The sequence below is a fragment of the Chiroxiphia lanceolata genome, chromosome 5, assembly GCF_009829145.1.
Source record: "Chiroxiphia lanceolata isolate bChiLan1 chromosome 5, bChiLan1.pri, whole genome shotgun sequence".
Taxonomy (NCBI): domain Eukaryota; kingdom Metazoa; phylum Chordata; class Aves; order Passeriformes; family Pipridae; genus Chiroxiphia; species Chiroxiphia lanceolata.
This window is the reverse complement of record NC_045641.1, coordinates 63,636,431-63,780,609: the sequence shown is the minus strand read 5'-3', so window position 1 is coordinate 63,780,609 and position 144,179 is coordinate 63,636,431. Positions and strand designations below refer to the sequence as shown.

At 38.2% G+C, this 144,179-nt stretch overlaps 2 protein-coding genes and 1 long non-coding RNA gene across 14 annotated transcripts; 1 reads left to right on the top strand and 2 right to left on the bottom strand.

Annotated features, from left to right (window-relative positions):
- Window positions 1-16,026: 16,026 nt before the first annotated feature.
- On the bottom strand, window positions 16,027-48,781 carry ETNK1 (ethanolamine kinase 1). Its single transcript, XM_032687249.1, has 8 exons — window positions 48,508-48,781; window positions 37,454-37,713; window positions 36,516-36,656; window positions 34,940-35,082; window positions 28,641-28,724; window positions 26,670-26,830; window positions 24,164-24,237; window positions 16,027-22,994 (listed from the first exon to the last, which is right to left on the bottom strand). Exons 1-8 carry the CDS (start codon window positions 48,661-48,663, stop codon window positions 22,922-22,924), a joined length of 1,092 nt encoding a protein of 363 aa, XP_032543140.1. The 5' UTR covers window positions 48,664-48,781; the 3' UTR covers window positions 16,027-22,921.
- Window positions 48,782-73,877: 25,096 nt separating this feature from the next.
- On the top strand, window positions 73,878-140,026 carry C2CD5 (C2 calcium dependent domain containing 5). 12 transcript variants are annotated; one of them, XM_032687807.1, is made up of 28 exons: window positions 73,878-74,050; window positions 77,698-77,784; window positions 79,641-79,812; window positions 81,875-81,970; window positions 82,529-82,684; window positions 85,273-85,471; window positions 88,070-88,221; window positions 91,127-91,321; window positions 93,675-93,760; window positions 99,556-99,664; window positions 101,440-101,505; window positions 112,534-112,648; window positions 115,083-115,178; window positions 116,908-117,099; window positions 120,301-120,487; window positions 121,522-121,686; window positions 122,306-122,446; window positions 125,285-125,348; window positions 127,241-127,302; window positions 127,763-127,861; window positions 128,313-128,402; window positions 129,189-129,276; window positions 130,349-130,435; window positions 132,177-132,227; window positions 133,234-133,335; window positions 134,177-134,367; window positions 137,465-137,611; window positions 138,313-140,026. In XM_032687807.1, the coding sequence occupies exons 1-28, from the start codon at window positions 73,961-73,963 to the stop codon at window positions 138,442-138,444; spliced, it is 3,417 nt and encodes a 1,138-aa protein (XP_032543698.1). In that variant the 5' UTR covers window positions 73,878-73,960; the 3' UTR covers window positions 138,445-140,026. The 12 variants fall into 12 exon arrangements, with proteins under 12 accessions (XP_032543698.1, XP_032543696.1, XP_032543701.1 ...); XM_032687805.1 differs by having other exon boundaries at window positions 115,083-115,271; XM_032687810.1 differs by lacking the exon at window positions 91,127-91,321 and having other exon boundaries at window positions 115,083-115,271.
- LOC116786808 lies at window positions 109,009-118,674 on the bottom strand. Its single transcript, XR_004357085.1, has 3 exons — window positions 118,517-118,674; window positions 112,177-112,186; window positions 109,009-109,020 (listed from the first exon to the last, which is right to left on the bottom strand). It is a non-coding gene; the product is annotated as an uncharacterized LOC116786808 (long non-coding RNA).
- Window positions 140,027-144,179: the final 4,153 nt, after the last annotated feature.

The following is a 144,179-nucleotide window of genomic DNA, read 5'->3' as shown; positions in this document are numbered from 1 at the left end:
TGTGGTCATTTAGGGAACCTTGCTCATGGAATAGGAGAGAAATGTCTCAATAAGACAACGTGATAAAAGCAAAATGTAATTTAGTGTTTTATTGTAGGGTGAAAAATTAAATGTTCTTTGTAACATTATGTATTAACTATTTCCACTTCAATCAAATCAGCTAAAGCCATACTTTGATTTCTTTTGAGTTTCTTTTGCAACATGAACATTTTCTTAAATTTTTAAGGTTGTATTTTGAATCAGAACTTTTTCTTTCAGAAAATTTGCAATAGATTTTAATAATCAGGCTTAGGTTGTTAACTTTTAACTTGACAATCTGAATAAATAAATTTTTGCTGTAGATATCTCAAGGGCTTTAAAAAAAAGTTGTTCACACTGAAGCAACCTAGCACAAAGAGCTTGATGGTTCAGAGGAAGAGTAAAAGCTGTTAAAAAGTACAGTAACTGAAGAGGAGAGGCTACACATCTGATGTCTGTGTCGTGAGCAAATCTACTATCAGTGTTGTGACTGTGGTCAAACTCACAGAGGAAATGGACTTTCCAAAGAAAAAAAACCTATGTAACAACAGCATTAAGTGAACACCTCACACAAGCTTCGATAGAAAGACATCAGACCATTCTATTTCTGGTTGTGTCTGCATATGATTTTCAACTACAACAACAATGCAAAGGAATAATTGGGAAGGGACCTGGCTGTGGAGCTTGTTACACATACATGAGCTCAGCCCGCCCTGGAGACTTCCAGTCAAAAGACATGTGGATGATAGGTAAGAAGTGTGAATAAGCCACATGAGCCGTGGGGTATTAGCCCAGCACAGCCCTCCTACACACACTGTTCAAGGCACTGCAGGACACAAAACATTAGATTGTATGCATTATATTACATGAAGTGGAATAAAATATTAGTTTGAGAAGCATGTTCAGAGTCACATCCTAAATTAAGCCTAAGGAAAGAATCCTGTCTAAATGTTGCAGACGTTTGGGGGTGGCAGCCAGTCTGCCTCAGGTTTTAGTCCTATTTTCTCATTGAACTCATCATCTCATTGAACAAGCTTTAGCAGTGAGCAACTGTGAAAAAACCAACTCCAGAAAAGTCTGCACGGAGAGGAGGAAAAATGCAGTGTTCTCCTCCAGAAAGCAGAGCTATCCATGCAAAAAGCAAAAGTAATCTAATCTTTCTTAAAAACAAGCAATTGTTCAGACTGAAAAAGAGAAGGCTTCAGGGTGACCTAATTGTGGCCTTCCAGTACCTGAAGAAGTACCCAGAAGTATCCAGTACCCAGAAGAAGGATGGAGAGAGACTATTTCAAGGGCCTGGAGGGACAGGACAAGGAGGGGTGAATTCAAACTGACAGAGAGTAGATTTAGATTAGATATTAGGAAGAAATTCTTTACTGGGAGGGTGGTGAGGCACTGGCACAGGTTGCTGAGAGAAGCTGTGGCCATCCCATTCATGGAAGTGCTCAAAGCCAGGCTGGATGGGTTTCTGAGCAACCTGGTCTAGTGGAAAGTGTCCCTCCCAAGGGTGAAGGGTTGGAATGAGGTGATCCTTAAGGTTTCTTCCAACCTAAACCATTCTATGATTCTATGATTTGTAACTCCTCTCTTCTGTGTCCATCTGAAAATGCCAGTTCTGCTCTTAAACTTCTCAGAGACCTTAGGGGTCATCTGACAGAGATTCCATTTAGAATTAACTTTATATTACCATTTCACAGGTTTTGCTCTCCTAGGACAGACTCAATGGGCTAAAAGGCAGCAGAAGCACTGTTTCTAAAAATACAAGTGATAGACAACAGTGGTCACCACAGTCTGCCTGTTGGGTTTTCTCTGATGTAGTAATGAATTGAATGGTGCTGTGGCCCCCTTGTGAGGTCTTGCTATAGAACAGCATCCTCTTGAGATGCTTTTCCTGAATAAAAGAGGAAAATGGTATCTACTTGGTCATGTTATAGTGAGAATAAAGCACAAATTGAATAATACACGAGTTTCATACTTGTAACACTCCCAGATGTTGATGTTGTCATGTTGCTTCCACTTCTTTTCTTATATTTCTTCAATATCTCTTGTTGCCTGAATGGTTTGTGTTGTTTAGGTTGGATATTTTCCTAGTTCTGTTTCACTCTTTGGGTGTTTTGTAGTTTTTTGTTAAGTACTGCTTGGTGGGACACAAATTAAGCAGGAAATACTGAGGTTATCTTTTTATCAATTTCTGCAAAATGTAGCTTGAAAAGCAGAGCTTGGGTGTGCCTTACAGAAGCTACTTGCTAAAAACCTCCAAAGATCTGGAAAATTCTGAGTCCAAACTTCATTTGATCAAAGAAATTAAAAAGTCTCAGTCTGAATGCAAGCCAGAAAAGTGCTTCCAGACCTTCCAGACAGGACATAAAATACCTACCAGGAAAAAACAAACGAACAAACTAGCCAAACCAACCAACCAAAAACCAAACTAACAAATAAACAAAAAAGCACCAAAAAAACCTCCTAAGATAAGTTGTGAAGTTTTGATAGAGCCTAATTATCTCATGGCTGTACATGCAAATTGGAGGATGAGAGGAGAAAGGGACCTGGAGTTCCTAGCTGACGGCAAGTTGCATATGAGTCAGCAGTGCCCTGGTAGCCAGAGGGGCCAACCATGTCCTGGGGGGCATCAGGCAAAGCATCAACATCTAGTCAAAGGAGGGGATTGTCCCACTCTCTTCTGCACTGGTGCTGCCTCACCTCAAGTGCTGAGGGCAGTTTTGGGCACCACAGTATAAGAAGGGCTTCGAAATATGAAAGTGTGACCAGAGGAGAGTGACCGCAATGGTGAATGGCCTCAAGAGCAAGACTTACAAGGAGCAGGGGAGGTCACTTGGCTTGTTCAACCTGGAGGAGAGAAGGTTGAGGGGCGACTTCACCACAGTCCACACCTTCCTCAAGGTGAGCAGTGGAGGGCCAGGTGCCCAGGGATGGCAACCAGCAATGGAACATGAGGAAATGGAATGAAGCTGCATCAGAAGTTCAGATCCGACATTAGGAAAAGATTCTTTACCCGGAGGGTGGTTATGGCAGCACACCTGCCAGAGTTCAAGGAATATCTGGATGATGCTCTCAGCCAAGTGGTTTAGTTTTAAGTAGTCCTGCAGGCAGGTGGACTTGATGATCCTTTCATGAGTCCATTCAGCTTGAGACATTCTGTGGCTCTATTTGCATAACATAAATAATACACATTCTGTAGTATACATACATAAAAGTACAGCTGTATTACTTTCTCCATGCACCCATACTATATCTTTTTACACATATGTACCCCACATGAACATTTTAGGAAAATGTTTTTCACTTCTGTCTTTTTTCTGATTTGTACTGAAAGTAATTTCTCTTCCATAAAGCAACCAAAGAAAGAAATGGTACATTTATCAACTGGATGGAGTCTGTCACTGAGCTCACCTGTACTGCTACCAGCCCTGAAGATGCCATCTTAAACACAAAGGATCAAGAATTTAGGCACCTATCTCAAAATCTTCAGGCACCTGAATCAAAATCTAACCACTTACCCTGACCTATGACTTTACTGTCCAAATGCTGTAAGCAAAGCATCTTCCTTATGCATCACTAGCACTAAAGGTCCTTCAAGCAAAAATTAGGTTCTCCATTAAAAACCTGCTTTATTGAGTCTACGTGGGAGAAACAGAATAAAGTTTAGTAAAATTCTCTTCCTAATGCAAAAGAGCATCTAGGTCAGTCATTGCTACTGTTTTTCTGCAGTGTTAATGAGAGAAAAAGCAATAAATTTTTACCACTTGGAATATGACTCAGAATAAGAGACAGAAGATCCACTGATTAGGCAAGGGGGGTTTTGTTCATTTAATTAAGTGGTTACTTAATGAAGTAAAATGGTACTTTAAATCAAAGTATCTAAACCTGTAAAAAGTTTAGGAACACTGTAAGTGTTTGTATTTCAAAAGCAGCCTGGGTTAAGATTATTTCTCCTTAAGAGGTGACATCTCAGTTCTACAGATGGAGAGAGGACTTTGAGTTCTAGCAAGATTAGTCATTGCCAGTAACATCACCACTGTACAGTAAAGAAAGTATATTTTTGGGTATAATGTTACTTACTGCTACATGAGGACAGTTGCACAGATGCAATAAAAGTTTGTTGTTTTTTTATGAAAAATGTTGACAGGGAAGACAATCTTGTTTCAGGATTTTTTTCTTAAATGTTTTTTGTCCAAAATTTCAAACCGTAAAAGTTTGGACACGTACAAACTGAAACACTGAAGCTGAAAATATCATGTGTACATTTTTTAGCCAAATATTTCACCATGTTGGATACTTAGTGGCTATTATTAAAAAGTTTTAAAGTTTAGCTGTACTTTGGAAAGAAATTGCTTCTTTAGAAAAAAGCGCTTTCTTAAGAAAATATTTTTTTGTTCAGAAAACCAAAACAGTAACAGATTTAAGTCTTGGTGCATGATACAGAATTGAAAACAGACATTTCCCCTAGGAATATCCATTTCATCAAATTTTCCATGTTGACCAACCAGTTGTTTTTCTACACACAAGGTGGGGGAGGAGTTTTATGACCATTTTTCTGTTGCCTCTGTCATCATTTCTCACTCTTTATATTATGCCCCTTAGTCTGGGGTTACAGTGCTCCTGGTTCCCCCCACCCCATTGGGTTTAGGCATGTGCCTTCTACTTGCTGGGAATCGCAGAATGGATTGGGTTGGAAGGGACCTTAAAGATCATCTTGTTCCAACTCCCTTGCCATGGACAGGGACATCTTCCACTAGACCAGGTTGCTTGGCCTTGAACACTTTCAGGGATGGGGCAGCCACAACTTCTCCAGGCAACTTGTACCAGTACTTCACCACCCTCCCAGTAAAGAATTTCTTCCTAATATCCAATCTAAACCTACTCTCTGTCAGTTTGAAGCCATTCCACTTTGTCCTGTCACTACATGCTCTTGTGAGTAGTCTCTCTCCATCTCTTTTACAGGCTCCCTTCAGGTACTGGAAGGTCACTGCAAAGCCTTCTCTTTTCCAGGCTGAACAATCCCAATTCTCTCAGCCTTTCCTCACAGGAGAGCTGCTCCATCCCTCTAATCACCTTGGTGGCCTCCTCTGGACTCACTCCAAGAGGTCCCTGTCCTTCCTGTGCTGGGACCCCGGGGCTGGATGCAGCACTGCAGGTGGGGTCTCAGCAATGCAGAGGGGCAGAATCGCCTCCCTCCCCTGCTGCCCACACTGCTCGGGATGCAGCCAAGGACACTGTTGGTTTCTGGGGGTCATGTCCAGCCTCTCATCCACCAGCACCCCACGTCCTTCTCGGCAGGGCTGCTCTCAATCTGCTCATCCCCCAGCCTGGACTGATAATGAGAAGGCTTCAATTGAAGCTTATTTATGACTCACTGGTTTTAAAGCAAGCTGTCTTCCACCACAGCTTGATACAAGCAATTGCTTCCTTCACATGTTTATTAGCGAGCAGATGCCTTCAGCTCCTCTGCAAGAGCAAAATCTTCGCTCAATTCCTAACTTCACTTGATCACTTAAAATGCCATTTCCACCAGAAAAGCTGGTGGACTGCCTCTTCTCCCCTCACCACACTTCTTCACTGTGGTAGGGCCTGAAGTGGAAAGACAGTTATTCCTTAAGAGTTCCTTAACCTGATTTTTTTTCCAGCCATCCCTTGCAATGTTGTGTAGTGGTAGGAGAAGAGGCAGCTGGGGCTCCTTGGGCACTGACTGCACCTGGGATGGGCTGCCTGCCAGCGCCAGCTGCGTGGGGACGGGTTCAGATTGGGATGTCATCGTCCTATGCGGACTCAACACCAGGATTATTTGTTTGTGCATGGGCAGACACTCATCCAGGCTGCAGCAGGGACAGGAGGAGGGGAGCAAAAGAGAAAAGATGGAGAGAGAGAGAGAAGTTGAAATGAAGAACCTATATGCCAGCCAGAAACTGCAGGAAAAGGCAGGATTGTGCCTGACGGTCTATTTTTAAATTGGCTGACAAGAATCCAATGTGTTGTTTGGGTAAGGATACCGTGCTGGCTTATAAGCAGAGCCAGTTATGGAACAGGAGAACAGTGCAAATCCCCTTTTTTTTGCTTCTGCTCATCTATTCTGCTCAGACTCCTAACCAGCAACACTGGTCTCCAGCTGCTGCAAGGAGCCCAGAGCACTGAGCATGAAATGACAGGTATTGGAGCTTCAGCTGGTAGGAACCTGACAATCTCCAGGGATTTCCCTGCAGCTTGGTGGCTGAACACAAGCTGAAGACCTGGCCCTTCATTATAAAAATTATTGTGCTCTGTTAGCTCTGTGGGGAGGGAAGACATCCAAAGAGGAGGGAGGGCTGGGAGGGGATATCAGGCACACCAGGCTGCCCAACGTCATCTGGAGTTTTGCCACAGGCTCCTCATTGGGCCAGAATTTGTCTTTTAATTTGTAATCTTCCATGGAGTGGGTTTTGGCAAATCACCTTCCTTTTGTGCCTCTCTTTACCCATATATTAACTGCAAAATGATAAACACTATTTAACTTCCAGGTTGAGGGAAGCCTGCAGTTTTTAGCATCCTTGTTGATTTGAAAGTCTTTCACTTGTTTCCTTGACACACACCCACAGATATTGAGATAGGTGAGGTACTTTGTGGTGTCAATGGCACTTCAGTGTTTCTGTGTCCTGCCCATGTTGGATGTGCAGTGGAGCAGCCACCACTACACCTGGGAAGAGGTAGCATCACCCTGGTTCTAGATATTGCTATTTAATATGCAAACAGAGGCTTTACTTGGAAAATTTAGATATTCTGCAAAATAAGCATCAGTATTTCCCAGGAATATTTTCCACTTCGATAAATGAGTATCTCCACACCTTTCCACAAGACTTTCATTGAAAATGAGATCTCTCTTCCTGACCTGAGCAACAGGAATTTCTGCCAGGGATGTCTTTGGCCCACAGTTTCACTGCCCATGTCTATTGTTGAAATCAAAGAACTTTTTGGAATATTTCTACCAGTTTCATCCAGAACAGCTTCATTTTGTTATGCCCCAGATAGACAGAAGGGGAACATAACACACAACTTTATCGTGGTCCTTGCCACAAAAGCAGCTCCCCAGAAGCCCAAGGGCTGCGCCTGTGCTTACATAAACATACTTGATTCCCAGTTACACTACAGATTTCTCCTATTCTTTGATGATAAGTCTCAAATTAACTATTTACCTGCAAAGGAAAATACTAGAACTTGCTTATTTTTGGCTTCATATATGACTTTTTTTCTGTCTTTTTTTCTTTTTCTTGGCGCCTCCATCTTTCATCTCTTCACTGTTATTTGTTCCACTCACATGCCTATTTCAAACTTCTTTTCTCAGCCGTTCAATTCATTATCTTTTTTTTTCTTTTTCTCTTTCAGTCTAGCCATGGACATCTCTGAAAATCTTGGACAAATGATTCTCCTACTGCCCATCTATCTGTCAGTGGATACCTGATCTTGTCCCCCTGCAGTTTTTCATATTTCAGTGGCTAGGAAGCTGCAGCAGCACAGGAGCCATCACCAAGACCTACAGCCCAATCCAGTCATGGGCTGCTTCCCAAAATCACAGCTTTGGTCTCATTTTGGATGTCAATCTCCCACCATGGCCTTCCAGCTTAGGGGGTCCCACAGCCACACCATAAGCTGAGACAAGAAAATGCCCTGGTTAAAAATTAACTGCTCCCAAATGTTGACTTTTGGGGGTCAGGCTGCTCCTGCCCAGGCTCGGGGCTACATCAAGACTGTGGGTCTGCAAAAAACTTTAGACTGATGGGCTCCTGGCAGTGGGAAATGGTGAGCAGCACAGCTCTAGCCTTTATTTCACATTGTTTGTCTGTTCGGAGGAGATCAGGAGATTTGAAAGAGAACTCCCCAGTTTCATTCCTGTGTTTCATTGAAATGGCCCTAATTTTGCAATCCCTGGTGTGTAGTGACCTGTGTGGTGTCTGTAAAATGTGACATCACAGCTTCAGCATCTTAAACCTTGACCCTCCCAGATCAAGACAGCTGGCACGGCTAAAACTTCTTTTTAAAAAAACCTCAAACTTTAAAATACATAATTTTCTATTTAGAAAGTGACAAAATGAGCTCACTTCAGTAGGTGAAGCAATGTTACTGCCATTATAACTAAACAACTGTTACTGCTTATCATTTATGGAGTGGATGTTAAATGGATCAAGATTGCAAACCTACCTTGCAGAAAATTCAAGGCTGTGGAGAATGCCTGAAAAGGTCTCCAAATCAGAGTAAAATTTTATGATTTCAAAATTGGCAAGGGATTAAAAATTACCTTCAATTTGATTTAGAACAATGAACATATTTCGATTTGGATAATGTTTATCCATCTCATTTGAGCTTCTCTTATATTAAATATGATGTGTTAGCTGGTATATTTAATATGAAGCATGTTAAAGATACTTTAATATAGAAAGAAAATAAAATTAAAACATGACAAAGTCAAAACAATTTTATTTTATATCAAAACAAAATGTTTTGATGTTATTAAAATAAATCAAGAAAGTAAAAATGAAATGTTTTGACTTTTTCTTGTTAAAAATATTTGTCAGAATTGACACATTCTAGAAAAACATTCAGATTTTGACAAACAGAATTCTTTTTTACAGAAGAATTGTTTCACTGAGCTCTAATTAAAAACTGGCTAACTCGCAGATCTCGGAAAATAGTTGTCAGTGGTGAATTATTACTGTTCTTCACATATGTGGTGAAAGGGATCAGTTCATGGGCCAGTGCTATTTAATATTACCATCTGTGATCCTGAAATGGATATAGAAACACTTCTGAAAAACTTCTAGGCAATAAGGAGTTTGGCAGAGCACTCAGGGCCATCACAGTGTGACGGGGATCACCTTGGGAGAGCAGTAACTCAAACAGCAGGTGTTGGGAAAATCCAGACCCTGCCCCTACGAACTACGATGTTGACTCCTCTGCCTGACAGCAGCTCTGCCTTGGCAGGACAGCACTGAGGAGTTTTAATCAATAAATAACTAAACAGGAAATGAAATGAAAGCAGGGGACAAATAAGCAGGATACTGAGAGGGGACCAACAGAGGAAGAAGGTGTCCTGCTCTGGTATCAGCAGCATAGATCTGGAAGCATGGAAAAAATATGCTGAGGAAAGGATAAGCTGAGTTAGTGGGCTTTGTTGTTTTGCCTGTCAGAAAGAAGACAGAGAGAGTCATAAAAAGGAATTTAAGGCAGATAAATTCAGAGGATGAAATGAAGCAACTTCTTTTACCAGTCAGTCTGACTGACCACAGCAATGTAGTACCTGTCAGAGCAGTGAACTCACCATTTCATGCTGTCTTTAAATCAAGATTGGCTGCTTTACTGAAGGCACAATTATTTTGGTTCGGCCCAGCAGAAGTGAGGAAAAAAATTATATGACCTGGGTTACAGAAAACATCAGAGTAGTTTTTCTAATATCCACGACATTTACAATCTATGTGAATCCACACACTAACTACTTGCACAGGGTAAGTAACCTGAAGATAGCAAGGATTTTGTAATTGAGTCAAATTATGCTGAAAATCATGAATTTATCATCACTATTGTCAACAGTTGTTAAAGGTGGATGTTTGAAGTAAAAATACAGTCCTGGACATCATTTTACAAAAGCATTTCCACCTTTCAATATTTTGGTACCAAATCTAGCGACACTGAGCTTTTAACCCTCATTTTAGAGGCAGAAGAAGAGAGCTGATCTAGAATCACTGCACTGGTGCCAGGGACAGTCACGCAGATACAACAGGAATACCTGCTTTCCTTCCCCATTTAAAGCTTCTCTGGTGCCTCAGACATTGCCCAAGACCTCAGGAAATTTTCAGCAAACACAACATTACCGTAGAAACATTTCGTTCTCAGTGAGCACTATTTCCTCAGGAAAGAAATGAGGAGCTTAATCAGTATAATATCTGTGTTTAATTCCTGCTCATGCTACAAAACTCATTGTGTGAAGCTAGGTTTGTAATTTATATTTCTATTATGTTCTTCTCTACATGTAAAATGGGAATCTGACCTTTATTTCTATCATGAGGTCCTTGGGCAGAAGACTGTCTCTTTCCCCATGTGTGTACATTTACACACAAAGGAAGAAGCAAACCAGCTTTGGGTATCAGCTCATCTGTGACATAGATAATGTTTGTTCTTCTACTGCTCTATTTAAAAAAAACACAGCCAACAGTTAGGAAGTGCAACTAAGAGATATTCTTTCCCATCCATGAATTGAATATTATATATTTAAATCTGAATTATTTGAAGGAATGGATTTATTGTCTGGCATGTGTTTCTCTGCAGAACAATGTGACAGCAAGATAACACTTTGCAATTTCAGATCATTTCCCATGGCAAGGAAATTATATTTACCAGCCAGCTGGTTTCTTTTACTCTCTTTACTGTACAAATGATAGATACTGATTGGACTGATGTTAGTAGAACATTGTTCACAGTCAAGTCTAGTAACTAATACAATGATAGAAAATTTTGTATCAGCTTCTGGTATTTTCAGCTTTCGAAATCTACTCGTGCTTTTCAGGTTTAGAAGTCTTCAATTGTTTTGCTTTTAGAGTAAGATAGCTTTTAATGAATTTATTTAATTGCATGTCATTATAATACACATAATTATACAAAACATATAATGCTTAGTAATAGTGTATCATACAAAATTATATTTGATGCTATGTGTTTTGAAATTTAATAATATTTAGTATATTTATAGGTATGTTTACACTGTTTGCAATAATTTTCTGTGTTATATTTCTTACACAGAATTGCATATCAAGAACTGGATTTCCTTGTTTTAATTGTGATAATAGTAACTGTTTGTATCTCTAACACAGGGGACATCAGCCATTACTTATCAGTAACCAGGACAAATCTAAGAATTTGGCAATTTAGATACGCAAAATACAGCAGCAAAAGAGAAATGGAGAAAACAAATTGGTCCAGATCAGGTTAGTAGCAGAGCAAGCTGTTAAACTCCATCAGTTGCTCAGGCAGATACACAGTCCTGCTAGTGAACCCAGCTGTTCAAATGCATATTTTCTCCCAGCCCAAAGGAATGGCTGGAGCAGCAGTGACACCCTGTTTGGTCCAGCATTATGAATCATAATGTAGCAACAAGAATGTTACTCAGAGGCAAAGTTTAAAGTGCCACTCACTTTTTGTCACTCGGAGTAATTCTCCACCCGCAAGTTCCCAACACAAGCATGTACTTCTCAAGCAAAGCAGCTGTAAATCAGGACACTAAATGAATGACAGGACTTCAAGAAACTTGGCATGAAGGGCTCTGTGTCCTCCATCTCATCAAGTCATTGACACAGTCCATATATTATTTCTTTTAACTGAATTTCTCAGCCATCTCCCCCTGTCAGCTTCCTCTGGCCTTCCTTGCTGAGGACCAGGTTACACAAAGTAAGAGGTAATATTTACAGCTCTCTCTCCACACATACCCACAACCACTCCCAGAACAGATGTTAACCAGCAACTTAAAGAGATCTTGGTCTTTCTGATTCACAACACAAAACCAGCTGCAGCAGATTTTGCCCATTTTAGCCATAGAAAACTAGGCTATGAGGAATTCTGCAATGATACCACGCTGCACCTAAAGTCAAAACCAGCTAAAAATTGACAGAAACCTTTTTATCCAGGATATTCTTGTTTTATTTGAGGTGACCTATAAGATCAGGTTTGCCCTTCTATTTTTTCATCAAACTTTTGCATTATCATCTGGGCTAGATGAAGCTTGGTTACAAATCTTGAGATTCACGTTAGCTCAGATTTGTCAAGCTTAGAACTTGGAAGTAGATCTGATTTTGGGACACTGTAGTAAGCGGCCCTGAACACCATTGGATCTCCAATTAAACAATCAAACAAAAATATCCAAAATCACTACTGCTTTTGACAATATATGCCAGAGAAAAAATAAAAATAATTAACTGTGATGCCTTTATAAGGAGGTCTCCATTTTTTTCTCAGTTGCAAACTCATTACGTGCAGCAAACCTCTAATCTAATCCTGCCACTCTTCAATATTTTCTCCTTCTCATCTTTGCTGCTCCCTTTTGTTTCATGTCCCCATTTTTAAGCCTTTCACTGTCTCCTACATCTACCTTTTCATTAATCACTTTTTTTCCATTCTCTTTCCCAAAATCCTTTCCTCATCCTTCTCCTCCATGGTGCTAGTTCCTCCTCTCGTCAGAGAGACATGCTCTTCTTTCTGATCTCTGCAAATGAAGATCCCTTATTTGAATATACAAATATCCCTTACATGTCAAGAAACAACTGGATGTGTCAGTCAGTGTTCTGGTTTAGTTGACAGAGTGGTGATCAGTCAAAGCTTGGACTCTATGATCTTGGAGGTCTTTTCCAATCTCAATGATTCTGTGATTCTATGATTTCACTCTTCCCCCTATGCACCACTACCTCAGACAACTCCTCCATTTGAACCACAAACATGGTTCATATACGTTAAGATTAGGTCAAAACATTTTCTTGGTCTATTGTATAAGGTACAGAAAATAGTTTTTCATTGTTGTGCAGTATTATTAGATGCCATTTTATTAATTTTATTTGTTTTAATCTGTTTCTGAAATCTTAGTACTAGTCAGGAGCTGCAGTGAGAGACTGCAGCATTTGGGTCAGAGTTAGAATCACAGAATCATTAAGGTTGCAAAAGACCTCCAAGATCATCGAGTCCAACCTTTGACTGATCACTGCCTTGTCAACTAGACCATGGTACTCAGTGCCACATCCAGTCATTTCTTGAGCACTTCCAGGGACAGTGACTCCCTCACCTTCCTGGGCAGCCAGTTCCAATGCCTGGCAACCCTTTCAGCAAAGAAATTCTTCTCGATGTCCAACCTGAACCTCCCCTGGTGTAGATTCAGGCCATGTCCTCTTGCCCTGTCACTTGTTGCCTGGGAGAAGTTGCAAGCTGTCATTGCATCCCTAGCGTACACAAAAAGGAAAAGCTTTTGTTAATGTAAAGCTGTACCAGTCTGACACCTGCATGACAACTTAATTCACCCACCTGTGCAAGTTAGTCTGTTTTGCTTTATATAGAGGAAGTATGAACGAGCTGCAAGACAGTTTGGTGCAGATAAAACATTGCCACTCACTAATTACCGGAATTGCTAAATCTGGACAAGCGCGCTGGGACAGCCAGGAACCCAGCACTCCTTCTGCAGCTTTTAAACACATCCTGTTGCACAATCCAAAGGAGTAGAGACTAGCCAGTAGATCACTAGTCATCGTTTTTCCAAGCTTGAAAATAAGTTTTACCTTAAAAGCTTCACTGAATTTTGTAACAAGAGCCGAGGGAGCTCAGTGAGTCCATCTGAAGAGGCCGGATCAACACTGTGGCTTGGAGCAACTCAAGAGCTCTCACAGTATTGTCACAGCCCAGAGAGCAACAGCTGCTCACGAGCTGAAGCTGCAGACCAACTTTCAGAGAGCATCTTAAGTGTTTAAAAGGTCGAATAAATGAGTTTTTTGTATCTCACCCTCTCCACAATCTTGTCTTGTTGTTATTTCACTGATACAATCTGGGGAGGACATGCTGCTGTTTTTATAGTGCGACACGATTGGCAAACCCCCACTTTAGAGAAGTGTAGGTTGTAGCACGCATGACTAACGATTAATGATGCTCATTAAAAAATGAAGTTCTGATGAAATTCATTAATGCTTGGCTTGAGTCTTGCTAACAGTTACGCAACATTAAGAGCAAGGCAATTACAGATCTTGGCTGCAACTCATTGAGAGATAAAAGAATACCCTTTTTCCTGTTTAACTCACTGTATGACATGCTGCACTACAAAAATAAGCTGTCTTGAAAAAGCTTTTTCAACAATGAGAGAGAGCCTGCAGCTCCATTGCCACCTGCGGGTAAGTGCTGGAGTCTGTCATCCCCCTCTGTCTCCCAGGGCACAGGGAAATAAAGGTATCCATAGAAAGTAAGGATAAAAAGTAAGAGTGTGCTTCTGACTTGCCTTGGTCAATCATAAAGTAATTTCAAGTAAACATCACCTTTGGCCTTTCGAGTGAATGCTGATACTTGAACACACTCCTAAAAATTTAAAAATCAGATGAGCAGCTTTATTTTACATAGCAAGAGACCAGGATGAGAGTGAACTGCAGGCTAACTGCAGGGAATATTAACAAGGAATGGGAAAGAAACATATATAGATATACTTAGTATATCTATTAACAATATAGACACATTAAATATAACTCTTAACTCATAATCCTATATACATCCTATATAACCCAAATCAGCTTTCTGTTGTTATTAAGGTAAAATGTGCTATTTTGAATTCGCTCAGGGAAATCTCCTAGAAATGCACACTTCATATAGTTGATATTTTAAAACATTACATGTTGGAATCCCCCACACACGTCATTGTTTTCCCTCCTATTGTGTGTCTGTAGTTTGCTCTTAATCTCAAGGAAAATTGATAACCTCTTCAGGATCATATTTTCTAGGATGACCTCAAAAAAACCTCTTCATTACTTCCCATGGACAACTTCTAGCTCAAGTAAGAGCTTGCTCTGCAGTTTCTGGCCAAGCTGTGAATGAAGGACTTTTGCCTGAGGAAGAAAAGACAGATTCCATGTTACCTTGGACTAGTTCATTGGCACAGGAGATCTCCTTTTCACTGCAATTACAACAGTGAACACCAACTAGCCACAACTTAGCCCTCCCTGTGGAAAGCTTTGAGTATTTGGGTAGTGGATGCCAGATAAACACCATCTCTTGGCTCTAAGCAGCAATTCAGTAGGGATGAGTAACCCTAGATATCTAGTCATAGTCTGAGTATTTTCTATGAAGTTGAAAAACAATTCTTAACTCACCCACCCTGTAGCAGCAGTAGTACTTCAGCAGCAAAAAGCCCAGGGGAATAGGGCACATGCTTAGGTCAGCAAGATCCAGCAATGCTTGGGGTATTTGAGAATTTCAGGCTTCATTTTTTGTGTGAACAAACCATTGCTCTGTGATCATTACACTTCCAGAAAACAAGCAGAGTGAAAAGGAGGGGGCCTTGCAAATTAAGACAGAATTGTTACATGCATAAGAAACCTACTTAAGCAAAGAGGCATGGAGCTCAAGCCTCCCACCCTGCTTTACTTGCTTGTTCTATCTGTCCCTTACCACATGTGCACAAACTCTAACACCTTAATCAAGCCCACTACAAAAAACCCCACATTTTTTATTTGGGGTATGGAGGAAATGGCCATTTTCAGGATGGCAGGCACATAATGGACCACAGATTTGGGCCCAAGAAACGTCTTCCTCAAAAAATCCACCACAAGCAATTGCACAGAGTAACTGAAACCCAAGTAAAATCCATGCTCTTGGTGAAATCGTTCTCTTTGGGTGCACAATCAAGATGGAGGAAGTGGTTTTGTTCATGTACATCAAAACACAGAATCATAGAATGGTTTAGGCTGGAAGGAATGATCACCTCATTCCAACCCCCCTGCCATGGGCAGGGACACCTTCCACTAGATTAGGTTGCTCAGAGCCCCATCCAACCTGGCCTTGAACACATCCCAGCTGATTTGCAAGCATCAACCCTGTGCCACTGGATGCAGAGCCTGTCTGCAGCATCAGGGATCACCCTGTAAAATGGTCCCCCAGACTTAACACAGCCCCCGTGGGGATAAATTAAACTTTAGAGCAGCCCAAAATTTGCATGCTTTCCTCCATTTTCCTCAATGGTAGTGATTCCCCCTGACAGTCATGTTCCATCTCATTCCTGCCTCCCACATGTTAAACTTCAGTGGTCAATGACCAAGCCTATTTAATATGTAAAACTGTGAAGAGTAAACTTCGTATAAGCCAAATACTGACTCAAAGTATTTATTTTTAGAGGGGTTGTTAATCCCAGAGAGACTTCTGCATTTGAACACAAGTCAAAAGCCTTTAAGAACTCTCAAGTATTCCAGATCAAGTCTTCAAACCTGAGGAAAGCAAAATCATCACAATATATGCTAACAGTGCAGTTAGAAACAAACTTTATTGTTGCAGTTTGAAATTATTTACACAATATAAATCTCTTTGAAAGGTACATTACTTCATTTAATCAGTGGTAGAAAGCCTTAGAATAGCTTCAATCACATTTAGTTCAAAAGAAATACAATTCACTCCAATAAATGATAAATGATGCACCTAAACTCCACGACATACAAGAAGGGTCATAGGGACTTTTTGGGGGGGATGAGAGGGCTAGAAGATGACAAAGGCTCTTTTATAAATTGAGCTTAGTTCATTCACAGGACACAAGTGGACTTGTGCTTAAAAGAACACTGAATAATATGCAGTAACAAAAAAAATTACACAAAATGGAATATACTTCTAATATGCTGTGGCCCTGTGTCTGCAAGTGTTTAAAGGATTTTGGACAGCCGTGTTAAGAGGCTTAAACAGAACCAGTGACTCTAACTCGAAGTCATATTTAGGAAAGATTGGATACATTCTTGGCGCTGAGACTATTCAAAGCACTTGTGTACAAAGCAGCAGCATTAACTACCACAGACTGCATCTGAGACACAAAATGTTAAACTGAAACTTCCTATAAAAAAAGAAATCACGCACTGAAGACTGGACACATTTTTTTTTGATAACACTTAAGAATTATTACTACCAAAAACTTAGAAACATTTACTTATTTTTTTCCAGTTCACGCTGTGTTTTATGGCATTTTATACAATATTTTTCACGTTTCTCTTTCAAAGTTTCTTTCACTTTGTGTTTTGCATGGGTCTCCATGTAGGGAAAAAAAAACCCCACTTAACAGAGGAAAACTGCACTTGCAATGCCATAAAAATAGGTTGGTGCAGGACCTGAAGTTATTTCAGCATTTTTTGTCAAAGTTTGCTAGATTTTAAGTAATTTGTTTGCTTTCTAGATGTTCACAGCATTTCCATGAAGCTTCCCTCTGTGTCATCTCTCTATAAATATCAAATCAAACATTTTTGGGAAGTCTGTGAATTAAATTCCGCATCAGTGGGAAACCACAACAGCAGCTCAACCATCTTAGAAGGCTGTAGAAACAGCAAGTGTAAAACCTTGAACCAGAAGTTTGGTAATCTGGTGAAGTCTGGTCACCCAAGATCCTAACGGGCTTGAGGGCCATTCCAGTCAATTTTCTGACATTTCACAACAATAATAAACCCCTTTCTTAAAGAATTTGGTGCAGAGCACCTACACTATTAAATACAGAGAGAAGCCCAGCACAGTGTTGCCAACTAATCAACTACATGGGGTTTTGGTGGGTTTTTAAAATTATTATCTTTTGAACCACTTCTTCCCTCTCCCCCCACCCCAGGTTGTGTTGGTTTCCTAATCACACAATCTCTATAAATCAGACCAAGTGGAAAAGTCACTTAAAAAAGGAGTGGGGGGAGAAGTGGGGGAAAAAACAAAACAAAACAACAACAACAAAAATCAATCAAACAATGCCTTTTCTAGTATCTCACTCCATCACTTGGATGGAGCACCTTCATACAATTGGCCTGTGCAAACGTTTCACACATTTTCCTTCCCATCCAAGGTCTCTAAGCCCCAAAGTGGTTTAAGCCATCTGGAATGGTGTGGTTTCTCACTGCTGAGAGACCCTTTCTTAAGGACTGTGTGTGGCTAACAGAACACCTACTTGCACAAGACCAAAGGTCGTGGCTTTTCATATCTTTCACAACTGTTGAAAACTATCATCTTGCCACCCACAGGCATAAAAAGGGGGTAAAAAAATCAGCTGCAAGACCGTTCCATATCAGCCTTGCATTTAACTCAAGGTTTGATCAAATGCTTTCTGCTCTACTACTGCGATTACAACCTGTCTGGTATGGAAGATGACAGGAGGCAGTTCCCAAATCCAGTAGTTTAGCAATCTAGCACAACTTAGAACACAGTAAATAACAGAAAATATTAACACAAAGGACACATAGGCATCTCAAAACACAGACAAGGAAAGATGTGGTCAACCTCCTCTGCAAACTACAGGAAGGACTGCACCAAGCAAGAGATTATAGCCCACTGGGTTTTAGAACAAAGTTTTATTTAATCAAAAAGTTACCCAAATTTAAGATTTCTTTTGGTAAGAGTAACAAAACAGTATTTTGTAAGCTTTTGTTAGCTACCTAAGGCTTTAAAAAAATCTGAACTTTATTTTGAAGCAAACTTTACCCTTTACAATTTGCTCTTGTCCTTAAACCATGCAAGTAAACAAGCATAAACAATACCTTGCTACACCAAAAGCTGAAGCTTGAGTTTCCATGTGAATGATTTCCTTTTACTTACATTTACCAAGCCCATCCCTCCTCTTGACTAGTACTTCCCAGGACCCTGGTAATCTGAAGTGTCACCACTGATATGCACAGGTAAGGCTGACACGTTGTACAAACTGTATCAAGATCAATTTGTCAGATGGAGTGTGAGATTTGCACAGCATTTTCCAGCACAGTTAAACACCAGTGAAAAGAATAAACTAACAGCTTGAAGGGCACTATGGGGTTTAGACAGACAGTGAAAGGCAACAGTGATGAAATATAGTCAGGGAAAAAGCATTGCTTCATTGTCTATGTTTCCAAGGTTAAAGGCCTCTTCAGAAAGGGACTTCCTATACAAAAAAAAATTCTGATGAGAAGTTATAAACTGACAAAACAGAATATAAATTTAGTCCAAAAAGGAAATAGTGATGGCTAAGTATGGAAAGGAAGTCTTATATTCATGTTTACCCTAATGAAGCAGGGTTGTGAGCACAGGGAAGAGGGGGAGGGAGTGGCACACAGGGAAAATACCTCAGCTAAGTTTCAGATCATCTAAAGGGAGTACCAATAGTTCTAGCATTGACAAAAATTGACTGGTAGAACTATTTTAGTGATTTGGGCACTCAGCATAAGCATTTACAAGTTAGAAACTAATCCTAGAATAAGGCTCTATCCACCAAAATATTTAAGTTGGGGGACTCTTATCACAACTACCTCAACCACTGTCCCCATGGGAGCACACATTTCAGGAGTGCTTCAAGTCAACACACTTACGTTTTGAAGTCACCAGCATTCAAAAATGTATAGGAAACTTTTGGAAGTTTAAGTAAACAATTTTAAGAGCTTTCCCTATCCCACAGGTACTACATGTACCTCTGATGCATGGTTTGCACTATTATTAGAACAGATTTTCTCTTAATCTAAGTACTGTATAAATTCCTTTATTCCCAGAATCATTCCCAAGAGCAAGTTGTCAAAAAAGCTAACAGGGGAAAAAAAGACCCTGGATGCCCAAGGCTATAAATGGATAGCTTAACATAAAACTATTATGTTGTATTACAGGTCAATTTAACAAAAGAAGTCCGCACACAGAATTAAGATTTCTTCTTTACATCAAAATTTCTACAAAATAGGAGAGAATACAATGCAATACACAAGTCCATAAATGCAAGATACAGTACAATTCACACTAATTTACAAATGGTTATTTACACTGTTGTATATACACGTACAGTCAGACCTGGTTAATGCAAATTTGGTATGTCCTTTCAAAATGCAAAACAAGTGTAAATGAAGGTATTTAAAATTATGTGATAGGAGACTAGGTACTGCTCAGAAATCTTTAGTGTTTGGGTGACCTACGAAATCAGGCCTGGATTAGCCAGATCTGACTGCAGAAATGAGAAGAAAAAAATTCACACTATTCTGCTTTACAAAAGCAACCAGGCCACTACGGTCTATTGACTTGATGCTATTTCTGCAAGAATGCCGCTACTAATAATCCTCTTTATATTTACAATATAGGCTTAACTACAGCAAGAATTATTAATTTTGGCATTCGTGCCCTTAGCTTAACATAAAGGCAACAGAGTATCTTCTTGGCAAGTCACAGTCAAAACTACTACAGGATGTTTCTAGAGCTCAGTCATTTTTTTGTCCTTCTTCAAATATCTTAATGTTGCTATTACAGAGACTGAGATAAATTACTTGAAATGAGTACATGTTCTCTAGTACCTAACTTACATTCAGAATGTCCTGTATTCACAGTTTCAAGCTACCTTATCTGCAATGCCACTGCAAACTACTGCTTCAAACTTAATGCACCTGCAGATATTCCTCAGCAAGAGAGAATATCCAAGTGCTACTGGCTCAAACGGATGTGGAACAAGGCTCAAGGTAACTGGCATTTCCTTTTGGGAGATGTTTTACAGTATTTCCTCAGAACTGATCACAAATTGGTTTAATCTGCACTTGTCTTGAAGGAAAGCTGATGCAAAGCAGCGTTTAAGTGTGTAAAATTAATTTCAACGTGCAAAATTAAATCTTCTACCACGACTGCAAAGTCAACCACTGTAACCTGCGACAGTCCTTGTGCTTCTTCTAAGTGGCTCAGGAAAAGCTTGGAGTATTTACTACCTGCTTCAAAGTGCTTTTACGGGATTCAGTGGAACTTCACAAGGATGAGACTGAGCTGCACTCAGGAAAAGCTTTGGTTCTGCAGAAGCAAAACTTCCACTCCTACAGTTATTGCTACTTGAGCTATACAAACAAAAATACTACTGACGAAAACTACACTAACTCCAAATGCAAGTAGTACTGGTACCTGAAAAGGGAATGTGTCTTGCAAGCCATTGGGAAACTTGGGATCTGTCAAGTGTTGGATTTCCCAAGACCAAGTGAACTTCACTGCCTTCTTTCAAATATTTCACAAATACAAAGCAACACTGTCAGAAATAACGCCACCGCTTGGAAGAAAATAGTAATAAAAGAGTTCAGAAATCTTTATCAGTCTTACTTCCAAGCACATCTTGCTGAACTTAAAGGAAATACATACAAGACAGCAGGGTATTATTCATCATATGTCAATAATGTCCACAGGGAGAAAGTACAGAAGATCAAGGTCTTCAGTACCTTAGTGAGCTCTAGCAACATCCTTGATAACTGCTACAAAGTAAATTATAAATGTCTATTTTAGTTATTTGTTTCAACTACAAAGAAAGTTTGTCCAGTATAGTAGCCTCCAGCTAATAAAAATGGTTACCTCATTTCAAGTTACAAAAAAATCCCAGTTCTCCCATTTGTATAAGAATTGTTAAGGTTTTGACTGAAGAAAATAAAATAAAAAAAACCCAAACATTCAGAGATGAATATAAACAGGAGGAAAAAAAATCCTAAACTGTGCTTTTGTAAAAGAACAGAATGCCATTGGAAATGGTCTTTAAAAGGTGAAAATTTTTCATTCACATGAATTTTCTTTGTCCTGAATCAATCCAAGCTTTTGTAAAGCACATATGTATATACGTGTGTACACATGATACACACATACACACACAGGAGTGTGCCATAAAGCAACTTTGAATAAATATCTTTGCTGGAGCCTGTACAACAGACTCCCCATAATATTTACTCTTCAGGTAAGTTTGTGTTTGCACGTGTACTTGCACACGCACAGACTTTGTACATGTGGGCACTTATGTGACCAAAGTGCAAAGTTTTTCAGAGTATCATCAGAGTAGAGTACGTGCCTGCCCAGCTCCACACTGCACTGGTGAGCTTGATTTTCCTGTTGTGGGTTTTTTCCCCCCCACCCCACCCCCCTTTCAGAGTTAAAGCCTCTTTTCCACACAAACTTATACATTGTCCCATTAAGTAAACATTGTCTTTTCAATTCACATTTTGTAATCCAGACCATTCTTGGTATAATAGCTCTAAGAAATAAGAAAGTGTGTGTGATGATCAAAGCCCAGTTGCTCAAGTCATACACTTTTCCATACTGTCCTTCAGACTGGAGATTTCGAAAAGCAATTTGCTGACAGAAAAAAAAAAAAAAAAAAAAAACAAAAACACCAGACACACCAGAATCTGCACAGCTACAGGACCAGGTATTTAAGACTTAGAATCCAAGGTTGGAAGATGACAAAGCAGAAAGATGTCAACAACACATGAACTGTAAACCTGTGTCTTGCTCCCCAGTGCAACAGGATCTCTGCTCACTCGTCTCCAGTTCAACATCTGTTCCACTAGATCCTACTGAAGCACATCAAATACAGACACCAGAATAGTGTTCAAATTTAGAATCAAGTTTCAAAAAGGAATATAGATTTGGAATAGTGGTCTTTTGCTTTCAAGAGTACACTTAATAAAAAAGCAGCTTTCGCACAGGAGTTACAGATGGTACATGCCCTCAGAGAACCTTATGGCCACAGAACTTTCACATTTCTACAGCTTAACACATCAAGAAGAAAAAAAAAAAATCAAAACTTTAATTATCATTTCAGCAAGCTGGTTGATTCTTGTGCAAAAAAAAAAAAAAAAAAGAAAAGAAAAGTACCATCATATGGAAAGCTACCATTTTCTTTAAAAAAAAAGGGAAAAATAAAAAGACAATCCTAATCCTTCTCCCTAGTTACACTGGAGATCTCACAAGTCTGTTGTCACTCGTTTTGCTTGTACACATCTTAAAAGGGTAATATTCTCTGACAAGTCTTCTTTAGCATAAGTTAATGCAACTTCAATAAAATAAGTTGTTAAATGAATCCTTTGGAACAACTTCACTGTCTGCACCCAACTTTAACAAAAACTGATGAAAGCAGCAATGGAATCATGTTAAACTTATAATAAATAATTCACATACAACATGTTAAATTACAAAGAAGGATTAAATTGCCATTTCTACAACTTTTTATAGATTTAGCAAGTTTCTAATCCGTTTTATATCAACAGCAGTACGTATGCTCTTCATATTAAATTTAACATTGAAGGACTGTTTAGAGGCATTATTTATAAAGCAAGAACCACCAAGTGAGCATTACAGCACTTCAACAAATGTTTAGCTTTTTTCCAGTATCTGTTCTCAGAAAAGATCCAGGGGTTGTCCATCCACTTGGTAAATGCCCTCCTCTTCGTTACTCAGGAAGAGTTAATGTCATGACCTCCAGTTTCATTTTGAAATACTGGTTAAACCGAACAATTGCATACCTATTGAAAGGGGGAGAGAGAGAGAGAGTGTGTCTAAGTTAAGAGCAGGTAACTCCTTACATGAAAACAGTCATGCTAAGGAGGGTTAGTCAAAAGACCACCGACCCCAGGACCCTGTTTCCAACACTGACCCTTAGCAGTTGCCAAAGGAAGAAATTCAAAACAGTACATGGATGTTCCGGTACTTCCTCACCCCACTCTCAGCTTGCAAAACAGATGCTGTTCTGGTATTATCAAAAGGTAGTAGTTGTGCTTTTAGTTGTTCCTAATGGACTGTCCAACTACATTCCCACAGAAATGTGATCTCAATTATTCCAAGAATGGCATTTTTTTTCAAAGCTGACAAGTTTCAGGGTTCCATGACCCGTGTTTTCCCTTAGTTTGTCGCGCCATCTCGTGGTGACTCACGGGTACTGCTGCAGTAGATAATCAGCCACAGGAACCCAGAGTGGTCTCATTAACAAAATGACCCAACTAAGCCCAGCAAACTGGCTTACTCAGGGCAAAAAAATTCCAAAGTGGGATCTTTTACCAGGAAAAAATGACTACTTTTATCACCTCACGCAGGCTCCGCTGGAGAAGTGAATTCCTCTGCTTGTTGCCATAAAAAATCATTTACAAAATGCCAAAGACACACCTATCCACCTGAAACAGAACAACCCTGGCCAGCACCTCAGGAAACAGGGCTTAAAATTCATCAGTGTTACAAAAGCTCTTTAAAAATAGTAGGGGTTTCCAGGATCAACACTCCATGCAATCAGTACAAAAGAGCTTGTTTACTACAAGAATCCCATTTCTTTGACTCCTGCAGTTGAAAATGTAGGTCTTGGATCTGACAGACAGCACACCTCACTGACCCACTTGGCTTTTAAACCTTTGTCTCTTTAATAAAAAAAGAGCACTCAATGTCCCAAAACATTATGTTCCTTGCCTTTTTATACCATGAGTTTTATTCCAGGGGCACATACTAATTAGAGAACTTTCAGCAACAAAAAGCACAGACAGCTTTTACTATCCTGTTTTCTCTGAAAGATGTTATTGTATGACCACATAGATCAGGTCTGTCTCTCAGGTCTCAGTTTCTGATAGCTGGGGTGTTGGAGTAGATAGCCTTACAGATCCCTTCCAGCCCCGAATATTTCATGTTCATACATAGCAAGCACACTTACCCTAGAAAATCGAAGTCAATGGTGGAATATTTGGCTTGAATTAGAGCCCACAATCCCCAAAAGAAGTGGGAAGCCTAAGAGAAAAAAAATTTATCAGTGAAAAATTAACCTCATTTCCAATCTAACATGCAGACATATTCTTACATTGAGACAGAAAGTTATCTACAAAAGAGCACTCAAAACACAAACTTTTTGTAAAGTTATTTGATATCTCTTTACCGAACAGAATGGTAAGCTGTATTATAGAATAAACTACTGGCAATCAGAGTTACAAGTAAACCTATTGGACTCCTAACTCTCCATGTGTCATTTTCAAGAAAAATAACATCATTGCATTTATGAAATAGGTCACCTATTAAGCAGATTGTTGTACAAATATATAAACCATACCTTAAAAATGCACAGAAATTCAACTGTCTTATCTACTATCTAATTAAATATATATTATTCCACAGTTATTCATATCTAGTACAAATATGAAATTCCTTTTGAATCTTTGAATACAGCCTTGGATCTCTATAACTACACACCCTTTCACTGCTGACTTGGACAAAGATGATATGCAGTGCTGCATGAAAACCTTTAACTCATCAGCCTTTACACAAACTTGTCATTTGTTCCAAACTTACTTCCATGTTCACTTCCAGGCTGAAACCATTAATGATTTGATCATTAATATACCCCAAATCAACATGTAATGGTCATGACAGTCTCCTTGTGGAAGATGTCTCTGGACCACCCAGGTTACAAGTTACAGACTTCAAACTTCAGTGAATAACTGCTTACAGTAATTACCTAAATGGCTTCCCAAAGATTGCATGTAACACTTGACCAGGAGTTTAGAAGGCACAAAAATGCACATGCACCCAAAAGCATCTTAACATGGTAACTAATATATGTCCATGTGAATCTTGTATCTCTAGTTTAGATAACTTTGCCAGAGAGTAGCAGTTCAGCATTGTACATCAGCATCCATTAACTTTAGGTCATGTTTTCTCTTAACAAAGCTTCCCACATGAACTGACACAAGTGTCACAGGTTATTTGAGCATCATGTGTGGTCTATAGGCAAGCCTTGAGCTGTTCTCTAAACACAACTCTATCCTCTTAAACTTTACTGTGACCATCATTTAAAACTGACAAAACAACGCTATATATTTTAAAACAGACCACCAGCCTACTTAACTGCAGCTCTAACTTTCCCAAATAAATGGGACAGCTGAGTTTTACAGTAACAGCTGACATTTTAAAAGAATTGCACCAAACAAGCTGCTATTTTCAAAGACTTGTTTAATAATCGTTTCCTTGTGAATTGTATTTCCTCACTGCAACCATTAGCTTTTGCCAGAAAACAGAGTATTACAGTAACAGAAGTGTGTTTGGATCAGTAGGAAAGAGAACTAAAATAAGGCTAGAGTGGCTTCTTTAGACTTAGTCCTCCTACAGATAGTTTGCCATGTTATTCTTCAGGAGAAAACAAAATAGAGGCAACTTTTGTTGTAACATTTCCAATCACATCTTCTAGGCAAAACAAGATCAGGGCTAGTTGAAAAACAAAAATTATGTGAACCTCTGAAGTATCTGTTAAGAAATCACACAAAGATAAAGCTTAGAAAAAGAGAAAGACAACTTCAAACTGCTTCTAACAGTATATATCCTCATGACATTCAAAGATATAATTTCACACCTATGTGACTTTACTTATTCTAGCTCCGTGAATTAAATTTGATGTGGTTTGTTTTCCTTAAGGACAGGGCACCAAAATCAGGTCAAAATTGAACAGGTTCCATCCTTTCAAAGGGAAAGAACAAGAGACTGAAGCTGTTACATCCAAAGTCTGCAAAAGACAGACTGACAGAGAGGAAACAGCTTATAATGCAGAGATACTGGAGGAGCAGGAAGCAGACTCATACAGACAGCCCTCTCTCTAGAACTTCTGAGGAACCAGGAGACTGACTCCATGTGCACTTTGCTACCATTTGAACCACTAAAGGTGATAAAAAAACAAATCTGAAAGCAACTCCCTTCTTGCCGAGACACTCAGGTAAGGAAAGTTAAATCAGTACTGAAAGATTCTGGAGTGACCTAATTATCTGCAACAAAAAAATAAATAAAAAATAAATAAAAATCAAAATATCCTGGTTTTACTCTAACAGAATTTTATCATCTTATTTTAAAAAGGTTTTTAAAGTTTGCCTTTATGAACTTGCTCTTCTGTCTTCTTACCACTACAAACAAAAGTTCAATACAGACCCACCATAAACTCTGGCCAACTCAAACTTGCCAGACCAATAAACAGTCAACAGAAATACTCACTAAAAGCTCATCTCCTCCTTTTCTGAATGCCCAGTGTTTCTTTCACTGGGAATATTCTCCAGACAAATTTTAAACAGCAAGTGGAAGGAAACTTCTAAAAGAAGCTTTTCTTTATGTGCCACAGCACTCAGATTAAGAAACTTGGAATTACATTTGTCCATAGTGTGCCTAATCAAGTGTTTGTTACTTACCAATGCAAACTGATTGACTTGGACATACAGAATTTCAACTTCTTTTTCACTGACTTCTGTGCCAAATCCTTTATACTCTTTGTAGGCCTCAAGGTAAGATCTCAGCCACTGTTCCTGTAATTTTCTGTTAGGATAAAGGCTGTAGTCTACCTCATTTACTCCTAGAAAAGAAAAAAATACCAATTAGAACCTTCTGTAGCCTGAAAAGACCATTAGAAGCCCTAAGTACCTATCATTCTTTCTTGTGCACCTGTCTTTCTAGTGCCCAGCTGTGTGCACTCAGACATTCCAGGGTAAGGCTGTGATTTTTACAATATGAGATTCCCCTAAATATTCATTCAAGAAAGCTCTTAAATAATTAGAGTTTACAATTCTCTATGTTTAAAAGTCCATTACTACACTACTTCCCCCTTCCCATCCCAACACACAGGCACAAATTGCTGTAGACAAACATCAGCATTTTTACTTTGACCCGACTTTATCAGTTAAGTGTTGTCAAGAATTTCCCACACACAAATCAGAGTGTTCAACATTTGATTTATGTTTTCAGCCACCTCGAGTCTACTTGTAGGCCGAGATTCAACAACTTGGGCTTTGAGAGAAGCTTCAAGAAAAAGTATTTGCAGTATGAAACAAAAGCTCTCAAATATATCAAATATTACATATTTTGTAGGAAAAGGTACTTGTATGCAACAACATCCCAAGCTGAGTCCAGATGCATATCCAGTTGTCACTAACTAAGCTCATGTTTGAAGAAAATTTACTACAAGTCTGTCTGTCTCCTCCACAGGGTTTGGTGGAATTAGAAGTCTTATCTCTATAACCATTTTTTATCCTATTTTTCTTCCTATACTGGCGATGCTTAGTCACAAGCCAAAGGGAATCTGGCAGGAGCCCCAAACCTGGATCACAGTTCACTCCCACTATTACTCCCCAGGGATTTGGGAATTCTCCTCAAGTCTTATACTATGAACAGTGCAATCCCCTTGCACCTAAACTCTTTTGTGTGTCAGATCTACTCAAATTTACCTTCAAAACATAATTAAGATTTTTACTGGATAGAGAGTTAAAGTGAAGCACAACCATTCTTCATAGGTTAAAAAAAATACATATATCTGTGCATTTAGTCTTCTTACTAATGTAAGACTTTGAGAAGTGCAAGACAAAAATCAAATGCTCCCAATTATACTTTGTAAAAGAATTTAACTTGCTTTCCAAATGTTTAAATTACCAATTATACAACTTACGTTCCCAAGTACACATCCTGATTTTTTTTTTAAGTTATCTAAACTTCACATTGTGAAACAACTGGTAGATTAATGCTCCTGATTTCACCACACTGTGCTTTCCATCTGCACTAATCATTATGTAGGTTTTCGCTGCCGTCCCATGCTCTGAAACACCACAGCACACACTTGAGGTTATTTCTCCCTTAAATGGAATGGGCATTCACTGAGAAAATTTGAACTAGATAATAAACGAGTCTACAAACACCTTATTCCTGAAATCCCACTTTTTTCCTATGACAGTCTTACCTTCACCTCTCATTTTAGGACAGTGCAAGTACTTAGCACACTCATTCAAACAACAAAAAAACCAGACAATCCTGCCTTTTGGCACTGTGGAACCACACAGAGTATTCTCACATGGTGTGATATCCACAGTATTTCATTACAAGTCAGCTGTCTCTGCTGTGTCTCTTCACAGAAGGAAACTGGGAAAGCTGTGGGTTCTGTATTTATCTAATTCTACCAGCACACAGGACATGACACTGCCATTTCTGCCTTAGCAGAGCTGCAAAGGAAAGGCATAACTGGCCTGCAAAATGAGACAACATACTCTGATACTGTGAGCTGACAGCTAGAAACACACATTTAGATAAACAGACAAAGAATGTGCAAGAATGAGGTAGTTGGGGGTTTTTTTATTCATAAAACCAGTCAAACTTCACCTCAGAAATCCAGTTCTTACCTGCAAATTCATTGAAGTGATTTCCAATGTCATAAGCCAGGTAGTTGTATCCAGAGTACTCATAGTCTATGAACTGCACATCACCTATGTGAGAGACAACAGCAACAACATCAGAGTTCAGATCAAGTGAAGTCACAGCCCTAATCCTTTGGTGTCCTTTGAAGATTTCAGGGAAAAACAAAACAAAACCAAACCATGCACTCGTCTTTCTTGTGCCCAGTTGTGTGCACTCAGACATTCCAGGGTAAGGTTGTGATTTTCACAATATGAGATTCCCCTAAATATTCATTCAAAAAAGCTCTTAAATAATTAGAGCTTAAAATTCTCTCTGTTTAAAATCCGAGCTTAAAATCTGAATAGGAGAATTTCAATTTTAACTTCTACCACATGAGGGCACCCCTTACCCTCAAAATAAGGAGTAGCACATTCTTTATTTAAATTTTATGTAGAAATAGCAGATCAATTTTTCCCTGACTTAAAAAAAAAAATAGTTTTGCTCATTCTCACACAAATGTGAAACCACAGTGTACTAACATGCTGCAACAATGCTGATATTTCCTCTAACACATTGATATTTCCTGCTTCCTCTAACCACACTTACAAAGGAAGACTATTCTTAACTCTTCCTTTTTTTATCTGGTTTAAACTGGTCTCAAGAAACTGTCAGACAGTCCTCAAGTCCTCAAAACTATCAAGCTACATAGTATTATGTAAAAAAGGTCTGACAAAACAGCAAAACACAGCCCCAAATATTTCCAAATTACTTTTACCTGTACTGTAACCCAGGAAAATGCTTCACTTAATTTCTACAGCACATAAAAGTCAAAATATTAGCAAGATAGAGTAGGCAAAACTAGAGCTCTTGTATTTTAATGGAAACCAGTAAAATGACTAAAGACATCAGAAAAGGAAGCAACTGGTAAACATAAGAACTTTGCACTAGAACATTAAAAACTAAAGTCTTGCATTTCTCAACTACTATGCTGAATAGGTAATTTTCATCCTTCTCCCTCTCTATACCCATTCTTTTGATGACTATCTGCAAATTTATTTAATAAAAACATCCCTTTATTACAAAGAGCAATCTTCTTAACATGACTTAAAACATCTTACAGATACCAATGCTGTCAGAACTCCCAGTAAAAAAAAAAAAAATCACGAACAATGTTAAAATTAAGTACATTACATACATATATTTCCTAGACTAAGGATTTTAAGTGCCTCAAATACTGCCTCCTTAAGATTTAGGAATATCATACATCTCAAATACAAGTTTCAGCAATATCCTGACCAAATTAGCACAGAAGAACTTTGTTAAAAGTGTTCCTTGACATGCAGTTCAGCTTTACCGTATTTGAAATACTAACACATTAATGTTTTCCAGACAGACAAATACTTACAATACTGCCACAAATGAACTTCTGCCACTGCCTGACTGGCAAATTCATACATTTATTTGCTCTTCCCACCAGTTCTTTATTGCTGCTTTTCAAAAGACACACCTCTAAGTTACAAGCCAGTCAAAATACACAGCCCAACCCTGGTTAATATTCTGCTACACAACTGATCTCCTGAACCCCCAAAACATTTCATATTGTCTGTATTTATAGAAGGTTTTTACTTCCTTCCTGACATAAAATTCAAACACAGCAGGTAAAAGTCTGCTTGTAAAATATGGATGTAAATACTTTAAATTTTTTCATGTGCAGATTACACCTTGAACATACCCATGTGCTACGATGGATTTTTAATTCAATCCATGGTTAGTTAAAGCTAACATTTAAAAAAAACTCACTTCCAGATATAAAGAACATATCATACAACCAGAAATTTAATCTAGCAAGATAAAGCTGAAGCTGTTACTAGGCACGTGTCCTATGAGGAAGTGAATGTGAACAATGAGATAAGCTTTCAGCCAGTGCAACACAGCACGGTGCACGGCACCACAAGGCAGCAACAATGGCATACCCAGTCTGAAGCAGATGAAGAACATTTGGCAAACTCACATTTGGTAAGACAAAAGTTCAAAGTGAAAAAGTCTTGTATTTATACTGATCCCTTTCAGACTCATGCTAGTGTGGAACTCAACCTTAAAGTTAATTTTTGCACGGAGGCTCAAAATAAAGATGCACAGTTCCTTCTGTGAAACTGAAAGAAAGCAAAAGCTTTTAAGTTGGCTGCTTCATAAATGCACAATGCATATAATGTACCAGTTACCTTTGTTTTAGAAGAAACAGAAGAAAGTTCTCATTAATTGCTTAAATAACCATAATACTAGAAGTTACTTTTAAGATTTACTGCAGCTCATATGAGAAAGCCACTTCTCAAAAATACAGCTTACTTTAACGGTTTAGCAGGTAGCTTTTATTCTGAGGCTTCTAATAACTACCAAGAATTTGTGCATCCCATTGATATCCCTGGGAGCAGGCAGATCAACAGGAGGCACTACACTTAGACATGATTTAAAAATAAGCTCTACCATCTCTCTGGAGAAGCTACTGTTATCAACAGGAATAGATACACCAAGAGTGTTGAATACTGCGAGTTGAAACATTTTCCTTTCTTCCAGGGATTTCCTAGGGCAGACAACATGCCATGAACTCTACAAAAACCACAGACAAGATACAAAATGGAACATATGCTGTGTTCTATATCCCAGAAATCAAATTTTAAATAGATCAAGTGGTAATCAACAGATAGATCTCCTCAAGGTACTGACAGGTAGGAGCATGATGACACCTCTCTTTCTAGTTGCTCTTCCCTTTTAACGGTCTAATAAGGGTAAGCACTTCCAGGGTGCAAGTCCTGGCTGTAGTTACCACAGCTGGATGATGTATCCCGAGTTCCATCCCATCCTGCTCATCAGGTGAGCCAGAGCCCCTAAAAGACAGCTTCAAAAACAATGATCTGTGCTACAAACATACTTGACAATTCGCAAACGGGTCATATACCCAAAAAGAATAATTTTAGCTATAAATACCCCGTAGAGTTCTGCAAAGCAAAAGTTTTTAGATCAAAACTAGAAGCCTTAAACGTACCTCAGTCTTCAGAAGCACTGAGCACCCACAGACTCCTACCAAAGATCATAGAAAACATTGGGTAGGCAGAGGGAATAAACAGAACAAAACCAGCCATCTACCCACACACTTAACTTCCTGCCAGGTGATTTTCATATATTCAAAAAGAACACATACAGATACAGACAAAAGAATTCTGATACATGGTCTTGTTGAATAGCAAGTATTTGAATACTCTTAAAACATCACGTATTTTTGGAAACTCCCAAGTCATGTTAAAAAAAAAAATCAAATAAAAAATAAAATTTAGGAGCATCAGAACACAAGGTCTATAAATAAGCACCACGAAGCATCAAGTCTATTTTTAGTATTCTTGATGTCAAAATCGTAATTAAAAGCAATGTGAAGCTCCAAGCTATATCCTTCAAAGAGCAGATGACAGTGATAATTATAAGTTATGTAAAGTAACACTTGCAGATTTTCATATCCTGAGTGACTGAGAACGGACATTAACAAAACAGCAAGAGGCAGGATTCTCTCAGCCACAGCAGGAACAAATTCAAATCAGATGAGTGAAACTCCATTAAATGAAGTTAGCACTCAACATGCTATTCCAGTCTCATAAATAAAATGCGAGGACAGGAGACTGATTCCTCTTAAAAGCAGTATGTGGCACAACTGATTTTTCTTTCAAGTCATAAAACTTAAGGTGAAGTTAATGCAGAGGACAAGCCTAAAGCAAAGCCCTGGGACAAGCCATATTCTTTGTAACTGCATTAGACATGAGTCCTAATATCTGTTGATAGTCTGTAGCTTAAACACATACACATCCCCCATGATGGGCAAATTAAGCATTCACAAACAAAATGATAAATGCAGTGTTGCTAAAACAAATAGTTTTTGTTCATGCCAGCTTCTGAAAAGCCAGACAGTGCTACCAGCTTGGCATAAATTTTACTGAGGAGTAAAGAAAAAAAGAAAAGTAGTTAATACAGAAGTTCAGTTCTCTCTCTTATTTCCAGCTTAGGGTCACCAAGGTCTTTTGGATTCACAGAAGCCTTTCTAGATGGAAGAGTAAATTAATCAGAGTACAGCATCACCAAAGCTGTTAACTACTTTCATACAGTTTGATGCCATTTATAGTGAAGCACATCTTTAATGACTGTATTTTGTGCTCTTGCAAAATTATTTGGATACCAATAAAAGGTTTTGTTCTGCTTAACAGAATTCAAGCAACACAATACACACATTTCTTTGCAGTTAAAACTCAGCTTCCACTTTCTGCTCTGTAAAAAGTGCACTATATGAAACAGCTTTCAGATGACAAACATTCTTTCTACAGATGGCACTGAGATTTGGTTAATATGAAAATGGTACCTCCTGTACTCACATTGCACAAGTTTTACAACAGTACATGTGCAACATTCAAACATAAGTTTAAAAATATATTTATTTCATATTTCCAAGTCTTCCCCCCACAGCTGTTTACAGCTTGCTTGAAGCCAAAGTAGTTCACATGCCTCCCTCCTCCCCACCTTGTCCCCAAACTCTAAACACTCACACACTTGTTACTGTAGGATTGCTCACAAGTGAGGCACTGCTGGCATTGTTTTTTCCTCCATTCTGTTTACAAAAAGAAAAGCATATAGCATTTGTTTTTCAATTAGGAACTTAAAGCCTATTGACCACGATAGCAAACCTTTTAAAGGAATTCCTCGGAATTTTGTCTTTTTTTGTTGTGTGGTTCTGCTACGAAAAACAACTATAAAAATTACTTTTACCTCAACAAGTCTGTTCTGGAATGCTACAACTCAAGGTAGTTTCAGCAATAAAATAACCCACACAGTAAAAATAGATTTATTTTTGGTACTACAGTATCAAAACAATGTATGTAAGATCACAAGTCCATTTTTTTTGTACACCTCCCATGCTTTTCCCTCTCCTCCTTTTAAGCAGAGCTATAACCTATCATTGAAACTAAGTAAAATCACTGAAGAGTGGTACTGAATTCTTAGAATTTAAAATTTATGTTAATAGCATTGTAAAGGTATATTTGTATATATATGTATATACCAATATAACTAAAAGTACTAGCAACCCCCTTCAAAAGTGGTATTACTCAGAGGGAAACTTGTATACAAATCACCTGAGGAGTTCATTTCCTCAATTCACATTCATCCAATGCAGATATGATGCAGAAATGTGTTAAAAATATTTGGCCGATTTTCATACTAGAACCAACTCCAGCTTGCTTTTATTAATTTTTCTTTAGAACTTAAGGCAGATAAGTTTGATGGGTCAAAGACCAATAATAACTGGATGGAGAAGGCTTCAGTTCCTTTCAGTTATTTACCTCAACACTTTGGGCTTACATACCAACAATCTTACCCAACTGGCACAAACAAATACACAGCTACTAGAAGGAATATGTCACCCTCACTTCAAAAGAAAACTTATAATCTGATTAGTTGGTTGCATTCAGCCAAGTTCAGCTACTTGAAAAGGGAGGAAAATTGTGCACTTTTACTGCACAGTGGCCATTTCAGTGTGACAAGTTTGCCTTGTTTGTTTTAATATCTAATTTATTCACCTAGTAACTGAACCTCAAACCACTAAAATCAATAAACTGTGGGTTTAAAACAGAAGCTTTATACATTTTAATAACACAAATTATGAGTTAAATGTATTATAAGAGAACCAAAAAAGTAATTTATCTCTGCCAAGATGTGTACTGCCTACAACTGTTTAAATAAAGTATGTACTTATGAGAGAAATTTAAGATGTCTATGTACCTACTGCAGAAAATAAATTGAGCTACTGAATGTAATATTAAATATCACTAACATATTATGAAAGGGTATTCCCACAATCACAAACTGGAACAAAATACGTATTACAGGAGACAATCTTCATGTTATTTTCTATACTTGCATGATTTTCTTTTCTTCCTAAAAGCCTTATACAACCAGAGCAGAATTAAAATCAACAGTTACATATTTTGAAGCCTAGTCACACAGACAAGCTGGGGATTAACAAATTCATTAGTTCATTAAAGAAAAGTAAAAAACCACTGACTTTCTTCCTCTGTACAGTAATATACAGATCAGAATTAGACTAATTAAGCAACTTAAGTCTTTGCAGAGGTATCACTACCATTGCACTGGGTCTTAAAAGCTCAAGCTGAGTTCACTTGAACAAGTCAGTAACACAACACCACTGATGCAGCACATGCAATTACAGTACAAAGCCAACTCACTACTCACTGTTCAGTTCAAGTCCTACCTCGTTTCTTGTTGTAAATAATATTCTTACACAACAGGTCATTGTGACAGAGTACCACTGGTGATCCTAAATTTGACAGTCTTTCCTTCATCCAGGCCATCTCTTCCTGAAGAACTTGAGGACTTGGAATGTCACTTAAAAACCTTTTTATGTATAAGAAGATTGAGAGTTAGTACTGTGTGTTCCATATCAAGCATCAAGCATTCTTCTTGCAAATAATGCAATGGACCCTCTCCCAAATCAGGGCAATCATTGCATTAGCAGTCAAATTATGACAATTATTTCCCTCTGTCCTCCCCAGGAAAAAATTCTATGGAAATTATCTGTGCTGTAAACATGATAGCAGTCCAAAAATCAGGAGTAAAACTTGAATACGGTCCTGCACATTTTAAAGGAACAAAGATTAAGTGTGTTACGGCACAAATTTAATTCACTTTTTGCTTATGTTACATTACTTCCTCCAAGAGGAATATACAACAGTATGTACAGAGAAAATTAACATCAAATTTTAGTCTAGTCTCAGTAAATATACTTAAGTAGCCATTTTATCTTCTAGATTAAATTTCTTCTAGTTAATTTCCATTAACTCCTCATGTTTTCTCAGTTTTCTTAAGAACTTTATGTTGTAAAAGAAAAGCAACTTTGCTAAAGCATTCTTTAATTACAATGCAGCAAGAAGGGCAGCTGGTATCAGTGACTTCAAAGTTACATGAAGAATGTTTTTAAGCTGGAATCTGCTTCCTGAGTGATATGAAGTTCACAGTGTGCAAACACTTTCAAATTAGTTTTAGCTTAGAAGTTGGATCTCTCTGAGAAACATTGTCTTCAGCCCAAGCTTTCAACTACAGCAAGAAATTTTATTTAGGTTAAACATTGCTCCTGGTTTTGCCATTCCTCTCATCCCAATCTCCCAGTGACTGACAGTAGAACCCTTTGGAAATATTTTCACTCTTTGTGAAGCTCCTAACACCCACAGTTTGATTTACAACTCAACAACTATATTGAGATGCTAAAATTAAAAAATAATTAAACCCTTAGACCCAAGTTATACAACTGTTCATAGTCCACGATAGTAAAAGTCTAGAATGACTTGTGGATACCTTTTCCTCCACTGGAAAACACTTTGGGAGCTCATCCTGTCACCCAAACTAACCTTAAACTAAAAGGTAAGAGATGGGGGTTAAAATGGACAAGCAGCAGTACTCCTGCAACCCCAGGAAAAAGGGTTTTAGTATTCATTCCAGAACACAGGTCTCAGTTTGAGACTCATGGTTCTCCTAAAGACTGTTGAGAAAAAACTACCTGAAGTAGGTGAGTTGATGTTGGTTCTTTAAAAAGAGCAAAGGAAACTACTACTATTCCAGTATACAATCAGATAAAGAGCTATATGTATATACACACAATGTACCAAACTAGTTAAAAACCTCTATCATATTTGACATATATACAGCTACTTCAATATACAAGATGCAACAAAATACAGAATTTTACAAAGTTAAACCTTTTTCTTAAATATTCATCTACCCCTTAACCAGAAGGATCGAAAAGTCAGGAAAGAACACAGTGAAATACCCACCTTTTATTTACTTCCTCATCTGCAAATTCTGTGGGTATGAGAGAGAAGTATTTCCCCATCTTTAGCCACAGATTAGATTTAGGGATCCACCCATTGTGTGCATGAATAGTATGGATTTTAGCAAGCTGTCTAGCAATGAGTCTGAAAAACAGAAGTTAAATTAATGTTACAGTCAATGTATACCTGACAGACTAACATATTTTTCCTAACAATACAACAACAATATATTTAATTGAAAAATTCTAAAAAATGCAGCACAGGAATTCAAAAAGGGTGTAAATAGGAACAACACAGCCATAGGGGAGCATCTTTCTAGATTCAAAAGGTAATTAACAACACTACCTGGGGGAGGGGAAGGACTGGAATTCCATTACAGCACACATACTTCTCCTGCATTTACAATCTACTCTTACTTACCTTTAGAAGAATTGATTCAAATTAGCTGCCCCTGTTAGGCAAATACATTTCAGTGCACACATGAAAAGTTAAAACTTTAAGACATCGGCACTTTCTGTTCATTGCTAATAGCTTAAGAAATTATGTCCCAATGGAAGACTCTTGGATCTATTCACAAAAGGAATGCATTGGAAACAGAGGTGAAAGTACTTGCCTTAACAAAGTCCAGCCCCCTAAAACTCCACCATGTTAAATGACCTTTCTAATGGTAATGAACATTTTAAATACTACAATAAACATCTCTAATGAGTACACAGTGTTCTGTGGAGGCAGCAAGGATCTCTTGTTCAGCACTGAAATACTATAAGAGCACAGTGAGCTGTCAAGAGTGTGAACATCGACTCAGTGCAGGCTTATAGAAATATTTATTTTTTGCCTGCTCATAAACTGTGCTTGAGACGCTTTAGGCCTGACGGAACTCCACAAACGCATAACGAAATTCTGATATTAAAAAAAAATAAATAATAATTTAAAAAGCTTACCTGAAAATATCTGGATTGCACACATGCTCTGGATCCAGTGCTTCTCCCTGCATGAACTCGTAGCACAGGCCATTGTTGAAAGTACAGTACAGTTGGGGTGCACAGCCATGGGCCTGCAACACACGGAAACTCTTCACTTCCTCATCTCGATCCACCAAGAGCTCGGTCTTATTTCCATAGATCCGAACTAGAACGACATCATCTGTTATGTCACCAACGTAGCAGCCAATTAATTTATTGGTGATTCCATCAGTGAACAGCTGAAAAGTAAAAATAATGCATAAGCAACTTAGATCTGTGTTTTCAATGTGCAGGGGGAGAATGCTGGGTTACTCTTTAGTTCCCCAAACAGAAATGTTTACTAGATCAAGCATTAACAAAAGAAATCTTTAAGACAGAGGAATATTGTGAAAATTGCAGGGATTTTTATCAGTAACACATGGAAACAGAAGAGGACAATCTGAAAACATGCTACAGTGAACTACAGAAATGCTACACATAAATGGCAATGTTGTAAAATGAGTTTCCACATCACCACTCTAAAGGACCATGTCCAGAGAAGGGCAAGGAAGCTGAGGAAGGGTCTAGAGCACCAATCCTACAAGAAGCACCAGAGGGAGTTGTTCAGTTTAGAGAAAAGGAGTCTCAGGGGGGACCTTATTACAACTACCTGGAAAGAGGTTGTAGTGAGATGGGAATCGGCCTCTTATCCCAGGTAACAAGTGGTAAGACAAGAAATGGCCTCAAGCTGAACCAGGGGAGGTTTAGATTGGATATTAGGAAAAATTTCTTCACCAAAAGGGTTCTCAAGCATTGAAATAGGCTGCCTGGGGAAATGGTGCAATCACCATCCCTAGAAGTATTCAGAAGGCCTGTGGATGTGACACTTGGTTTAGTGTTGGACTTGTCAGTGCTGGGTTAATTGTTGATCTTAGAGGTCTTTTCCAACATAAATGATGCTATGAAACTGATTTTTTAACATGGCTGAAATCAAAGCCCAACAAAGCACCAAGCCTAAAACAATATGAAAACAGCCATCAATACAGGTAGCACAAAAACAAGACAAGTTTGATGCACTTCAGAATTTCAGTAGCTGTCAACTAGTACACAATTAGTAAAAAAGATACTTCTGGAGTTCTCAACTAGTCCTTTTAAAAAAACAAAATTCAGGTAAGAAACAGTTTAAGTTCAGTGTTTCTCACCTTCCCACCAGCCTTTCAGGTTTTACTGATTGCAAACAATTCCTGAAGTCGCTTTGGCTCCACTACAATTTTGAGAATTCAATAATTCAATTCTTGAAATTCAAGACCTTAGCCTTAAATACCATTCCAAATTTAAAAGCTGCTGACAAGACCCACTATCTTCCCATTTTACTTCATAACTGGTATGCACCATTTAAAAGGTTTAAAGAGCATTTTAGGTCCTTAGCATTAGGAGGTACATAACTGCAATTTAGAGTCCTGCACTTTACTAGACTTTGACCAGTCTTGTCAGATGCCTGAACATACTGAAGACAAAGCAAGTGACTTGCTACAAAAATAAGAGCAATATTTGAGAATTATGTTTACATCTAATGACAACCTACTCGCTGCCTTTCAAATAATGATGGAGGTATGGAAACTTCACATTCCCAGATAGGGAAAGGAGGGGGTGGACAAAAAAAAAAAAACTCCCACTTTTTAACTGCCACTTCTTTCACATTTGATGATAACACCTAAAATAGTCATTAGACAAGCTGAACTCCTGCAGAGGCTGCCTGGCAATCAGACTAGAACCTGAGCTCCTTGTATCCCATTGCATGTAGTCAGGCCTTTGACATCACTCAGTGCCTGCAAGGGTAACACAGCAGTTCTTCATCTCCTCCCACAATCTGGGACAGTAGAAAACAGATGTTGGCTACTTTCAAACTCTTTGCACTCTGTCAACTAGGCCTGAATGGTTAAGGACTTGCTAGATGAGCACTAATCCTGTTATCTTCAGCTGTTAAGTAAGTGACTGAATGACAATCAATATTCTCACAACACCACAAGCAAGAACACCAAAGCTTTCATACCTTCTCAAAGTCACATGCAGTCTTCAGTAGTAAAGAATTTTAAGTCAAGGTTCTCACAGCAACTGTAATTTATACTAAAGTCATATCTCTTTTATTCTGTTGCCCTCAAAACCCTAATTAAAACTTAATTCAGAAATAATAAATTCTCCCATAAAACAGCCATTCAGGACCATACAGTAAAATGTGCACAGCAGGAATTAGCTTCAACTTGGTTAAAATACACAGCTAGACAGAAACATTTTCCCTGCAAGTTTTAACATCTTTCTTTAGGAAGTGCTTTCATCATTAATTCTCACTTCGTTGTCACTTCTGGTATATGCCAAGAGACAACTATTAGAACTTTTTCAAACTATGCAGGTCCATGAAGCTACAACCAGCTTTAATTTTAAGGCAACAGCAACACCATGTTTGGGGTTTTTTTTAATTCTTAACTGTAATAAAAAGAAATGAAACCTGTTAATCAGCATTGGAATACTAAGTATTTGATGACAACAGGTTGAATTTCTTATTTCCTGATGTCCATCGAGACATCCTCCAACATGGCTTCTCCCTCAAGCCCTAAGTGAGGCCCAGAACAAAAATACAGACAAATGCAGTGATCTGCTGCATTTCAGACCTGATATTGAACCCTAACAGTTAATAAAAAAGTATTTTTACTAAAAACACACATCAACAACAAGCAACTTCTGTACAGACATCATCATCCCTTAGAGCCTTGGACAGTTGGGGTGCTGACTTTTTTTATTATGAATTTTGGGAGTTTTTTAGTTTAGTTTTTATGTTTGGTTTTGCTTATTTTTTTATTTTTTTTAGACAAAACTCAGTTCAGAAACTTTGGCTCTTTCTTCCCTCCTCTTCAAGAGACAGCCTTTATTTTGAAAAGTAAAGTAGTACCACTCAAACACAAGTGACAGCTTATTTCCAAATCTCAGGGGTTTAGGGAAATCAGGCATAAGGAACAATTGGTTTTGAATTACTAAAGAAACAAATTCTGAACTTGGGTGAGATCTCCCTATTTAGGAAAGACAAGACTTTTACAATAGAAATGCTGTGGTTCAGCTATTACATCTTGTTTTCCTCAACACTCCTATGTGATGAGGTGAACAGATTCACCAATAAATGCAGAAAAGGACTAGGGAAGCTTTAGTTGTCATCACAAACAAGAAATAGCTCAAGTTCCTGAAGAAAGATGCAGAATAGCAGAAGATAGGAAGGTACTCCATTTTCTTGAACAGTTACACTCAATCTTGCAAAAGTAGCTTCAGCAAATTACAGAACTTTGATCCAGACATGGAAACCACAAATTCAAATAAACCTGCTTACAAAAAACCTCCTCGACTGACTTTAAAATTAAGACTTCCCAATTTATGGGCACATTTTATGATTATTATTTTAATAACTCAGGAGACAAGAAATGAAAAATCTTAAAAGTCTTCATAGCAACTAAATGTTACAATGTTCATCAAAAAACCTGTTCCATTTAGCACCATTGATATCTGGCTTGAGCAGTGCTACCTAATTTGAACAAGCAGTACTTAAATATAGTTTTTACAAGTATGACTTGTAAGAAAAATTGCTCTATGAAAAAAGACATAGACCTAAAGACATCAGAAATACCAATACTACCAAAAAAATCCCCAACAGACATTAGTAGAGCTGATGCAAAGATACAGGAAGAATTTGAGTTGTTATGATGTTGAACAGAAATTTGCTGGGCACTGCACAGCTTCTTTCACAGGTCTATTATCCCCTTAAAACAAGTTTCATTAGTGCTAATAAAAAGAAATCTGCAACAAGGAAATTGGACTCCCTCAACTGATAATTTAGGAACTCTACTTATTAGCATCTATTTGTAACACGCTGCTACAACTAATTATTTATAGCCAGGAGGATTTTAGTTATTCCTTCTTTAAAAAGCAGAAGGGTTTGCTTACTTTTCTAATAACACTCAGAGTAGATGATTTCCATGTTCCATCATAAAAAAAATCCAGTGTTTTCTACCAGTAAAACAACATAATAGTCTCTTTATTCTTTTATTCAGAATGCCTTTAGTGTAGCATTTAAAGAATCACCTTAGAGGGCCTTGCCCAAAACATAACCTGAGATGGAGCAGAGCAAAACATTCTACAACAAAAGCATCAATTGAGCAGTTTAAGCATAGAATAGACTCTAAAAGCATGAACAAGAATCAGTAAACTCTCAGGGCCGTGTGGAAGAAGATGGAACAACCTACAGAATGCAATGTATAGCAGGTACAAAATTCTGGGAATAAATCAATAAACACAAAGAGGCAATAGAAGTCAAGAACACAGTGCAATTAAAAAAAAAAAACCAGCAGCAAGATTCTGATACTCCTGTAATCTGTAAATATTTAATTACTGTTTTGTGTACTTAAAAAATTGTTATACACACTTTCAGGTGAGGTGACACAGCTAAAGTAGATTCTGAAAACATTTCTGGAAATTGCATTTATACTGCCCACAATCAGAGTCCTAGTTTGAATCCAAGTCTTTCTGGACTTGGGAATAAATAAACTCTTTACTGAAGTGCAAACAGAAGGTAAGAAAGCTCCAAACAAGCTTGAGTTACTCAAATGCAGTCTCAGAGTGCAGCACGTGGTACAAACAAGACAGGCCAGGTGAGCCAGGAAGAGAAAACTCATGACATGAAGCACCTTTGAGACAGAGTTTATCTAAAAGACTCTTATCAGGTTATTAGATTCCTGAAAAGGAATCTAATATGGATAATATATATAATATATAATAACATGATAGATTTGTTACCATCTCATGAGCAAGTGATTAATGAAAAGCTTATATCTAATCCTATCTTTCAAGGTATTCAGAAGAACGATAAGAATGAGGGCAAAATTGCAGTCACGTGTAACAAGCATGAACAGCCAGAAATAAAACTGTTATGGGGCAAAGTAGAAAAAACTTATGACTCAGAAGAGATATCAAACCAAGCAGATTTTCTCCTTCTAGAATGTGTTATTACTTTCAGGGGAGGAGAATATAGGAAACAGTATTATACTGCTGTAAAAACAGAACAGTGAGGTGAAGTTTCAGCATAAGAAAATAGGGATTGCCCAGATTCTGCTGCTGAAACCCAGATTGACATTAAGATCTCTAGAAAGGAACAGACTTTAACAATGTATTTCCTTAATACCCACAAAACTTCAAGTTATTGCTGTAAGGTCTAACTTTGTTTTTTCCTGGGAAAGTATAGCCTACACAGACACACCTGTAAGTATGTAAGTCAAGAACTTAATTTCTAGAGACGAGGTGAGCTATTTCTCTCTCTCTCTCTCTCTCTCTCTTCCTTCTGTAGCTATTTATAAAACAAGGACAAAGTACAACTACTGGAAAATGCCCTCGGTAAATTCTCATACGCTCAGCAAGGCTTACAAGAAACGTCATTCAAAGGTCTCCAGGCTCTGGAGCCACATCCTCCAGTTCATTACACTCTGTATCTGAGAGCCACGTCTACATGATACTGATGGTCAGATGATCATGAAGATGATTTGGCATCAAGAACACCAAGGCAAGCAGGGAGCCAGTGAGTTCAGGGCTCTGTTCTACAGTAAGTTTGGCCAGAGGCTGAACTAGTAGTTTCCTGAACTCCTTCTGATCTGCGTGACAGCAGCATGGAGAAAACAATGCTGTAATTCCATAGATAGTGGTGCTATCACTTTAACATTTTTTCTTTTTTGGCTACTAAACCATCTATGCTTCAGCTTTAAGGTGTGTGTGGGTTTTGGTTTTGGGTGGTTTTCCATTTATTTTTTTTTTCTTAAGGTCTTAACTGAAGTTTTGCATCCTCCATATTCTCTATATAAATACCATTTAAAATTACATTCAATAGTCTATTATAAAATGCTACAGATACGTCACCCCTTGCAAGGGCTGATTCTGATTTAAATGTATAAGATGTGAAAGCTTTTTTTTTTTTAAATGTCAGGGGAAAAGAAACAACAAGCTACATATTTTTTATCTTGTTTCTGAAAAATATACTTCCCCCTGAAAACAGTCAACATTAGGCAACTAGTTAACACTTTTAAAGTGATTATTAAAGTGTAAAAAGATCTTTTTACAAATGTTGTGATACTGATGGAAACAGGTACAGATATAATAATTAAAAAAAAGGTAATAGGAAAGAAAGCTATTTGATTTACTCTAACTCAAAAATTAATTTGCTGCTCCTCCCTCTGGAGTATTTTGATTTGAAATGGCCACGTAACAGCATGGAAGACAAAAACAGGAACTGCATCATCTTGGATAGCTCCCTTCCTACCCAATGTTACAAGTCTACAGCATAAGTTATATGCCTTTACACAGACACATCCAAGCTGTGCCTAAACATATTGATTCTCTGTAATTAGAAGCAGAGTCATCAAGAGATACACCTCTATCATGCACAGCTGCATTACATCATGCACTGTGATACAGCACATCAATTACATGAAATGCCACCACAATTTCTGCCCCACCCAGATACCTTTAAAAAACCCTTTAAAACAGATTATCATTAGCAATCTTCTTCAGAAGCTTAAAAAGAATGGAGAGACCAATCCAGTCTCAGAAGACATCCAATACTGCCTGCATTTCCCAATGTGACGTTGCATTCAAGGCACACCTCAAATTACAGTTTTTCCACAACACATCACCAATGCAGCCCATTCTGCAACTCTAACTTTTCTTATTCTTCCCTTCACTCATCACTTCTCCATTTGGAGGTATTAGCACTTCAGCATGTTTCTCTTCTTCCTCTTTAAATGGCTACTATTTTACCAAGTGCTGAAGAGCATGATGAGCCAAAACCAGCCATGCAGCGAACATTTCTCTTGGAAAAAAATGTAACAACACTGAGAAACAAAATAAATAGTTAACTTACTTTCCCAGAGACTAACATTTTTTGTTTCAATTATTTTGATGCTTTAAAATCCCACGCTCAGCCTGTTTAAATAAACTGCGAGATATTGCAACTAGCTCAGAAATCTGAACCAAATAATACTTTGTTATAAAGAGAATACCAAGACCAACGCAAGCAAATAAATTAGAGTAGCAGCCAGAAAATACTGCCTGAAGAAAAAGTATTGAGTGCAAGTCAAAAAGAAGCAGCTAAGAGACAAGAACAAAAGCTAATCTGGTATATATAAAAATAGGGGGGTGGTTGTTTTGCTGGTTGAAGGACAATTTTTTATAAGCATGGCTTTGTCCTTTGTGCCCACATTTCATAGCCCCAGGAACAAATCTTTGCAAAGAATTGTAAAATGCTGGAGTAGTAAAGTCATGCAAAGTGTTGATAACTGCGAAGACGTGTAAATCTTGCAAAAAAGACACAGTACCAGAAAACAAACAAGGTCCAGTTATGTCAAAGAGTCAAAAAAGCAAACCTAACCACAATGATCTGGATAGCTGCTTGCAGGATTTGTAGGGGGGGAGGGTTGTGGAGTGTCTTATTGAAGAATTTGATCCCATTTGGAAAACAGATTTTTTTTCCACCTCTCCTCAGTTTTCAGCCAGGACAAGAACACTGTTTGTCAGCCTAACATTTTTATCATTTTAGATCTTTGAATTACTTTTCAACCGATTTTTTTTTCCATACATATCATGCTGGTCTACCCAAACAGTGGGAGAAATTAGCACTACTAATATTAAGCCTTTTCACCAATTAAAGCAGGAAGCCTTTATTCTCGCTATTAAATATTACTTCAGAATGGTAAGAAATATAAATTGGTTTTCCTGCATCAAAACACTACACTGCAGAGAGGAAATCATGTATTAACCTACTGAATCTTTCATTACAACCAGACCTACAAGAGGTAGAACAGGCCATGGGATAAAAGAATCCCAAATCTGCACATAATGCAGCCATAACTAACCATCCCTACTGCAAGGAAACACTAATCCTTCTTCAAATACTAACACAAATGAATTTCCACAAAAGAGGAAAAATAAAAAATTCTTGAGGTGGGCAACACATTCCAAACTAGCACTGTAGAGGTGCTACAACCTCTTTAGAACAGTAGAGTTAAAACAATAGTGTTTTTATATTTCATTAATAAAAATAGTTCAAAACATAAAAATTGGAACGTCCACTGTCACAATTCAAGCTGCTTAGGAAACTCAGAGACCCCATTTTGAAGAAGCAGCATAGCTTTGTTTATGAAATCAAAAAAAAACTGCTTCTCATGTTCAGCACAGCCAGTTTCTGAATTGAGCAAGCAGTGGGGTTTTCAGCAGGAGGTTGGAAGAGAGGCCTCCAGAGATTCTTTCCAACCTGGACCCCTGAAAAATGTTGTTATTATTAAAAGGAGACATTCCAAAATCAAAAGTGACTACTGCAAAAACCAGAAAAATTAAGAATTTAAGTGTTAGAAAATATAACAACAAGTTCTCTGCAGTTCCTAATACATCTTCAGGTGACATCTGCCTAAAGTACTTACATGAAGATGAGTGTTGAGAAAAAAAAGTTTGTCCTTATCAAAGCATAATAACTTGAATATCTGTACTATGCTTGTAGGGATAAAATTATTCTTTTGTTATAGTAGGAAAAAAATTCACATATAACTTGAGATAGAGGAGATTCATTACAGTATAGCTGCTTCCAATTCACACAATAATCAGCAATGCTTCTGGATACCATAGATTTTCTGATAAATACCGCAATAAAAGAATAATTTAAGCACTGAAGACTTTATTTTCACCCTCCATCCTACACTTATGTTCTATGCTATGGTGCAAAAAAAAATTTTTAAATGTTAAAATATATTCCTGCCTTTAATTACATATAAATCTTAGAGAAAGTGGGGACTAAGCATTAACATTTTTTAACTACATTGTTTCAAAATTGTTCAGCTGACTAAACAATTAACACGCAACAGTAAATTTTTGCAGGAGAAGTTAATTAACTTTTTCAAGTCAAACTCTGGACTCTTCAACTTAATAATTCTTGAGTCAGAACAATTAGTAAGAGTAAAGGTGGCTAATGGCAGAGTTCACCAGGGGAAGTAGTGGTTCTTTCCACCTATCACTGCTCTTTGTCCACTTTGCTGTTGCATATTAGGCATATTCTCTATGCAATATATGAGTCTCATTTTCATCCCCCTCCTAAACACATGCCTCTTTAGAGAGGGGACTCCAAGGCATCCTTCTGTTCACTCTATCCTCTTCACCAAAACATCTTTCATTCCAACGTCTTTCTGTATGTGATACATGTGCAACATGTATGTGTAACAGGTCCCAGCAGCAGTGATGGCAACAGAAGCAGTTTCAAATCACAGGCATTCTTGCTTAAGTACTCACAGGAGCTTAAACACAAACTAAAGAGTTAAAAATAAAAGGCCACTGAAGGGCTTTGTGAATAGAACTTTCTTCCGCTGCCCAAAAGGAAAAACAGTGAGTTGAAAAGTTCTGGTCTTAAAGTAACTTGGTTAAAACTAAACTCGAGACATTTTTCAGACAGAATGTCTTGAAATGAGACAGAATGTCTCTAACCACAGACAGTAATCTACCACTTCACTACTGCATGACCAGTCAAAAGAGTCCCTGTTCCACACCAATGGTACTGGTGGTTTTTATTCTGTTAATTGCTTCTTGCAAAGGGGGTGATAGAAGGATTTTTTTTTCCTTAAGCCTACTAGAACTTTCCCCAAAGCTTAGTCATCCCTCCCTAACAGGAAAATATTTTGGTTTCATTTATTAGCATTCCTGAATGAAAGGAAGACAAATATTCTGTTGAGAACTAAAAAAGTAAAAACATGCTTAAGTAGTCCTGCAAGGAGTTGGATTATCCTTACGGGCCCCTTCCAACTCGTGATATTCTATGAACTCTAACAACCTTATTTAGCGTTACATGCTGTAAAGCTACTTTCATGGCACCTCAAGACACTGTAACTGTACATAACTTACGGCCACTGATCCCAAAGAACTTATTTAGAAAAAGCTCATTAGCTTTATTTTCATACTAATTGGACTGGCATGTGTCAAGTTTTATTTTCCTTTTAAGGCACTCGAGAAAATTTCAGTCAAATTACATGCCATTACCTCAACATGCTCAAATTTCTATACAAATTAGTTCAGCAGCTCTCTTCAGAGGAACTTCACTGAAATAAGACACCGCCACATAATAACTGCTGAATAACGCAGTTTAAGACCGTCTAATAAAATGCTCAACTAACCACAGGCTGCAACTGAACTGCTATTTCAGCCAAGTAAACTGGCTGAGGACTTATCTGGGGCCAGTTTAAGTATATTCTAGAAGCACAAAAGCAGCCAATCCTCCGGCAGATGACTCGTCATCAATACAAATGACTGCTCACCTAGAGAACATCAAAGACTTCAGCGGCGGTACTTCTGTTAAGAAAAGCGAGCGATGACCTTAGCGGGGCTGTTGCCTACCGAGATACCGTCAGCCCCAAACCCAACCCTGCTGCGAATACATGACACGTACTCATTTTATTTATTGATTACGGGGAGAGCCCGACAAGGGAGAGTCCAACAAGGGCTCCACCGCCCACGGCGCCCGGGAGAGCGCTCCCCCCGCATCCTCCTGCGCGGAGGCCCGATCCCTCCTCTGCCCCGGGGAGGAGGGAGGTCCCCGACCGGTTTACAAACACGGGCACGGCGAGGGCGACCCTCGGGGACACCTCCCCTTCCCTCCCAGCGCCAGAGCTAACGCGGGCAGCCGAGTTTCCAGCGCGGAGGGCACGGGAGGAAGCAAGGGGAAGCGGGCGGTGGGAAGGAGGAGCGCCGGCAAGGCAGGAGGGAAGGAGGGGGCCGGGGATGCTGCCTGGCCGCCCCGCCCCGCCGCCGGGCCGCCTGGCAAATGGGGCTCCGCGCAGGGGGCTGTGGCGGAGAGCGGGGGAGGGAGGGCGGGGGAGGAAGCGAGGCGGCAGCTCCCCCGCACAATGGCCGCCCGCCCTCCCCCCTTCCTTCCTCCGCCGCCCCGCTCCCTCCCCGGGCCGGGGCCGCCGCATCCCCCGCGGGCCCCGCCGTACCTGCAGCGTCACCTCCTCGGGTCTCCAGTGCGGGCGCAGCCGGCGCAGGAGCTGCAGGGCGCCCTGGCGGCACCCGGGCCCCTCCTGCTCGCTGACGGTGATGTCCAGCTTGGGCACCTCCGGCGAGCCGGGCGGGACGTGGATGTAGTTGGACATGACGGCGGGGCGAGACGCGGCGCGACAAGGACGGGCAGATCTCGCTGGCGTCTCCTCCGCGGCGGTGCCGGCAACTGAGGGGGAAATTTCCACTTGGGCTCCCGATAAAGCGGCTCCACCTCCCCCGGCGGCGGCGCGGAGCAGGCTGGGAGAGCGGGCGGGGCCGGGCCCGGCCCAGCCCTGCCCTCCGCCCGCCGTCGGGCCCCTCACCTGCGCGCCCGCCCCTCGGCACCCCCGGTGCCCCTCGGAACTACCCCGCCCGCCGTGGGGCTGCCAGGGAGGGGATTAACCAAATCCCCTCGGGGCTGGAGCGGGAGCGCGGCCCCGGGCGTGAAGGAATGCGGGGCCGGCAGCTGCGGCGGCGCCGCCCAGCCAGTCCCCGGGCAAGCGGCTGATCCTAATCGGGCTCCGGGGTTATCGGCTGCGCTTGGGGTTTTTTCGTCTTTATTGGCGTGCCAGCCTTCGTAACACCTCCCCTCCTTTCCCCTTTTGTTTACCCGTGCCCTGCGGGGCCCGTACCCGCTCAGCACCTCGCTCCGCTCCCCGAGTCCAGCCGGGTGCGGTTCGGTACCGTTTGTGGTCCCTCGGGGCACCTGATCTGTATTCCTGATTTAAACATCCTAACAAAGATCACCCTTTCCCTGAACAGCACAGAACAGTTACCTTCTGTCCTTCTACAGAACAGTTATATTTTTTTCTTCTACAGGACAGTTACATTCTTTCCTTCCTTTCTTTTCCCCTTGTTTTACGCTGAAAACCCTGTTGCCTTGAGGTTATTTTCAGCCAAAAAAAAAAAAAAAAGAGCCCAGTCTATACCACAGGATTTTACTAACCAAGAAAAAAATATTTTCCAATCCTTTTCAGAAATATTTTGATGCTCCTCCTAATATTCCTATGAGTACCTGCCTCCCGTCACAGTCTGTGATCTTCCCACGTAGGAAACACTGAACAAGAAGTTCTGTAAAAACAGCTTTATTGAGTTTGCTGAAGACCCAAGAACTATGTAAATAGAGTAATGGTTGGTCACTTCCCTAAAGAGTTGTTACTCTAAATAGACACATGTCAGGGGAAAGAGAAACAATTTGTGCTCAAAATGTACAGTGCCATGAGGGAAGCAGCTAGTTCTACAGGTTTGGTTCTCACGAATTTCATGTGTGTTCCTCTCCAAAAGTGCAGCGCATTGTCAAATTTCCCATGCTGTCACCCATGACCAACTTGTGAATGGGTCTTGTCTTTTACCAAGAATTGCTGTTTTCTTATCACCGAAAGGTTTTGCACGACTTCATTATGTAACTGCACCATTGTTTCTATTCCTATTATTTCTGTTGCTCAATAAACAAGTTTTCCTTCTGTTGTATTTTAAATGAAAATGTAAAGTTTATGGGTTGGTGTTATTAGTGTAAATATGTTATTCTACATTAATATCCTTTTTCTATCGAGGATTAAGAAGGGAAGAAGATCGGAGTCTGAACCAAATTTCAAATGCCGTAGAATTTCCAGATCTAAATGTTATAGCTTGAGTACATTTCTAGTGGTAAAATGCCTTTGTTTAAATCTGTTCCCTAAAAAGACTCTTTCAGGTTTTATAACCCTCTTTCCTATGATTTTGTGCCATTTATGTACACTGACTCAACGCTTTCTTAGAATCTCCTTTCTCCATCTCACCTGATTGGACCTACCCATTTGTTCCGTTAGCCCACTCCACTTTTTGTTCTTTAAAAGTAAAAGTATTTTGGAAGTTAAACACTTTGAAAGAAAGATTTCTTTAAACACGCTCACCTTTATACATTGTTCAGCCCTATAAGTCAGTATTACCATAGTAGCATGGTATCATTCTACCCGATCAAGCATGTGATACGTGGTGATGTGACCTCTGCTTCTGCTTAGGCAGTTTGGTAGATGATAAACTAAGATTTATTTATGGATTAAGGGCAAAGTGACGTTTTTGTAGAAATAAAATATCAAAGGTTGAATGCTCCAGCTTCCAAATGTTAATTTTAACAAGAGCTCGTCTCAACAGAGATTCAATCTCGCTAATGCTGAGCATAACAGGCTCTGAGAAGCCTTGCTAACTTACCCAAGTCTGACTAGATTTCCATAAGTTGTTTGAGAGTGTATTTTAAACATAGAGGGGGGAAGTTAGAGCAGCCATAGTGCTTAGATTTTTTTCTGAATGATGGGAGCTGAATTTCTGAAGTAGATGAAAGAACCAAGAACACCTTGGCAGTAACACCCTCATCTTTTTGGTCATGGTGGAATGACATATCTTTTTTGCTTGTCCTCGTGGAACATTGGGGATTCTTAATTCCTGTTTTAAAACAGTTCAATAGAAGTTATAGTTACGTACTTACATAGTTTCCTTTCCTTTTTACCTTTTGTTTTCTGCAAATATTTGCTGTGTCCAAATCAAACTCTAGAAAACATTTTCTGAAGGCTGGGACTCTTTCTCAAGGTTCCAAGAATAGTACTTTTTTCCTTTTTTTGAAAAACTTATTTTCATTTTTCTTTTTTCCCCCCTCTAGACACCTGCACTCTACAAACTGTGAAATTCCTTAGTAGGAATTCCTTAGTAGCTACAGAATATTCAGGTCAGCTGTAGACTTGTTCTAAGAAAACCTGATGTTACGTGAAGTGAGGGCTCAGGATTAAAGAGAGTGTGTTTTCTCTTAATGCCTTATACATTTGTAGGTATACCATATTGAGGTGAGCAATAAGGTCTGAGGCTGACCATGGATGTGCACAGCATGGAACTGAAGAAAACAGGGTGCTCTGCCTGTCTACCAGGCAGCCTGTCTGCTTATCCTCACTGTTGTACCATTCTCTTCTTTTCTGCTGGTCGGGAAACAGGTTGTGCGATTCAATCTATTCCTACATTTTCCACCTTGTCTTTACATCAGCGCTGGATGCTTTATAAGCTCTTTAAAAAAGAATAAATAATTTAAAAAAAAAAAAAAAAAGCACAAAGAGCAACATCAGACCCAGAACCAGTTTTAACTTCCCAGGTGCGGTTCACCTGGCTGCTTTCCAAAGCCAGTGATTCAGTAATTGCTTCAGGAGGACTCATTGCATAAATGTGACTATAAACGGAAAATTCACCCCTTCTAGCCATAATTAATTTTTATAACATTTTGCATAGCAGAGTCTCAAAATGCTTTCTGTTGTTCTAATCTCACAAATAAAAAACCTGAGTCATCAGAAGGTTAAATCTGCCATTAGACTAGCCAGACAACTGGCCTGAACACAATTTTTTAACTTCCAGTCCAGTCCTTTGATCACAGGATTTCTTCAGTGCTTTCAAGCATGCCATTTCTGTTCATTATCCTGCATGTATTATTTGTGTCAAGATGAATCACATCTCTCTACAGACAGTGTAAAACCATAAGTCAATGCTTTTATTTATTTATTTATCATAATGGTTTTTAAAGCGCGTGGTGGCCTAGCATCCGTATTGATTTACCAGCAGCAACACTCAACACACAAAGTTGATCATTCTGTCACATTTGTTGTACTCAGTAAACAGATTTCATTTTAATCTTGGTGAAGACGAGCTTGCAATAATTTATTTTATAGGAATCTTGACAGTTTAGAAATTTCTCTAAGATCAATACGGTTTGTTGTTGAAATGGTAAAAACTGCTCTCTTGTGCAACTTGACACAATAATAGGTTATAGCTTTTTCAAGTATATTTTGAAAGCTATATACAACAGCAGAGTGCAAGCCTCAATGCTCACTGCAGTTTTATAGCTTATTTTTCTAGTGGGCTACCAATTAGTGACACTCAACACATTCCACGCGATAACCTGGTTCCTGACCAGCTAACTCCTTTTTCCAGTGTGGCACTAGCATGGTGCATAATGTCATGTAGTAACAGATGTGATTACATGGGGAATAGAAAAGTCATTCCCAGCTCTTTCAACTTTCTGGGGTTTCACCTGGAAACCTCAGAAGTTTCTAGTGGAAGTCTGGACATCTGTGCCAATAGGATTGGTCACCTCCCAGGCCTCTTCAGATGAATGCACAGGAGTCCTCCCTCTGTGCTATCCCTGGCTCCAAGTCCATGAACTCGTAGACTGAACTGCCGTGAGAAGTTACCCAGTTACATGTCCTGCAGGAAACCTAAGTTAACTAAGCACAACCCTTAAACAGATCTGTTAATTAATCTCAACACCAGGAACAGACAAAACCTGATAAAACCTGCTTAGGTCAGTAGGACCACATACATGCTTATGCTTAAGCAGGTGCTAAATCAAAATGAGCAGTTTAGCAAGGAATTCTGCAATTTCTCCATGCTGTACATTTGTTTAGGGACATTTATGAAACAATATAGCCACTGGGTATAAAGAAAGAATTAAAAAAATCTTCACACTAATTGCACCACTCAAAAATACAGGTTAAATAAAGCAGTACAAAATTGTAATTAAGGCCAGTGCCTTCATTCATTTTCATAGACATATCTGTATTTTAAAATACAAAGAGTAATTACAAGTTGAGTGATCCCTGACTAAACTTGAACTGTACACGTCCAATGATTTACCATATCCCGATATTTTTCTCAAGGCCAACAAGTACATATACCGTGTAAGTACCCAAAAAGAGTCTACTTCAGCATATTTAGGATCCCTTGCACACATGAATAAATTCACCTGCAGCAGTATAGGAGGAGGAGTTGTATCTTCTAGAAATTTACACTTTTCTAACATTTTATTGACTAATCAAACATCCTCCTATGAAGAAAAGTTATAAACATCAGCAATTCAAAACACAGTCTGTGAACAAAGACAATATCAAACATGAATTTAAATGTCATGCAAGCTGGTAGAAGAAGCACAAAATGCTTTTTGCTATTTTTAAGGTACCATCAGAATGTCATTCTGTATTCTCTTGTGAAATCTCTAATCAATTTTACAGCATAAAGGAGTGGGGGGAGGAGATAGCTGAACTAAATTAAAACAATTAAAAAATGAGTACAGAATTATCTTAAGAGACTGAGAGTACGGTTATCACATATAAATGACTGCCACTTCACATTCAAACTGAATCAATAATGAAGAAGAGAGAAGTCTGGTGTTTTGAGAACCGGCTGAATGGCAGAGCTCAGGAGTTTGTGAACAGTGGTGCAGAGTCCAGCTGGAGGCCTGTGGTTTACTGGTGTCCCCAGGGGTCACTGCTGGGGCCAGTCTTGTTCAACTTATTCATCAGTGACTTGGATGAAGGGACAAAGTGTACCCTCACCACATTTGCTGATGATACAAAGCTGGGAGGAGTGGCTGACTCACCAGAAGGCTGTGCTGCTGTTCAGAGAGACCTGGACAGGTTGGAGAATTGGGTGGAGAGGAACTTAAAGTTCAACAAAGGCAAGCGCAGAGTCCTGCACCTGGGGAGGAATAAGCTCCTGCACCAGCACAGGCTGGGGTCTGGCCTGCTAGGAAACAGCTCTGCAGAGAAGAACCTGGGGGTCCTGGTGGACAACAGGCTGTCCATGGGCCAGCAGTGCCCTTGTGCCCAAAAAGGCCAATGGGATCCTGGGGTGCATTAGGAAGAGCATTGCCAGCTGGACAAGGTGGGTTTTATCCTCCCCCTTTACTCAGGCCTGGCGAGGCTGCATCTGGAGTGCTGTGTCCAGTTCTGGGCTCCCCAGATCAAGAAAGGCAAGAAACTACTTAAGACAGTCCAGCAGAGTGCTACGGAGATCATCAGGAGCTTGGAGATTCTCTGTTATGAAGAAAGGCTGGTAGAGCTGGGACTGTTGAACCTGGAGAAGAGACAACAGAGAGGAGATCTTATCAATGCCCTCTTATCAAGGGCAGGTGTCAAGAGGATGGAGCCAGACTCTCATCAGTGGTGCTCTGAGACAGGACAAGGGGCGGTGGGCACAAACTGAAACACAGAATATCCAACTAGGAAGGAAAATTTCTTTACTTTAAAGGTGACAGAGCACTAGAACAGGCTGCCCAGAGGGGCTATGGAGTCCCTGTCTCTGGAGATATTCAAAACTCACCTGAACTTGATCTTGTGCAACCTGCTTCAGGTATACCTGCTTGAGCAGAGAGGTTGGTCTAGAGGATCTCCAGAGGCGCATTCCAAGCCCAGCCATTCCATGATTCTGTGAAAGGAAAAGAAGAGTGGCAAAGTGGGGAGATGAGAGACAACAGAGGAAGGAGAGAGCAGGAAATTTTTGCAGCCCTGTATTAACAACAGAAAAAATTACTAAACTGACTTAAGTGTCTTCCTCAGAAAAACACTATTCCCAGCAACATTCTTGGTAGTTTCAATAAGTGAAGGACTGAAAAAAACCCCAAAATTATGCAGAAGTTATGTTGCATTATTGTGCAGTTGTTGTCCAGTTCCTTTACATTAAGTTGACGGAGAACTGGGAGGACCCAGGGGCAACACCACTACATCCTTTTCATAAGCATTTGAGTTTGTGTGCTGAGTCTTGTGTGCCCAGTACTAGACTCCAAGATGGATGCTATTTTGGTGCACCTGTGTGTACCTTTTCTCTAAGCCTTACTTCCAGCCTTGTTTATAGCCTGAATTAAGGTTAATGTGTCTTTGTGTCTGCCCTCCCTTAATAACTTGAGAAGGAGCAACTTCAGAATTTCACTGGGATTTTAAATCTCAAAGACAGTTTTAAATCCTACAACTGCAAATTACTGAACAGGTGAAAAGAATCACTATTATTTCTCACTGTAAGGAAGGATAAGCTAAGCTTTTGCCCATTTTCTTACTGCCAATGAAGTAACCTGTTTAGATTTTGTCTCTATAATTGCCACTTTCTCTCAGCTGGGTAGAAGGGAGAGATTCCTTCACTTTTGAAAGGTGTGTAATCCCAGTTTCTCTAGATTAAAATTGACTCGCATAACCTAGTCTAGTTAGCATAACCTGTTCAGACTATGCCTCTTTTTTCTTTCTTTTGATCCCCTTGCCTTGTTTCTCATGTAGTGTTCTCCTGCTTCAGTTCTTTCCTGTTGGTAGAGCGGTAGCTCCTTAATGAAGGAGTTCATTACATCCAGGGAACAAGCAACAGCACCCCAAATTAGTCTATGTCTCTGCAATCATTTTTGTTTTCTGGAGCTCTTTTGTTTGCTCCATAACAGACACACTTTTTTTTAGCTTGGGTTTTCACTGCATCTCGGGGGAGGTTTTTGGGTTTTTTTTAGCCAATTCCTGTTTCCCTGTAGTCTTCTCCTTCTTTTGTTGTATCCCAGCATGGTTAAAATCAGTTACGCCAGAGGAGCAGACCTTTGAGCCGCCCGTTCAGCTTCCATTGCCGTCACCAGGATCACCACCACCGCTTACTTCATTAGGAGCCAAATGAAGTGAAGCAGGCTGCCTACGTCTGTACAGTCACATGAATGAGCCTGGATTAAAGTTCAGAGCAGAGCCCTGCTCCCTCACTGCCATCCCCCCCACCCAGTGAGGGCACAGATTCCACCCGCTTCTCGGGGTGCAGCACCCCTTAGGGCTCTGGGGATTTGGGAGCGTGGGGCCTCCCCTTGGGGTGGCAGGGCAGGCTTCATCCCAACTCTTCAACCCATGAGCATCCCCAGAGTTTGGCAGCACCTCACTGGTTCCACCCCAGGGCAAAACACCCTGCTCGTAAGGGGATAGAGAAGTAGGAAATCTGACTTTCAGAGGGGCAGGCTCGCATTTCCATTCTGAGCCTACAAGCTGTAGGTCATCATTTCAGGCTGCTTTTGAAAGTCCTACAGGTTATTATTGTTTTCAGGATTGTTTATTTCATTATTTATCCTACAGATTTTATTTACTCCCGAGGCGTTGAGTCTCAGGGGCCTTGCCAAAGAAGTACCGTGGGCATAACAGAAGAACAGCTCAGAACAGCCTGATATTTAATCATAGGCTGTAAATATCTTTTACAGACTTCTCTGTTTGCAATTTGCAACTGTTGCTAAGCATAGAAAAATTACTGAATTAGTCAGCTTCATTTGTATTTTTGTTAAGGGAGAGATTGGAACATTAATTAAATTACATTTCAAGTTTAAGGATAATAAAGGTATGTATTCCTATTGGAAAAATAAAACAATAATATGATAGAAAATAAATAAAATATAAGGAAATTAAAGCAACTATGCCATAAGTAAAGGGCCAAACTTTGCCAAATTCTCTGTCTTCCCCTCCATAGGGTTGTAGAGCTCAACAACCACAGAAGCACAGAAGACTGCAGGTGAGAAGAATCGCTTCCCTGGCTCCTGCCAGCTTGGACAACAAGCATTAAGCAATCAGGAAGGTTATCAAGGAGAAAGGTAGCAAGAGTTGCTCTATGTCAAGAACACTGTGTCTTACTAGGAGCTCCCAGTGCAAGTGAAATTCAGAGTTTAAGTTTTATCAAAACACCCTGAAAGAGAACTGGAAGCCTCATTGCTGTGTAAGCAAACATATATTTAATCATTACCAGCTTTCCTAGATTCTGTTTCTTTCTCATCTTCCCTTAAAATATTTTGGTTTGTGCAGCAGATCCAGCTCTACAGCCTTTGCACTTGAAGATGTGACATACCAGAAAGCTTTGTGTTTGTTTGAATCCACAAAGCTTTTAAAATGTGAAAAGGAAAGAATATTCATTCTGGCTGCACCCCCCTCCCCAAAGCCCAGAGGTGCAGAGCTATGCCTCTGAGTCTTTCTCACTCTCTGGAATTTTGCATTTCTATGTCAGCTGGGCCTCCCTGCCCTCAATCCTTAAGGCTGAGGTTCACCCAGGGTACAGCAGAAAATCTTTTGCAAGCGGTTGCAGCTGCAGCATTTTGTTTCCTTGTGAGCCCTGTATCTTTTGTCTCAATGTTATTCTTATAGTTACATTTTTATCTTGATTTTAAGTTTCTAAGTGAGCAGCATTTTTGTTTAGAAGATACTGTTTTCCCTGGTGTCGTTACAATTGGCTGTGTTTCCAGTATGTCAGGAGCTTAGTCAGCTGTTCGTGCAACTGAGACTTGTTTTTCTTCTTTTTATCCCTTTCATCCAGTGGAAAAAGTTTCCTGCTGCTCTCCCTACTGATATTTGATATCCTGGCTCCAAGTGATGTACGTCTTTAACTTTTAAAGAACAGCATGCCAGCTACTCTGTTAATTATGACTCTTTTTGTTCCTGAGTTGTTTGGTTTTTGGTTTTGGTTTTTTTGGGGGGGGGGATGTTGTTTGATTTTTTTTTTTTTATTGCAAGATTATTTTGGAGGTGTTCCTTCTCAGAGGAATGATTTTTTCTAATCCAACACCCTCTTCTTAATAATAATAATAATAATAATAATAATAATAAAATAACTTGCTCATGCTTTGCAGCAATTTATTTAATCTACAGAATAAAAGGAATGCCTAGGGTGAGCAACACAGCCAGTCAGCAGCTTTTCTGAATGTCTGTTACAAGGCATTATAATGCAAAAAACCAGAGAATTTGGGATTTTTTTTTTTACTTTCTCTAGAAGTGTTTTCCACACTAATAGCTTTCCTGACAATCATCTTTCCTCCTCTTTTTACCAGAAATACTATTTCTGGCCCCACCAGCAACTACCTACATCGGAAAGAAAGAGTGGGAAGCCATTACTATGCAGTTATTGGTCATGTTATCAAATGTATCACTAAGAGTCATGCTAAAAGCTCTCCACAATGAGTAAATGTCAAAAACATTTCCAAAACCTTATTCATTGAACATGGAACTCTCTGCTTACCTTTACAAGTATTTGTTTCCCACTGTCTTTGGTAACAGGAAGCTTGAAGAGGTAAAAAACACAAGTGTACACAAGCAGAAACACTGAAGGAATGTTTGAAAGGTAGATTCACTGATCTTACAGTCTCATGGATTAATTGCCCAGATCTATGTTATTTATAAAAACCCCTGCAATACTGTTCATATACCCTTAGGGGTGGACAAGTGGAACTCCTGAGATAGCAGCTCTGATACGGTCACTTCTAGTTCAACAAATCATTGTCTTCCTTTGCTAAACTGCATAAAGTCACTGGCTCAAGGTCAACTTCTTTGTGATCCTTGAAGTGTCCCCAAACCAGCTCTGCCACAGGCTCATACAGGGCAGCACCACGCTGTAATGAAAAATGTAGAATACACCCAGATATTTGAACCTTCAGAATCCACTTTTAAAAATCACCTTTAAAACCCCTTTGATGAATTTAAGGTCACGGCTTATTTGTAGTTCACTTTCTGCCAGTCAGTTTCTTCCTAGGAAGAAAAATTTTTCCACTAGAAAAGCTGATGCCAAAACCCAAATGTCTGGCCAGAATTATTTTTCCTATAATAACATCTCCCTTGCTTACTCTTTTATAAAGCAAACTCCTTAATTGCTTACAGGAATATTCTGGATGTCTGCTCTTCTCTGGTATATTTCAACTTGCCCTTTTTTATCTTTTGTGGTGCTTTTCAGCATTCTCTCTTCGGCTAGCTGTTCAAATCTAATTCTCATAATTCACTAGATGTTGTAATTGGAAAAAAAAAGAAATAGAAAAAAAGAAAACAACCCTGAGGCTTCTCTTTGAATGAAAAGCTCACAAATAAGAGGTTTTACCTGGCCAAAAGACCCTGGAAAAATCTGAATTTCATATGGGAAGGATCACAGAGCAGAATACAAATACAAGAACAAAGCATACTTTTGAAGCAGTTGCTGAAAGCTTAAGCAAGATCAGAAAAAAGTTAGAAAATTAAATGTAATTAGTACTGGGTTTGGGATTTTTTGAATACTGTATTGGGAAACACAGTCTTAATTGGAGGGGGGAGGGGAGATGATAGAAAAACTGCATATAGAAGCTTAGGCTCAAAGTTCAAGAAGTAGCTGAAACAGGCACAGAAGTAGCCATGGAGAATTTACAAATTTACAATTTTACAAAACCCCAAAGGTAATTCCAGTTTTACATGAGTAAGAGCTGTTTCTGCATGAACACAAGGTGAGTGAAAGCAGTACAGGCATTAAAAAAATAAGATAAGGTGTTTCTATAGACATAGCCTACGGAAACCTTTTCCAAAAATTAATCACTACTTTTATGTCCCTTATCAGCAAAACCAAGGAATTCATCCCATAAAATTTATGTCCATTGAATTTAGAATAAATTAAAGAAAAGTATTTTTACCTGCAACAGTTGTATGGAAAATAATGCTTTGGGCAGTTAGGTAAATTTTATGGATGAATAATTTTATGGCTGATAATAATACCTGCAGTTATCACACATACCAAGTTAAGGAGAATTAAGAAAAGGCAATTAAATCTTATTCTTGTATGGTATAAACTAAACTGGCAAAAATCTTCCAAACTTTATTTATTATGGCACTCTATATATTTTTAGGCAATACTAAAATATGTTCACCTATTTTTGGAAGCCTTTGCTTCTTGGATACAGCTGATAATAGAACAGTGGATCACTGATATCATCTGGCATCAGACTATTTTTGGTGCCTTTGGTGGAAACCCACAAGGCCTGCAAATGCAGAAGACAAAATTTACAGCAAGAACAATGTATTGCATCATGTATATATTCTAAAGGATGTTAAAACATCAATGTGGCCATCTTTGGTATGTTTTTAATTTCCTGCCTTGGTGCTCTGTAAGGCTTAGAACCTTTTTCTACACTGAGTATTCAGAGCACATGCTGCTGCATGTTGGCGTGGAGATCTGAAAGAAGGAGTTCTGTCACCGAGAATTTCTACGACCTTAATGAGCTCCCCAGCCCTTCTTGGACTGCTGAGGAAATCCAAGGCCTTAGAGGGATAATTCTCAGTGTTTTTTTTCATTCACAAGCCCAGCTGCATATCAACTGGTGCTGCGTGTGTAGAGCACACAGATTGTCTTCTAATTTCTACAACTCTATTTTTATAATTGCACTCTCATAGGGCATTATTTATTCTGTTTTTATAAACTTGTCTGTCTTACTAATACAATGCACTTGTCAAAAAGGCAAAAGTAATCCCAGGAGGTATCAGCAAAGATAGTCACAGCAGGGACTACCTGCAAATACAAAGGTACATGGGGTACAGAAGTAGGGGGACTGTAGTACAAAGCACTGTTGAGGCCTCATCTGAAATACCATGTGTCATTCTGGTTTCATATATTAAAAAACAAAACGCGTGGATAATGGATAATAACATGATTAGGTAAATGGAGAACACCATTCTCCTGTAAGAGGAGTCTGAAGCTTGGTAAGTTCCACATAGTAAAGAAAAGCTGTGTGTGTGCAGAACCATTCAACACACATTTCTGCACAGATATAGCCTGAAGGGAATATATCCATTTAGGCTATAAAATAATATTGGTGTGCAAAAAATAAATCAGGCATAAACTGATGCTGGAGTTCTAGCTGGAAATTTCTAATCATCCATGGAGGTTCTGAAACAGCCTTCAAATATGAGGAATGGGGACACGAAATGTCTTTTAATTAAAAAAAACCAAAACCAAACAAATAAAAACCAAAACCAAAACAGTTATACGCAGTTAAATCACAAGAAAGTAAATTACTCTGTCCTCTTTGATACTAAATTAAAAAAAAATGCACTTCTTAATGTTGGGTGGTGTAATACCTCTAAGAAATACCAGACATTCCCACATGTTTATTCTCATCAGAGAGGGAAGTGGAGAACAAGAGCTAGTGGGCTGTACTTTACATTCAGTGTTCTACTATGTTCAGTTGTGGCCATTTGGAATGAGAAGGGCTATGTAGAGAGGTATAATCGAGTCTGCATCCAGCCCACCCCTATGTAAGAGCTTTGATATTTCTCTGCACCTGACCACATGGTTAGCTGATGCGGCAAGAGAGAATTATTCTTTTTCCCATTTACTTTTCAGCTGCAACAATTTCCACTACTTGACTCTGTTCATCACAATTTAGGTACTGCCAGTTAACAAAGCCGTGAGTGAGGACTGCATTTTACTACATAACAAAGTTCTTCTCAGTGACTGCATGAAAGAAATGTGTACAGCCACCATGAACAGAAAATGAAACTGTGACACATATCTGGTTTATGAGCTGAAGATTCACTTTCCCCTGGGAGCCATTCAATATCACAGATGGGTTTGAAATACAACTTCTCTAACAGTAGGCCCTGATAACAAAGCCTCAGTTAGAGACTAGAAAAGATCATAGCTGCAAAACTGCATCTGAAAGACTGAGCTGTTACTTCTCTGCTGCAAGCAGATTACAAAAAGTGTCCATGGAAACAATTTTTATGCTTATCTAACAACCACTGATGAGCAAAAAGACTTGCAGGACGTGAATTACAAAGGACAGGCAAATATCTAAACTGATAGGGGGAGTCATCCTCCTTTCCACACTTTTCCGTCAGTTCCTCTAGCTCGGTAGCATCACTCCCAAAGAGATTTTGCCTCAGTCTCTTAGTTCTCACGCATGTTCTGATCTGTCTAAGGCATCATTCTAAGAATTCCTGGGTCAGTGGAATATCAGAGTACGTGATAGACCCTGTGTGAATCTCAAATTAGAATCACTTAATAGCACATTCATGAGTATTTCTACCTGTGAAGAATAAGCAATAAACCTCTACCAGAGTTTCCCCCTAGGCCACCAACTCAGCTTTTAGACTATGAGTGACACTAACTACCAGCCCCATGTCAGTGGCTACAGATTAATTTGAATCTACCTGCAGTACAACTCATCTCTTGTGATAGTTCACATGTTGTCTTATCTCAGTGGCACCTAAAAGCCAAACCCAAATGCTACGTGCATGTTTTTATAAAACAAGGTCGTACGTGGCAGCTACACAAGAAAAATGTTTCAAATGTTATCTGAGACAGCTTGTGCTTTTTCAGACTTGAAGATCAATGTTGTCAAGCTGTTTCTCCACACATGCAAACAGTAACAAGGCTAAAATAATATTAGGTCTGTCTCAATTTCAAAACAATCCTCCAAAATGAAGTGAAGGCTGATGAAGTGATTAATCTGCTGACTTAAAGCACAGAACCTTACATAGTGCTTTGAGATAATCTCTTGCATAAATGGAAAATCACTGGAAAAGGAGGCCACGGATAAAATATGATACTACAGGTGACAGCAGTTAACTCTTTGGATTCAGAAGCTATGTGAGAATTAGGCCTTCAAAAATTCAAGGCCTTGTCTTCACGCAGATCACAGCTATGCTTTGCAACATGTTCTTTAAAGAGTTGAGTTTTGCAAAAATTACACAGACACTTTGGTTTGAAAAACTATTATATCAATCTTCACTGCCTTTCTTTGTTGAAGTGTTCAGGACTTACAGCAATAAGATCAGTAAAATCAGTAAATTTTCATACTATTGAAAGTCATCCGTGAGACATCTCAAGACTTGGAGTGTAAAATTATGATACAAGTTTAGTGAATGTGTTCAAAATTGAGGATGAATACTGGAATATTTTTATTTCTCCCTGCCTCTTTCAGACTGTTAAAAGTAACCAAGGCAGGTCTGTTACACTTATGCTTAATAATGACAAGATAGCTGAGATCTTTCTTACACCAAGATCCAAAACTGTAGGATATAGCTCTTATGGAATGGCAAAATTATATACAAGAAAACTCCTCTCAGCTACTGTAGAGAGGAACTTTTTGTTATTCCTTAAAATATAGTAGTGTATCTCCATATTTAGTGTTAATTTATTTTTAATTTTAGCAGAATTTTCCCAGCTGCTAGATGCCTTGAGTGCTAGTTAGCAGCCTACTTACTCTAAATTCCAACTTGAACAGTGTGCCCTCCTTGAGGCACTGACTGTACCAACACAATTAGACCAGGTCCAATTGCTCTCACCAGTCTGCATCCACCTGACCCCGTAATTCTCCATTTACAGTCCCTTCCACTTCTCTCCTCAGTCTGTAGCTGTCAGCACCTGAATGAGCACCAATGCATCACAGCTGTATAGCTTTTGTGAAAACAGGTAAGTGCTGAGAAAATACTCACCTGTAGCCTCTGCAGCTTCTATCCCCACAGGGAAGGAAGGAGCTGGGCATAGGCTCAGGTTCCAGCCCTTTCTCCTTCCTTAGACCTCACCTGAGAGGTTTGGTGGGTCAGCAGGATCACAGCCTGCCCTTGCTACATTCTCTTGGCTTTCAACCTGCCTTGTTACTGCAGACCTGATTGCTAATTACCAGGCTGCTAATTGAACTCTGTTACCATCACTTAAGCCTCTCAGCTCTTCTTATTTGGGTCGTGTGAGATGGCACCCTAGTTGGTGATGTCACTGCCCCTGCCTCATGTCACCTTTAGCTCCTGACTTGTCTAATTTAAGTCTGTATTTAACTTTCACACACTGGAAGATGCGCTGTCATTCTACAGAATTATTATGTGTAATTAAGCAACATATTTAGCATGTATTTCTCAAGTTGTGCTTTTTGTGATAATCTTTGCTAAGAAAATCAAAGCAGTGCCTCCCTCAGCTGCTATCGAGACAGTCCAAGGTGATGATCATAATTCTCCTGTACACAAAAGAAGAGGAAAGCAGAACAGGCCTGATGAATGAGAATTTTTGTACTTTGAAGGCAGTCTGAAGACACTGCCCTCATATTTCAAAAGCCCTATAAATTGCCATTAACAGGGTCAAATGCTGCATTGAACATGACTCTTGTCAGGAATGAATTAATATAGCACTCAGAAAACAGGAACCAATGATAGGCTTCTCCCTTAGCCAGATTTCACTCTACAAGAATTTTTACTTAAGAAGTAACGTGGTAAGTAATGAAAATAAAGAGCTTCTTTCAATGGCTGGTAATCAAGAGAGTGAACTTCATTAATTCTCATTGGATAATAAGGCATGGTCAGTACTAAGACTGTCCATCTTACTTCCACTGTACATAATTCAGCCATATAAACCCACAGCTATATATAAATTAAGATTTTTTTGGGTTTTTTTAAAAAATAAAGTTGTTGTGGGCTTCAGTTATCCTTCAGTTCTTGAACTTTTATGCTTTCTCTTTTGACCTTTGGTGGGATTGTGCTCAGGACTCACGACAGGACTGAAATAATTATTTGCTTTGTTAGAATTAGTCATCTTTCTTGTACCATTAAATCATCAGCCATGAGTAAAAACACTCAAAGCCTCTATTCTACTTTAGGCTTCTGTGTGGCTTCTTATACAGTGTTAAGATTCAATCATTAAAATTTGATTCCTAGTGCAGAACCTCAAATCCTGTAGCAGCAGCATCTTTCTCTCATCACACCATACAATGCACATTCTCAATAGAAAACCTGAACTTGGAGCTTCTAGCTGGGGCTCTCTGCCCACCCCCTTTCCCTGAGAGCTCTGTATAAGAAGAGGGCAGATTCTTCCACTTCTTCACCTTTTTCCCCCACCACTGGGCACCCAAAGGGAGAATTTTTGAAATCTAGCCTGTGAAGTGCTTCACCTTGCAGCAATCACAGTTCCCTCTCCTATATTCACAAGATGTGCCAGTACCACTTTGCTAAGATGAGCTTGACTGATATTTTCTGCAGCAGTAGCACATACTTTTCACAAAAAACAGTGATGGAAAGTGGTTTATAGGGACATTGCTTTTTGATTACAGTTTAAACTTCCAGCTTTACCAGCCTGAGTTAGGAACCTAATTTTATTGCTTCGTCTGTACTCAGGGATGAGACAGAATTCAGGTCATGAGCCACTTTGGTATCCTTTGGCTTGGCACAATGCAAACCCCTCTGTATCAGATGTTTTCACAGCACATGGTATCACTGTGTAGACAGAAGTTTGTATTCCACTTTTGTAAGAAGCTGAAGATGCTGCTGAAAAACAAAACTCACTGGTTTGCTTTGTGAATGAATTTTTATTGTTTATATATTAAAAACTTTACTGTTTAATAACTTACATTACCATGGCTGTTCCAAATGGGACAGAAGCAGCAAAAGCATCACATGGTTATTAAGAACTGCATTCATTCCATGTTTTAGAATACAAAGATTTATTGTTTTGATTTTAATCCAAATTAATCTCTTTAATACACCAGGAAATAACTTGCATATCTTGTGAAGGATCTTGAAGACTACTCTATAGATAGTTTATGCAGTTACTATACTTAAAATAATCTCTAAGGCACAGACTGACTTGTTGAGCAGTATGTAGGTGCTCTTGCTGCCTATGCCATAGTTGTTGATGAGATATAGAGGGACTATGGCTTTAATAAGAATTAACCTACTTCAAAGTTTCAAGATTACCATGTTTCATCCTGATAGAAATTTCAATACATAAATATACACAGTCATTAATATTTCCATGTGTTGGCATGACACCTGAATAAATGATCTTTTTATTACATTTAGATAGGAAAAGGAAAATACCAACAGTGTTAAGCAGAATAAAATAACCAGCAAATATAACTGGTTTAATAACTAAGTCTAATACATATTACAATCATAGTTAAATATCTCATTTGTCTCAACCCTTAAAATGAGGAAAGGCAAAAATGCTGAAAGTGTCACTGAAGGGCTAATTATCTTTTAATGATAGAAATACTGCTGCTGACAATTACATTTAATTAAATTATTTACTAGGCATTGACTAATTAACTAGGGTTTTGTATGTGTGAAGGAATCTGAGTAGCTATTATTGTTGTACTGCTTGTAACTCAATATATTTGCTAGAGCGTGTGCACATGGATTCTGCTGCAATTTCTGTGAACTGATATCCCAATTATGCCATTGCCACTCATTGCTCATAAAAAGCACCAAGTCATATGCAATGTTATTTCCCTCACAGAACTGTGAGAAAGAGAAATGAAATCCAATTAGTAGCTGAGAACACGACATCAGACCCAGCTGTTTGATTCTCCCAGTAGGTAATTGTATACATTCCTGTGTTGGTGAATATTTATTTTATCCAATTTCTTTTAAGTCTATATGGAAAATTGAGACCTTCATACAGCAATGGGATAATGAAATGGAATATTCTGATGGCTTTCTGCTCTTATAAATTGCTTGATATGGACCAAATCCCAAACTGCTGAAGTCAACAGAAGATTGACATGAGTAGACTGTTGGAAAAGTGTCACATTCAGCAGAATATAAAGTGTTGAGATCTCATTCCCAGAGAAAATACTTTCATTTAATATCCACGAAACATAAAGAAACGAGAAATATAATTTTAGGACTATGACATAATGGTCTCTATTTTTACCCTCTTAGTGTAAGGCTTTAGAGTAATTCTTGGCTTCTGTTTTTCCTCAAAGAACAATCAGGTTTTATTCAATTCACTAGATCTGCGTGGGAATGTTATTTTGAATATCATTGTAATTAGAATTCATCGAATAAGCTTTTTTTCCTACATATCATAGGACATTTAAAAGATGAGGAGATGCGGCACTTATGGTCATGGTTTAGTGCTGGACTTGGCAGTGTTAGAGTAATGGTAATGAACTCGATGATCTCAGAGGTCCTTTCCAACCCAAATGATTCTATGATTCTATGACATGAGCACATTTATCTGGATCTGATTATCTGTTGTATCACCAGGACAGTATTTGAATTTCCTGAGAATGCTTAACTTCAAAAATTAATTCCAAAACACTGCCTCCATGTACATTCTGTTTTACTTCCCATACAATATACAAGAATATCACCAATGTCACTTCTGTTAGCCTGGGAACAGCTTGAACAGACTCAGGACAAAAATAAACTACCGATGTGTACCATTACTCATACGTTTAATTTCATCAAATTTCCACCACAGAAATCACTGACTGACCATTTAACTTTTACCTAATAGTTACAGCATCAAGACTAAAAAGCACTGTTGAGAGATGCTGCTTTAGGCAATGCAGGATAAAGTCAACAAAACTGAACCCATAAGAGCCTCCCCAAGTAACTGAGAGACAAAGTGAACCTGAAGTACATATTTCAAGTTTTAATTGATCCTGCTCAAGCTTCCATCTTTTCTTTATCACACCTGCTATATTAGAGACCCTTATGGTAGCAGGAATGTGTTCCTGTAGATAGTAATAGACATTAATATTGCTGTAATCTTGTGTTTAAACAAGCTAACTACAGTGAGCTCCTCCAGTGTAAATCAGAAACCCCCGTAATGAAGCCTTTGTTCATCCCAGGAGTTCACAGTAAAACCCATCTCTTTATTTCAGTGAGATTCACCTTATTGATTTTATTGAGGCAGGATTTCACTCCAGATCTTTTAATCTAATGAGAGGGATTAGGGTTGCAATGTCATATCAGACACATAAAGGCAATTATAAATAGTAGTGATTGGGATTTTGCCCCTGCCTAAATCCTTGTAGTGGGGACACAGCACAGCATACACAGAGTGGAAGGCAGTTTGGGTTTTTTTTCTGGGATGCAGGGGTCCTCTACTAAAGATCTATCACCCTGGATATAGGAGCCCTGTGAGCATTATTAAAAATAGTTTTGAATTGGTGTCCAGCAGATTTAAGCCAGATCGATTTGAAATGTGTAGTTTTACAAAAAAATATAGGCATTTTTCCAGAAACTGTCACTGCAGTTTTCCATGATAGTTGAAAAAGCTTCCTGTTTCAAAGACTTCTTATCAGAGTAACTGCAGTAGAAACGGAGCCAGTAGCTTCTGTGAACAGCAGATACAAAGCATTTTTTGTGCGTTTCAACAAATTAAAAGAAAAAAAACCAAAACACAAAAAACCTCAAACAAATAAGCAAACAAAAAAAAAACCAAACAAAAAACCACCACCTTTTTCATTCATTTCTGTTGAAATCAGCTCAATGCAATATAATCCAAAAGCCCTTTTCCCTATGGTTAAGAGACAGCCCATCACATCCCAGGTCACGTTGTAAGCTGAGGAAAGCCTAGACTACCCCCTTCTAACCTGTATCTTGAAGGCTGGTGTGTCAATATAATTGAAACCTACCCTGAAGTGATGGTCAGCAGACTGAAGTTACAGGGAAAACCTTTTCTTTGACGTATCAGTTTCCAAACTAAGGGTTCAACATTCATGTCTGTCTCAAACTCTCTCTCTAGCATACTTAAAACAACTGAAAAAGAAAGAACACATGGATCTTTACATTTAAGTGGCAAAATCTTCCAGCTTGCCAACGTAAAACCCTCCCATTTTCCTGACACTCACTGTTCCACAAAAGATGCCTTTAATGTTGTAATTAGCAACATTACTGGTTGTCTAATTGAGTTACAATGCTATCTCATACATGACAAAGCCTGTTCTGGTAAGACAATGCTGGTTTTGAAGTATATCATACTTGTTATCTTGCTGAAACATGACTTCTATTGTCATGACCTTTTCAGCAGAAAGAAAAAAGCTCAGCAAGAGGCCAATGCCCAGGTGCAAAGTCAGGTATCACATCTTTTTTTTTTTTTCTTTGTTATGAAAACACACCTTTTAGTATTTTCTGTGGAGTTCTGGCATGGATTTTACTGAGCAAGTACTTACTGTAGCTTTAGTTTCAAGTATATCCATTGTATTTGCCCAAAACTGAGGGAAATTCAATGCTGTTTTGGAAGCCTCAAATAGGTCATAAATTTTAGGGTTTTGAGTACACTTTCAGCTGAGTCCCTTCTGCCTTCCACAAGTTCCCGCTGGCCTTAGAGAACTGGAATACTACTGGCATGAAATGTGTGAAGTAACATGCAAATTTACAGAAAGACAGGTTTCATTCTGCCAGTGTAGAAAATCTTAATGCCTTAAATCATTATCTAACTGATCTTCCCAAGTACCTCAAAACCAGATTTGAACTGGTTCTCCAAAACAGGTGTTTTCCACTTTTCCAGTCCCTTGACTACCCAAATCTTCCACTGAAATCTAGATCCTCAGAAATTTTTTGAGAAAGAAATACACATTGCATTAATCCCTGTATTTCATAATCACAGGGAGAGGGAGGTGTTCACTGGTAAATCTTTCCTGGAATTTTAGTTCCTGTTTGAGACACTGTATTTTAAGAAAAAACGTGGCCTATTCAGAGAGTCTTCAAAGGGGAATTAAAAAGAATGTTTAGAGGCAGAAAAAAGACCAGTGAAGAAAGAATGGAAAAGTTTAAGTTACTTATCTCAAACAAGTCAATTAAAAGAGTTAAATGGTAAGTCCATTTAAAAAGTCCATTAAAAACTCTGCATGAATAAAGGGGAACAATTCTTCATTTCCTCTTGTAAGACATAGGAGCCAACAAGTAAAACCGATTTGTAAATTTAAAATAAAAAGGAGACAAGTTTTCCTAAAGCAGGTAGTCAATCTGTGGATCTTACTGCACCAGATGCTATGAATTAAACAAGAACAAAAATTATCTCAAAGGATATGTAGCAGTCTAGTACTTAATCCAGTAAGTCTTCTAGTATTTGTAAGAGAATAATCTATTCTCTAAGTTCAGCAAATAATACAAGAACAGATATATATTTCAGCACAAAAACCCGAACCAAAACGAAACAAAAAACCCCACCCCAACCCAAACCAACAGAGTTTTAACTTAAAAAAATATCTTTTTTTTAAAGTTTGAGAATAAGAATCATTGAGGTGGGTTGTCTGGGAAGATGAAAGAGGTCCTTCAAAGTCAGGAGTGCTGCTACTACAAGAATAAGGCAGCACATTTAGCCAGGTATTCACTGTATTAACTGGCTATTGGTCAAGCAAATTGTCCAATCTTCGGTGAATAAAGAGCCCCAGAGTTTTGTTTGATGTATTCAAGGACTGAACAGGGGTTTAGGAAGACCCTGGCATCAGAAACATGTTTGATAGAGCCTCGTACCCATCTCTAAAGAGACAGATAAACTACATTACTGTCCTTTTGCTTATAACATACAAGGCAGTTTCCATCTTTTGTTCAATGAGCTACACGTTCCTCTTCCAAAAAAAAGATTTTTTTTTTTTTCAAGGATTCATGTCCTTTTAAAAAAATTTTTTTTGCTACATATCATGAGACATGCTGTAAAATCATAGAATGGTTTGGGTTGGAAGGGGTCTTAAAGATCATCTCGTTCCAAACCCCCCTACCATGGGCAGAGACACCTCGCACTAGACCAGGTTGCTCAGAGCTCCACCCAACCTGGACTTGAGAGCTCAGCAACTAAAGAGTTTTTTAATAATTGTTGCATTGCAATTTAGCTAGCAAAAGCAGGAAAGAAACAGAAGTTTTGCCAGAAATAAAGAACACGTGGCAAACTTTACTTTTACATTGTTTTAACTTTTTTGTAGTCCCACCTGCTGGTTGCTTTTCTACTCTAACGGGGAAGTTAAGACATGAGAATGGCTATGTTAACAAGTAATGTAGTGGATCAATGGCCCCATCTTTAGGGTGAAACAGTGCTGAGGAACTATCACCCATAGCACGTGCAGCTCTGGGGAGTTAATTTGATTCCAGCTTTAATTTGCTACCACAGACCAAATGCCCTTACACAGCTACAATGTATTTGATGTACTGCTACCTTACCTTTTCAGTTCAGCCCCATCCAAATGAAATATTCAGCTCATGCACTCTATTATTGCCCAATTATATAAGCCAAAACGAAACCGAGGTGAGATCAGGAGATTCCACTCAAAAAGTGTGTTTCTGGTCTAAACTTAACATTAGTAGTATGTTTTCTGTTTCTGATTTCCTTCCTGGATCTTTGCTCTTTACTGCTATCCTGCCTCCAGAGCACTCTCAGAATCACAGAGTCATTTAGCTTGGAAAAGACCTCCAGGATCATCGAGTCTAACCCTTGACTGATCACCACCTTGTCAAGTAGACCAGAGCATTAAGTGCCACATCCACTTGTTTTTGAACACCTCCAGGGATGGTGACTCCACCACCTCCCTGGGCAGCCCATTCCAGTGACTGACCACCCTTTCAGTGAAGAAATTCCTGATGTCCAAACTGAACCTCCCCTGGCACAGCTTGAGGCCATTTCCTCTTGTCCTGTGACTTACTACCTGGGAGAAGAGGCCAATCTCCACCTGACTACAACCTCCTTTCAGGTAGTTGTAGAGGGCAATAAGGTCTCCCCTGAGCCTCCTTTTCTCCAGGATAAACACGCCCAGCTCCCTCAGCTGCTCCTCACAGGACTTACTCTCCAGAGCTTTCCCCATCTCCACTGCCCTTTTCTGGACCCTCAACGTGAGGGGCCCAGAACCGAACACAGGATTCGAGGTGTGGCCTCACCAATGCCAAGTACAGGGGGACAATCCCTGTTCCAGTCCTGCAGATCACACTATTTCTGATACAGCCAGGTTGCCATTGGCCTTCTTGGCCACCTGGACACACTGCTGGGTCAATGTGCAGCACCCCCAGGTCCACTGGGCTGTTCCCGTTACAGTATTCCACTTGAACAAGGATGGATGAGGAAAAGACACACCTGCTTATAGTTTACTTGGATACAATGAATACTAGCAGCAGTATGGACTGTTCCAAGACAACTTCAAAACAAGCTAAAGAGAGGAAGTGCTGTGTCAGTGAGACTAACTGCAGCAAGTTGGAGGACAGATAGCCTAAGATCTTCTGTACATTAATTTGCTATGCCCCACACTGCTGCATTCCAGTCATGTGGTTTGTTTGATGTATCATATTCCAGCCCATAAGATTATTTAGTCTTTTTGTAAGATTAGAAAGAAGGGGAAATAATCCAGGCAGATCTACTATTTGGCTCAACACCTGGAGACTGCTTAACCAAAACACAAGGGTTCTTTTATGTTCCTGCTCCTGAACACACCAGTGGCACAACCCATGTCCCACAGGTTCTCACATATCCTGGTTCCGTACTCCCACCTGTAGGACCACGCCTGATCCAACTCCTGGCCCTGCTCCTTTGCTTTGTCCCAAGCTTCCACGGCACTGTTTCCCAAACAAAGAGCTTTTTCAGGCATCAGAAAGTCAAAACCTGGCTACAGGAACCATATCAAATCCTATTTCTGATAACTAAATTCCATCTAATCTATTCATAATCCTTCAAACACTGTAAATATTTGTCTTTTGATTAAAAAGACAAAGCTAAAGCCACAGGGGGGGAGGGTTGCATTGAAACTCTTTGCAGGACTCTCCCATCAGGTGCCTGGGGATGCACGTGTGCTCCAGGTCTCCCTTTTAAGGAGCCCTCATCCCCGAGGCTTCACCGGCTCCTTCCTCGGGGAAGACAGAGCATCCCGAGGGTGCACCGCCTCCTTCATCGGGAAGACAGAGCATCCCGAGGGTGCACCGCCTCCTTCATTGGGAAGACAGAGCATCCCGAGGGTGCACCGGCTTCCTTCATCGGGAAGGCTGGAGGCAGATGTTGCAGCAGCGGAGCAGTCCCGAGGCTGCAGTAGGTCCTTCCTCGGGGAAGGCAGAGCAGTCCCGAGGCTGTTCCAGTGGCCGCTTTCCGGGATGCGGGATGCAGGATGCGGTCCCGATCGCAGTGGGATTGACCGGGACCGCAACTCCCGGGCATCGATCACTCGGCACTCAAGCGCGCCGCCTATCCCGGGCGCCGCCGCAGCGCTACAGCGTGGGAGGAGTCGGCGCTCGATTGCCAGCGGCGTGTCCGAGGCCGCGGCCGCCATGTTGAAGCCTGGCAGGGGCGACCCCGGGGGCGTCCAAGAAGGGCAAGGGCAGGTCCTGGTCCTAGGGAGGAATAACCCCGAGTCCCAGCACAGCCTGGGGGCTGACCTGCTGGAGAGCAGCTCTAGGAGCCTTGGTGGATGACAAGTTGACAATGACCCGCCAGAGTGCCCTTGATGCTAGGAGAGCCCGTGGGATCCAGGGGTGCATTGGGAACAGCGCGGCCAGCAGGTCGAGGGAGGTGATCCTGCCCCTCCACTATGACCTGGTGAGGCACATCTGGGGTGCTGTGTGCGGGTCTGGGCTCCTCAGCGCAAGAGCTGCTGGAGAGGGTCCAGTGGAGGCCACGACGATGATGAGAGGTCTGGAGCATCTTTCTAATGAAGATGGACTGCGGGAGCGGGGCATGTTTAGTCCGGAGAAGACTGAGAGGGGATCGCATCAACGTACGTAAATATCTCAAAGGCAGGTGCCAAGACGACGCTGCCCAGCGACCGGACGAGAGGAGCAATGGCCATAAACTAAACCACAAGAAGTTCCACCCCAACGTGAGGAAGAACAGCTTTCCACTGGAAGTGGCAGAGCCCTGGCACAGGCTGCCCAAGGGAGGGCGTGGAGTCTCCCTCCGTGGGGCCATTCCAAATGCCCTTGTTCCTGTGCCACTTGCTCGCGGAGCCCCTGCCCTGGCGGCGGGGGTCGGACGATCCCCAGAGGTCGCTGGCGCCGCCGCGATCCCGTTCCCGCTCCCTTCCCGCTGCCGTGGGCGGAGCGGCGGCGGGAGCGCCGCGCATGCGCAGCGGGGCCGCGCGGCGGTCCATGGCACAGGCGCGGTCGAGCCGTCCCTGCAGCCCGCGGGAGGAGGAGGAGGAGGGCGAGGGGGGGGGAGAAGATGCCGGGGAAGCTGAAGGTCAAGATCGTGGCAGGGCGCCATTTGCCGGTGATGGACCGCGCCAGCGACCTGACCGACGCCTTCGTGGAGGTCTGTGGCGGCGGAGGGGGAGGGCGGGCGCGCAGGGCCCGCGCACTGGAGGCACCTGCCGGGCCCGCTCCGCGCCCCCGCTGTGCCGGGGAACCAGCGGCGGGACGGGAGGGCACAGCCTTGGGGTTGGACATCGGTAGGGATTTATTCACGGAAAGGGGTGCTTGGACATTGGAATGGGCTGCCCGGGGAAGGTGGTGGAGTCGCGGTCCCTGGAGGTGTTCGGGGAAAGACTGACTGGACGTGGCACCCGATGCCGCGGTCTGCTGCTGTTCGGTCGTGGGTTGGACTCGGTGGTCACAGAGGTCTTCTCCAGCCTCATTGATTCTGTGGTTAGGCAGATGCGTTGTAAGGAGGATGGAGAAGTAATAAAAGCATCTTTAAATCGTTTGTATCGCTGAATACGTGAGCGGTTTTACAGACTTTGCTTTTAAGGCCGGTATTCGTGTTTCCGTTTAAAATTTAAAAACGTTTGAAAAATTTGAAAATTTAAAATGTCTGAAGTAGTAAAATGTTTTCGAAGAGGGTTTTTAGTCAACAAATATTAAACATTATTTGCGCGTTCAGATCACTTCACTGAACCCGAAGCATGTAACTTCAACCTTCTTTACGATCGTGTAGTTAACAGGCAATATGTAGGGTGGTTTTTCAGAAAGGGGTTGTAAAAAAAAGTTGATGTGCAAAATAAGTGGAAGTGTCCAAGGCCGGGTTGGATGGGGCTCTGAGCAACCTGATCCAGAGGGTGGCATCCCTGCCCATGGCAGGGAGGTGGGAACTACGTGATCTTTAAGGTGCCTTCCGACCCCAACCATTCTGTGATTGCTGTTATTTCTCTTACATAATCCTTATGGTTTTTTGATTCATTATTTCCAATATAAATAACTTAGAACATTTCAGAAGCATTCCATAGATTCAGGAATCATGCTCTCAGAAAAAGCAAAGAGGTGTTCAAAAATGGTGTGCAGTGAAAATGCATGCTGGTACCACAAATGGTGATTGAGATTGGCACAATACTGAAATTAAAGCTAGGAAGGCAGAATGTCTTTCTCGAATAAATTGAAAGGTCTGATAATATTAATATCAAAATAGATTTTGAGTATGTAAGTCCTGATTTTGTTTGGTGCTTAAAAATTTGGTTGACATTAGACACTAAGGCCATTGCTTAGTGGGACAGTAAGTTGGTAGTAAAGTGAAAATGTGTTTCTCATGTGCTTTCCAGTGGAGCTGAAGTAGTACACCATTCTACTTTATTACATGAATGACAATCGTTTAACTTAATTTTTCAGTGTTTTGTCAGCTGTTTCATCAGTCAGCTTTTAATTTAGAAAGGCTTCTCTTGTGGGCTGCCTTTTAATCCAATTTAAAATTACAAGTCTGATGTGTGCTACTAGGAGACAGGGAAAACAGGGATAAGAAATACAGTTCTCTGAGTTTCACTTGGTCTGTTTTTATGCTGACTTAGGGGAAATAGTTCTCCTCCCATGTGGGTTATCTGTTCCCAACCCCACTGTCTGTGTAGTTGTGTAGCAAAGTAAATTTTGAAATTCATCTAGTTAAATAATAGCTTAGCAAAAAAGGAAAATAAAATTTCTCGGTAAGATCAGTTTGCTTAGCTGGGTTAATATGCAGTTCCAGGAACATCTAGGCACAAATAAGGGTAAAGAGATACACAGATGGGGGCCTTGCTTTTAGGACTGTTGTTTAGGAATAGTGTGGGAATGGCCCTTTCCACGTGTGGAGTAACTATCCTTTCCTCATGTGGAGTGGGCAATGCAGCAGGTGAGATTTATTTCAAAATAGATTGACCTTGAAACTATTGTTTTATTTTTCTGTGTGAAATTGCTGAAAACCCTTTCAACATGTTTTTCTTCAAGTGAGAATGAAAAGCAGATGTTAAGGTTCTGGTTGATCACTAGCCTTTAACTTCCTTGTTAAATAGTGCAATATAAACCTAGAATTAGAAAAGAAAATGAGAAAAGATGTGAGAGCTCTTACTTGGCTCAGGTTGTGCAAAATAAGGGCTTCACCAGCATATCTGATCAGGAGACAACGAGCACCATGATTGTTCATGGTCCCTTCCAATTCAGAATATACTGTAATTCTGTGACAGTTTCTTCCATAAATGTGCTTCTAACTTTGTACAACAAACAGCAGTGTGGTGCTTGATTATCTTTACAAGCTTTAATGAACTAGCTCTAGTAGTGGAGAAATTCAGTTATAACAGCCTGGGGCTCCAGAGGAACTAATTTACTCCCTAGATAATGTGTTAAAATAGGTTGGGTGGAGCTCGGGACTGCTCTGTCTTGGCAGCTTCTGGAGCAGAACTGGTGTTTAACTGGTGGCTCTGTTAAAGCCAGTGCCAGTATCACTTTATGGCACTACTTCTTGTGATGGATACACATTCCACAGGGCTGTGCTGTCCGTTCTCCAAGGGCACACAGGCTGCATCCACCCACTATGGGATAACCAGATGATTTTATGTGCTGAGGTTGTTCAGTCCTGTGCTTTCATACCACTCCAGCTGATGTATGTACAGTGATTTATACAGAGCTCAGTGTGAACTCATAGTTGATGCTTTATGCTTTCTAAATTAATTGGGTGTACTTAAGCAAGTGCAGAATCTCTTCAGAGTCAGGTTATGCACCTCTGCAAAATAATCAACATATTATTGAAATGGATTAAGTGTTTATTTAATACTGTCTTGAGCAAAAACATTACAAAAATTACTATACAGTTTTCAAATCTAGGCCTAAATTTAGTCTCCAAAATCCCTTTAGACTTTTAAAAGAAGACAGCAATTCAAAATCCCCAACTGTCTTTAAATGCAGGATTTCTTTTATATCAGCACACTCTTTATTTCCATAAGAATCTTGAATGAATGCAAAAACATAACTTGGGTACTTGTAAGTACCATCAGATACTTGGTATGACTTGAAGTACTAATTTTTTTGAGAGGCAACCTTCAGAGAACTACAAATGTTTATAAATGGTTTGGAATGGAAGCTGCAGTGAAATAAAGGCTCTTGCATGGTGCTGTGTGGTTTTTGGATGTATGGAGCATCACAGAAATTCAGTTTCATTAAAAAACCCCAAACTGGGTCAGCCTGAAATAGACGCCCATGGAAACCAGATGGAGACTCCTGAAATAGGCAATTATGTGATTGAAGGTCCCTTAATAAATAGAAATATGAAGAATATTTAATTTTTGGTAGTGTTCTCTCTATATGTGTCACACTCCCAGGTTGGTTTTATATTTTTCAATCAATTTTCTGATAAATCTATTCAGAAATCTTAGAGAGATGAGTAATAGGCCATAAGCTGTCAATATTTAGATAATTTTTCCTTAAAATATTTCTAAACAGAAGGCAAGGAGAGTATACCAAGTGACTTTGAATAGCCAATACAAGCAATATTTTTGCCTTTCAAGTGATTGAGGAGGAAAAGAAACAGTTTGAATATTATGAGAGTGAGATTGGTTGATGGATACTGATATATGGAAATCAATTTAAAAAGCCACTCTCAGGAAAAGAAAGTGATTTATTGAAATTACTGAAATATGTATTTGAAATTATTTGCATGTGTAGCTTTAATGAGTCTGAATTTACTTATTAGTGTTTATTATTGATAATTGAATGTTTGCATTTTAGGTGAAATTTGGAAATACAACATTTAAGACAGATGTGTATCCCAAATCACTTAATCCTCAGTGGAATTCCGAGTGGTTCAAATTTGAAGTAAGTATTTTTTAAGCGTTTGCCTCTATCTATATAGACACTCTGGCTTAGATGCCCTTAATGAAATAATTGCATTTCAGGCAGAAAATGAGTTTTGAGCACTGAAGTGTGTTTGTGCCTAAATACACACAAAGCCTTTTCAGCAATCCCATCTGCAGTTATACCTTGTTTGCTAAAGGTGTCTCCTTGGCTTTTTAGGAGTGTTTGTGAAGATAAAAGCTTGCCAGGTTGGATCCAACTCAAATGTTGTTCTGGGTAATGCTAGAAAAGACAAGAGTGAGGTGAAAGTGGGGGGAAAAATAGCATGGATTAGGCTTTCAGATCTGGGTACAGGTATTCTTGTATTTTTTATAATTTGGAGTAAGAAAAGTTAATTAATATTTGAAATGTTACCTTGAGTTGCAAGAATGATGCACTTGACAAAGAAGAAAATGGAAAATTCCTGTGGGAAGATTACAGAATAAAGAGCTTGGACAACAATTACTGGACACTTTCTCTTCCCGTTTCCTTATGTAATAATGAGGGCACTCTGCTTTTTCCTGTAATTGCTTGTTGCTTTCCAGGATCTAATTTGTTGATGTCCTTTGACACTGTGCCCTGAACAAGTGTTTACATGTTCTTTTTTTGGGATTTTTGTTACTACATTTTATTTATTAAATTAAAAAAATAAAAAGGTATTTAGAATAAATTAATTGATAAAACATTTGAATATACAGTAATGGCTCATTTATAGTGTTCTAAGATAATATCACAGGATAAACGTGGTTGTAAATACATGCAAGTGATGTAATAGCTGGTAATGTTAAAATATTTTAGAGCAAATATAAAATAGTAAGGATGGGTAGATTATTAATCAACATGGAATGCATGATTAAGAGCATCTCTTAATCAGCAGCACATGTTGATTAAGAAAGTAGTACTGTGGTGTTGAAATTCAGTCAGTTTTCCTTTTTTCATCTTTCAGTTCCTGGGCTCAGTTTTGTGGGGAAGGGAGAAAGAGAACTCCTTCTCTTTATACAGAAAGAGTTTTTCTGACAATAACAGATGTCTCAAAATCCGTCCTTTTGCATGGAAAAATGGATATGGGAAAGAAAAGAGACATCAGCAACACTGAGAAAATAATAAAAAAAAAAATCCCATGTTTCAGAGAGTGGAAAAACACTTAACTGCTTAAGACGTCCTAAGTGTGTGCACATGTGTGTAGTTTGATCTTTTTTACAAGGCTACATGTTACAATTCTGCAAACACTGATGTGAGTCATCCCATTGCATTCAGCAAACCTGATTCTTGGTTTGTAACATGCAGCACAAAAAGTTGTGCAAGGTCTGTCTTTGTCCTAAAAAATAGTCAAGGTATCTGCAGGTGGATTATTGCACTTATTTAGGAAATTACCTGTCTGAAATTACTGGATTCTTACAGCAGACTGTTTAAAATGTCTTCTTTTAAGCCACTCACCAGTGGTGAAAGCACCACTAATCATAACATCAGGGTATAATAGTTCTCTGGGATATTTGATCTTAAATTTTAATTTTTTTTTTTTTAATTTCAAAGTAGGTATTGGGGAGACAGGGGGACAATCTAGAGAGTGGAATTTCGATATATATATAATCCCTGTAATCTTGCATTTTTGTTCTTCTCCCAGTGATAACTCTATTTCCAGGATCTCACCAGTCTCTGAAGGGTAAAATCAAAATAAGTGAATGTGTTGTTTAGCTCCAGGAAACTGAAATTCCAGATTTATCTCTGCCAGGTCACTATGCATAACTAACTCTCCCCTCTTCTGTGTTTTGTTTTTCAGCAGTGTTTCCCTGCACTTCTTTTAAATACTCAGATTCCATGTTAATATTTGTTTCCAGGTGGATGATGAAGAGCTACAGGATGAGCCTCTCCAGATCACAGTTCTTGATCATGACACCTACAGTGCCAATGATGCCATTGGCAAAGTGTACATAGATATTGATCCTTTGCTCTACAGTGAAGCAGCTACAGTTATTTCGGGATGGTTTCCAATTTATGATACTATTCATGGTAAGATTTGCTAATTTAAAACAGTCCTGTGTGAGATGTAATCTCCTTCTTGTAATCTTCCTTTCTGTAAGCTGTCTTCAGAAATTTGTAATAATTTTAGCTTTGGGAGCTGGAAAGCTACTTTCCTGGCTTTTTTCCCCCCCCCTTATTTCTGGCATGAAAAGATTTCTGGCACAGGAGTCCAGATTAGTGCTTGGCAGAACGCCTTCCACAGGGCTTGTGACAAGTGGAAAAAAAATCTTCACTTGGTATTTAAAGTAGTTACTGCAAAAATAACATTAAAAAAAAAAAAGACCCAAACATACTTTTCCAGTTACCAAATGTTTAGTAAATGAATATCATTTTGCTGAAGTTATTTGGGGTGTGCCTTCCTGGGATTTGGGATAAACTTCACTTGAGATCAAGGGACAGGATGTGGCATCTCTTCAACAGGATGAAATTCCTTTTCCCTGCAGTGAGTGCTCTCAGTGCTAGGTAGATTTCATGAGAATGTCTTGGAGGTATGAGAAAATGAAGTTAATGATAATGAAACAGCTTTTGTCTTGGAAAGTCAAAGTCAGTTTATACCATTTAGCTTGCTGCTTGAGTACAGGACATTTATGTGGTTGCCCTTACTCTCTTTGTTCATTATTCAATGTGAATTAAGTCACCTAACTGTGCTAAAAGCTAATTATAAATCATTGTTGTGAAATTGTTTGTGGTGTTTACTAGATGGGCATCATAACTGATGCAAAGTATTTTTTATATTTAAAACATTTATATTAAAGAGGGGTTTTTTTGAGAAATACTGCATATATTTTTCTTATTTATCCTTTTGTTCGGTGCATGTTTTCCTATCATAGATTTTCTTTTGAAGCTAAATTAAGTGAACACTTGTCTCAGGATGTGTACAACTTGTAAGTCAGAGAGAGTTATATTTCTCTATGTTTTTCTAGATCTATTGGCATTTCACAGCTTTTTTTTTGTATTTAAGTGGAATTAGAATTAGTATATCTTCATGCTCATAGCACTAGATTCCAATTATCTTTTCTCTCGGTAAACAGTAATTGATACTTCCTTAAAAAAAAGAAATAACGTTCTTAAATTCCTATTAAATTTTATTTTTTTTTTACCTCAACATTATTAATTGTGAAAATATATGAACCTGAGGCAGTTACAGTAACTGAAGGCTTCTATCTCTTGGAATTTTGGAATTAGATCTTGCTGACTTTATTGCAATAGTATCTGAGTCAAACAACGAATCTAATGCTGTTGCTTCTGTCATATACTTATGTGATAAAGGCTTCTGAAGACACTAGAGATCAGACTCATCAAGAAGTTTAGTCCTCAATATGTCAGAACCTATAATATGTGATTTTGTTACTGGGTGGGGAAAAAGAAGAAAGAGCTTAAAATAGGGAAGTAAAAAAAGAAGTCAAAACTGAACCGCTGTGTGTTAGGAAATATTCCATTATTAGTAAGGTTTAATTGTGGCCGAAAACTAAGATCTGTCTAAAAGGTCTGTAATACCTTATTTTTTATATATTTCTTCTCACAGTTGAGGTATTTAGCAAACAATTACTGTGCCATTCTGGGGTTCTAGAAAGAACCATAATTTTTTCTCGCTTGGTTGAACTTTAGAGAGTGGCTTTACTGCAATTTTGAAAATTCAGCCGAAAGAGGACGTGCACGTGCACCCTGCAGCAGAGGGGCCATTGCAGCACCAGGAGGCTGATGGCCTCTTTTTCCCAATCCCATCTTTCTCCTAAAGCCCTGTCTGGTATGACAGGTGTTTGAGGACTGTTGTTTGCATCACTTCAGCCTCAAAGGCTTAGCAGAACTAGAAACTTCCTCTTGGTTGGCACCTCTACAGCTGGTCTGAGAGGCAGGGACAGGTCTTCCCACTCCCCTGGCCCAGGCTGAAGTTGACACCTGACCTACCAGTTCATTATAGTACATTCTTTGCAGAAAAACTGACTCAGTGGTAATAGAAACTGCATTAATTACTAATAATGGGGATTAATTAGTAGGGATAGTTTTGTATTGATACAGCTTCTGATATCTCATGGCTTTTTATTGATAGGTATACGTGGGGAGATCAACGTGGTGGTGAAAGTAGATCTCTTCAATGACTTAAACAGATTTAGGCAGTCATCCTGTGGAGTCAAATTTTTTTGCAGTAAGTAGAGAAAAAAAAGTTTATTGGAACAGAAAACCTCTCCCCTCTCCCCCATTTTTCTTTCTTTACCTGTTCTGTCAGTCTCCCTTGTATCACCAGCTTGTTGCATAAGCTCAATGAAGATTACATTGAAGCCAGTAGAAAATGCATAGAATTGTTTGGTTTGCTTTTCTTTTTTAATACACTTTTACTGTCCATGTTTCAAAACAACATAAATAACTGATTTTTGATTTTTTTTTTTAATTTCTTTAAGTTCCATTTCAATGTCTGTGAATACATACATGGTGTTATTTTGGGTCTATATCTCATTAAAGAGACACGAAGTGAAAGGGTTTCATAATGGTACATGTTGTAACTGATACACTGGACAGTTATCTTACTGGTGTTTCAGGGTCTCCCAGAACAAAGCTGCTTGGGCATGTTCCCATTTTCACAGAAAATCACGTGGATAACTTTCTGGAATCATTCACATCCCTTTTTATGTGTAGTTTTATTTTTTCTTGTAATTCTTGGCTCATAGACTTATGTCTTACATCTTTTATATATATTTTTTAACAGCCACATCTATTCCTAAGTGTTACAGAGCAGTAATAATTCACGGATTTGTGGAAGAACTTGTAGTTAATGAAGACCCAGAATACCAGTGGATAGACCGAATTCGTACTCCAAGGGCATCGAATGAGGCCAGACAAAGACTTATTTCACTCATGTCAGGTATTGAATCATGTAGGCTGCAATGGTTATTGCTGCTTTTAAAAATGTGCACCATTTAAATAACTGCCTTGCTTAAGATTGTGTGTGATTTTTGGGATTAATTATGTTTGTTTTTTTCAGTTCACAGTGTCTTCTCTTTCTGAGGATTATACTGTTCTAACTGATGGCCAGTATGGCTGACTTTTTTTTCCCCCCTTCTTTGGTGAAGCCATCCTGCTTTTAATTTGTTGGTTGCTTTTAGCAAGGTCAAAGAAATCTGTGAAACTTTTTTGAAGATGTTCTTAACCCATGTGAGGAGTATTACTAGAATTTTAACTCAAGTTAAAATAATGAACAACTCTACCCTCTTTAGACTACTTTGAAGTATGTGAACAAATATACACCATCTGAGATACAGTGTGCATTAATACTGGTGTTATTCATCCCATCTGATTGAAGTCAAGCTTGGGTTATTGTTCTGTGAGGAAAGGCTGAGAGAACTGGGATTATTCAGCCTGGAGAAGAGAAGACTTTGTAGTGACCTAATTGTAGCCTTCCAGTACCTAGGAAAGATGGAGATGGGTTGTTTACAAGGGCCTGGAGTGATAGGAAAATGGGACATGGAATCAAACTGAGAGTAGGTTTAGATTAGATATTAGGAAGAAATTCTCTACTGGAGGCACTGGAACAGGTTGCCCAGAGAAGCTGTGGATGCCCCATCCCTGGAGCTTTTCAAGGCCAGGTTGCTTGGGGCTGTCAGCAAGGGGTTGGAACAAAATGATCTTTAAGATCCCTTCCAACCTAGGACATTCTATGTTTCTGTCATTCTGATAACTGTATTGCCTTGCACTGGTTCTGCAGAACATACTTACAGTTCCTGGAGAGACCAGTGATTAGAGTCAGTTGTCTCCACAGTGTCAGGTACAGAACAAAACACCCTTGTGCCCTTAATAATTGCACACTAAGACGAGAGGCAGTCCATTCAAGATGGATAATCTTGAAGGTGTAAGGAACAAAAAGAAATTAAACATAGACACCAGGATGATAGGCAGTGGTTTCAGTTCTCTGCTTGGCTCTTAATGTTGTTGGGTTTCTTGTAGACACAGCTGTGTTTTAAGGAAGGTACTGAAATAAACAGTGAGTTGGGTTTTGCAAGCATGTGTGGAGATCTTTAGTAAGTGGGGCAGAGTAGAAGAGATCATGGAGATGTTACTCATCATCTTCACTGTGAAAGCACATTTTGAGGAAATAAAGTGGAAAAAAACTATCGTCATAACTGACATGAAGACACTTTTAATATAGCTCCCTGTTAGTTTACAGGATTAAAATTTGCATATCTCTCAAACAGTGCAAGTGGATAAAGTAGCACATGTGGAAGTGTTCTGCTAGATTTTATTAATGTAAGTGGTTAAGAGGAATAAAACCAAAACACCTCACAGCAATACTGTTTCATGTCATGTGATAAAATGTTTCACATTGCAATCCATTACTGATGGCCACACCTGGAGAATCCTGGAGAAATCTGTACCTTCTGAGAGAGAGCCAGGCTGTGTCACAGGTCTGTGTTGTTTATGTTAAAAAGAATACGGTCTCAGCCTTGGCTTGGATGAAATCCCGAGCACTTTTCACTCAGCTAGGAACTTCATACACTACCTCAATCTTTGACATTTTTCAAGACCAGTACAGGCATGATTTCAATTAAGAAGTTTTGCAATAGTAACCCGTGCTGGTAATTTTAAAATCAAGCTTCAAGAAAGCAGTAGAAACCAGGGGCAGGAGTTGGACTTCAGTGATCCATGTGGGTCCCTTCCAACTCAGGATATTCTACAATTCTGTGACCATTTCATTCCACTTGAGTTCTCAGCAGCAGTGACATTGTTAGGGCTATCCTTTGTGACAGTGAGGATTTTTCAGTTTGTTAACAGAGGATTTTGGAAGTCTTTAATTTTCATCATAAGAGAGATGATATTTTCTACCTAAGTATGACCAAAACAATCTAGCTGCATGGATCCATTAAATATGTTTTTTTTAAACATCCTGCTAAGTAAGCAGCAATAACAGACCAGTGTGTTACAGTCACAGTCTTTCAGTCCTTATGTGCAGCTAAAAGACAATCTTTTGTTTGCAGTGGGAGAGGGCAAAAAGTATGAATTAGGTTGAAATACACTTGAATAAGTTTGTAAATAAAGAAATTATAGATGCCTATCCACATAGGTGTCAAAGATGTTACATTGTTCTGAACTGTGTGAAGGAGTATTTAGAAACTTACCTGAGTTCCAGGACACATCTTGACTGTCTCTTTCTCTAAATAAACAGAAAAAGGAAAAAACTAATGAAAATAAAAAGTAGATGGGAAAAAACCTGAAATAACATGTTATTTTGGCAATCAGAGTGGATATGGAGGAAAAAAAGCTATGCAAGACATTGGTATCACACTATGTTATAGGAGGCAGAGGTTGTGACCAGCTCTTTGGCATAACTGTGTAGGATTGCATTTATTACCTATTCTACTGACTTGGTTGGCAATTCCAAAAGCAGAGGTCAAAGACCACGAAAGAGAATAGGGAAAGTTCACTGCAATTATGAGCTCTTTACTTTTTGTTTTGTAGGTGAACTGCAAAGGAAGATTGGCTTGAAGGTGCTTGAAATGAGAGGAAATGCTGTTGTTGGTTATTTGCAGTGTTTTGATTTGGAGGGAGAGTCTGGACTGGTAGTGCGAGCCATAGGAACAGCCTGCACGTTGGATAAATTAAGTAACACATCAGCATTTTTACCTGCATGTAACTCCCCATCCAAAGAAATGAAGGAGTAAGTATGAATCAGTAGCTTGTAGGGAAACAAGTTTCACCTCTCTTCTTTTCATACTCATTCAGTTTTACATAACCGATGTGATTTCTTTTTTTCCCCAGAATTTGTTTTCCTTTTGTAGTTTTATTTGTCGGCAACTCAGTTTGTATTCCACAGTTTTGAAATGTTTTAGGTGGGATTACTTATGTTATTTCAATAGGAGATGGAGTGGTAATCCTTACTTAAGATGACTTTTGAATTCATGTAGCAACAGTATTACATATCCTTGGGTTGTGATCCACCAGTTTAACTGATCATTAGTTCTGCTTTGACTCTGTGTTTGTACAATAAACATTTCTGTGGGGGCTTCTTAGGGTATACCTTTGGTTCAAGTTTGAGTGTGTATGCTGACCATATAAGAAGATATAAATTTTGAATTCAGACAGTTCTGTCAGTGATTTAGACAGTGACCCCAGAAAGGTCTCATCTTTTATTGTGTGCTTTCCTTTTTACTGTTGCAAAACAAGTAGGACTATGGCAAAACAGGTAGACAGTGAACTCACAGAGAGAACTTTTTATGATGAGAGGTAGAATTTCATGATCTTTGTTGTATCTACTGCAGCACCAAACACAGTTTGAATGCAATTTTTTGATATGCATACAGATTAATGGAAGTATACTTGCAGTCTTCTTCAAACTGTTACTACTTTATTGCTTGGATAAATTTCCTGTTTGCTAGAGCAATCCAATTTCTGGAAGGAGAAAACAGCACAAAAAATTGTCCTACATATGCTGTGTTTCTAGAGGTATTGGTTAAAGTAGCCATTTTCATTAGTTTGAACTGTTGTGTCCTGGCAGTAGAAATTAGGCATTTTTGTTGTGCAGTCATCAACTGCTCTGCAAAATACCACAAAATATGCTCTGACTTGTAAAAACTACTGGTTTCTGTTTCAAATAATAGCTTGTTTAATTTGTCTTAATTTAAAAAATTGCCATCAAAAGAACTACTGGATACAGTGCAGCATAAAATAACAGCGGTGATTTAAAAGGAAAAAAGGTAGACCTGGTAATTATCAACCTAAAAAGCATCCATGAATAAATCGGTAGCTTTCGCTCTGCAGCAAAATGTGGAAATTCCACCTCCCAAATTATCCCTGTTCAGCTTGGTGGTGGATACTGACTCAGTTCAAAAAATGGGCATGCTTCCCTAAAGCAGCAAAATCAACTAATACTTCTTATTCTTGGCTTTACTAACTTGATGCCCTGTTGCCAGAGAATCAATTATGCATTCACAAGCTAGTGCTTAAGCTGTTCCTTTCCCTCTTTTTATTTTCATCTGGACTCTTGCATGCTAGGAATTTAAATTCTTAGAGTCTGCTTAGAGTAAGAGATCTCTTCTAGCTAAACTTCCCTGAAATCATTGATAACATAACCTTGCAACCTGTTTGTATGTATTGTTTTCTTTTCTTCCACCTTGGCTGCAAATTCTCTCAGGTCTCCGCTGGTTCATCCGCCAAGCCATGGATGCCGCTCGACTCACAACAGCCCAATTCACACTGCTACTGGCTCACGACTTACTCAGAACTTCTCTGTGTCTGTTCCCACTCTCATCTACACTGGTACGAGACTGCTCAGACTCCAGAGCTGGGGAGAGGCAGGCCACAGGCACAGTGGTCGCAAAGGGCAGGCAGGCAGGCAGTGTAGGCAGGTACCACCCATCCTTCCTCCCTCATTTTCTCATGGAGACACCTCCGTGTTGTCAGTGAAGAACTGCCCAGTGTGCAGCTGCTGAAACAAAGGCAATAGTTTCTTGGAAACGCATCGGAGTCTCTTCCACAAAGCCACGCTCTTCATTTCATTTTAACGTGCTTGCTTCCTGAGAAATTCAGTAAAAATTAAGTTGGTGTATCTGGGAAACGTTCACTGTTGTGCAGTCACTGGAGAAAATCATGTTTTGATTCGAGTTCATAATTGCTTTCAAGCATAATTCTGATACGGTATTTAGGTTTTAAAGTGGTTATAGGAAGGGTCTGTGCCATTTGTGGAAGAGATGGTTTTAGAGAGCAGGTAAGTCAACCTGTGCATAAGTGAACTGTTTGTCAATATAGTTGTTCCCATAAAGATTCTCCTCTTTGCTCTGTTTTTAGCTGTGGCATGCTGCTGCTGCTACAGGATAAGGAAACGTTGTTTTTTTTTTTCCTTTAAATGCATATGTGTGTATATACATAAATGTATAAATATGTATAAACACAAATATAATTTGAAATCATTTTTTCTTTATTAAACTAACTCAAAGCATTGTGTACTTGACCAGATTTTTAAGCCATAAACTTTTCAATTTTTTTCTTTTGCATATATATATATATATATATGATTTTTTTGTCACATCTCATGCCTTTCATTTGGCTTAATTGTTTCATTGTAGATTATCAGCATCTACCTGTAGAATGCTGAATGGGTAAAACAGCATTTCTTTACCTCTGGCCTCATCCCCAGTCTCGCACCTAAGGAATAGCTGCTGGCCCTGCCCCAGTCCCATCCTGGTGTTTGGATCATGCTGCTGTCAGCCAGGTCCTTTGGCACAGGATTACTGAATATGTTTCCACCTTCTTCTGGCAGGATTCCTTTCAATGAAGATCCCAATCCCAATACTCATTCATCAGGACCCTCCACCCCTCTGAAAAACCAAACCTATTCCTTTTCACCTTCCAAGTCCTACAGTCGACAGTCCTCTTCTTCTGACACAGATTTGAGTTTGACACCCAAAACTGGTAAGGCGCTTCCACCCACTTTTTGTTTAATTTGTGTTTCTCTTTTTATATTTTTATTCAACCCCTTTTTGCTTTCTGGCATTTTAAGTTATCAAAATGATGTGGAAATTGGAGACTTCACATAGCACACCTCAAGCTCAGAAAGGTTTCTGTAGGGCAAAAATTTCAATCCTGCCTGTATTTCCACTGCCCTGGATAACATTAAAATTACTTTTGTAACACGACTGTATTCAAGCCAAAATAAAACATCTTGGAGCATTAAGGGAGTCCTAAGTAATTGCCTTTTTCGTATTTCCTCCATTTCATATCACAAATCATTGGAGTACATTTCTCACCTCAATATGTCAAGGATGATGTTACTAAAACTATGTAGTCTTCAGGCCTCATGTGTTGTGCTATAAATATACTGCATACTTTTTCTGGTTTTGAACTCCTTTTTGCAAATGCAATGCTAGAAACATAGCAGCTGCTGTCTTTTTGTTCTCTTGGTGTGTGGAAATGGCTTTACATACACAGTATACACTTTGAAAGTAACTTAAATTGCATCACGAGTAACTCCAGCCATCTTCAAAAAACGTTTTCCTTTCTCCATTGGTCTGTCATAATTTTTTCAACTTGTTGTTTCTTCCCTCCTTCTTTTTAGTCTGTGGTTAGAATCATGTTAGTAATAATGTCAGCACAACTTCAAAGAGTGTTTGCTCTCCATTATGTGACCAAGGCCCTGAATTTTGCTACCGTAGAGCAAAATATTTTGCAGAAGTGTTTATAAAAGTTTGGTTACTTTTCAAATGATGTTTTAAATTGTGGTATTTGAAGCTCAGAACATTCTTGTCTCCATCTAATTAGACAATTTTTAAGCATATTAAGGCAGATGATTCAGTTTTACTTTTCAGTTTCAAGTTTTTCAGTTTCAAGAATTTTTCCTAGGAGATAAGTTAAATGTTGCATTCAAATGGAGTTGTATTAAATATTTTACCTGGTTTATTTCCTGGATATTTGTTAAAACTGTTCCCAATTAGGAAGCTGTCTTTCTCAGTGCTATCTTCTCTGTCCCATTTTTAAAACAAATAGGCAAACAAAAGCAGTTTATTTTTTTTTGTCCTTATTTTTAAATTATGACTGTTTTGTGGATGGTGATCACTTGTTTAAAGGACATACAGATATAACTGGATGCTTATGATATAGAAGAACCACAAATTCATATGTGTTTGGTTTACTGAATATTTGAAAATTGTTTCATTTGATAGTATTTTCCATGGTAAAGATCATTTCATGTAAAGGATTTAAATGTAACATAGGTGGTCATCTTTATAGATGTATATGTGCTCAAGTCAGGAAAGTGGCAACTCGGTGTGAATTTGTTAGGGTTTTAAAGCAGCAGCTTTACATCGTTGCTGGCAATATTATGGAGGTGGATGGACCCTTTTGTCTTTAGTCAGTTCATTCAGAACAGAAACAGATTGTGTAACTGGTAGCTCTTATTTTCAGGGAGTTTTCAAGTATGTGAAGATATTTTTTAGCTATCTTTTTAGTACTAAAGCTAACAGTGGGCCCAGTTTTGCTTACCAGCGCTGTCTTTTTAGCAGCTTTTAACTCTGCTGCTGAAACTTCTCCCAAAAGGGTTTGCTGGTTGCATATAAAGATTCCATATCTTGGTTATGACAAACTCGATTTTGAATCTTAATAGATTAAAAGGACAGTTTAATGGCAGTTTAAATGATTCTTGAGTCATTCATGTTGCCTTTTCACCAAAAATTTGGTGATGTGCAGAAGCTGCTCCTATAACATACTAAACTCAGTATGTTGTTTTTAAGAATTCCCTGTATATGTTTAGACCTCTGTTTTTTGTTTCCCAAGGCTGTTGCTAAGTTGGAATATTTCAATGTGAAAATAGGTGATGTTAGTGTTTAAAAAAAGTTAAAGAAATGTAGACTTCTCATGTGGCACTTCAAACATTATCAAATTCGAGATTAACCATTACTCGAATTGGCTGATGTGAAAAATGAAGTATTTTCTGATATTTCTGCAGTATATTATATTCCTCTTTATTTCTCAGTCAGGTGTTTTGTGTATTCACGTGTCTAAGATGGAGACTGACCTGGAGAAAGAGTGCAGATACCACAATTTCACAACAGGAGTTAACAAAATAGAGGAGGTTGAGACTTGGATCTGCTTAAGCATCTAGTTTTCAGTAGCTCCAAATCAGGAGAATGTTACCTTAATGTATTTTGTAAAATACAACTGTGCTTGTGTTATCCATTCTGGTCTATAAATACATATGCTGAGAAAGCTTATTTGGGTTTGAAGTTAGACTTCTGTGAGTAGTGATAGATTTTCTGCCACTGCAAATGAACAGAATCAGGCTGATGAAAAGCATGACCTATTTTAATCCACTAATACATTTTGATGTCACATAGTATATGTTTGGAGGAAATTGAGAAGGTGGGAACTCCTTTTCTTTGTGGGAACTTAGAATTCTACAAGATTTATTACTTTAGAAAATCATAAACCAAATCCATGACCTCTCTGGAAAATAACTTTTTCTACCTAAATAATGAAAGTAATCAGATTAAGTGTGTGCAAAGACTGTGTTACTTTTATTTTACTCCAAAGTATTCGTTATCAAATTTTGTTTGAAATTTAAAATAAATATGAGATTACCATTGCTTTTTAAAAAATAATTTCCAAAGGAAAATAATTTCCAAAGTCATGATTTTTAAAAACATGCTTCTCATTCACATTGTGGAGCTGTATTGTCATTCTATTTCTTTGTGTGTTGCGAAATAATTTAGCAGTGTCAATTCGTTTAGAGCAAACAAAAATGCTTCATTTTGATTTCTTTTGTCCGTTTCTTTAGTCATCTTCTGAATCTACATCTCTTTGTCTCTATTACTTTCCTCCACAGCACCTTCCCCACAGGGACCTAGGATTTTCCTGTTTCCCAGCTCCCCTACACTCTCTTGTGATTCCCCACATCTTAAAAAGTCCTGTCTCCTCCTCTCGGGGTCTAGCATTAAACCTCTACACTCTAGCCATGTCAGCCCAGTTGTTCTGAGGAAAAGTGTTTCTTTCACTGAAGAGCTGCTTCTGGCTGCTTCTGGTAGGATCTATCTATTATGGCCTTTTAAGCAAACTTTTAAGGAAATGTTGTTGTTATTTGATACGGGGGCAATTAACACACAGCCTTCTATAACCCTGGTTTTGCTCAGTTAGCCTCTGAAAACTGCTGGCTACATGACTATTCATCCCATCTCTCACCTCTGCCCCAGGAGCTTGGAACAGCTTCAGAACTGCTTGTAGGATTTGAAACATGTAGCTTGTGCTACAGAACTTTCTCCTTTACTCTTGCAAAATTTCCTTTGGTAATTGGACTAAAATAATTTACCTTTTTTTTTTTTTTTCAATCACCTACATTCTCTTCACTTTGTTGTTCCTGTATTTTGCATGGAGCAAATGTTCCTTGCACTTGCTCATTAATTCATTCATAGTTGGTCAAAACAATGGTTATCAGATGGCTAGCAACTCTGCTTTTTCATTTAATCTTCTAAACTAAGCCCGTATTTTTAATTTTTCTGCCCATTTTTCCATTTCACTGACATGCATTATTTTCATAGATTTAAATTAAAGACTTGCTATTACTGCTTTTTTTTTTTTTTTTGTAGAAGCTATTTTGGTTAGTTTCTATTTTTTGAGTTTGTTTCATGTCCAGTATTTATGCTCTGTTTGTCTGTATTTATTATTGTATAGTCCCTGGCAATGATGTTTAGAATCAATGCCAAAGAGTAGAAGCAATTTAATCTTGTTTAATGGGACTATACAGATACTAATATTTTTGTTTCCTTATCCAAGAACAGCTAAAAATATTTGTTGAAAATCGTAGTATTTTTCTATCTAATTATATGGTAACGGTAGCCTAGTAACTCTTGAAAATGAATGAATTTAGGAATGATTTTACGTACATTATTAAGTCTAGTATTATTTCTAGATCTCCCAGTCTTTGGTTAAACCAAATAACTGTACTTCAATGTATATTTACAGTTTTGTTGACTTTTATCAGATGCTTGATCAGAAGAAAAAGGAAACTAGCAAGGAATTGTTATGTTAAATTAGTTACAAATTCTGTAAAAGAAAATCTTGGCTTCATTCATAACTGTTTGCACTGTGGTGTTTGTATTTCATCCTGCTCCTGACACCTTTTTGTTCTTTATCCTGTGCTTTCCTATACAACTTAAGTGTTTATTTTTGCTTTGTCAAATTAGCCCTGATGTCTTTAGAAACAAGGAATACCAATGATAGTTTGTCTTTAGCCATGAAATATTACTTATAAAATCTGATTCACCAGCATTGTGTTTACTTTAGGAAAAAACACAATCTTGGTATGTGTTTATTTTTTTTTGATTTCTAACCATAGAGCACAAAATTTATTGTCATACACATAACCTGCATCTCAACCCGCTCAGTTAAGGTCCTTAGGAACAGGTAATTCAGTAGCAAAGATGTCTTTGTGTCTAATAAACTTTCTCTTCAGAAAAAATTCCTATAGTGGGGGGGGGGGTAGGGATGGAGATAAATCTTAAAGAAGGGAAGAGGGAATTACCCATATTATGCAAAATCGGAGTTTATCTCTTATTTTCATTTACAGATAATGTGCAGGTTATGTGTGTGCAAATATAGTCATCCAATAAGTGTGGCAGTTTTAAATGCTGAGCAGTAACCCTTGGCTTATGTGAATGAATCAGATGAGTGAATATTTCATTGCGTAAATATTAAAGAAAATAAAAGTAAATTGGAGTTTATATTTTAAATTAGAGGATGTGCATTGCTATTGCAATTTTCTTTTTGCTCCTAATCATGTGTTATGTAGCTACTGCTGTAATTATGTGTCCAGTCTCCTACCAGTGGTTAGGAAAGGTGATTTAGTTACTCTGAAGCTGTTAGAAAGCCAGATTTTTATTACTTTCATTAAAAAAAAAAAAAGTAATGATAGTAGTGAGAGATACTTAACTACAGAGTAATCTGGCAGAGAGGTCCTTTTGGATAGGTTGTGTAGAAACTTTCTGTGAATAGTAGAGAGGGCAGATCTACTTTTAAATCATAGGCAAAACTCCCAATAGCAAGAAGAAAAGTTATATGTCACAGGAAAGAAATGCAAGCCCAGATCTTCAAGTCTTTGTATTTTGGAATTGTTTTTAATTCAGATTGACAGCAGAAAAAGGTCTTAGATCGGGGGTTTGTCCAAATGCTGTAAAACCACTGCTAGTCATGTGGAAACCTAACTCTAGAATACCCCTCCCAAACCTAAATTAAACTGTGATGCTCAGCATTTTTTAAATTAAATTATGGGGATCATTTGACTATTTTCAATGACTGTTGTATTTACTTTCTAATTCAGCCTTTGATTGCAAATTATAATATATGTTTCTCTGAATGTCATTTGTACTGATACTCTTCAGGAATGGGCAGTGGGAGTGCTGGAAAAGAAGGGGGGCCATTTAAAACTCTTTTAAGACAACAGACTCAGTCAGCTCTGGAACAAAGGGTAAGGCATTTTATACTTACATTTCTGATCTACTGAAGTGAAAATTTAGCTTGTAGTAAGTTAAATGTTTCCTGTTACTTTCTGTTTAAAAATATGGGTAATTTTTAGGTCTGAAAACTTTTTACAAATGTTGAATGTTTAGCCTTTATATACACAGATTATTTAATTTTAATATATTACTAAAGCATTAAGAATAGTGAAGCAATTAACTGTGAACAGCACTCAGGTGGTGTTAAGAGAAAAAGGTCTAGGAAAAACTACTGTTACTTGGTTTCTGTAAATTACTGATGCATCTGTAAGTTTAATACTTAATAAATAATGGTAAAGTTTTTACAGAAGCCAAATTCAGAAACATTGGAACAGCTCTAAACAAGGTAAAATTCCCTTTCAGAATTGGGAAGACTTTCAGTTTTGGGAAGTAGAGTTGGTGCCTAATTTAGCCTTCATTGAAGGCTAAATGAAATGTGAGTGCATGTAGCCCTTAAATGAGAACTTAAACCTGAACTACTTGCCGAGCAAAAGAAGGGGTTTACAGATTTAAGCTTTTCCTCTATAGGACTGAAAATGCCATCTGCCATTATACTGAATAGACTGTATAATAAAAATAGTGGGTTTAATTCTTTGTTTCTGTTTGGAATGAGTCCTTGCAACTTTGTTTATAGATTACACACTGCTTTTGTCAAAATGTTATTAATGAGGTGTCTTGAAGGGAGAAATGTGACTATTTACCTATTGCGGAATAAATGCAAGTTTAATTACTGTTTCTGAGCGCCTGACCTACTGCCCATAGAACCATGTATGTTTGTTTAAAACAAAACCACCTGCATCTGTGAAATATAAGTGAATAGCTGCTGTTTTTGAGTAAGTGGATGATTCTCTTCTCATTTCTTGTGTTACCCATTGCTAAGGGAGGATCGCCTCATAGGTTCTGTAGACGGCGGGTATGTTCCAAATCACTGCGCGACCCTTTGTAGCCCTTTCTTCTCATACTGAGGATTTCTAAATCATTATTTGAAATATTTTCGTTTTTCTGCTTTGAGGCTTTGCAGATTTCTTTGTGATCTTTGTTTATGCGGGATTTTTTTTTTTTTTTACTATTTGTTTTGCTGGTTTTCAGAGCTCTTATCAGATCAGCCTGTTTTTGCTTCGTGCTTTTGCACGTTGATACGTTTCAGTTAAAATTTTAATTTATATATGAGTACAAATCCATGGCTTTTTGCTTTTAATGTTTTAATTTGGCAAAAGGAATGCTTTAAAAAGAGCCTTTTTTCTGTTTACCTTGGATTTTGCTGGCATTTCAGACATTTCGCGGCTGATCTGTCATTTCCTTAGGAAGCTTTTTAAAGACAATAAAAATGTAAATTAAGAGCACTTAATGTATTCTTAGAGCTTGAATTATTTGCATATTACTCTGATAAGGCCTGTGTATTGCCTAGTAGAAAAATGCTGTAAAATGGGATGGAAACGTGTTGTCTGTTAATTGATAATGATGTAGCAAAGCATGTGGACTGTTAACTGATAAAAAAACGTTCATTCTGTCTTCTGAAAATTTCATATTGGATGTGTTTTTGCTACGGTGTTACCTCTTATTTATTTACCTTAAAATTGAATTACTTAACTAGAATGAATAACATTTATAAGTGACTTTGTCTGTTTTAATATTGTACACATAAATAGTGTACTCTAGTTACTTGTCTGGATTGCTTAGGGTAGCCCTTATTTGGGAAAACAAAGAATAAAAGAAATATCTATAATATATTTCCACATGTATTAGTTATATCATGGAATCACAGAATGCTTTGGGTTGGAAGAGACCTTAAAGATCATTTTGTTCCAATCCACTGCCTTAAAGATGGTTTTGTTCCCCCAACAGGGAATCTTCCACTAGACCAGGTTGCTCAAGTTCTTATGAGTCTTATTTAGTTTATTTGGGTATATGGTACTGCTAAGGCACATTGAAACCAGTTCATTTAACTGGATGTCTCCACAGCTTTTTTAAATAAAATGTGGGTTTAATGTATTATTTAAATAACCCTGATTAGCAAACCCTGTGCTGTTTGCAGAAGGGTAATCTTACTCAATTTCTTCTGTGAAAATACATCAGCTGTGGAAAACTCACATGTGTTATATTGTAGGTTAATAACTTTTAGCAATTCACAGGATGCCTGTAGATAGCAAACGTAACTATAGCACACATGCTTTTGTGTATATTTTTAACTATAAATCAATAAGCTGTATTTCCATCAGTGGGAAAATCTGAGCTTACTCTACTCCTAAAAAATTAGTCTCTGTTTTTGTAGAAATGGCCAAATGCTGCTCTTGATGGTATTTAGTATCTCCGTTGACCTCAACTTGGACAAACACTGTTTTATTCCTCCATATTTGCATTCTGCAAGTGCCTGAGAGATCTTTAACCACTGCCTTTTCAAAATGGGGATCTGTTGATCTTCATCTTTGAAGGACATTTCTCTAACACAACTGTTGTGTTAGAGCTCAGTTCTCTGGGTGATTCCTTTGGCTGAAATTCTGACTTAATCATCTTTTCTTTCCAGTGACTTCTTACCCAGCCCATCCCCTCAGTTCAGTTCAAGAAAAACTGTGAGATTGTTGGGCCACCTTGTGAGATGGCACAGTAGATGTGCTTAGAATAAAAGCACATTCAACCAGGAAATTACCAGTATTTTAGTGTGGACCAGTTCCCCACACTGGTTCAGCCCCAAAAGCTCTATGAGCACACCTGAGCATTATCTGAGGGAGTGGTTCAACCATGGGAATGAGTGAATGGCTGGAAGGGAATTGGAGAACTGCTTCAGCTGGCACTAACACCAAATGGTGTGTGTGTAGCTGTATTCCATCTGCTCTTTCATCATTTTGTATGTCTCTGTATGAAATGTAGTTCTAAAAAGAATACTAGCAATACATGTATGTGTGTACACAGACGTTTTTAAACATTGTATTAAGCAAATATTTATGAGAATTTCATTGTTGCCTTATCAAACATTCCCCAAATGCCAACTATAAAATCTCTATGTAGTTGCAAGGATGAAACCAGTGACAGTCTTTCGGGGTCTATGCAGTCAATGACTGTGAATTGGCACAGTGAATTGGTATTGGTAAAATGATTGATCATCTTCAGCTGCAGCTTGGTAACTTAAAATTCATCCTGTTTTGTCACACACTGGAATACTTTGCTTAAATCACCTTAATGTAAAGATAGTCCTTTGCAAATTGTAGTAATAGAGGAGATTTATAATATGAGAACACAGCATCTGGTTCTTATGAAATCTCTGTTTTCCTGGCAGTAACTATAGATGTATAATTTTGAAGTATTACAGATTACCACATGAAATTGAGGCTGGAACTAGTATTTGAATAATATAATAATAAATCCCCCCAAACCTCTAAATGAGCTTAAAAAAGAAAAAAAAGAAAAAAAAAAAGGAAAGGGGAAAAAAAAAAGCAGTGCCATCTTATGAAGCAATGGAGTTCCATCTGTGTAAGAATGGATGAGAGACTGTTAAAGGAATCATGTCAGAAGGGTTCAGTGAGTCTGATACCCAGATTTGTCTGTGGCTGGAATTCACTGATAGGACATAGGTCTAATTTCATCATGTGTTGTAATACAGACTTGCAAGTATCGATATATTGATTGAGAGAAAACCATGTCATTGTTTGAGGTTTTATTCCTGATTTGTGGTGTAGGAAATCAGGCAAACTGGGAGTCTGAACATGCTAAAATTACTTGCAGTACACAGCCTCATGAAAATAAACAAAAAATGAAAGTAACTTCTGAATCTCCATATAGGTTAAAAAACATTGTATTTGCTTAAGCTTTGGAGCATGAAGTGTTGTTTACTTTGGTCACTCCATACTGCTTTAGCATAGTTTAAGTATATATATGTATATATAAAATACAAAGGTAGTGTAGGCTTAATAGAGTTTCATATTGGTGGCACATGCAGTAAACTTTTTTATTGATTTCTGTAGTTCTGGAAAAGCTAATAATCTGAATGGCATTAAAGAGGGATGACTATATGCAAGGGACAGAGCAGATGTGTATGTTAGATATTTAAAGATAAATTAGGCAAAATGAGTGTCACAGAATTCCACAGGGAGAAATATTATGAGCATACTTGAGAATTACTGAGCAATTGCTGTTACAGAGCCACAGTGAAATAGGCTTCTAACAATATGTTTATGTACTGCATTTTTTCCATTTTTCAGCATGAAAGACATTCAGAAAAGGAGTTTAGGCTGTTATAGTCAGCTCTTTTGACTATTCTGGTAACTTGCAAAGCACTTTGATCTGTTAGAACCTTCTGGGGGAATCTTTACTGTAATGCTCTCTAGAGATGCATCAATGCTCCTGAAGACACATTAATTGAACACGTTTGCAGAGTCCTATGGTGAAATCTTCCTGCCTTTTAATTGGATCATAAGACATGCCTGCAGGTTTGGGTGGGTTTTGGGATTGCTTTTTTTGTTTTTTTTCTGGTTGTCGATACTGTGGTTGCTGATTTTGAAAGTCTAAGCCCAACAAAAATACAGAAAACTTGAAGTTTGTAGGACCTTTTAAAAGTTTTATGAGTACTTATAATAGGGGCAGTAAAATTTCTGAAGTAATAATTTTTAAATTCACATTGGGTTTTAGTTTAAGAGGACTTTTCACGCCATGTATTGCTGGAAGAACCATCATCCTCATTTAATCTGCAGCATGTGTACTGTTTAGGTAGAAGCTCAGCAGAGCTGTGCTGTTCCAAATGCTTCAAAGTATGTGAGAAAGGATTCTATCCTGTACTTTCTCTCATAAAATTATAGTATTTTATTTTTTCCATTTATCCAATTATGATTATACAAACAATGATTGCATGATTTTTCTTTTGTGTTGTTTTTGCTTCTCTGCATTTATAATTGCTGAACATGAATTATTGCCTTTCCCCCATAAGTGTGCTATTACATATGTATTAGACATTTCATAGAATGTCTCTGTAGAAAATAATATCTTCAGCTTTGGGCTCAACTCCTTTGATTAGGACTTGTTTTTCATCACGTGTAACATGAAAAATTGCTGTTATCACTTACTTTGCCTCTTGGAGGAACTGTGTTCTTGAGTAGTTTTGGAAACTTATTAACTCTTCATTTTACTTATGAATTGGTAAAAACTAATTTATGCAAATTAATTGGAAGCGAATTTCTTTGGTTTAAGAACTTATTTCAAAGTATTTCAAACACTTTTGCTTCATTCTACAGGATGGATTTTTACTTCTTATACTTAGAGCTTATGTGCAGAGCAGTCCATTAATATTTTTTAAGTATGTTTTCCTGTACTAAGTCATTCATCATTCTTGCAAGACTACAGTTTGTTTCACCCTGTGCTGTGGAACCAAACTGCAGTCAGTTGTAACAATAAGACCTAAAAATGGAAAAAAAAAATATTTACTTTGTATGAGCTAATGAAAGTAGATTTCTGTTGTTTAGCTGCCGTGGTAAAAGTGATCAATAGAGGCTTCGTCAACACAAGTGTGTAAAGTTTTGATTATTTATCACTCTTGTGCTAAGAAACACCTCTATGGGGGAAAAGTATTCTTACATTGTATAATACCTCTGCTTTTATGATACTCTGGGTATATCGAGACACGTGGTTATAAAGTGCTCAGTAAGCCTGAAAGACATGTTTGGCCTGATGTAACTGCTCTGCTTGTATTTCAGGGAAATGTATCGATTCATTGCATGTTTATTGGCAATCAGCAGTGGTTGGTAAGCAATCATTTGATGTTTGTTTTTAATCATAACAGGAATTTCCATTTTTTACCCTGACGACCTTCCCACCAGGCTTTCTTGTCCACGTTGGTGGTGTTGTCAGTGCACGGTCTGTGAAGCTCCTGGATCGCATCCACAATCCCGGTATGTTGACACAGGAATGACCTCCTTGCCCAGGGCCTGTCGTAGTGATCTCCTGCTTCCAATCTTTATAACATATCAGCATTTGGATAGATACAAATCTATTCTAACAATGTGTATTAAAAACAATGTTTTTCAGACAGTCGTTTAAGCTGGAAAAATGAGTTACTCAGAGGGTATGTTTTTAGTGAGAAACATTTCAGCAAGTTAAAGGATATTATTATAAAGTACTTTGAATCAGTAACTTTGCACTGAAAATTGTCTCTGAATTACTGAGGGCTTAATTAATTTTTTTGACCACTTCATAGAATTTAAACTCAATGCAAATTTTCCATTCAAACACAAATAAGATGAAATGTTTGATCTTAACTATTAATGTTTTCTAATTTTCAGCTCCTTGAAATCCTTAAGGACTAATGGCTGCAATTTACCTCAATACCTAGTTTTTAACCTCTTTTGATAAAACCTTGACAGCTTAGTTCTGTTCTTAAAAGCCCTGTACTGAACAGTATTTTAAGACTTTTATTTAACATTTACCTGGAAATCCCAGTACTAGAATGTGTATTTTGCATGTTCTAGTTCTAATGTTAGAATTAAAAGACTTCTGACTGAAGACTTTGTTGGTTTAGTCACTCAGACAAGATGATGAGTACTCTGTAAAAAGCTGGAGTTGACAGTGCACTTCAAAATGCAGAGGAGAGTGAAAATAGCACCTACAGTGGTTTTGCATGCACTGGTCAGAAGTAATAAAACAAAGTTTGTGCAAATGCATCTTTAAAAACAATTACAAAAAGTAATCTTTTCTTTCTTCTTCCCGTGGCCCAAGGCAAGCAATTCTCCAAGCAAGTAGATTGTTGCTGATCTAAGGATTCAATAAACTGGCAACATGAAATAAAATACAGGACTTGATTTGAATTAAACACCCCTACTGAAAGGGATTTTTTAAAGCATGTATTTTTCCTTTTTTCCTATTTGTAAGATCTATTTATACAGTGAAGATGAAAAAAAAAGTCAAAGTATAATTTAAATGCAAGTCTTCCCTTTCTTTGCCACAAAGTTATTTTAGGCTGCTGTATTTTCAACAGATTTCTGATGCAGATCTCTTACATGCAAATCTCTTACATGTATGATAGATTTATTTAAGACAAAATGGAAAAAAAAAAAATCGGTTTTGCTCAGAAGTTTTAAAAACTAACCTCTTGCATTATGGACTCCCTTATTTTTACCAACTGACTGAAAGCAGGATAAGAAATAAGACAGAGATGCATGTTTGCACAGCTGCAGTTGTTTTTGTGGGACTTGAAAATTACTCCTGACAAGTGAATGTAAAATGTGTGATGCTTGGAACTCCGTGTATTGCAAAAGGGGGAATGAAGGCACATGACTATGAGAGAGAAGGTGAGGTAAAAAAAAGAATCTGGTTATAGTTATGATCATGAAGCATTTGAGTCAAATAAGTCTATGAAGTATTAAAGGAAGAAAATAACCTGGCAGATGAATAAATCAGGAAAATGCAGAAGAGGAAAGAGTGTTTGAAGGTGGATTGAGAACTTAAAATAAGACAATAATTGCTATACACTGTACCCTTTGGTCATCCTAGTGCTAGATTGCTATAGCATGCTCCTTTTTTCCCTTTCTCTTTCAGCCTCTTATTAACTCTGCTGTCTGTGTCTTTCCAGTTCCTGTGGATTGGTGTTGTCAATTGTGTTCTTGTTGGTAGTTTTTTTTCACTATTCTGCTCCTATAACTGATCTACTAATTTGCTGTTTTGAACTCAGCCTTTGTCGGAATTATGGGTAACACAAGATCATACAAACTGCTAGACTGGAATAGTTTCAATTCAGGTATTTTACTAGTCATTCAGTACTACATATGCTGACAGAAATTATGGCAGCTCAGTGAAGTTCTTAGAAATGCTGTAGAATATTTAGGTTAATGCTTCAAATTTAAATCTGTTTAATCATCAAATGCCTAAATGTCATGTTTTAATGTTGTTAAAGACTCTCTTTAAAATTACAAACCATTGTTTTAGTATAAACTGGTATTGCTAAGAATAATTTAATATCGATCTGGAAAGCTGAATGTTCAGATATTTATTCTGTACTAGCTTTCAGCTCAGCATCCATGAAGGAAGTAATTTAGGGAAAGAGAATGGATTCTTACTTATACAGTTGGGATCATGTCAGGTGTGGATTTTTTTTTTTTTTGCTTTGGTTTAGTTTTTTGTTTGGTTGGGTTTGTTTTTTTTTTTTATTTAATGGGGGTTTTTTTGTTTATTGGTTTGATTTGGGGGAGTCCGTGGGTTAGTTTTGTTTTGTTTTGCATGAGCTTGCACGTTCTTTAACAGTGGCTGTACTTCTGTTATTTCAGGAAATTGATTCATATGTTTGTTCTAAATAATAGATGTAAAAATTGCCCAAAACAATGAAAAATAGAGAACTATCTGTTTAAAGAGAAGGTTACCATGTGGTCCAGGATTTGTTGGTTCATAAATCTTGTATTGTAAAATGCAATCAGCTTGCAGGAATTACAGCATAGTTATTTGAACTTTTAAATCACTCTAATACCTAACTTGGAAAAAGCCCCTATATTCTATTTTTTATGCAATTTTAGAGATCAAAATATATAACTTCTTTAAACAGCTGCAGAAAGAATAGATGGGTTGATGATGCAGTTTATATGAAACCTGGCATGTTAGGGGGAGAAATAAAGACTTTTCCCCTTCACCCTCTTCCTCTGGAAAGGTGACATGCTTTGAAAGACAGGCAGGCATAACTTCTCTACACATAACATCCAAGCCAGAGACCTTGCCAAACTTTGATGTTTTTTAAAGCTGGCACAGTAAAAAAGTACAAAGTTGACCTCTGAGGGTTTGTTTCCCCTGGAAACAAACTTTCCTTCTTGGTGCTTCAGTGTTGTAATGCAGCTCTGGGTCATGCTCTAAAGTTCAGCTTAAGTTATCTTCTATACATTTTCCATGTTACAAGTAGTTCAATAATAGGTAGAACCTAAAACTGTTGGCTCATTTTTGTGTCCCTGTCCCTTACTACAAAGAGCATTCTGTGATATTATAATTATGAGCTTTTCTGGTTTTGTTGGTTTTCTTTGCTTGTTCTAAAGTGATAATCCTTTATAATTAACTTTCAGTATGAAAATTAAATTTCAGTATGAAAAGAATATTATAAAATTCTCAGATCTATTACTGGTGTAGCATAGTCTGATCCAAGGTGTTAAAAATGGGTCAAAATTTTTCATCTTGTATGCTACCTTGAAAAGCTTGAATTAATTATTGCTTCTTCCAGACCATGTTTAGCAGGATGTTACCGTAGAAGAATTATATTAGAATAATGGAGTAATTTAGTTATGTACAGACACGAAACATGCCTTGAGCTGGGGTAGAAAGTGATCCATAATGTAAGCCTGGGAAGCAAAGTGAAAGTCATGAATTTGTTTCTTGACAGAGTATCCAAAACTGTAGTCTAATTTTTTTAGAAATTGCAGGAAAAAGAAGGCATATATATATATATATGTATATATTCATGCATTTTATACCCAGAGGTGCTTGTTGCCTAAAAATATTGGAGTAGACAGGTCTAAACCAAACAGTCATTGTAGAGTTAATGTAGTGTTTCTGTTGCCTGACCTGTGTCAGTAGGTCTGTAGTAAGAGCTGATTAATCCTACTGATTAGAGACTGAGCAGGTTACACCCATATTCCTGGAATTCTTTTTCTGTTGCAGTGCTCAATGTGCTGCAGGACAGAGAAGAAAGGAGGAAGAGAGTAAATCAGTCACTGATATGTGGTAATAGAAATGCAGATTGCATCCAAGTTCGCTCTGTCCTAGACTGGAATAATGAATATGCTTTGCAGATCTGTCACTGAGAAACCAAAGGAGAACATTTCTATTCATCTCCACCTTCTAGAGCTTTATTGCTAACTCTGTCATTATTGGCTAATTCTTGGCCTAAAGGAGAGCAGGGATTTATACATCTTAAGGAAAACAGTGCTACATCTTTATATTACGTGTAAGCAAGAATGTAATCACAACCATAAGTGGGCTAAAATTATTTTCCTATCTGAAAAAATGTTCAGGCTTCATTTCAGCTTGCTTAGTAACCTGTGTAGCATAGAAGGATTTTTTTTTTTTTTTTTTGCAAATGGCAAGGAGATTGGTTTAATTTTGTGTAAGATACAACAGGAACATCTGAAAAGTCAGAGGTTTGAAGGTGCTTGAAAATCGGACATGGAAGTAAAAACTGACTATTTCATTAATGGAAAAGAAGCTGCTTAAACATCTGGGAATTGCATATAGTTTGATGACAGAGTTGGCTAAAAGTTTGTAAAATACAAAAAGGGCACATTTTGTGGAATATACACACATACAGTGGAAGATACGCACTGGTGCTGTCTCTGAAAAAGAATGTTAAGGATATACTATAAATATAAAACTGTTGAAGGAATCCTGGATCCTGAAGACTGGATCTTTGTTAAAAGTTTGCTCTGAGGTTAAATACAGAGCAGAAAGGTTCCTTAGGCAGTGCAAGAGCTTGTTGAATAGAGGCTGCTTTTCCATATGGCTGTTTGATAGCACCGACATATACAGTATTCTCACACAGTTAAATTTTAAACTCATCTAGGAAGCTGCTCCAGCAGTGCTTCTTCAGCTCCAGTAGTCAGAAACATGGAAGGATAAAAGATTGTTAATAAAATTCCTAAGCATCTCCTGAGCTCCTTGCGTGATATCCAGTCTCGCTACTGGAGTGTGAAATTCTCCGGAGCTTGTTTTGTGTGTGAGGAAATGCAAGAGGAAAGCTTGGATACGCTTTGGTTCTGTAACTGAATGTTTTCCTTTCACAGAAACACAAACATCAGTGAATGCACAGATTAGGTTTTGTGCTTCTGTCTGGGGTGTAAGTGTGGCCGATTTGTAAGAACACAGTGGAAAATGTCAGAGTGTTATGTTAGTGTCTGATGTGGGTATCCTTCAGAACTAGTAGGAAAACCCCAACATTTTAAGCTTGACCTCTTGCCTTTTCATGGAGAATTTCCAGATTGACTTTTTGTCCATCAGTGTGTGTTGATATGATAATGGGAATTTAAAGCAGTTGTCAGAGGCTTTTTCTGAGCAGAGTGAGGGGTTTTTCAGTAATAATTTACTCTAGTTTTCTGCAGCCTTTCCAGAGGAGTGAATATTTCTAAGTAATTTTTATGATTAATGTGTATGGTGTTTGAATATTATTTCTTAAAGCAGATGCACCCTTGTATGTCAATGAAATAATTTTCTTTGGAACTGTGCATTAATTTTTTTTGTAGATATTTATATAACTGAACAAAGGATGATCACTGTCAGTGAGCATAGAATAATATTCACATGTTCTGTTAGAAATTTATAAATTAATAAAATTGGCATTTAAAATCTTTGTTCAGAATTCTTTACCTAAGTATAACTAATATTATTTAATCTGTTCATATTGATTTAAAACTCTCTCTGAAATCTGGCTAATGGTGTGAAAGCCAACCCAGACTGTTCCTTGCACAAATGCTCAAAAAAAGCTGTTGCTTATTGCACAACTACAGTTTGTCTTTGAATTGACAGTAATAAGAGAGGGAATCTTGGTCTTGCAGAAAATTGTTATTCTTGCACATAACTCTTCCTAATTTCAAAATATGGGTCTTGGTTAAAACTATTATCATGATACCATTTCCTTCATGGATTGCAATGAGTTTTTTCCAGTCTTGTGATGTTTCATCGTGTGGTTGCAAACATACAGTTGTAGAACTACTTGCCTCACTCAAAATAAATTATTCTTAGAAGAAAACCAGGATGATTCTGGTTGAAAGGGCACCTTCCCAACTGCTACGTAATTACAGGTAAACTTGTCCTTGTAAAATGCCTACGGACAGTATTGTAGGAAAATATGTAGACAGATAACACAAGTTCTAGCTGACTGTAATAGGATTATAGAAGTAACTGTGATAAGTGTTAATGGATGAGATCATGATCTGAGCTGAATTAGGCACAAGAGATTTTCTTTCTAACTGCACAGACTGAAATTCTTCAATATGTCATGATTCTTATAAAGAAATACCGTAGTTGTGGCTTGGTTTTTGTTTCCTGGTTCAGTTTGTACTTTAGATTTTGTTAGACAGTGCAATTTGTCTTTGACCTTTTGCACTAATATTTTTGACTGGTTTTCTTAAGTTGTGAGGTTTTGGTCTCTCTCAATGGAGTCTCATTGAGGTCCTGAACTTGCTCCAAAAAGCACTCCTTGGATTCAGAAGTTCAAAGAGGTCTTTCTGACTAGTTTGTCTTAAAATAAATAGTTGTGAGTGTATAGAAATAATGAATACAGAGACACTGCATTGACAAGGAATCTAAACAAGGAATAGGAAATTCAGAGGCAGTATCATTTTGTGCCAAATAAGGCCATCCCATTTCTGCTGTTATAAAATAGATTAAATGTGTTTTAGAAAGACCTGTCCTATTACAGTGTAGTGTGCCCAGCTTTGGGTAATAAGCCCTTTGCTGTGGCAATTTGAAGCTGTCCTTTGAAGATTGCTTATGTTTTAAAATAGGTTGCATTTATTGTGCCAAGATGACAAAAGAACAGAGACACAAAATATAATAAGTAGTTACTTTATTACCTAGTGAGGACTTCACCATTCTAGGATGAATGGCTGATCAAAATAATAACTGTAAGCTGGACTGACAAAAGTACATATTTAGACCTGGAACTGGTTTTCCAGAGGCAAATTTGTTTCCTATATTTAACATTTTGTTAGTTCTGGGCAGTAGTTTGAGCTTTTATAACTCTAAGGGAGCATGATGATGTTGAGAATATAAAGTTATTCAGGAATATATGGCTGAGAGATTTAACTGGTTGGAATTTAAGACAGGATTTCAAAAGCCAAATCTTGAAGTAGGATTTTTATAATTCCCATTTAGGAGCAAGATAGGTAAAAACATGTCCTGATCCATGTTAAAACTCCCTAATAGAAGTATAATTCCATATGTTTCTGAGTTACATACATTCACCCATATAAGAGATACAGAAGCTATAGAGATTCTGTTAATTCTGTTTCGTACTTAGAGTATCTTTTTATTTTTTTCTTTTCTAAGAAAATCCAGAGTACTCCCCAGCCTCCTAGCAGTGATGTAGGTGTTTTCATGGAATTCAGAATATAAGAAAAGAATTCAGGAGTTTTGATGGGAATGTTCTAAGAGGAACACCTCACTGCTTCTCTTGGGGTATATCTTGGAATTAAAGCTAACACTCCTCAATAGTGAGCTGCCACTAACTAAAAGAAATGATGAATGGAATTTCCTCTATGGTTTCTGCCATGTACTCTTGGAGTCTTCTGGTGGTGATTTGGCCTGACTGACCCAATAGAAACTGCCCTGCAAATGAATGGGTTTGTGTTTAATCAACCAGCTAAAATACCTCAAATCTCTGTAAACAAACAAAATCTGGGTGCAGTTTTAATCCTAAATATTCTTAAAATTGTTTCCTGATTGATTGAAGAATTTCTTCAATTGAAAGAAAGTGAACAAACTTAAACATGCTTTTTATTTGCTTATTCAGCAGTTTGGGCTTGAGAAATGAGATCCATGCTCTCTGACTTCATCTGGCAGAAAAGCACAATATTGTTCTGCAGGCTGGATGTTTTATTTGTAGTTTAAACTTTGTAGGAGAAAGTGTACTTGTTCTCTTTGGTGGTGTTGGCTGCTGGTTTAGTTTTATTTGATATATCCCAGTAATCTACTTCCTTTGCTTTCTGTATCATAAGCTAAGTTTTCATTTTCACATTTTAAAGATGAATATAGGGAGTAATTTTTTTGTAATTTTTTTAAACAAGGCTGTAGTGACTTGGAAATTTTTTTTTAAGTTTTAGGTTAACGTGTTGTAGTTTTAGTTATTTGCTACCCAAGTTTTGTGTTTAAACTTTGCAGACAAGAGAATTTGTCTTTTCATACATTTGTTTAATTGTTAAATATTTTAGAAAGTTGATAATGTCAATGTTTATGGGATGACCAGAAAGGATTAAAGAGAACTTCAAGTTCCAGGGAAGGGTGCTTGTAAACCTAACAAAGGTGACAAACCAGCCAAACCAAACCAAAAATCTCCCACTTCTTTATGTATAAGCTGATTAGTAGGTTTGAATTGAGAAGATACAAAAATGAGTGGATATGGCAGGTGTGGATAATGGCTTTGCCTAGTGACTCAAAGGTTGAATTTGAAATAATATTATTTGTGTCTCCATTTACCATTTTTGAGACAACAGAACAATGAGTCATTTATAGACTGTGAAAACTTTCATAGTGTGATTGTCCTCCTTGTTTCAGAATGTTACATTATAAATGTAAATATTTGCTAAATGATATAATGTATAATAGGTTGAAATGAATCATACAGTTCCTGCTTTGGAGTGATTGCCTCAGGATGTCTAGGAATTCAGCTTTAATGCAGGAACTCTTGAGGATGAACTGTGTAATCAAGAGTCCATTCTTAATTTGTATTCAGTTTTTAAAAACCTATATGCACCTAGCTTAATGCAGATTCTAGCTAAATCTTGAAAGACTCTGTACCAGTGAGCCTCTAGCAAATAACTTGGGAAAGGTGTTGCTTTTTATGAATCAGAAAGTATTGATAGTGTCTAGGATTATCTCCAGGTGAAAGATTTGGACAGGATGTTGTCCTGTTGACAGTACAGCTCATGGAAGTCAACTTCATATTTTGAAGGAGATAAGTGACTTGGTGGTGGATAGGGCTGACTCAAGGGACATTTAGGGCACAAGCTAAATACAGTGCTGTTTGTGTCTCCTAAAGCTGCTGCATAAAATGAGCTTGGGACGTTTCAGTTGGAGGAGGTTTGAGTTGGCACGATTTTTATAGAACATGGTACTGTCAACAACATTGTTTCTCAAGTCCTCAACTCTGGAAACAGTGTGCTTTGCTTCCACTGGGTTATAAATATCATGCCAATTTTGAAACGTTAATAAAACCAGGTTGAATATTCAGTCTTCGGTTTCCAACGAAAGGCGCATAATAGCAGTGTAACTTCTTGCAAACTTTTCTGCTTCAAGTTGTAGATAAACCTTGCTATAAACTACTTGGTAGATTTGCTAGACAAGCTTGTGATTGAGTGCTCTGTATGCTTGCCTTTTTGCTTCCACCTAGAATCCAGGGCCATTACTTTCTGTAACCATTTCAGTGAGCTGCCATAGTTTTCAGTCTGTACTGTCACCTGATCCAAGCATGCGCCAAAATACCCACCGTTTCTGGCTACTGTCTGCTGAATCTGCTTTGCAAACCCTTAGTTCTTAAAGCTTTTTGCTTAGCAAAAAAACAACAGGCACTCTTACAGAGTGTACTGGACACATGCCATCCTGCTTCCCTAACTCCTCTAATCGTTTATGTAAATCCTTAGCTTTACTAAACTTGTAAATGCTACAACAGCATCCCCATGTGAAATTGTGTGGCTCATGTGTCAAAAAAGGCTGCTTGTGAAAATATTTGTCAGAAGAATATGAATGCTACACATTGCACTGCATTCAGTGTTTTGTATCAACTTATGATTGCAATGTCATGGTGTTTGGTTTTGATTGTAGACAATAATTTTGTGTTTTAATACGAAAAGGTAAGTTCATGTAAACTGTGAATGTACGGTATTTATATATAAACATAATGATTTGTATTTTTGGCCTCTTTCTGGAAGAAAAAAAATACTTAAATGTGATATGCAGAGGTCCAAGTCTTCTTTACTAACACTTGTTTATGCATGACTCAGAGAAATATTTGATCTTGTGCAGTAATAAATTGCTGGATTTTTTTTAATATATTGAGCCTGATCCTTTTTACACTGAACACAATGGCTGGAAAATTGTTCTTATCTATAATGAGATTGAAAACGCTCCATTATATTACTATAGTTAATAGTTTTGTACTACTGATGTTGAAGAGATTCTCAGAATAAGGAGTTAAATGTTGCATTCTCAAGATGTAGTGTTGAGCAACTTCTCAACAGTGTGTGTTTTCCATTATGATAAGGCTTTCTGGTAGGTAAGTTAGGTGAGAAAATTAGTAACTTGTTCCTAAACTTAATAACTTAAGCTATAAATTTTTGTGTAGGAAAGCTAAATGTTTGCATAGGGTTTGGGACCCGTCACTATTTCTACCTTTTCTGTTCCCCTCAAGCACACCTGTTTCCTTTCAACATTTCATTCCATTTCAGTTTTCACTGTGACTATGTCACACCTTTTCAATATGTCATATTCTTGTCTGTAATCTTATCTTTACTTCACAGCACTTTCTCTGTTCATCCTCAGTCACTTCACCTGTTGCTCACTCTCATCATGACTTCACATTTTCTTGCACTCTTTGTCATAGAAAGGTCATTGGTGACAAGTAGGAGCAGTTTTTGCCACGTGGTACCTAAAGGTGTAAAAAGTTATGAACTAGAAAATTAGCTTTTTTTTTTTTTTTTTTTTTTATAGAAAAAGGTTACTTCTCCTTTACAGGTGTTTTTCTGTGAAGTACAAAAATTGGTGTGACTGTTGAGTCAGTGTTTATAACCAGCTGCCTGTACTCAAGTCTCATTGAGCAAGAATTGTTCTGCATGGTCGGAGAACCACTTTTCTTACTACTTACACTTTTATGTTATAGAGAGAAACATGTTACTTATCAAAGCAATATTCCAGTCTATGACTGGAAGGGGAAGGAGGAATTGCTCCATTCCACCAAAAAGAGTTAGAGATAACATTTGCAGAATGTACTTGTGGTCTTATATCTTCCATACAGCTCTGCTTTTTGTCAGATGCAGCTTTTGTCTTACAATCCATTTCCAAAATTGCTCCATTCAACCAACCCTACTGCTGCTACCTGGTGGCAGCAGGAACAGCCTCTGTCCAGAGATGCACACACCAAAGAGAAGATATTTTGCTTCCTACTTGGGGTACCACAAATGGTTCTCAGAGCTGAGCTTGGGAGCTCCAATCCTGTGATGTGATGGATTATTTCTGTGTGATTCTCACTTTTGGAAGCTCAAGTGTGAGCCCTTGCCAGCAGGTGGTTGAGCCATCTAAGTCAGGATTACTGAGTATCATCTCCAGCATTTGATATTCCCAGTCAGTGAAAGGGTTTAAACAGTGATTTCACACTGAGAGTGTGAAGTGCAGCATCTCGAGATTCTACCAGTAATGCACTGAAACCTGCTGAAGTGAACTCTGATATCATGAAACATATCAGTTCATGGAAACCCTTTGGTTTGTGTCTTAATGTGTATATTTTTGTCAATTGCAGAGAACATTCCTAAGAACTCACTGTAGGGTTTTTTTCTGTTCAGCATTAATTTCTTAAAGCAAAGGTTGGATAAACTTCAGTCTGGGCACCCAGGCTGCTGTTAGTCAGTGCAATGCTGTGAGTTACACAACATTGATATCTAAAGTTATGTGTAGTTGAATGTAAATACATACCTCTGTGCTCTTCCTTTTAATTAGAAAATGATCATTAGTTTATTTTAGAAAGATGAAAGCCTAGTTCTAAATGCAAATTGAGGCAAATTCATGAATGAGTACATCTTGCCGTGCAATGTTTTTGTTTCAGTAAATTTCAAGTTATGTGTATATCTACATCTTTCATTTTTGTTTGTCATGTTGTCAGAGAACCTAGTGTATGATAGGGGGTTATCATACACGATAAATATTCCTGATAGTACAAAATTGGTTCCAAATAAATCCCAGGTTTTGACCTTGATATTGTAAATTATGATTCAGCAAGGAGATATCAATGACTGGAAGTTTGTATCTGTGCAAAGTTCAGTTGATTTCAGGGAAATTGTATAGGAATCTCTCTACTCAGAACCCTTGGTGGCAACTGAGTGCCTGTTGTTTGTTACTGGTTTTCCCCTTATGTATCCAATTAACATAGTTTTCAACTAAATTCATTGGTACAGGTAAGCAATTTTGATAGAAGAAACAGCTGACAAACTGTAATTGTAAATGTCAATATTTGTTGACTTCATATGTAAAAAAACTTGTGATACAAGAGCTTTAGTTCTGGGAACTAATTGCTGAGCAGTTAAAGTAAATGGATTGCATGAACTTATTCTAGCAACGCTCTTTAAAAATATTTTTAATGTAGTGCTCAAGAAAAGCAGACAGGATACATTTAGCATGTAACCTCCAGGACAATAAAGGTAATTAGAATCCATTGTCAGGGACAGGGAAAGGTGAATTTACCAGGATACTGAAGCAAAAAAGCACCAACAAGTACATAGTCAACATGTATCTTGTACTACTTAATGTTGTAAATATACATTAGTTTCAAATCCCTATTTCTTCTCAAAGTTAGAAGTGCCACAGAACTGTCTGTTTGATTAGTGATGCAGTCTTAACAAATTCTTTTAAAATCTCGTTAATAGAGGGAGAACTACTAGAAATGGGAAAAACTATTGAGGTTATTTCAAAGACATCAAGTGTATAGCCAAATAAAATATTACTTTACTATTACAAATACTGTTTTGTTACTGTTAGTAGTTTTTCAATATGACAGAGTATCTGTGATGCTTTGTTGCAAGTTACCTGTTGTTGGAAGCTGACAGTGTGGTCTTCAAGTAGGCAGAGGTTGGAACAGTGTCTACAGTATTTTGGTGTTATCCATCTTGTCAGAACCTGTTCACATAGGGGATAAACAAGGAAATTAATGAAAAAGTCCCATTAATGTTTGCTTGAAGTGTGATAAGCTAGGAAATAAAAAGTGACCAGGTGCAACAAAACACTTGAATATGAAAAATCTGACTTTTCAGATTGATTGCATGAAACTTTATGTTGACATTGTGCAGAATAGTGAACTGATTTATACTTTGTCTTTCAGATGAACCAGAGACACGAGATGCATGGTGGGCAGAAATCAGACAAGAAATAAAATCCCATGCCAAGGCATTGGGTTGTCATGCTGTAGTGGGCTACAGTGAATCAACTAGCATTTGGTAAATCATGATGATGATTTGATTTTCAAAATGCCACAGCAAATGTTATTGCATCTTCGGTGGATTAAAAATTAACTCTTTCTGCACAGTTGTTGGTACTGTCTAATATACCTACTGTAATACTATACTATACCTGTTTAGTATACCTACTTCAGAGAGTTTAAATGACTTTGAGATTTCAGTATTTTTCTTTTTTTAAAACATTTGATTTGGGTTTTTATTGGGTCTTTAGTTTTTTTTCCTTACAAATATTACTGGTTTTTTTAAAAAACCTACGTATTTACTTTTGTAGCAACAATGTTAATTTATCTATAAAGTTTTCTAAACCTAATCTACCTAAATAATTAAGACTCTTCCCAAAGTATACATAGTGAAGTTTCATTATTGGGTAACAACTGGCAGACCAGTACTTGAATGACAAACTTCAAATTTGAAGGCATTTTTTACTAGGAATGCATCAGTTGTAAGTTAAAGGAGAATATGCTACCTGATAGATGTAGAATACTTCAGGTGTAAATATTCTGTATTTCTTTCTGGAAAATGTGTGTCATTATTTTTGTCTTTCAGACCTACAGTAGTGTTTAACATACTAAACTGCAGCTCTGCAGTAGTCTTTGTGAGGTTGAATTCCAAAACTTCATTGTCTTACTGTGTTTCCTTTGGCTAAGAAAAATTCCAATCTTATGTATTTTAGTGACTTAATAACAAACTTTGTGAGAGGCTTGGAATTTGGGAGAAATAACTTGGGGTTTGTCTAACCAATTGTCCTTCTCTCTGACCCCTAGAGACACTAGAAAGTGTCTCTTTCTAGCTCTGGAAAGTAATCTGTGAAGAGCTGCCTGGGCAAGGATATCTGGTAGTATAAACCAAAAATACTCAGGTTCACTATTTGTTTTGAATTGCTTTATGAAAGGAACAAGCAAATTCAGACATCTGAATTTGTTTTCTGTCAAGCTGATTTTGCCTGAATACTTTAAAGTTAAAAACACTGAAGATTTACTTTCTTTAAAGAGAGGAGTTGGAAAAAGAAGTTTCCTTTCACTTTGCAATTGAAAAGTTGAAGAAAGAAATACAGAGTTACCTAGTGCTTTAGTGAGAGCACAGCATCTGTCTGAAATCCACATGAATTGCTTCACACTTGTTGCTCCTTCACATGTATTGCTTCACTGCAGGTAGAAAAAAAAACAACTACTGAATATATTCATCTTTCACAAAACTTGAAAGCAATTTTTGGAAGTCAGTTGCATTTAGAGTAGAAAAAGAAAAGAACTTTACAGACAAGGCATGGTTTGTATTCCTTATGTTGTCTCGTCTGGTTATGTCCTGTCTTACTTGGTGTATTAAAGACCATATTTATCTCAGAATTACTCCATCACTGAAGGATGAACTTGCAAAAAACGAAAAGTTTATTCCTTTGGCTGTCAATCTCATTGTAAAAAGCTACAGGGAAAGAATATACAGAGTGTAGGTAGGCAATCAGCTATTGGGTTATTTCACACTTTCATTCTTCTTAAGGACTTTAGTGTGGTAGTATTTGGTTATTGATGAAATAGTTTATTAGAGTTCCCATGCTTACTTGCCAGTTCAACTTTATTCCATGCTTAAAGCACAAGCCTCTGTGTGTAAGTACTGGTCTGCCAGACATGTGTGAAAAATTATTCTGGAAAGAGAAACAACAAATTAAAAAGGCACATGTATAATTCTAGGAAATGTGGGGAAACTTTTCTCCATATTCTTCTTTAATATAGTATTTTAAGTACTGAATATTACAGGTTTGTTTCTTATTTAACAATCTGAGAAATATTAAAAGCTCTGTGATCTAACACTCTTAGATCTGAGTTCTGAGCTCTAACACTCCTAAATAATAAGTATTATCAGTTACTTTACATGCTTTATTTGCCATTATTCTAGCTGTTCATACTCAGTTTTTACTGTTTTGCTACTTCTTATCCTCCAAGAAACACCTTTGTCAGTGTTGTGTTGTAATTTCATTTTGAAAATTCAATGTTCATAAGATGATGAGGCTCTCAACTTCCATTTTACTTTGGTAGACAATTACACTTTGGGTTGGTTGGGTTTTTTTTTTTAGTGTTTCTTTGGTTTTGTTGGTTTGCAGTATTTCTCTGCATTGTTAACCACAGAACTGAAAACCATACTTAAACCTGGTTAGCCTTCCTGTTCTGTTCTGTTGTTTATAACATAGGTCAAAGCTCATTAGCCTTTCCGTTCAGTTCTTCTTATTCTTATTTATACAATGGTTTAAATGCCAGAAGAGTTGATGAGATTGAATGGATAAAATTGCACAAATGTACAAAATTAATAGTAATATTGAATTCATGGAGTCTTTTGTACCAGCCTTTTAATCTAATAGTTCTAGATGAAAGCATCACTGAGTGGCAGGAATTCACTTTGTTGTCATTCTTTTCTCTTATAGCGAAGAGGTCTGTATTTTGTCCGCGTCTGGCACAGCAGCTGTACTGAACCCTAGGTTCCTTCAGGATGGCACCATGGAAGGCTGTTTGGAACAAAGGTTGTCATGGCAGCCTGGCTTCTTTTCCATAGGGTCAGAGAAGGGAGAGGTTGATTTTTTTCCTCAGAGCCAAGATAGTTCTTCTCTATTAGGGTAGGTTACAGTGTTACAGTGCAGGATGCGGGACCAACCACTTTACTGCTTTTCACTAACAACAACAACCACAGAAGTAATGGAACTCTGCACCAAATTAGATATTCTGTTTTTATTTCTAACAGTCTGAATAAGGTAACACATTTGACTACTAACACAGATCATAACTCAGTTTTTTTCTTTGCTGCTCTTCAGGTATCTTTCTCAACTTTATATCACACTATAAAAATGACAGATGTTTGATGGAATACATAAGCCAAAAGCAGCTGTAGCTGTAATATGTGTATATATGCTCTATATATACTATTTAAGAACTGCATGGGAGATAAAATAGCTTCCTTGTGAGACAAAGATGGTGCCAGATTATTACAAAATGTTTTATTTGAAGTTCGTGAACCAAATCATGAAGCTGAAGGACAAACATGAAGTTTCCATTGGTTTCTGCTTTTGCACATAAAATTTGAAGAATGGGTATTGCCAAACAGTTATTTTGGGAAAAAAAATAATTAAATTAACTAATGCATTTGGTAACTTATTATGTGTTCATCAGGATAGTGTTTAAATATTTCAAGGGATTATTGTGCCTATAAGCAAGGCTATTTATTACACTTTAGCATTCTCATTACTTTTTCCATAATAAACCAGCCAATGTAGTATTATTTACTATTCTTTTACTTTTTTGGTCGTTATCTTCTAGTGTAGATAGACTTCTAAAAATTGTAGCCAGAACAAAAATACTTGTCTTTGTAGTCACTATATGATGGAGAGAAAGAAGTGTCATGTTTATAATATAAAGGAAATTGCACTTTTATCAAAATATGTATTTTGGTGCTACTAAGAGTCTTGGCATAGACTAGAAATGCCAAAGAAAGGTAAAACAACAGACAAAGCTAATGCTTGAGACAAAATATATTTGCCAAAGTCTTATGATAAATGATGTTCCAAATCTATCAGATTTGCTTAAGCACCTCTTCAAAATCACTGCAAATTGTTTATATGAAACAGAATAAATCTGCAGTGGTGCAGTTAGCCTGTGCTTTCCTTGGTCATATTTTTATAGTGGTCATTCCTGGATATTGTTTGTGGGGGTGGGACTAAGTGTTTTAAGTGGATAACAAGTTTAACCTAATACCTTATCTTAGGAAATAATCTTGCTCTTCTTCTTACAATGTTAATATATATTGTGTTGCTTCTCAGGATGGTTGGTTTGTTGTTTAAATTCTGCTCATTGGGTTTGTGTAGGTTTTTGGACACAGTCAATGTAAAAGAGACTTTTCGTTGTGTTTGGTACAGCAAATTCATCATCCAACTGTTGTACCATGGACTACATTTAGGAGTTATGCCTAAAGGCAGCTCAGTAATGTTTTAGGTTTATAGAAATTGTGCTTTTTCTCAATCCCTGCATAACAAGTTTCAATGCAAGTTTTATTTATAGTGTTTTAGCTAGTATCAATTAACCTAATTGTGTTCTTCTAATTCATATAATGTAATACTTATCACATTGGTATAATGGAGCAGAGTAGAGCTGCAGTGTATAATTTAAGTAGGTGTCTGTAGTGTTTATACACATGCACTTATTGATCATTGTTAAAAAGATGCAGATGTTTTAAGTATGTTCTCCATAATGTATTTTTAGGATTGAAGAAGCTTCACCACCAGGTTGTGGATTTTGCCATATACCATATGATGAATTGAACATGCCATTCCCTGCTCACCTCACTTACTGTTACAACTGCAGGAAGCAAAAAGTTCCTGATGTCCTTTTCACCACAATTGATCTTCCAGTAGAAGCAATAGTTATTGGGAAGGGATGTCTTATTCAAGCCAGGTATCTATCAAAATGTTTCCTTAGTAAAGTTTTGGAGATCCTTGAAATAATTCCTGTTGCTAAAATCCAGTATGTCATCAAACTTCATATTTTTGTGTTGAATTGCTAGGTATTAGGGAACAGGAGAAGGAAGAGGAGGACAGCCTACTCCTCCCTCTATGCTGTGTCGCCTCTGTTGATGGACATCTCTGAACTTACCCATGTTGATAAACATTTGCTAAATGTTCTGCTTTTGTTTTTAATTGCCAGTGAGGGTTGTTACATTTTTTCTGCCTGTATGTGAACTTTTTTCATGCTTTCTCTTGCTGTTTGGGACTGCTAAAATGGTTAGATACAGCTCTTCCACTGGAAACTTAATCATCATAGAATCATAGAATTGTTTGAGTTGGAAGGGGACCTTGAAGATCATTGAGTTCCAACTCCCTTGCTGTAGGCAGGTTCACCTGAATGAAGTGTTTCAGCTAGTTGTGTTAATTCCATGCTGATGTCCATAACTGAACATCATCTCTGTGGAATTGTTGGCTATGTCCTGTTTTATGCTGTGGTCTTTGACTTTGGAAAAGGGAAAAAAACAGGGAAAAAAGGAAGGGGCAGCTATGTACAATCTGTATGGGTAGCCAGCCACGTGGATAAATAACTGATTGGATGTTTGGGCTGAGAGAGTAGTGGTTTATGTTTTGTAACCTACCTGACAAGTATAATAGAGTCTGTGGTGGGACCTGTCCTGTTGAACCTCTTCATGATGTGGAGGGGATGATGGACTGCATTTTCTTCAAGTTTGCCTGTTACACCACAATGAGTGGAACCAGCCAATACGGTACCTGTCCATTTTTGTCCTCCTCTGAGAGCAGGGCAGACACCAGAAAATGATAGAGCAAGTTTGGAGGGCTGGCAAGGGAGTAAGGAGTACCTGTCCTATGCTGAGAAGCTGCAGGTGCTGGACTTGTTCAGTCTGGAGAGGGAAGGGATTTAGGGACACTTAATAACAGCCTGCCAGTATCTGGAAGGAGGTTATAGAGCTTGTGTAGCCAGGGTCTGTGCAGTGGGAGAGTGAGGCCCAATTGAAGCAAGAGAGATTCAGAGTGCATGAAAAGCCACTTACCCATGAGGACAGTCAGGGAGTGGGACAGATTGCCTTGGAGGTTATGCATCTCATCTTTGGGGAGTTTTCAAGACATGACTGACCAAAGGTCTGAGTGATTCTGCCCCTCTGCTCTGGTGAGACCCCACCTGCAGTGCTGCATCCGACTCTGGGGGCCCCAGCACAGGAAGGATATGAACCTGTTGGAGCAGGTCTAGAGGAGGCCAAGTTGATTAGAGAGAGGGAAGAAAGGCTGAGAGAATTGGGATTGCTCAGCCTCGAGAAGAGAAGGCTTTGGGGTGACCTTGCAGTACCTGAAGGGAGATGGAGAGAGACTATTTGCAAAGGCCTGGAGTGACAGGACAGGGGAGAATGGTTCAACTGACAGAGAGTAGCTTTAGATTGGGTATTGGAAAGAAATTCTTTAATGTGAGGGTGGTGAGACACTGGAACAGGTTGCTCAGAGAAGTTGTGGGTGCCCCCATCCTGGAAGTGTTCAAATCCAGGTTGGATGGGGCTCTGAGCAACCTGATCTAGTGGGAGGTGTCCCTGTCCACAGCAGGGGGGTTGGAACTGAATGATCTTTAAGATCCTTTCCAACCCAGGCCATTCTATGATTTAAACTCTGTGTTCAGCACCATTTTGGAAATTTACTTTGTGTTAAATGGTGGTCCCCAATAAGTCTCTGGAGCACTTGCAGATGTGTCATTTTCTCAAGAATTCATTTCTTAAAACATTCCTATTCCTCAAAAAAACCCCCCAAAACTAACAAAACAAAAAACTGAAGCTATAGAAAGATTTGGAGATGAGCTTGTTACAATTTGGTGAGTTAGTATGTTTTCCTGATCATGTAGCAAATGAGGTCCATGGAAGAAAGTGTTGCCCATTTGTATCACTAAAATGGACAGTTGGCATGTGCTCCTTTCGAACAAAATTTCTCTCTGAAAGTATCACTGGTGTGGGCTTTGAATTTCAGCTTGTAGGACTAAACCCAAAGAGTAGAATATGACTGACATAATATAGTCAGAGATGGAATTGCTATACTCTTTCTTTTATTCTTTTAAGATAAGTACTTTCAGTCTGATTAATGCTTGAGCTGTGGTTGTTTTTCTTTATTCCAATGTGTGTCTTCAGTAACAGATTAATAGGAATTTTAGAAGTTCTACCAGCAGATGTAGTTTCCTGTGCTTGTACCTGAAGTGTTTGAGCTTTGCAGCAGAGAAATGAATGTTTACATTTGGGGTCTTACTCAAAGCAAAGCTGAAAATACAAGTTTTCAGATGACACAGTCTGAAGGAGTTCTTGTAAAGAACTGGCATTTTATTTTACACTTGCAGCAATCCAAAAGAATACATCTCATCAATTCTGAGGCTTAATTGAAAAGGGCTGCAGGAACTATCTCTTGAAATAATTTTTTTTGAGGGAGTATAATGGTGGTGTTTAACAGCTACCAGACAACTTGTAATAGCAAGAGAGCTGTGTTTGTCTGCAGAATTTGCCTTGTAATGATCAGGGCAAACTTTTAACAGTTGCTGCTATGTGATAGGAGCGTTAATATGTTTAGCTAAACATCCAGTAGATGCTTATCAAGAATCTGTATATAAGGTCTTAATGTTGCATATTTATTCTACACTGTCAGACTGTTATGACAAAAACCCTGTGTGTTGAGAGTTGTTTCAGTCTGATAACAGTCCTTAAGCATATTTTAAGAAATGAGGTATCATTCAGTGATTTGCAAAAAATACATTATTTGTAATTTTTGTACTTGATAACCTGCTTTGATAAGGAATATTTTTGAATGCTGCTGAAGGTTATGTATTGTTCTGTTTGATAAGTTTACTTTTTATGTTACCCATTTTAAATGTGAATAGAATACAGTTTCTATTAAAAATCAAACCTTGCTTATTGAGACTCGGTACCTCAGTCTGCCTTGATCTTCCTGATGAGAATTTAGTATTTTACTGGATTTTAAAATACAGTAAAAAGAAACTGATTGTATTCAGTTACACAATGAGGAAAAAACTCAAAATACCCTGTGATAACTTTGAATCTTCACTAGCCCATTAGGACTCTGTGTCTACTGATCTCTGCAGCTCTCACGTGCTGCTCTGTGTTGTCAGGTTATGCCGTCTGAAGAAGAAAGCTCAAGCTGAAGCAAATGCAACCTCTATCAGTAACCTCCTGCCATTTATGGAATATGAAGTGCACACACAGCTGATGAATAAACTGAAGCTGAGAGGAATGAATGCTCTGTTTGGGCTGAGAATCCAGATCACCGTGGGGGAAAATATGCTAATGGGGTTAGCAGTAAGTACAGTTTGAATCTTCAGATTCTTTGGCTTTGATACAGTATTTTTTCAAGAAGACATATCAGTGTTGTGGAATTCAGAGTGACTAGAGATATTAAAATGTCATTTTAAGAATAAATGAACTGATGGAAAGGAACAAGGTGTCTAATTATTGTCAAATCAGGGCAGACTGTCTTTCATCAGCAGAGAAGGAAGATTCAGATCTCTTGAAACCTTGTTAAAGGACAAGATTGCTAGAAAGGAGATGAGAGAAAAAGAGATTTTAAATAGTTTAATGGCATAAATTTCAGAAAAATGATTGTGTTCTTTAAAGGTTCTGTGAAAGAGGTCCCTGTTTCTCAAATTGCATTACAGTTCCATGACAAGTAAGGTCGATTTAGTCTCAGTAAATCTTCTGGTTAGTTGCCAACGAGAGGAAGGTTTGTTGCCTCTTCTGTGATGGCACTGAAGAAATAAGTGATAGATTGGAAGTGTCTTAGAGTCAAGAATTGTTCATTAACAGTATTTTTCTAACCCCATTCTGTCATGTTGGGTTAGAATAGTGAAATGTGCTGCTTCTTCCTGCATCAGAGGGTGTCTGGGTAATACTGACTAGCTTGCATGTTCTTTTTGTCTTCCGTGATCTGTTTTCTGTAAATAGAAATAGGATTGTCACAATTTCAGTGACACTGTAAATGCTTGGGTCAAGTTTTAAATCCTCAAAACCATCACTTGCTTATGCAAAATATCCTGGGACAGAGGTTTTAATTTTTAGTCTTTTCGGAATTTTTAGGTAAGTGAAGCGTTCCACTATGGAAAAATCCCATGAGAGGAGAGAATTTACCAAAAGAATAGTGGGATTTTTTCATAAGTGGGATTTTTTTTCCTCAGAAGTGAACAGGAGAGAGAGATCCATTTATTGTGGCAAGAGGCTGTCAGTGCATGTCACAGTACTGTCTGTTACAGCACGAGCATCATGGAAAACTTTTATCTGCAAATGTTAGCAGTACATGCTTATGTAATTGTCTTTTTTTCTTAATGACTTTTTAAAAGTCTGCAACAGGTGTTTATCTAGCAGCTTTGCCAACACCTGGTGGTATTCAGATTGCTGGGAAGACTCCAAATGATGGCACCTATGAGCAGCACATATCTCATATGCAAAAGAAAATAAATGACACGATAGCAAAAAACAAGGAACTTTATGAGATTAATCCTCCAGTAAGTAAATCTTTCATTCTTTAAAATAAAACAGTCTGAATCAAACATACACACGGTGTGTATCCATGACTCCTTAGCAACTGAATAACTGAACATAAGTTTCTTTATTAATAGAGATATAGATCTTTTTAGCTGTATTTTGGGAAGCTACTGGATTTTTCAGATCTCTTTAGCCCCATAGCCAAAAGAATCCTGAAGAAATCTGTAACTTCTGGGAGTGAGCCAGGCTGTTTCACAGATCTGTGTCATATTATGTGGGTTTTTTATGTTAAAAAGAATACGGTCTCAACCTTGGCTTGGATGAAATCCCTAGCACCTTTTACTCAGCTAGGAACTTTCATACACTGTCTCAATCTTTGAGATTTTTCAAGATCAGTACAGGCATAATTTAAATAAGAAGTTTACAGTAGTAACCTGTGCTGGTAACCTGTCCCTTCCAACTCAGGATATTCTGTTCTGTGATTCTTTAATTCTAAATCAGTTTGTACTTATTTAGATTTATTTCACAGTAAAATTATTTTCAGAATGTTCTGATTCTTAGAACTGTTAACAAGTTGTTTCTGGTCGAAATTATTTCTAAGCTATGTAGAACATCTGCTAATTCTTATATCCTTTTTAGGAACTACCTGAAGAAATCATAGGGTCTCCCATTCCAGAGCCAAGACAACGTTCCAGACTATTAAGATCCCAGTCAGAGAGCTCTGATGAAGTTACAGAGCTTGACCTTTCACATGGGAAAAAGGATGCTTTTGTCTTGGAGGTGATTAAACGTTTTCAGTACTCATGTTCATACTTTTCTTCTCCTCAAATATATATTAAAAAAAAATAGAGAAAAGTTTTTTTTTTACTCCTCTCCAAGGACATGTCTTAAATTGTGTAATTTTTTTTCCATTTTGTATCAGTAGAAAGTGTTAAGTATTGGATTTTGCTTTGACTTTCTTTTTCTGTTCACTTAAAGCACAGCTGTATTATACCTAGGGACAGTATCTGAAAAAAGATTGCCCTGCTGTTCATGGACATGTAGCAATATCTAGAATAATAATTAAGAGCTATTAAGAAATGCCCTTCTTCCTACTTCAAGCAGCAGATCAGACTGATCAAAAACTTAAATATATTTTTATAAACATTGAGGTTCTGTGTTGTCACAATTTAGCAAAAAAAAAAGAAAGCTTGTGTATTCTTCTGGTTTCAAAGCTCATATTGTTATAGTTGAATATTCAGAATAATTAGTTTCCAGAACTGGTGGTTATTAAAAGCATTCAAAAAAACTGTATTAAAAGCATTCAAAAAACTGCATGTTTCAGGAGAGCAAATAAAAGAAGACTTGCTTTTCTGAATTTCTGCTGATGCTCTTCACAGTTAAAGAATTCATAGCTTCCAACAATACCTTCCAGTTCTTTATACAGTTACAACTAGAAAGAAGAACAACACCTCTAGATAAAGAACTTCTCTATTCACTGAAATTCAAAGATGTGATTTTAACATTGTACAGTTTTGAAGGAAAGTAGGCAAGTATTAAAGAAGGGCTAGAGTTTTGATCATCCTGTAGATACAGTATTACAAATACCTGTCCCTGGCTAAGAAAACACTTTAAATTACAACCTGTAATTGCAGCCTAAGGTACATTCAAGACTGTTAATCTTCACAAATCACCATCTTCATAGAAAGTAATCTGGATGAAAAGTTGTAGATAGGGAGAATAAGAGAGTGCTGTAACAGCAGTTCATTTGAAAACAGAGGTATAAAAAGAGAGTGGAAAAATAACAGGTTGGGAGAGTTTGGTATAATAAATTCAGATAGGTTTGTATTTCTGCTCTTCTTTGGTTTTCCAGTGCGTTACTAAGTAAACTGAGAAGTCCCTAAAAGTAACTTTGGTACCAGTTAACTCTCAAAGTAAAAAGGGCAGAGGACAGTTTTCAGCAAGTATTTTTTGCAGCTGATCTTAACAGGGTTTTAATTTTAATCTGACAGGAGCAGAATTGTTTCCTCAAAACAAAAAAAGTTATGATTGATGCTCTCTGAGGCACTGTATTGAAAATCAGAAAATACTTTGCTAAATGCAAAAGGGGTTGAATGCCTTTGTGAAAAATAGAGGATTTTGTAAGGCATTAAAAAACAAACAAACAAAAAACCCAAAAAAACCAACCTAAAGACCACTAAATACTGGAAAAAAACATAAGCCCAGCCTTCATTTCTCTTGTAAAGGCTGTCAAATAGAAGACAGGCAGTGATAATAAAAGCTTAGCATACTTCTTCTGTCCAGTTGCCTCATGAAGTGTGATACATTATACCAAAGATCAGCTGGTTAAGGGGGGTTGGAACAGGGGAAGTTTTAAGGTTCCTTCCAACCCAAACCATTCTGTGATTATATACAACAAGCAGAGTTCAGCTCTTTTTCTACAGTTTTGGAGAATTTTTCCTTCTGCCTTAATAACTTCAGTATGGGCTCTAGATCCCCATGTGGAAGGGAAAAAATCTAAGTACACTGTAGTGTACTATAGAGTGCATAAAAGTAGTGCTAATGCTAACAAGAAAAATAAGATCTGATGTTTAAGGAATGTGTTGGTCCTAGGACATACATCCCTATGTTTTAGTAGTTCAGTCTTTATAGAAAAAAAAGACTTGTTTACCTGTGAAATCATTTAGTACTGCCTTCATTAAGAGATTGTATGTCAGAAATAATATTCCAGAAGCTTTAGTTAGGCTCCTGACTGACCTTTGAAGAGTAAAATCATTGTTCACTGGAAATATGTAAGAAAAAGTTCACTGTGATGAGGAAATGCTAAGAGGTCCTGGGAAGGCAATTGTGACAAGTAAAGCTGTCTGGGTTTTTTTATTATTTGGGGTTTTTTGGGAGTTTTTGAGGAAAAAAAAAAAAAGACAAAACCCTCTTACTTGGAGAGGGACAAGGAGAAACAATACCTGACAGAGAACCTTTTAATACTGGAGTTAAATGATTTCCAAAATACTTGCAAGAAAATGTTGGAAGTTAGAGGTTAAACTTGGATCTGTTGCAGATCAATAAGGCAGAATAAACCTAAAGACACATGACAGAAATATTTACAGAAGGTAGCAGGGCAGGTAGCAGTCTGATCTCAAATCGGGTTGGATGGACTAGAGGTTATTTGGATTGGAAAAAATAATAGTCCCCAAATTCACCTTTTCCCATTTCATTTTCTGCTGTTCTTTCTAAGGAAGGTTTTTAAAATGCTGGGAAGATTTTCATGTGTCTTTAGGACAGGCAAAGAATAATCACGTCAGTGTAATACAGCTTAGCTGGAAAAAGCTGTGAGTTATTATGTGGAACCTTGTTAAGCATTTTAAATTGTTTTATAAAATCTCTTTATATTATCTACTGCATTTTGTATGTGTTCTGTGCACATAGCTTTATACAGTCTAATTAAGGGAACTATTTTTTTGAGTGTTAAGCGTATCATAGGCTGCTAGTTAAGATTCAGAGGTCTGGTTCATAGAATCCTTTTCAAAAATCTCAGCTGAGCTGCCAGATACAGATCTTTTGATGACAGAATTTTTACATCTTTCTGAGACTTCTTGCTGGCACAGCAACATGATTTTCATCAATTATTCCTTTTTACAGATTGATGATACAGATGCAATGGAAGACGTGCATTCTTTACTGACAGATGTTCCACCACCTTCTGGTATAGTTAAAACCTTATTTTTCTACTTTATACTGTAGGCCCCAAAAGGAAAAACTGGAACTAGTTTTATTAAAGATTATTTTAAAAAATGCCACGAGAACTGAAAATATTACTGTTTCTGAAGATTTTTAGACTGACTGACTAATTTTTAGGTTTCAAGTCAATTAAAGTAGAACGGAAAACTAATTATTGCCTTGTATCAGTCATCTTTATGCTATTTGTGGATGTATACATTTCTGTCATACCCTCCCTGATGGAACTCCTGCATCTAGATAAGAGCTTAATGTAGTTGTCCATTATATGGAAATTGCTCTGGACATTGGGTTGTCCTTGTCCTCCTTGTTGTCACTGTGAGTTTCCCCATGTTTCTTCTGAGCAAGTAACTGTTTCCTTCCTAATAACTGGTATAAGTGTTTATAATTTTAAGTCCTGTTGAGCTCAGAACTATCCTTGTCATAGTTATCTATTATTACCACAAAATCTTTTATTCCTCATTAATTATCCCTTGTCCTGCTGCAGTTGAATTTACTACCCTAAAATAAGGCCATCAGCAGTCATCTCATTTTATCCTTTTTTTGCAGATAAGTTATGAATATGCTTGAAGCATAAAATCCTGAGTTACAGATGTCTCTACTGTGAAAATGGAGAATTTATTTTGTCTCTCTTTTTCCAGTCTTATAATAATTGCATTTCCTTCACTGACACTTCATTCTGTCAGTTTGATAAAGAGCCCTTGGTGAAGGAACTTACCATATGCTTTCTGATGTCCCAAGTAGGCTGGTTCAGTCAGAGACCTTTTGTCTATATACTTCTTGAGAGCTTGTGAGCCACGACTGTTCCTTAGGAAAGTCTTCTCAGCTCCTCTGCAGTGTCTTGTTTTGTCTTCTGCCCATTAACTCCCTTTTCTGGAACAGCTGCTATGGACCAGGAAAAGAGATATCTGTATTAGGCAAATAATTAGTAGATCCCAGTCAGTAAGAGCTCCTCAGTACTTGAAGATTAAAGAATCTTCTCCTCTGGTAGTGGAGCAAGTTTAAGTTAAGAGCTCAATGCCATTTAGTCAGCTGTTTGATTTTTTTGCCTTTTCTCTTGTTTATATGAATCTTTATTTTTCATTTGCCCACTTGTCTCCTTCAGACACATCTCTAAGATGGATTCTCTGATGGAAAATAAACATGAGACTGGTTTTCCACTATTGTGGAAAGCTCTACTTACATCAGTGGTGAACACTGATGTAAAAAAAAAAAGGGACATGTTTTCTGCTCTTGTGTTATCATCTCTTCATATTCTTTCCATATCTTACTTGATTCTTTCATATAATTTCTGCTTTTGATGTTCTGAAAGAAAATCTATTAATATTTATATCTTCTGCAAGCTGCTACACAATTTCTTTCTTTTGTAGCTTATTTTTTGCTTTTATATTGGCTCTACCAGATGGGCCTCTTTTCTGCTTATTTAACTGTATCTTCAGACTTCCAGCATTGCCTATTTGCTGTTTATAACTTTTCTTACTTTGCTGTTTAGTTATTTTTTTTTTAAGTGCTGTTTATTTGCACTCAATCTCTAGGTAGCTTCTTTACAGCATCTCTATGCTGTCTGTCAAAGGTTGGCTTTTCAGCTTTTCCTTTCACACCTTGTTGATAAATTTCCTCATTTGTACACAGTTCATGTATTAGAAATTAGGTGGAGCAGTTGTGCATTTTGGGTGTTTGCCCTCCCTTCAAGAATACTACATTTGTTTTTTGAATGTCAGTCTCACTTCTGGTGTGTTATTCAATATTCAAAACTACATGAGGGAAAATACTTGCAAAACATTAAGGTCACATGTTTCTTTAGAAGTATTTTGATATGTCGGTGTATAAAATAGACTTTCCCAAATATTTTCTTCACAGGTTTTTACAGTTGCAACACGGAAATTATGCCTGGTATAAATAACTGGACACCGGAAATTCAAGTAAGGTTATTTATTCAAAGAAAATTGAAACTTTTTTGCTAATTGTGTTGAAATATGCTCTAGTAATTTAAATATCTATTAGAGAGCACTACTTTTCAAAGATAAATTAAAAGGATACCCTTAGGTTGGAAATAAAAGTAGTGTTTTGGTAAGAAAAACAGGGTATGAGAACCTGTGGATTTTTTCAGTGCTGTTGTTTAACAGAGAACCTAATACAAAAATACAAAAGTAATTACAGGAAATATGAATGTCAAGATTTTAGACTTCGTTAAGATCTTGGCTAGATATTGAAGCCTCTTAAACAGATTGTTGGCTGTGTTACTTAGCATGAGGTATTGAGTGTGATAACATGTTATGCATTATTTTCCTTCTTTATGAATTTGTTTTGGTTTTAATATATTGGATAAAATATATTTCCTCATACTGGCAAAAAAAAAATGTGTGCTTGTTTCTAATTCAGATGTTCACTGCAGTAAGAGTATCCAGATTAAGCAACATTAATCCAACAAATCAAACACTTAATAAGAACTTTAATGATCTCTGTGAGAATCTGTTGAAGGTAAGAATCTTATTTTAAATATTTTTTAATAGTTCAAATGGAAGCAAAGTAAAATTACACTATACTGAAAATAACATTTTTCGTAATTACTTTTTGAAATTAGACTACAAAGTGTCTGTAATTAGTTTGTAAGTTGCTCTAGAACTAAATTCAGCCTTTTTAGTGTATTAAGGATTTCCAAAGCTTTTTGAATTTGAAGGAGTCCTGGCATTCTGTCCTGACTTTTCACACATGTGATTCTTCTTCAAGAAAAAATTAATACAGAATCACAGAAGCAAATAGGTTGGAAAAGATCTCTGAGATTTGAGTCCGACCTTTGACCAAACACCACCATGTCAACTAGACATATGATTACACAACTTCAGCTATGAAAAGAGTTTTGATTCCTGATTTCTCTGCAATAAACCACAGATTTGTTTTTTGAGTAACACAAATATCTTGTCTTCAACAGAGCTTGTATTTTAAACTCCGATCGATGGTTCCCTGCTGTCTTTGCCATGTAAACTTCACAGTTGCTCTACCAGAGGATGAATTAGTTCAGGTGAGTGAACTGCTGCTTTTGACTTTCAGCATGTAGGCATGGCCTTTAATTGGTGTTTGCTGCTCAGAGTGAACTGGGCTATGATTTGATTGACTTGTATGTCTGGTGAATTCAGAAGTAAAACTCAACAGTTCATTTTTTTTCTTCACTGAACATTATGGCCTTGAGTTCACCAGTTTTGGTCCCATCTCCCTGCTTAAGCAGGATCATCCCCAGAGCACATGGCACAGGATTGTGTCCAGACAGTTCTGAAATATTCCCAATGAGGAAGACTCCACACCCTCTTCGGGCAACCTGTTCTATTACACAATAAAGAAGTTCTTCCTCGTGTTCAGGTGGAACTTCTGTGCATCAGTTTCTGCCTGTTGCTTTCATTGTAATTGTCTCATTTTTTTCCTTGCCATTTCATGATGATGTGTTGTATTTTCATTATTTTTAGACAAAATGGGGGTTTTTTAGAAGTATAGCATCATTCTTGCGTTCAGTTAAACACCATTTTCTCTTACAAATACTATGATAATGAATTTCAGTGATCTTTTTTAATGTCTGTTCACCAAGAAAAAGGAAAGAACTGACGAACAAATCCACAAACACTGTCAGGCATATGATCTAACAACAGACCTTACTATTACCTTTAGACTCTGCTGTTGAGAGTTTTAATAGGTATGCTCAGATGATTTTTTTCCCCATATTCTGTTTCTATGCAAAAAGCTGCTTGTTTTCAAAATTATTTTTGCAGATTGCACAAGATATTAAGTTACCTAATAAGCTATTTTTGATTTGCAGATTGCAGTCACAGCTGTTGCAATTACATATGACAAAAACCAAGCGTTACAAACCAACAAAGCCCCTACAGAAAAGTCACAACAAAGAGGTAAATATTGTGAGGCATATAAGGAAAAGAGAGTATTTTTCCTTCTTTTTTTTTTTTTTCTCCCAGTACTTAATGAGTCTGCATTTTAATTTCAGTTACATATAAATATTTTTACAGGGAGGTTCTTTCAAAACAGAGGTTTTTTAGAGTTCATGTACGTACCTCCAGCAGGATGACTTACTTATCAACTATTAGGTATTTGCTTTATATTATCAACAAACTTTATATTATCAACAAACACAAAGATAAAATTTGGTATTTCCTTATTCCATCTACCATATTTCTTGGATTATTTTTAACTAAGGAATCAGTGTAACAGATGATGACATTTCCATTGTATTTTGAAACGTGGTGTAAGTCATCAGAGAATATATGTTCTTATAGGCACCAAATTTTGTCCTTACTTCAAGAAAGTAGAAAATAAATTATTCATAATACTTAAAGAAAAAAGCCTTTTGAAAACCCTTAAGCAGGTCAGTAATGGTTTTGGAGATCAGTGAAGCATATGGAATATGGAGGGAATAGAAGAGACTACTATAATCTGCATATGTCCTCTTGCTAATGAAGCACCATCTTCTGCTAGAAATGTATATATGCAATCTGGAAATGGGAATTCAGACAAAATTTTAAAGATGCTAGATTCTGAGGAATGGAATTAGGTAGTGGACAGAGCCATATGCTTCTAAAACATTAGTTATAGATGACTTCTTCAGCATATTGTTTTCTTTCATGTGAAATAAATCCAAATGTTAATTTTTACTGTAATGTTTAGCTGACATATATCCAACTGCAGAATCAAAACTAAAATGCATGAATTGACTTGATATTTTTTCCTAAAAATACTAAATCAAATCCTGTTCAATGGAACACAGGTTCTGTTCAGTGCTGCAGCTGGATTTATTGTCAGACACCTAACTGTCCCTACAGAACTGCATAGCTATTTGTATATGCTGAAAAAAATCTGTTCCAGTCAGACCTGACTAAATTGAATCTGCTAATTATTACTTGCAAATCCTATTACTTGCAAATTTTGGGGGTTAATTATCAATTGGGAATATTTTCATTGTTGAAGCATCTACAGACAATGAAGAACAGCTACAATTTCCATTGGAACTTTGCTCTGATCCGCTTGCTTCTCAACCATTCTCTCCAGCTAAAGGTCAGTTAAGTGGAGGAATGTTAAACTATTGTTTTTAATTGATTTTTAGGTTCTGATCTTTCATGATTGCTATGGCTTTAAAATATCTGTACTTTCACATGCTTTAAATATTCTTTGCTACCTAAGCATAACGGGTATATTTACTTTGGAAGTCAAATTTTTTGACTCGCATAGGATGGGTTGGCTAATAATTCTATTGGGTTTTTTATAGATTTCCTGTAGCCATTCTATCTTCCCACTTAGAATATTGAAAATGCTACAAACTACTGGGTGTTTGCTGTCATTTGACTCTAGTTATAAATTACCTAATAATTAGGCTTGCTGCATAGTGCTTTGCTTCTGTAAATGGCCCATTCTGTCTTCTCAGCCTCAGATAATTAATCTGATTGTTTTCACGGTGGGGAATACTTTATCTAGCAAGTACTGGTTGCATGCTGATTTTTTTTTTTTTTAAGTGAAAGGAGCCTAAACTTGTTTAGTTAATAATTTGTACAGTGCAGCACATTCCAGCTGTTAAACAGCTGCTTTTTTTTTACCTGAGATAGAGCAGCATTTCAAGAACGGTTGTCCCAGTTTTTTTACAGCTGCATGAAAAATCAGGTGGTCATTCAGTGAAATCAGCCATCTTTACTTCCTTCTCTGCTGTTGGATTATCTACTCACCAAAATGGCTACTGAAAGGAAATTTAGTATCTGTGAATTACTGTAAATCTTTTTTTACTAAAATGTTCAAGAGCTCCTTTTCTTTGCCCATTACATCAGTTGTATAAAGAAAGGTACCTGTCACATTTACATGTACTTTCAGGGGTCATATTAATTTCAGCAATGTTATTCTCGTTGCTTTGCAATTTTTTTAAGGCATTTGCATGTGCTTAGCTTTTAATTGGTCACATTGTGATACTGTTGACCTTTTATTTTCAAAAAGAGGAGCTATCCAGAAATATTCAGACACTACAGAGTATCTGTCACTGTTAGTGGACTGTGTTACCTGTGTACTGGGCACTGACCAGTGGAGGGCAGCCTGTTTCCATGTATCCCTTTTCCTGATGTTCTTCACATTCTATATCGTGCTGAACACAGCCTTAGAGCTTTTCAACTAGATAACTAATCCATCTGTCATTTCTTCACATCTAGAGTCGAGCTTTCATTGTAGTTACATTTACTTAGCAGCTTATTTAATGTATTGGTACGTTTCTGTGGGATTGTTATTTTAAAAATATTTGTGTACAACCTTATACAATAATGAATTTTAATAAATAATCATATTAAAATTACAAGATAGATTTGGTAAAGTTAATTGTTTACAGTAATTCTGTCCCTATCAAAGCACATAGGATACTATATAGACGGGGTGTTTTTTTTTTTTTTTTATAAGAATCATAGAATTGTTTGGGTTGGAAGGGGCCTTAAGGCTCATCCAGTTCCAACCCCCCTACCATGGGCAGGGACACCTTTCACTAGACCAGGTTGCTGAGAGCCTCATCTAACCTGGGCTTGAACACTTCCAGGGATGGGGCAGCCACAACTTCTCTGGGCAACCTGTGCCAGTGTCTCACCACTCTCACAGGAAAGATTTTTTCCTAATATCTAATCTAAACCTACTCTATTCCAGTTTGAAGCCATTTGCCCTTGTCCTGTCACTGCATGCCTTTGTAAATAGTCTCTCTCTATCTTTCTTGAAAGCTGTACTATGTGACTCTGCTTAATATATTCTCTGAACGGACTTAATTTTGTCTTATTAGAAACCTTGGAGGGTGCAAGCTCCCACACAGGTATTCCTGCTGCTCAGAGAGGTGAGTTTACTTTATTTAGCCTTATGCCAGCACGGAAAGAGCATTCTTGGGATATTGGTATACTCTTTTTGGATGTGTCTTAATCCAGGAAGCGTTTACTAGTTAACTGAGAATGCATGCTCTGGTGTGGCTTAATGATATCGTAATATTTTGATGTGTTTTTTAATGACAAAAGTCAGATTTGTTAATAATAAGTGTCCCTCTGTCAGATATATTGAATACCACTTTATCTGACAGAAAATGAGTTCCCTGAAAGAGCTGTTTTGCTTGTCTTAATTTGAAGTTAGCATGTGTTCCTTCCGTTTCTTCAGGGTAATGAAGAAACGGTGTTTGCAAACCCTTTTTTTTTTTTTAAAGATATGCAAACACCCCTGCAACTAATACCAAAAAGTCATAGCAGAAACAACTCTTACTTCTTATTGTAATGATAACGGGAGGGGGTGTTGGAGGGAGGATGTTGGGGCAAGAAGACAGCATTTTATAAGAATTCATTTGTGTTTAAAACCAAGGTGTTGTTTCAGCTTGTGACTCTTATCCTCATCACCAAAGCTTTTTTTTTTCAGTCTGTAGGTTAGTTATTGATAAAGACAGTTGGGAAGTTTAAATTATGACCAGCAGCTCTTTGTGAGGAAAAGAACAGCAATGAAAATCGAAATTAAAAAAGGCTTAAAATAAAGTTAAAGAAGCCAAACTTAATAGCTAAACTGAGATTAAAAAAAAACCTAATCTAGCATAAGTCATTAATGACTGTATTTGCATGTTTTTTCAGTGATGAAGTCCCAGTCAGGCAGTTGGTTCAGAGCTGGGACATCACCAGAAATCGGTATACTGGTTTGGACAAGTCCAAACCTCTACTGTAACTTTTCCTTTAAACAGACCTGGAAAGGGATGGTTGTTCTCTCTCAGTAATTGCTTCCTCAAAAGGGGCATTGAGATGAGCAAGAGACATCATCCATATTTTTTTTCTGTTTTTTTTTTTCTTTTGTTTTTCTGTCTGTGTTTTCAGCAACGTCAGTTGATTACAGTTCCTTTGCAGACAGATGCAACAACTGGATAGAGCTCATTAAACTGAAAGCTCAGACCATAAGGCGCGGATCAATTAAGACAAGTAGGCGGCTGTTTCTACCACGTTATGATAATCTGAGACATATCTCTGATTTCCCAGTGGTGACTAGTGGAGTTCCCTGCCCAGCAGTAGCATTGCAGATGGCGTGTAGAATGAATTCTGAGTGTGAAAACTGCCGACATTGTTGACGTCTCTGTAAGCTCCCGTAGGGTTTATGAACCAGTAGCATAAAAAGCCAAATAATAGCATTTCTGTTCACTTAGTAAAAATTAGCTCTCAATAAATGTGTACGCCTACTAATTGTATAACATACACTGCATGGATGTAGGTGTATGTATGATCTTGGAAAATTTGGGGTGAGAAACAGGAAGCAATCACCAAGGTGACAGTCAAGGCAATGGTCACTAAATTAGCAAGTGGTGAGTTGTTTTTTTAGTAGTTCTTTGGCCACAGGTCTGACTATCTTGCTTAAATTAGCAGAGATTAATACCTGTTTTAATGGAAAATGCTGCACTGGGGAAACACAACAACTTTCACACTTCCTGTAATTTGTTCCTCCAGCAGAATACGTATTTCAAAATGTTGGCACTTTTTTCTTTACCTTCACTTTATAACTGATTGTTGTACGTGCAGCTGCTCGCCTCAATGTTTTCCTTTGCAGGAATGCCACTCTTCCAAATAAATGCCATTTCAGCTTTTTGTCTCCTTTTGCATGCTTTGCATGATGATTTTCCTTTCTCACGTGGTATGGCTGAGCATCACAGGCAGCTGAATGTTGTCACCAAGCTATTTGGAAACCATAAAGAAGAGTTTTTTGTGTTTTGGGAAACGGTGGTCGATCCTGATAGTTACTTTCTCCTGTTTTTTTTCCCCATCTTTTTAGCTGCTTCACTTGATAAAGCAAGTCCACTGGCTGAGGGATACTTACGGCACCGTTCTGTTCCGTCGTGCACCAATTCTACCGTCTCAGTTGTTAAGATGACACCTCTTTCTTTTCTTCCTGGGGCTAAAATAACCAAATACCTTGGGATAATCAACATGTTTTTTATACGAGAAACCACTTCTTTGCGTGAGGTGAGCTGTGTGCCCAGCATTTTTTGTTAATTGTAATAATCAAAGGTAGATATCTGAATAGTTTTGAGTTGAAGTATGGCACAGTCAGGGAGCAGGATTTGTGTCACTTGAGGGCAGGTGCTGAGTGGGGAGTAACTTCCATTGCACTGCTCTTGTTGGAGAACACACAGAGCTGCTTTGTGTTTGGCAACATTAGGAAAGGGTTACTTAACCATTGCCATTGCTGTTCAGTTGGATATAATACTAAACCAATGAGTTCCTAGACAGAACTATATGGAAAAAACGGATCTTTTGACCAAAGTAATAGTTGGGATCATTTGAACCCCAACCAGAGATTAAGTTAAATGGTAAAAGAAATAAATTCATAGAATCACAGAATGGCCTGGGTTGGAAGGGACCTTAAAGATCATCTAGTTCCAAACCCCTACCACCAGACCAAATCATCCATTCTTCTCTCTTTTAGCAAGCTCAATGATTAACTTCCACGGCGTATTTGGATTTTAAAATTCTTTGGTTAACACAAGGCTACCCATGTTGTAGGTAAATTGTGCTGATTTTTACCATTGCATTCCATGCATTCTCTGTAAAAAAACCTCTGTGTGAGGAACGTCAAAAAGTATGCCATGGAGTCTATAACCACACAACCAGGTTACACAGCTAGTGATACTCAAACAGTGATCTCCAGTCCGGGTCTGGAAAACAAATAATCCTCTGAGGATGCCAAAATGCAAGCCATGTTCCTTACCATTTTCATATCCTTTTGGGAAGTAGCTGCATCTTTCTGCTTTTGGCCACAAGTACCTCTTGCCTGGTTTGTCAGTGCTGAAGGGGGTGCTGTTTCTTACTGATTACACATGGATAAAATCACAGAGCAGATGTTAATAAAGATGATCAGCCTTCATGAGAAGGAGCTGTGAGCTCTCTAGAGAAATTTTGGTCAGACAAACTTTTGTTTGCATTTTGCAAGTTACAGCCCCTTTTAACATGGGAAATCTATGTGTGAGAAGGACAGTATTTTCAAAAGGTTGTATGGTCAGAGCAGGGAAATGGTTACATGACATTTCTATATGAAGTGCAGCTTCTGTAGATAAAAGTTCAGCAGCTGAGAAGCAGCTTTGGTAACTGTGGTAGCAGATCTCAACACAGATGGGTTGCTCAAGAATTTGATTCAGCTCCTCCATGAAGTTGGAACAGTTATATAGTGTCTGAGATACTGTCAGTGTGCTGTTTCCAGCACCCAGGGCAGCTCATTTAAATTGCTTCAGCTACACAGGCTGTGGTACAAACTAGTCATAACACTGGTTGCACAGTATTGCCCTGAGGCTGTAACAGAGTCAGAACAGAGCAGTTGTTATATCCAACTCCAGCAATGTGTTTCAGGTTCCACAGGAAAGTAATTAGCAGCATTTGTCTTGTTATTGCTCACAGATTATTGAGGCCCTATGAATGTTTTCACAGGCTGAAATGTGTACCAGAATCAAAAGTGAATGATAATTTAAAGTCTGATTGATCCAATAATTTAGGGTTTGCTGTTTACAGGTGAATATTTATAATCTTTTTGTTACTTGCTGTCATTAAACTTTGTATTAGGCTTATAACGTATTTTTTCCCTATCAGTTGCTGTAACTGTTAAAACCCTTGGACAAAATCAAAATTTCATGAGAACAATAAACTTGCATTGAATTTTTGTCTGCAGTTGACTTCATTCCTGCTTTATGCTGGGATTGATAAAGTTATACTTGCCCTTTTGTTTATAAATTTTCATCCAGGACATGTTTTTCTAATGTCTCTGTGAATCTGTTCAAGGTAGATTATACTTTTTCCAGTAGATATGAGTACAGCCTATATAAGTTCAGCTTAGTTTAATCTCCTCTTCTACCTGCCTCTTTCATTTTCACCAGTGACACACACACACACACATGTTGGAAATCTTGGTGGTCTTGCTTTTCATTTTGAAATTTTACAGATATTTTGAACCAATAGTGAGCTCTGTTTGATCAGTTCATTTTCGTAGTTTTTTCTGTGGATTTTTATTTTTTTGGTTGGTTGCCTGGTTGGTGTATGTTTTTCTTCACTGTGTAGTTGTTCACATTCTTTCATAAGGGTTATCTAGGAAAATCCATACTTTGTTGTTTTCCTTCTCCTTTCACATCAGTTTAAATTATTCAACTTGGCACCAAAGAAGTAAAAATTCCCCACAAGCACCATCAAGTCAAAAAAATTAATGAAATGGGATGGCTAGAAGTTCCTTTGGGCTTCAAGGAGAAAAATAAAATAAATAAATAGCTTGAATAGCTCAAGTCTCTGCTCTGTCCCTTGCTTACTTTTTATTTTGAAGGATCATTTCTTTACTGAGTGTTGAGAACTCATGACAGTCATTAACATACATGAAGTTGGAGTGATCAGAGGTAATGGCCACTCCTTACTGATGATTTCCAGTAAGTCTAAATCATTTTAATCCTCAGTATGAATTATTCTTTATTTGATTTCCAGTTATCAAAAAAAAAAAAGGGCAGTATCCTTTCTGATGAAAGAATAAAGTTGTTATTGAACTGTCATTGGAATGTTAAATATTCCTGCAGAGGAATGTCTGAAAAGCATGGGTATATGTAATGCAGTGAGTGCAGAGAATGAGTCACAAATGAATAACCTACTTGTCATACTTTTCCTCAGACAGTAAGTTCATAGAATCACAGAATGGTTTGGGTTTGGTTGGATACTTAAGATCATCTAGTTTCAACCCCCTGGCATGGGCAGGGAGACCTTCCACTAGACCAGGTTTCTCAAAGCCACATTCAACCAGGGATGGGGCACCCACAACTTCTCTGGGATGAATTTCTTCCTAATATCTAATCTACTCTTTGTCAGAGTGTGAAGCTATTCCCCCTTGTCCTGTCACTCCAGGCTCTTATAAATAGTCTCTCTCCATCTGATCTTTTAACTATGACCAGCTAAACAGTGAATAGCTTTTAACTTCTCTGCAATACACCATTTAGGATGCACCGAAATATTCAGCTTATAAATATTTAAGAAAAGTATTCAGCATCTTGTGTCTAGACCTAACATAACATGTAATATATATTTTTCTCCATTTTAGGAGGGTGGTGTCAGTGGTTTTCTCCATGCTTTTATTGCTGAAGTGTTTGCAATGGTGAGAGCTCACGTTGCAGCTCTAGGGGGGAATGCAGTTGTCTCCTACATAATGAAGCAGTGTGTTTTCATGGAGAATCCAAACAAAAATCAGGTAAATTATGATGTGAAGTAACAGTGCTGTTGTGATTAGTATGATACAAACACACATTTGATGTATTTAAAAACCAGCAGCTCTGGAGAGCTGTGTCTGCATAACACTTCTGGATATCTGGTGATAATGTTCGAAGAAGCCAAGAGACTTCTCAAACACCTGCCTTAACACAAAATTAGGAATATGCTTCAGAAATACCCAGATGGGTAAAAATACTGAGTTTACTAGAATGAAGTAAATTGCAGGAAACAGTTGCACAGTAGTGCTGAACTTACTTAATTTTCCTGACGTTGCAGTGCAGGATTTTCATCCAAACTCCCTGTAAAAATACCTGGAGTTGCTGATATAAAATGCTCCATTTTTTGCATAAAGGGACAAAGCCTTATCAGTAACGGCTAACAATTGAATATGATTGTTTTGGCAAATGGAATATGTTCAAAACAGTAGTGAAAGCAAGTACAGCTACCCAGATATTTCATTTGTGGTGTCTTACAAGACTCCGTCTGCGTGTTTGATAGCACACAAGTGAGTGAATGTAAAAGAAAACATGGCACAGATTGCTTCACTAATGAATTCTAATGATTTGTCTTTCTCCTGATCCCCATTGACTTTTCTGTGTATTTATATCTAGCAGATATAAGTAAACATAAAATATACTACAGTTTAATAGTTTGGTAACTGTGTATTGTCTTTTTTCCCAGGCTCAGTGTTTAATAAATGTCAGTGGCGACGCCGTCATATTTGTCCGTGAGTCTGAGCTGGAAATGTTACCAGCACAGCCTTCTACGGCTGTTCCTCAGCCCACAAGTTCTGCAGGAGATGTCACAACATGAAGACAGAAAAAGTGGAATAGTCTCTGCCAAATATGAAGATTATTTAAAACGTGGGAATGTTTAGGTTTGCATCTTCAAAATCAGTCTCCGTAACATTCATAGCCAAAATCCAAGACAATCACCTTTTTTTGTTGTTTTTTTTTTTTTGGTTTTTTTTTGTGGTCTAACTTTATGTAAGAGTCAGGGCAGGTGTGCACTGGTTCCTTTGTTACAATTCCAGGCTGCAGTGAAACCTAGGGAGCAGGTGAAGCACTGATAGGAGAGTGTGGATTAGAATAGCAGGCATCACATGGAACTGTGGAATTAAGCAAGAATTCTGTTGTATTTTTGAGCTGTTCAACAGGACCACAGTAAGTTGTAATTCAGAACCACTTCTGAGGTTGGGTGTCATATGAGCTGACTTTCAGGTTGAGGTGGGAAGGAGGTGATTGTGTTAGCAGCCTTTGTCCAAGGACCAAGAGATTTGTATCCAGGCCAAGAAAATGCAGGCTGGAGCCTGAATTTCCCTTAGACTGTAGAGTGTGAAGAGGAAAAAGCAGCACCAAAAAGTCACAGTTTAAATTTCTGCACACTAAAACTATTTTTTCTTTTTTCTTTTGTTTTTCTTTTTCTCTTTGTTTCTCCTTTTTTTTTTAATGTTGGGGGGTTTTATTTTGTTTTTATTTTTATGGACTGTTTGTGAACTGCTGGCTTATTTTTTTTATAATCATTACTATACAGCAGATGTTTGGGGTGGGTATTTGAGAGGGGTTTTCTGTTGTTTTTGTTTTAGTTTGGTTTTTTGCTTTTGTTTTGGTTTTGTTTGTTTGGGGGTTTTGTTTGGTTGGTTTTGTTTGGGGTTTTGTTTTTTTGTTTTCGTTTTTTGTTTCTTGGGTTTTTTTGGTTTTTTGTTCTTTGTTTTTAAAAAGCTGCTAGTGCAGTGTTCCTGGGCATGCCTGTCATGGGGGGAAAAAAAAAAAGAACAAAAAGTTCCAAAGTGTGTTTGGTGCTATTAAGTGATGTTCACTTCAATATTGACAAAACAAGTCTTTCTGTTATTTAAGGTTTTGTGGAAGAATTGTCCTGAGGTTCATTTTCTTAAGGCATGAATGATCTCTTGCAGGGATGACATAAACTGTCCCCCAAAAGTCAGTTGTGCAGAGGTTATTCTGCAGCTTCCCATTAAACATGTGGGAAATGCCTGGCTGATTGGAGGTTGATTTATGTCTGTGACACTGGTTTCTGCAGGTTGGTTTTGTGAAAGGGGTTTTGTTTGGGGTTTCCTGTTTGGTTTTGTTCTTTTCCAGTACTGTAGCTGGGAAATGAAGGTACTGCAAAGAAAGGAAATTTGTCGTTTCCAGTAAATGTCTGAAAGGTGGTGATATTTTAATGTAACAAAAAAATGCAAACTTTGATTTGAAGATGCATTCTTACTTAATTCTGACAATATCGTACATGGAACTTGAACAAAGGTGTAAACTTGAATGTAAATATCCTGTTTAGTGTTGAAATTATACAATGGCATGATTATTTGTTAAAACTAATTATTTCATTGTAAATGAGCATGGAAAATCATTCTTGCACAATAAATTTCTTTATAAAATTTATTGCCTTTTTATGTGTGTAATAGGTAAATGTGTAGTGATGTAATACCTACTAAAGATGTCCCACCCTGATTCTCCTCAGAGGAATGTTTTTTTGTATAGAATGTTACAACATCATTTGTATCCTGGGCTGCAAATTGTATCCTTGGCTGCATCCAAAGCAGCGTGGGCACCAGGTGAGGGGGGGATTCTGCCCCTCTGCTCTGACATCTGCAGTGCTGCCTCCAGCTCTGGGGGGTCCCCAGCACAGGAAGGACATGGACCTGTTGGAGCAAGTCCAGAGGAGGCCACCAAGGTGGTTAGAGGGCTGGAGCACCTCTGCTGTGAGGAAAGGCTGAGAGAGTTGGGATTGTTCAGCCTGGAAAAGAGAAGGCTTTGGGGTGACCTAATTGGAGCTTTCCAGTACCTGGAGGGAGCCCACAAGAGAGATGGAGAGAGACCATTTACAAGGGCTGGAGTGACAGGACAAGGGGGAATGGCTTCAAACTGAAAGATTTTGAGTAGGTTTAGATTAGATACTAGGAAAAAATTCCTTACTGTGGGGCTGGTGAGGCATTGGGAACAGGTTGCCCAAAGAAGTTGTGGCTGCCCCATCCCTGGAAGTGTTCAGGTTGGGTGGAGCTCTGAGCAGCATGGTCTAGTGGAAGCTGTCCCTACCACTGGTGGGGAAAACCCCCAACACCCACCCCAACAACCCCTGAACACCTTCCTCAACACCAGCCTCCCAGCTGATGAACTTTGAGGTCCCTTACAACCCCAACCATTCTATGATCCTACAATTCTGATATTTTGGAAGATTATTTACCCTTTGTATTTGAAGTGTTTGAATTTGGTCCTTACCAGAACACATCACTAATATACTTAATCAGCTTTCCAATTTCTGCAGCTGTTGCAACCAAAGCTGCCATGAATTAATTTGCCTGTGAACAGTTGCAGCTCTCTTGATTATTTTGCAAGGCAAATCTTGTTCCCCTTTGAAGCTGATGGCAGAATATGAATAATTTCAAAAGGTCTTGGATCTGGCACAAGAAGTTGTTTTCGGCATAAGTATTCAGCATGAAATATTATCTGAAGTAGCACATTAAGGTAGCTGGTTTTGATTATTTTTCTTTTTTGTGGGGTGGTGGTTGCTTCTCTGGAAGCATTAATGTCATCTTTTCATTTCTAGCTGTTTAAAGGTCACAGTTTCCTGTAGTGTGTTTCATTAGACATAGAGGAGGAGCTTTCTCATCTGGAAATTTTAATTCTTCTCTAATTATTTCTCCAGAAATGACAAACATGGGTTTTAACTGTTACTCATTGGGATTTGACTTTTCTTAGTTTGTCCAGTTGGATAAATGTAACCTGTAGAAAGTTGTACAGTTCAGTTGCATTGATTGTTATTTATATTTCTCTCCAGTGTAAAAAAAAAATAAAAAAATAAGGGATAAGTGTGTGCAAGCACACTTTGTCAGGAATTTACTCTGGGAATAGCTGCATTGTCTGTCTCAAGCCAGGAGCTTTCTCATGCCCTCCTGCTGGGAGGGAAGGAGCAAGTGAGCAGCTGTGTGGTGCCTGGCTGCCTCCCAGGGTTGATCCACAGCATTGCTGCTTTCTCTTGACTTGAGGAGCCCAAACATCACAGGGTGGAGGGGAAGTAGCCCTATTCCTATCTGCAGTCCTTGGAAGAACCACCAAGTTTGGGTTTAAAACCTTCATTTCAATATTGTGAATAAACTGGGTGGTTTTGTTAGAATGAAGTGGTAGCATCTGATGTAAAAATCCACCTTCTCCAAGCACTGCTTTACTTGCAGCAGAAAAGCTGAGTCTGTGTCAGGCTTTCAGGGCATGGAGAACTGTCACCTCCTCTGCAAAATAGTAGCAGAGTAGGGAAGAGCTTCTGCAGGTGATGCTGGTGCTGCTTGCTGATTCTTTCCACATCTTTCTCTAACCACCACTATTATAAGAGATGTGTAGTGCTTGCTAAGCTTGACGGTGAACGGGAATAAACCTGAAGGGAGTGACTGTTTTCATGATGGCTGGCTCAGTGCTTTAGGAATGCATCTTCTGGAATAACATCCCACTTTCTTTTTTCTGTTAGAAGCTTGTTTTCAGAGCTGGTTGGAAAATCCTCATTTTGCATTATTTATCCATGTTATTCTCCAAGTTTGTGAATTCTGATGCATACATGTGAAAAGTGCAAAGTGGGAGCAAATCTCCTCTAGTGAATGGTGTGAGGTTGATTGTGACTCCTTTCTCCCCAGGTGGAATCAAAATTTCTTTTTTTCTTGGTGTTCAGTTGAAATCAGAATTTCCTAGGAGATGAATCCTGAGGCTCTGGTTCACTTTTGTCAGACTGGAAGGCAGCCCTGCACCTAGAGACTTACTGAGAGGCAGATACATGAAAAGAGAAGCAAGACAGATGCAGGGGATTACAAACAGTTGCAAAGAGTGAGACATCAGTGACTGTGAAGTTTTGGGAGAGTTTTCAGTTCCCTTTGAGTGTTCAGATAAGCGTAAGGACCGATGGAAGCTTTGATGACTGATCTGAGCAATAGAGTTTTCTTGGCGAGCACATTAGGAGCAACTGTGCTGCTGCAGCATCCATGGATCTGTTGAGCCTTGGGCTGTGTGGCAAGAAGAGTTTTCTTGCTATGCAGAATGTGTAGTTTTGCTGGATAGGAGAAAGCTCAGCTTTGACTACTCTGCAATGCAGAAATGAAGCAAAAAAGGATGAAGTGGCTTACTTGCCCTGTCTGCAGAAGAGTACCGGGCCCTGGGAGCACTAACAGATCTTACAGTCTGTGCCTGGCCTCATCCCACCCTGCCCATGGCCCCATTTCAGCCCCTAGGGCCACCTGCCCCAGCGGTGCTGCAGCAGGGCTGGTCTCCAGCCCCCTTATCCCTGCCCTGCCCAGCCATGGACACTGCTGAGCTGGGGCTGCCCCAGTGCCCCCACCTGCCCTGTGCCCTGCCCTGCCACCCTGGAGAGTCCTTGTCACTCCTGGGGGCCTGGGCAGCAGTGGGACACAGGGGTAAGAACTGGGTTTGAAGATGTAGACTGACACAATAGCTTAAATTTTGAATCATCATCCATTTTAAAACTGGCATATTACCTCAGTCGTGGTAAGTCTGACACGCCAAAGGTTTCCAGTGGCAGGAAAGGGCTCTGACTTCCAGGGGCTCTCTTCCAGGCACAGGCTGGCTTTCTTCTCGGGTTTTTGAGAAGTCAGTTGTGTAAACTCTGCCTGGGATGAGAGCAAGCCAGGCTGCTGCTCCTCATCGTACAAACAACCCCACCAGGTACCACTTCTCATGGGTAACACCTCCAGTGTTTCACAGAATCGGTTGGTGTCATTCCTCTGCTTCACGGCTGAAGTAACAGAGACAGAGAGGTGGGAAGGAATGTGCCAAGGCTATGCTGGGGACCAGTGGGAGAAGCCAGTCTTTCTCCAGGCATCAAAATGCTGTCCTTGAGAGCATGGTGTGACAAGTGACAATCAGCCAGACACAAATCTGTGTGCTGCTGGGTCTGCTGTCTTTGTACCCACATCATGAGCACATGTGCGCCAATGTAGCTGGAGTTAATGATCTTGGATAATAACTTACTGTGTGTATGTGTCAATGGGCAAATTGCTGAGTGAAAGATGGAGTCTGAAGGTTTTTTTATTTAGTTTTTGGAAACAGGAGTAACGTTTCAATTGATTTACACATTTTTAGTATGAACATGTACGCTAACGTTAAATGATACTCTTTTATTTTTGCTGCAAAAGCATTTCATTCAATGTGTACAGATATTTCTACTTAAATTATAGGAAGGAGAGGCACTAGGGTGATATTCCAGTTTTGATTTCATTTTCTTAAAGTCAGATGTCTATAATACTTCAATCACGGAGAACCTTTGCCTGGAAACCTTGTGAGATTTTTGGAAATGTCAGAGTAATTACAACCTTGTGAACAGAATATTGACACCTAAAGAGCTCTTAAATTTTGAGGAAGTGCAACAGAGAGCCTGGGAAGCTTTGCAGAGATGCCATTATCTCCTGGCATGCACTCTAGAAGCCAGAGGAGCAAGTGAAAGCACTTACAGGCTGCAACCCTTCCTCTTCCTGCCTTCCTTCCCTGCCCAGTCTATCCATGTCATCTCCCCACCCGGCACCTTCCCTTCCTGGG

Excerpts from the sequence above, each read along its gene's own strand:
- ETNK1 (XM_032687249.1), bottom strand. The coding sequence starts at position 48,663 with ATGTCCAACTACATCCACGTCCCGCCCGGCTCGCCGGAGGTGCCCAAG. Across the intron at positions 28,725-34,939 it reads TATTTACAACAAGAAACGAG|GTGATGTGCAGTTCATAGAC; the intron begins GTAGGACTTGAA and ends TCTCTCACATAG. Across the intron at positions 26,831-28,640 it reads TCACTTCAATGAATTTGCAG|GAGTAAATGAGGTAGACTAC; the intron begins GTAAGAACTGGA and ends TTTCTTTTCTAG.
- C2CD5 (XM_032687805.1), top strand. The coding sequence starts at position 73,961 with ATGCCGGGGAAGCTGAAGGTCAAGATCGTGGCAGGGCGCCATTTGCCG. Across the intron at positions 82,685-85,272 it reads ACTTATTTCACTCATGTCAG|GTGAACTGCAAAGGAAGATT; the intron begins GTATTGAATCAT and ends TTTGTTTTGTAG. Across the intron at positions 132,228-133,233 it reads TATTCCTGCTGCTCAGAGAG|CAACGTCAGTTGATTACAGT; the intron begins GTGAGTTTACTT and ends CTGTGTTTTCAG.